At 39.2% G+C, this 111,085-nt stretch overlaps 3 protein-coding genes across 4 annotated transcripts; all 3 read left to right on the top strand.

Moving 5' to 3' along the window:
• The first annotated feature begins 3,937 nt into the window (after nucleotides 1-3,937).
• Nucleotides 3,938-43,976, top strand: LOC119086111 (cell surface glycoprotein CD200 receptor 5-like). The gene is made up of 7 exons (XM_037209741.1): nucleotides 3,938-4,189; nucleotides 15,361-15,603; nucleotides 30,932-30,991; nucleotides 31,734-32,051; nucleotides 32,165-32,413; nucleotides 41,486-41,603; nucleotides 43,176-43,976. The coding sequence occupies exons 2-7, from the start codon at nucleotides 15,540-15,542 to the stop codon at nucleotides 43,180-43,182; spliced, it is 816 nt and encodes a 271-aa protein (XP_037065636.1). The 5' UTR covers nucleotides 3,938-4,189; nucleotides 15,361-15,539; the 3' UTR covers nucleotides 43,183-43,976.
• A 13,673-nt stretch (nucleotides 43,977-57,649) lies between these two features.
• On the top strand, nucleotides 57,650-71,910 carry LOC114695010 (cell surface glycoprotein CD200 receptor 2-like). 2 transcript variants are annotated; one of them, XM_037210018.1, is made up of 6 exons: nucleotides 57,650-57,814; nucleotides 62,277-62,423; nucleotides 64,647-64,964; nucleotides 65,073-65,321; nucleotides 68,605-68,719; nucleotides 69,065-71,910. In XM_037210018.1, exons 1-6 carry the CDS (start codon nucleotides 57,751-57,753, stop codon nucleotides 69,069-69,071), a joined length of 900 nt encoding a protein of 299 aa, XP_037065913.1. In that variant the 5' UTR covers nucleotides 57,650-57,750; the 3' UTR covers nucleotides 69,072-71,910. The 2 variants fall into 2 exon arrangements, with proteins under 2 accessions (XP_037065913.1, XP_037065914.1); XM_037210019.1 differs by lacking the exon at nucleotides 68,605-68,719.
• Nucleotides 71,911-78,301: 6,391 nt separating this feature from the next.
• LOC114695009 (cell surface glycoprotein CD200 receptor 2-like) lies at nucleotides 78,302-91,284 on the top strand. The gene is made up of 6 exons (XM_037209740.1): nucleotides 78,302-78,528; nucleotides 82,402-82,500; nucleotides 85,920-86,237; nucleotides 86,345-86,593; nucleotides 89,820-89,934; nucleotides 90,274-91,284. The coding sequence occupies exons 1-6, from the start codon at nucleotides 78,465-78,467 to the stop codon at nucleotides 90,278-90,280; spliced, it is 852 nt and encodes a 283-aa protein (XP_037065635.1). The 5' UTR covers nucleotides 78,302-78,464; the 3' UTR covers nucleotides 90,281-91,284.
• The last annotated feature ends 19,801 nt before the right edge of the window (nucleotides 91,285-111,085 follow it).

The following is a 111,085-nucleotide window of genomic DNA, read 5'->3' as shown; positions in this document are numbered from 1 at the left end:
ACTGCAGAAAGTTGTGAGTTGTCTGACTGTGTACTGGGAACTGGGTGGATGAGGAAAATAAGGCACACAAGCATCGTCCTTTCACCAAACACTGCCGCTTTGACCATCAAAGCACTGAAGAAGTAGTCTATCTCATGGCAGAGATCAGCCTTGGTGATAATCTCTAGACTGGAGAACTAAATGTAGATATCATATTGACTTTTTTCATAATAAGATAATATCAATTGCTTCTTTTGGCTAACCAGTGTTAACCATGGGGGTTCGGAGGGTGCCACAGGATAAAACTAGAGGACGAGACTACTTCCTGTTTAGGATGCTGCGAAGACAATGTGTGAGCACAAACTTCAGCCTGTGGGTATGTGTCCTCAGTCTTCATCTTCACATTCCACAACGAAAACCTGTCTGTGGCGGGAGACAGCATATGCTAAATTGCTATAGCCGGAAACACATCGAACAGAGGAAGAGGGTGAAATACAAAGTAGGAAGAGGTTAATGCTGATATTTGGTGGAGAATTACTTCTATTGCAGTCTTCCGATAGGTCATACAATCCAAGCTTGCCAATCCTAAACACATGTACATACAGGTAACATTAAGTGGACTCAGTAGGTAGGTACATGTATGTGCGCGCGTGTATGTGTGTGTGTGTAACAACAGTAATTAAAGAAGAAGAGGTCATGAAATTCAGAGGGAGTGGGAAAGCAGGAGAGACACTGTCAGGGCAAGAGGAAGGGGTGGGAATGATGCACATTCATTACTCATATATGAAATCCCCCCAAATAAATATTTTATTAGTTTACAAAACAATAAACGTCCATAGAGGCTTTTCAGGCTCTTTCATTTTGTTTGATTCTCTGCCCCCCCTTTCCCTGCTGTACCTTTGTCTCGAGTGTCCCCTTCCTTCAGGTGAAGCTGTTCAATGGCACTAACCCCATGTCAGCACAGAACAGCAATGTCTGCTCAGCTGTTCTCTCTGGAGATGTCCTTGCATCTCTCACTTCCTCAACAGGTCCTGTCCTAACCTATTACCTTTCCCTTGGATCGTAGCAAGAGACCCCTCCAACCCATAGCCCTACATCTAGTCTCTTTTTAAGAGTCATCCTTCAGAATACAACCATATATCCTTATAGATTATCCCATCAACACCCACGTTTGCCAAACTCCCCAACAACCAACTCTCCATTTGCTCTGCGTATTGGATGATGTGTGTATTTCTTATCTTCCCCCACTCCGCTGTTCCTGCATGTGCTCTTCTCACGCAACCCTATGGAGGCACGCTTCTAGACTTTGTTCGTGCTGGGTTTCTGGGTAAGCTTGTGCCAAACAGCTCTTCAGTCATCTCAGAACACTGCTCAGATAACCCAAACTAGGTCATTTATGTTCTACCTGTGTCAGATGGTAGTGCTGCCTCTTTGGACAGAATGACATCCAAAGTAAACAATATGTCTATTAAATTACTAGTGAGTAAAGAAGAGATCTATGACATGGTTGATTGCTTTACTTATACGGATGTTTACAATGAAAGCAATATTTGCATCAGGTGGATCAATGAAGAGCACTGCTTTGTATTTATTTTTATGAATTTCTGTATTTCTATGTGCATGTGTGTTTTCATGTATTTGTGCATGCATTTATGTGTGGGTTCACACACACACATGTATGTGTGTGCATGGAGAAGCCAGAGGCTATGATCAGGTGTCTGTTTCAATTGCTGCTCCAGCATATTTTTGGAACGAGGTCTCTCGCAGAACCTGGCGCTTACTTTTGGCTAGATTGGCTGGCCAGCAAGTCCCAGATCCTCCCATCTCTACTTCTCCTGCACAGACAGTGCAAATGCACAGAACTCCACCTGTGCCTTCCTTTTTCTTTTTTAGCATGGTTGCTGGGAATCGTAACTCAGCTCTTCAGGCTTGAATAGCAAGCATTGTTACCAACGGAACCATCCCCTCAGTGCCCATTTTTACGCCTTTAAAGTGTTCCAGGCAAGAATGTGTTGAACAGTGCTCCCTAATGTAACTGGTGCATGGATATTACTAATCATTACTTCTTTCCTATGTCCAGTTAACATTTCTCAGTTTGTATCAGGAGCTACTGGCTCTGCTTCCCTCTGTCTCATGAAAAGCTTGATGCTAAAAACATAGGAGACACTACACTCTTCGGAGACAAGCCTTCTGATACCAAGGTCTACAGGAGACGTAGAAATGAACTTCACTCACCACCAAATGGCTTGCATGTCCTAACTGGCCCTTCAAGTCACTCATTATTACATATGTACTCATGTAATGCTTGCTGGAACTTTCCAGTGTGACAATCACCTTCTTATATTAAGTGAAGCACTTCACTGAAAGAGTGATATACTAATATATCAGGTTCAGGTTCAGGATGGAAAGACAGAATTTTTCCATGATTCTTGGAAGAATCCTTCATTTTTCCAACAATATTCTATAATCCACATCACCCACTACAACACTTTAAAAGTACTAGTGTTGATTATTGATGGAAGTATTAAGGCAACTCTACATAGTTCAAAGGGGGGTTTATTTTGTGGGGTAATTTACAACTGAAAAGATAGGTTACAGGGTCCTTGAAAAGTGTAGTGCAGTCCAGCGGTGTTCTCTGGAGAACTCTGCTCAGTCTACCTCCAGCGTCCAGGATTCAGGAACCAAGAGAGCTGACACATACGGATCTCAGGTCCTAAGGACTCCTGTCTCAGCCTTGCCTCGTAGCCGTGACAGTTGCCAGAAGCCTCAATGGGGGTAGTACTTCCAGGTCAAAGCTGGAACAGCTACCCACTACAGTTGATAGTTACAGAGCCCTTACGACTTGCTAGAAGCTTGTGTGTTCTACATGCATTAATTTACTTAACTGTCATATTGCAAGGACAATTAGTCTCAATTCACAGAGCGAAAACTGAGGCATACAGGGTGATATATATCATTCTTTATTATTCCTAAGGTGCATGTATTTTCTGCTTTTTTAATATCTTGAATGTAGAATGAGTATCAGCTATCTCATATCTCAGTGGAAATATGCACTAAAAATATATAATCAGACGTAGAAGATTTGGCAGAAAGAATGTAAGCACCAGGGGAGGGGGTGGTGTGTTATCGATGCTGTATTCCAGGCATGGTATGGCCATTGTATTCTCAAACTCATAACATCTAGGGTTACTTGGACAAGATATAAGCAAGATTGGGAACATCAACACACTGTCATGGAAGGGTTAGAGGATCATAAGGTCCCACCGCTCTATAAGGATGGATTGAGAGCTAATGGCTACTAAGGGAGGGAGCAATATTTCCTTTTTTAAAAGTCTTTATTTTCGATACACACATGTGGTGTGTTAGTATGTGTATGCATATGTGGGTACGTATATGTGTGCAAATATGCCTCTCCATGTGTACAAATGTGGAGATTACAGGTTGTCCACAGGTATCTTTATCAATTGCTCTTCACTTTTTTTTTTCTTTTTTTGAGGCAGGGTCTTTCACTGAAACAAGAGTTTGATGTTTCAACTAGACTGGCTGATGAGCAGATCTGTCTATCTCTGGCCTCCCCACCCCTGCTCCAGTGCCCAGCAGAGTTGATCAGAGTAGTGACATGCAGTGACATCTCAACAGAAGTTATATGTGAGCTCATTTTTTCCTATCTGCTGATCTATACTGACGTCTGTTTTCTGCTAGTGATACTAATGGAGCCCCTTCTGGGCCCCAGAGAAGGATGGAAAAGGCTGAGGAGTGGGTCTAGACAGACAAATGAGCTATTCTAGTACAGGGTGTACCTTTTGAGAAATATCATGAATTGTTGACAGTTTTTTTTTTTTTCCAATTCTTTCACTATACAGTTAATATGTTAAAAATCAACAGTATCGCTCAAGTCACAGGAAGTAGTTGTGGCCGAGGTTGAAGCCGGATGTCTTACTCTGGAGTCCAAACCCCATAACTCAGGCTCACTAATAGTCCTCAGTCACTGTCCATAAGCTCTCGTGCTTTTCAAAACCTTTAGCTAGAAGCAATTTTCTGTGCTTGTTTATGTTGTCCCTCGAGGTCACACCTTTCTCAGCAAAGGACAGCTCTAGAACACAGCAGGAAATCGCATCATTGAGCAACATCGTCGTAAGACGCGACTGCAAAGAGCACAGGGCAGACCTGTTCTCTTGGTCATTTGTTTGGAGCAAGAGTCTTATCACTGGTAAGTAGGCTGGCATTATCTATCCAGTTATTAAAACCTTTTCACCCATTGAATTATCTCTTCCAGAATCCAAATCGACTGAGATTGGATTTTCTCATTCTCTCCATTTATTTCACTCCCTCTTTCATGTTTCTCTTCTCCAGATGTTGCACTGAGATTGGTCTCAGATCAATCCTCTTCTCTCTTATTAGTTTAGATAGATTCACTAAAGAATTGGAGTGCAATGTATAATGTAGTGAATGGACTCAGCTGACTTACGCCTTTTGATAGGAATTACATTTACGCCTTTAAAAAATGGCAACCTACTTTCTTCTGACTTCGCATTTACTTTGAGATACCCATAGGCACACTCATTTGTTTCCCTTGAATGCTAAGCTCATGGATTTCTCTTCAGTTATATCCAGTCTGTTGCTAATTTATCACTGAGATTTAACTTCAATGATTATATTTCTAAAAAGTTAGTTCTTTTGTTTCTTTTCTTTTTAATCATAATAACCGTGTTTTATTTTAGGGTAGCTTTTTACCCTCTTCTGTTATTTTAATTATTGTTTTGACATATTTCCTGTGGACTACCCTAGTGGAATTGTAGACTTATAGACGCAATGACCGATAGATATATTGTGAATGGGAGTGTTGTGTGAGTGCAGGATCCAGAGCATACTTTGGAAAATCTGTTATGTATTTAAAGATTTAATTCTGATATAGTAAGAAGAGGGCACTTTAAATGAAGGTGCCTACATATGAAAAGACATAGAATTATGAGATTGCTTGCAGGCTGCAGAAGAATTACAATTCAAGTTGGCTTGAGTAGAGCAGACAGACTGAGGAGACTTAGGAGTGAGCACTCCAACAGATGACTTCACAGAGGCATTCTTCTTGATATAAATACATTGCTACTTTTAGCCTAAACTGAGCGTTTTTCTACCTATTGCACTTTAGCTTACAAAACTGAAATGTTTTCTGGTTTCTTCTCTGGGGGGTTTCAAGTTTCTCACTGATTTTCTTTCTTCTTTCATATTGATTTTTTCAAGATACTTTCATTTTCATCTTGGCTGGATTTAGCATCACCCAGCAGACTGAGGGGCTTTCCAGAAGATTAATTGATAAGAAAGACCCATCCTGACTGATTACAGGGGCCACTACAACATCGACTAAATAAAAGCGATAGGAAAAAGCACACGTTGTGCCGACATTCCCCCCTTTTCTCCAGTTCCTGACCCACTGTGGCTTGAGCTGCCCCACTCGGCCACACCCTTTCTGCACCCATGTTTGATCCTCTGAAGTAATGAAGCAGAAATAAATCTTCCCCATAATAGTTACTTTGTGTCCCTGTGACAGACTGTCTGGCAGCAGAAGAATTTAAGAGGAGAAAGGTCTAGTTTGTGCCACTGTTTCCGAGAATTTCCGTCCATCTTGGAAGGGAAAAACATCCTGTCATTCACAGTGGTGGGATTGTGTCCTGGAGAATCTTCACATCATGGCAGAGTGTCCAGAACATGGGTCCAGTTTCACCCTCAAAGGCCTGCCCCTGCTGAGCTGATTCTGCCTGGTAGGCTTTTCTTCCTGAAAGGCCTTAGACCCCCAAATAGCACGATCAGATGGGGAATAAAGCAACAAACCACGAGCTTGTTGAGGACATTTTAGATTTAAGCCACAGGACTTCCTTAACTGTCACTCACTACCTTGTTACCGTGAATACAAGACTCTGCTCTGTAGTGATAATGATCACTCACATTTGCTGTAGCAATGTTTACTAGTGGTCCTTTAGGCATTTGATTTTCTTAGTTTTTTAAAATGACATTTTATTTTTGTGAAAATGAAATATGTTTTTTTTTATATGAACTTCAAGCAATCCATAAAAATCTTAAGTGCCTCAATTTTTTTTTTTGGTCACATATACTGTTAGTATTAGATGAATGATTTTCTGTGAATATGCCTGTAGGTATATATCTTACATGGAAGGACAAAAAAGGATTTTAAAGGTGCTTTCACTGTACCTGGAGAGATACCTCAGTGGTTAAGAGCACTAGCTGCTTCTCCAGAGGACCTGAGTTCTGTTCCCAGCTTACAACTGTCTGTAACTCTAGATCCAGGGGGATCTAACACCATCTTCTGGCCTCTATGGGCACTGTACACAGGCGACCCCCCCCCCCCAAATAAAGAATACTTTCATTTAAAAGTTTGATTTTCAATAAAAACACCACATTTCTTGTTTCTAGGTTTTAAACTAGAGCAAGAAACTGGAGCTGTTTATGAATTTTAGATTAAAAATGTCTTAAGCAAATGCAGCCCTGAGTGAACACCAAGATTAGTTAGGGACTTTAAATAGTAAAGCATCGGGGTTGGTTCATTAGTTATAACAAATGTACCATGCTAGTTGTGTTGTGGTCATTGTCTCTGTGAAGGCAAAGAATTCAATGAAGAGACACAGGTAGTTATGCAGAAGTTTATTTAGTAAACCATAGCAGTCACTCCAAAGAGAGATTAGAATGACTTGTCCCAAGAAGGTGGGTGTAGAAGCATCCTGAGTTCCATATTTTGAGTGTTAAGAAAGTTTTATGAATATTTATGAGGTGGGTGGCATATTCACTGGGCAAGATGACAGTTTTCTCTCCTGAATCATGACGGAGCAGATGGATGGTACCTTTCAGATGTTTCCTACCATGACCCTCTAGAAAAACCCACAAAGCGGGAAGTGTCAAAACCACAATATAAAAGACATAATAGTGAAGCAGAAGCCTTTTGAAGATTCAGATACTTTGTTAGTACACATGTGCAGGAAATGTCCTAGAGCCTTGGATTACAAAGTGATGGGAGCAACCTGTCTGCAGCCTCAGGGAGGTTTATTCTGCGTAATAATTTTATTGTTACTTCATGTCTAGCTTCTCAAGACTGCTCAAGGTCTTATGACTGTCTGATGATTAAGACATTTGTTAAGAAATTGTGTCACTTTAGAAACCGTTGCTTTATCATTAAGAGGAGGCTGAGGTTTTATTAAAGGTGTCCGTCTGTCCAGACCAGAATGAGGCTTGGGCTGCAGTACATGGGCTGCTTCTCCCAGCTCCACAACTCCATCTGTGTTCCCGTGAATAGTAAGGAATGTCGATGGTGGGGAAATCTATGCTTGTGAGGAGGGCAGAGGTATTGGGAATTCTTTGTACTTTCCACTTCATTTTATTATAAACTTAAAACTAAATATAATTACTCTCTCTCCCCTGTGTCTTTCTAATGAACTTCGCTTTAGCAGGAATTTTCTGACCTACCATAATATGTAAGAGATTCAACAAATTAAAAAGAGCCACGTTAAAAACAGAGAGACATCTACATAAAACAAATGTTTATTTTAATGAGTCTGAAGTACTTTCCTCTATGTTTTTTAAAGATTTATTAAAACCTTTTAATTATATGTATGCACGTGTGTGCACACACATGAGTGTTATTGCCCATGGAGGCCAGAAGAGGGCTCCAGACCCTCTAGAGCTGGAGTTATGGGATGTTGTGAGTTGCCTGACATGGGTGCTGGGAACTGAACTCAGGTCTTCTACAAGAGCAGTGCATGTTTCTAACTGCTGAACCATCTCTCTTATAACTTTTTTTTTAAAAGAAAGAAAAAGATAACTTTATCAGATTGGGTGATGTTAAAGGAATTCTCTAACATAAAAAAATAATATTGTGAACCATATTCAAGAATAAAGTCAATGTGATGGAAGCAGATGTAGACATTCACGGCCAGGCCCCAGGTGGAGCTCCTGGAGTCCATTTGGGAAGAGAGAGGAGGGATTATATGAGCAAGAGATATTGAGATCATGATTGGAAAAAGCACAGGGACAAATAGCCAAACTAGTGGAAACACATGAACTGTGAACCAATAGCTGAGGAGCCCCCATCTAACTGGATTAGGCCCTCTGGATAAGTGAGGCAGTTGATTAGCTTGAACTGTTTGGGAGGCATCCAGGCAGTGGGACCAGGACCTGTCCTTAGTGCATGACCTGGCTTTTTGGAACCTAGGGTCTATGCTGGGACACTTTGGTGAAGGGAGCTCAGCCTAGGTGAAGGGAGGAGGGGACTGGACCTGCCTCAACTGAATCTACCAGGCTGAGCTGAATTCCCAGGGGAGTCCTTGCCTTGGAGGAGGTGGGAATGGGGGATGGATTGGGAGGTGGGCAGGAGTGGCAGGAGGAAGGAGGACAGGGGAATCCGTGGCTAATATGTAAAATTAAATTAGTTATGAAATTAAAAATAAAAAAAGAATTAGGTCAATGTACATTGGTAAGACTGTGTTTTCACCTTTACACAGTGTCCACTGATCTCATATCACTAAAGATAAAAAATGATTTTATTTTTATTTTATGTGTTTGTATATTTTGCCTGCATGTGTGCATGTGCACCATGTGTGTGCAGGTACCTTCAGAAACCACAAGAGGCTGTTTGGTCCTTTAGCACTGGAGTTGCAGATGGTTGAAAGCCACCTGATGTGGTTGCTGGGAAGGAAACTCAGGTCCCTTTGTGAAAGCAGTACATGCTCTTAAATATTGAGCCACCAGTCTTTATCTTTTTATTAATTAATTAATTAACATATTTATTTTAGCTCTGTACTCTTTGTTACAGATCTTCAGGTAAGATAAAGGAAATCTCCTAGTGCTCATTTTGGTTCACAGAGTCTGTCTGTCTCTCTTTGTGATGCTGTTTATGAAAACATGGTGAGATCAGACAACGGAGAGTCAGCAGGGCCAGTGCTCATTCTGAGTGAGGGAAACAAAAGAAGCCAACCCCCCAGGAACAAACCAAATTCTAACTTGTCATTATCAACAACAGGTCAAACATTATTTTTGTCAGAGGTTAGGAAGACATAGAACCTGCAGCATTTGAACAAATTTGTATGTGGCTCAGATGAGAGATGAACAGAGGGCAGTGTATTTTAAGCTAAGCTGAATCTCACAACCTCAAGCGATCACATGATGCTAACCGATTATCTGCTTTATATATAGAGAGATGTGGTATTTTTACTCATGAAATTAATTCTATTACTTGAAATGCTTGTATTTTGTGGTGGGAATATTTGTGATAACATCAGCTCGAACAGGAAATCCATGTGCGTAACTTAAATGTAAGTGTTGAATGTGCGTTTTAGAGAAGCAGGTGAGGAAGGGTCAAAGGGCTGGCCAGAGCAGTGGGGGACGATGGTGCAGATTATGTGAAGGAAGGCAGAGACCAGAGAACCTGAGATGTTCAACAAGAAGGCAAAGGCATCTGTGGCGAAAGGCTGTCACCTTGAAAGTGAACATTTTCCATGTAGGAGATAGTTTACCTATCTTCAATATAAATAGCAGAGTTTAGCTTCTGAGATCAGCAGGGCTGCAGGGGTCTGGAAAATGCAGACCGTTGTCAGGAACTGTGGTGTAGAAATGTCCCCAAACCATTTCAGAGTAAATCTGTTGGGTCACAACCGCAAAAATGGTTGGGTCAGAAGTCCCAAAGCTCTGTCTCTCCACCCAGGCAACAACTAAGCTGTGGCCAATTCACATTTTCAGAACTCTGAGACTCAGTCTGAACAATGAGAGGAGGGCTGCTGAACTTCAGGAAGAGAGGGGTTGGCATCCTAACTCACCTGCCTGCCACTCCCTTCCTGGCTGGCTAGTGACCACTGAACTGGAAGCAGGCTCGAGAGTCCTTTCCTTGAAGAGTTGTCTTTCATTTTTTAGCTACCAGAGAAGTACAAATCCAAACCTCTTTGAGGCTCCATCTCATCTGCAGCCAGAATGACTGTGATCCAATAAACAAATTACAAATGCTGAAGTGGATGTGGGAAAGAGAGTGTAAACTGGTGTGGTTCCTATGCAAGTAGAGCTGCCATATGACCCAGATATACCACTCCTGGGCATATGTCCACAGGAGTCAATATCGTAACAAAGAGGTATCTGCATATCCGTGTCTATTGCTGAATTATTCATAATAGCAAAGAACGGAATGGTTCTTGATGTACACCAGCAGATGAAGGTAATGGAAATGATTCATGCATGCACAATGGAATTTTATTCAACTATAAAGGCAAATGAAATTTGCTTGAGTAGGGATCTAGAAAGTGGTATATTAAATAAGGTTACTTAGACAACAACTAATTTTTAACGTTTAAATGTATGTAAATAAGGGGGCATGACTGTGAATATGTAGAGATAGGAGACTATGGAAGGGGACAGGCAGTACTGAGAATGTCTAGAGGGGGGTCACATGAGACATGAGAGTGGAAAGGAGCCTCCTGGGGGTGGCAGGGTAAAAGAAAGGATGAAGAAGAGTGCTGTGGGATATCTTTCTGTGTGCTGTATGTGTTGCTCTGATTGGTTGATAAATAAAGCTCCATTGGTCTATGGCAGGGCAGGGTGGAACAGGGTGGGAAAATCCAAGAGAGACAGTGGAAGGAGAAAGGAGAGAGGAAGGAGTCGTTATGAGCCACTGGCAGGAGAAGTAAGATGTGAAAATACAGGTAAGCCATGGCCACATGGCAACTTATAGATGAATAGAAATGGGTTAATTTAAGATATAAGAGCTAACTAGCAAGAAGCTTGAGCCATAGGCCCATCCAGTTCATAATTGATATAAGCGTTTGTGTGTTTACTTGGGGCCAAGGAGCTGTGGGATGCAGGTGGGAGAGATTCATCTCAACTGCAGGCTGGGCAGGACACCGGAAAACTTGTGACTACAGAAGAGGAGTGGAGAGAGAGGGAAACAACAAAACAAATTTTGTTTGAAAACCGACATAATGAAACGCAGTTCTTTGTATGATAATAAAAAAAATAAATAATTATGTTTGTGTGTTTGACCTGCCTGGTGGCTCTCTGAGGAGCTGGCTCAGGGCCTTGCCTTTATTGCTTCTACTTTAGAACAATCCCAGGACTGAATCAGCCCTAAATAGCATTGTAAAAAGCTATTTACAGGTAGCTCTGTGGGTGAGGGATTAGAAATCTAGGATAAGCAGGAGACAGATAAAAAATATGGAAAGGAAGAGGCTGGGAACTGAGAAAGCAAACAGGAAGTGAAGTATCAGGCACATGTGTAAACTCTCCAGTGACTAAGAGAGACACTGCCCACCTGCAAAGGCTGGAAAATGCTTTCTGGAGATGGAGTTGTCTACAGAAATCATTGTCAGATCAATAGATGATTAGCAAGTCAAACAGACATGTAGGCAGACACAAATAAAGAGGAATATAAACTTCAAAAACCAATTTAGAAAATTCACTAGACAAAAGGTACTGACCACAAGCAATAAAAACCCCAGGGAGAGAAAAGAATATGAATTCCAGGCAGCTGCATTATAACATAATATGCAAATGTTTGTTTTTAACAATTTAAAAATGAGGAAGGCAAAGAAACAGGAAATCATGGCCTATATACAGGGAAAGAGGAAGTAGAAAATGTCTCTAAGGAAACACAGAGAACTTACCTAATCATCAAAAAAATTGGTTTAAGCATTTTGAATATGTTTAAAGAGCTGAAGAAAGCCACAGAGAAGCAAAACCAGAGGAGTACAAAACCAAGTAAAAGAACAAATGTGACAGACTTTTCTTGAAAAGAAAAAAATTGGGTTAATTGTCAAGTCCTCGAAGACATAGCTGTACCATTTGCTGTTCAGTCTCTGAATAACGGGAAAGTGCAGGTCTTGTCTCAAGTCCTGACTAGCATAGTCTGTGAGGCTGAATCATCTCAGCTAGCCATTTGGAAATTGTCCTGAGCAGTTTGTAGTCCAGAGCCGAACTTTGGATGATGTCTGTTGTGGATATCGTTTTATATAAATAAAACACTGATGGCTAGTGACCAGTCAGGAAGTATAGGCGGGACAAGGAGAGAGGAGAATTGGGGAAACAGGAAGGAGGGAGAGACACTGCAGCCACCGCCAGGACAAGCAGCATGTAAAGATGCTGGTAAGCCACCAGCCACGTGGCAAGGTATAGATTTATAGAAATGGGTTAATTTAAGATATAAGAACAGTTAGCAAGAAGCCTGCCACGGCCATACAGTTTATAAGTATTATAAGCGTCTGAGTGATTATTTTATACGTGGATTGTGGGACTGCGGGGTTTGGTGGAACCTAGAGAGAAGTCCTCCAGCAACAGGTGTCTGTCAGCCCAGTGATGTTATCACAGTTCTTGCGGAATTATTGTTATGGGGACCCATTATCCTTCTGGAGACATCAAAGGTTGCTGTTAGGTGTGGTCATGGTTCACTGCAGAAAACTGATAGAGAGTCAAACCTGAAATCATGCACAGGAAGCTAGATGAAGCCTTTTTTTTTTTTTTTCTAGAGTACTCTATATGACCATTAATATCATGACAAAAATTTAAATAATATATTAATCTTATAGATTTTGATATAAAATTCATGCCTTAAGAAACGTTTTAAAGAGTCAAAATAAAACCAAAGGATCATGAGATTAGTAGTAATAGAATAGTCCCTTAAGTTTGGTTTTCTTCTGTCCCATATCATGTCCCACATCTGACATGATACAGAGATTTTGCAGTTCCCTTTAACAAGCATCTTGGGTTTAGAGAAGGAGAGAGCCACCCTCCATCTCTAAAGCCATCTTTGCTTTTTAATTGAACTCAGACTACATAAAAGACCATTTCTGTTATGTGTCTGTAAAGAACAGGAGAAACAAACATTTAGGAAGATTTATGAGATTTTATCCTGTTAGATATGTGATATGCCAATAGGCCAATTTACTTTTTTTTGAGACTTTTTTTTTCTGGATGATTTGCTCTTTTCCTCCAGTTGTCTCATTTGCTCAGTGTTCTTCAAATTCTTTACAAAAACAAAACCCTTCCCCAAACCTAATTTCAGGGAGGTTCTAAATCTAATCTTTATCAATTTTGATTTATGGTTTCTCCTGAATTTTTTGTTCTCTTTTCTTCAGCTGTCTTATCACCCAGAGCAGTAATTTTTTTTTTTAATTTTTTTTTACAATAGGCATTAGGTTCTTTAATAGCTCTGTGAAGAAGTTTCTTCAAGGATGACAGGAAAAGAATGAATGGAATTTGACGTGGGGGCCTTTGAGAGGCTCTTAGGGTGCTTCCCTGATGGCAAAAGCAAAGGATTACCTTGTCTGTCCCTTGCTAATCTACATTCATTAGTCCAGTGCCTGCCTTTGCCACACCTTCTGCATAATCCAGAAAGGAGGGAAGTTCTATTGGGATTATTCCTTGAAAAAGAAAAAAACATTGTTTCTAGGAATGCTATTTACAGTCTCTTTTTAGATGACCTTGTTTACTACAATTGAAATATGACATTACTATTTTTCTTCAAACCTCTTGAAGTCACCTCTCCTATATAAGCATCATCATGGTCATAAGATTTAATATTGATTGTATCTGGGATCCATTCCTCCAAGGGTGCTGATCTTTCCTTTAATGACATAATTACCCCCTTTGCATTGTGCATTAGCACAATCAAAAGCTAGAGATTCAATTAATATTTGTCTAGCTTCTGAATTTGATATCATTCTACTTACTTCTGGAGTCAATCTTTGTAAGCAATCAGTGAAGGTTTCTTTTGCACCCTGTATAACTTTTGCAAATGATTCATTTTTTTTTTTTTACAGAGACTGAGGCAGCAAGTACAAGACTACAGGATCTTCCGTGTTTATATTATAGCTTTCATTTTAGTATTTTTATGGGATTTCTGAATATGTGAACAAGTAGGTCTCTGGTTCTTATGCCTTCTCTTGGGACTCTTTTTCTTTTGCTGATTTCCTTGTCCAGCCTCAGTGTGGTGGTTTTTCTTTTATCTTATTATATTTTGTTTGGTTATGTTTTGTGGTTATCTCTTAGAAGCCTATTCTTTTCTAGTGAGACATAGAAAGGAAGTGGATATGGTCAGGAGCAGGGGTGGGGAGGAACTGGGAGGAGCAGAGGGAAGAGAAACTGAAATCAGGATATACTGTATGAGAAAGTAATCTATTTTTAATAAATGGGGGGAATTACTATCCTAAAGACAACCATGCCCAGGATCTTTTGAGGTTATTGACACTCGACAACCCTGCAGGCCTACTCCTCACCCCTACCCCTTGCTTTTCACACATGAGCCATCCCCTGCAGATCCAACTTGCTGTTACCCTGCTGTTGGGCACAAGGCCTTTGTGATCCTGCATAACAGCTTTCTGGTTTTTGGAGTTATAAGTAAGTAACTCTCTAAGTGCCTTCGTGCTGTGGTTTGTCATCACAGGACTCTAAATTTCCTAACACAGGAAGGAAGAATCTGGTCTTTGCCTTTTTCTAGATTCTGGGGACCTGATGACAATTTTTGTTGGTTCTTAACTTGTAGAAAAAACACACCTCTGTCTTTGCCTTTGTGTTCACACGAACATTTCTCTGTATGTATGGTTATGCCCATTCTTCTTTACAAAGGGATACCAGTTACACTGGACTATAGGGCCCAAACTATCCCAATTTCATTTTCACTACTTATAGATGAAATGACTTCATTTAAAAATAAGGCCACATTCTCAAGTATTGATACACAATTTTAAAATATAAAGGAGGCGGCAGATAGGCAAGTTAACCTGTGACAGGAAGTATTTGTTTAAAGTCACATTATTCTATGATCCATCACCTTTATTTGTAGGTTTATATCCAAGAAAATGGGTGCCATAGAGACCACAAAGCTTGTGCAAATCAAGTATTCTCATAGAATCTTTATATATGTTAGTTACCATATAGAACAATTTAAATTCATAGAGAAGCTGATGAATGAATTATGATATATTCCTTGGTAAGTCCAAACCAGTATGCAGGGATGAACTCAGCAATGCATTTCATTTATGTGGAGCTCAGTAACCAATCAAATGAGCAAATAGTGATAGATGTTAGAGCTGTGTTTGCTTCTTGAGAAGGAAAACCAAGGAAGAGTATGTGGGGAACTTTGAGTAGCAAAATGTCAGCACCTTGGTTTGGTTTGGAAATGTTGCAAATACTTGTCCAATTTCGTATAGATGTACAGATTCATCAACTCTACACACAGTATTTGCTCATTTTTCAGGATATGATTTATTCTATAAAAACTTCACTACAAGGAGGATTATCATAAAGTATATCTTAAAGTTTGAATATCATGAGAGAATGAATGAGTTAGGCATTGGCTTCTTTATCACTCAGAAAACATCACTTCCAATTTTTCTTGTGCAGGCTTAATCATCCAACATCATGTAGAATGGAGACGAAGATAAAGATAGGCGAATGAGGAAGAAAAGTCACCCTTAAATCTGGTAAACTGAGTACAAGCACAGTTGACATCAAGGAACGACAGCTCACTGAGTCCATCCAGGGATTTATGGTGACTTGTGTTTAAGTAGAAACCACTCCAGATGAGTGCTTTCAGGAGGACTTTGGCTTTGGGGTTACTGATCTCCATCACTATTCTGGTGCTGGGTAAGTGTGACATTCTGAGGTTTTTAGGAAATGAAACCATTCTTCAGCTAACTTAGGACTGTGATAATCATCCTGCCTCAAACCTCTGACTCCTGGCATTAAAGACATACACATTAGGTGCAGGCTAACAGGGCCACTTTAACAATTTCAGGTTACTTTAAAGGTGATTATTTTTAATAGGCAGGTTTTCTAAACATATTCCATATTTGTTGTTATAATAAATTTGAAGATGAGTGACTGTCTGAAAAGAAATGTTTTACTAGACTTCTTGCTTGTCCTGTCTTTAAGGTTGACACATATAAAAAACAAAAACAAACACACAAAAACCCAAAACAAACAAACAAACAAACAAACAAAGAAAGACTAGAACAGTCTCTGAGAAGGGAAGCAGTGGATCCAGAGTAAAGTGGAGGCACTGAACTTAGGCAGGAAGGGATAGTCCTCCATTATTGTAAGGGAAAGAGGGACAAGGTGGTCTGGAAGCAGGTCAGCTCATGGATTGGTGTCATAGTTACAGAGTCTGTCTTAAAGCATTTGAAGTAAAGCTCTTGGATGTTGCCAGCAGAAAGAGGGGCCAAGATAAGGACCAGAGTCCATGAAATACCACTACAAAATGGGACAAGCCATCCTGCTGGCTGAGGTGGTAGAACTCTAGTCTTAGTCCTGTTTCAGCAGAACCACAGTCCCTAAGAAGACTGATCAGTGTGAAAGTAAATTGACTTTTCCTCAAATACAAAAATACTAGTGTATTTTCTTCTACTTCAAAATGTAAAAAATATAAGTCTGACACAAAGTACACCATTAACGATCCATTTTCAACAGTTAAGGAAGCATGAGAGGCCTTTATATGAGGTTAATTTAACCATCTTCAAATTTTTAAAAACTACATATGTATGTATTTATGTGTGTTTCCATGTCATAGCATTTGTATGGGGGCACAGGACAACTGTAGGAGTTGTTCTCTTTTTCTATGTGAGTTCCAGAGTTCAAATTCAGGTTCCCAGGCTCGGCTGCCTATGTTCCTTTACCTGCTGAGTCATTGCTGGCCCCTAACCTAAAAGGTAGAGATTTGTTTTGTGATCCAGCACAAAATCAACGTTGATAAATGTACCTAGGCCACTTGAAAAAATACACACTATGTACATTGGAATTGTTTTATGAATGTCTCTTTGGTCACTATAATTGATAGTGTTATTAATATATCCTATGTCTATACTACTTTTTAAAGTTCTGAATGCTCAATCCATTTCTGAGGAAGATGTGTCAAAACCATCATCTGTGATTATGAAACTATCTGCATGTCTCTTTAATTTAGTTAAAATTTGCTTTATGTGGTTTGAAGCCTCAATACTACATATGTACTACATCATGACAATTAACATTGTGTAGTTTTTAAAGTGACTAGTAACATTTTTTGAATAATTTTTCTGTTATTAACACAGACTCTAGTTTCCTTCTTTCCCTCTCCTTCTCTCTTCTCCTTCCTTCCCCTCTCCCATTTGTATATAGTTAATATTTTACCACCAGAAGTTTTTGGTGTAGTTATATGGTATTTTACATCATCACCAGTAACGCCTGTAACTACCTGTGGGAACATGGTTAAAAGATTGACCCATGGTGAACAGTACCTTGAGGAACTGTGAGAGAGGTTCAAGGAAGAAGGGCAGAGGGCCTTTTACCTCAGGAGCATTATGTTGCCTGGCTTGTTCTTGCATGTGCTTTTGTACCTCTGGTGTTAAAACATTTACATTAAATTTATATGACATGTTTATTGTTGTCGTATGTCAGATTATAGCTACAGAACCCAATTCGGGGAAAAAGGGCGGCTTTGTCAATATTTATAATGTGCTTACTGGGAATTAGTTACATGTTTTTCTGAGCTCAAGCAACCTTCCTTGGATCATTGCTTTCTTTGTTACATTCATGTATGAAAGTACACTTAAACTGAAGTAAGGATGTCTACAGCATTAGACTGTAGTCCATTCCATCCTTCAAGGTCTTTAAATCCCAGGTTCTATAGACACAGATCTGCACAGGTCAATGAAAGTCAACACTCCCAACACTTCATACACATGCACATATTACCAGTCATTTTAATTCTGTTCACATTTCTAGGTAGGTACTGATTATTTTCCTGGGTTTTTGATTGGCATTCCTTTATAGTTACTGATGCTTTCTATGTGTTAACTGGCATTTGACCATTTTTATTCTTGTGAAGTGTTTACTAAAATTCTCTTTCTGGTTTTCAAATCTGGTATTTAATGTGATTGAATAGTTTATTGGGAGTTCTTCATGGTTGAGTGCTGTGGGATGTTTTCTGTATGCTGTGAATATGTGTTGCTCTGATTGGTTGATAAATAGAACCATTTAGCCTATGGCAAGTCAGGTTATAGCTAGGTGGGAAATTGAAGAGAGGCAGAAAGAAGAAAGGCAGAGAGGAGAGAGACTCCAGTACCACCAGGAGAAGCAATGTGAAAACACTGGTAAGCCACGGCCATGTGGCAACTTATAGAAACAGGTAAAGAAGCCTGCCATAGGCCATGCAATTGGTAATTAATATTAAGCCTCTGAATGATTATTTTATAAGCAGCTGTGGGATATTGGGGTTGGGTGAGACTGGAGAAAACTCAAGCTATATTTGGCTGTCTAACTCGATTTTCTACCTAAAACTTGAGAGAACGTAAAAAGAGACTTTAAAATTGAGTTAAGAACAGCTTCCTACTTTATGTCTCATATGGGCTGAGATATAGAGACATCAAGGTATACAGATGCCACAACATTTGGGCTTGACCTACAGCATGGTGAATTGCTGCCTTGGTACACAGAGGTGTCTCCAAGCTGTGCAACATGCTGCATGGTGGATTTAGGTTTTACTCATACAGACAAAAAGGGGTTATGGGCCAGCTGCATGCTACCTGAAGGCAGCATGGGCTCCAGAGTTGGTGGGGTAAGCATGACTCTCCTGGGTACCTCCACCATACTGGAAAGCTGAAGTAGGCAGAGTCAGCAGCCAAGGCTGCCACTTTTTGTCCTAGCCAAGCAGCTTAACACTTTAAAGTCTCTCCTGCCAGAAAAGGATTATAGGTTTAGAATAAGGCTGATTCAGATGGAATAAACCTCTAAATGATTTACATTATGTGAAAAAATACATGTAGGCTTGAAAGAGAGAAGAAAAGGAGGATAGACAGTTTTATAAAGAAATAGTTTTAAAAAATAAAATCTTAAAAAAAGTCAATAAGAATAATATAAAAGTTAAGCCAAGTAAAGATGGAAATAACACAAAATCTGGATACTGCATATTATTATATTATCGTTGGGATTTTTAACTGGAGAGATACATTTGATTGTAAAGCTGTTGAGTTAAACCAATATGTATATTTTCAAGGTATCTTGACTTCTAAATTTGGATCTAAGGATATGTTGCTTTCAAAAGGAAGCTCTGCCTTTGTTTCCACAGGAAGCAAGAGGCTATGGATTTGTTCCAGGTTAAGATGGTTCAGATTTGATCAAGACATATCTCCTGAACCTTAAAAGATGGTACCTATCAACAAAGGTTATAGCTGGTCTTCCCAGGACTTGGCCATTTTCTCAGGATCCCCATAAGATTGACAGCACCCCTGACCAGCAGGAAGTAGTATGAGAGGCTACACCCAAATTCCCACAAAATTGTTTAGAAATATTTACTATTGAAACTACTTTTAAAGAGCAATAACTTGTTTGAAATGTTTTAAAATGCTATGGATTTTAGTTTATTGATACAAATTTAAAGTTAATCTTGTTATACTGTATGTATATTTTTATTCTTGTTTAAGGTATGCTTGTCCAGCTCATTTGGAATTGTTATGTATAATTAAGAAATACAGATTAATAGTTAATCATCTATGATAATCAAACTTACAATCATATTAGTTTTTTTTAGGTATACAAAGATATATATTTCAGACAGATAGGTAATCTTCAAACACTTCAAAGACCTACAGAATATGGCATTTAAAATGATATAAAAACTTAGACTTTCTGGACAATAAGACACATCTGCTCCTGGCAGCACCAATTTACTTCAGAGAAAAGGATGGGCATTAAATATACTCCATATAGAGTTTATCTTCTTCTTGGCAAAAATAGCCATTTGGGCAAGGGGCTGCTCTTGTGTGGACTGCTGATAATATGTTATATATTCTGGACATGCAGGACCCATGGGAAAATAACCACTGAATTTGCCAAAATAGGGTGAAATGGTTCTTCAGGTTCATTCTTTCCAGAGGTGACTGCCAAATATTCTACAGGACACAGGGAGAAGAGAGTAAAAAACTCTAGACTTATTGGCTGAAGATGGATGCGCCACCTTTACAGAGGAACTCTGGATGACTGTCCAGGCAGGCAGCTGTCTCTGTCATTTCCAGAATTTTGGAAGTTGCTTACAATGCATTTCCTGTTTACTTAGGTAATATTATATCCTTCTAGGGTCTTTGATGTAGTTGAAGACTAGATAGTTATAATTATAGTTTTCCTTAGTCATGAAAAAAGATAAAACTAGATATGAGACTTTAGACTTACAAATATAGGATAGATAATTTTCTTTATTTTGTCAAATACAAACAGACTAGATATTGTAACTGTAATTCTTGCTTGATAACTGTTCTATTACATATAATTTTACTGTTAAAGTTAAAAACCTTCCTTTTTGATTAGACAGAAAAGGGGAAGTACTGTGAGATGTTATTCTGTATGCTGTGAATATGTGTTGCTCTGATTGACTGATAAGTAAAGCCATTTAGCTTATGGCAAGTCAGGTTATAGCTAAGTGGGAAACTGAAGAGAGAGACAGGAAGAAGAAAGGCAGAGGGGAGAGAGAAGTCAGCACTGCCAGGAGAAGCAAGATGTGGAAACACTGGTAAGCCATGGCCATGTGGCAACTTATAGATTAATAGAAATGGGTCAAGTTATAAGAGCTAGCTAGCAAGAAGCCTGCCATAGGTCATGCAATTAGTAATTAATATTAAGCTTCTGAATGATTATTTTATAAGCAGCTGTGGAACCTTGGGGCTGAGAGAGACTGGAGAAAACTCTGGCTACAGATGAGTGTTAGATTGTATCAAACTTCTTTGGCATCTACTGATCATAGGATATTGAATAGGTGTACTGAGGGTGGAAAACCTTGCCTTGTTCCTGATTGTAGCAGAAATCCTTTGAGTTTCTATCCATTTAATTTAATTTTGACTATAGGCTTGCTGTAAATTGCTTTTTTAATGTTTAGATATGTCCTATGTATTCTTTATCTCTCTAAGACTTTTATAATGAAGCAGTGTTGGATTTTATCAAAGACTATTGCTGCAGTTAATGAAATGATCATGTAGGGTTTTTTTTTTCCTTTCAATTTCTTCATATGGTTGATTACATTGGCTGATTTTCCTATGTTTAACCATCTCCACACTTCTGGGATGAAGCCTACTTGATCATATTGGATGATCTTTTTGATGTATTCTTGGATTTGGTTTGTGGGTATTTCATTGATTATTTTTGCATCTATGTTTATGAGGAAAATTAGTCAGTAATTCTATTTTTGTTGTATCTCTGTGGTTTGGCTATGAGGGCAACTATGGCCTCATGAAATGAGTTTCACAAAGTTCCTGTTTTTATTTTGTGGAATAATTCAAGGAGTATTGGTGTCAGCTCTTGTTTGAATGTCTGGTAGAATTCTGTTCTAAAACCATCTGGTCCTGGTCTTTTATTTTTTTATTTTTTTGGCTGAAAGAATTTAATGACAGCTTCAAATTCAATAGGGATTATAGGTCTGTTTAAATTGCTTATCTGATCTTGATTTAATTTTGGTAAGTGAAATCCATTGAGGAAACTATCCATTTCTTTTAGATTTTCCAACTTTATGGAGTACAAGTTTTCAAAGTATGACCTAACAATTCTCTGGATTCCTCAGTGTCTGTTGTTATATCCTCCTTTTCACTTCTGATTTTATTAATTTGGATAGTCTCTTTCTGGCTTTCAGTTAGTTTGGATAAGGGTTTGTTTATCTTAAAGATCTTATTTCAAAGAACCAACTCTGTTTCCTTGTTTTTTGTATTGTTATCTTTGTATTTTATTGATTTCAGCCTCGAGTTTGATTATTTCCTACCATCTACTTCTCTTGGGTGAGCTTGCTTATTTTTGTTTAGAGTTTTCAGTTGTGCTGTTAAGTCGCTAGTGTGAGATTTCTCCAAATTCTTTATGTAAGCTCTTAGTGCTACGAACTTTTCTCTTAGTACTGCTTTCATTGTGTCCCATAAGTTTGGGTATGTTGTGCATTCATTTTCATTGAGTTCTAGGAAGTCTTTAGTTTCTTTCTTTCTTTTGCCTTGACCCAATAGTCATTCAATAGAAAGTCCTTCAGTTTCCATGAGTTTGTAGGCTTCCTGTTGTTTCTGTTGTTGTTGAAATGCAGCTTTAATGTATAGTGGTCTGTTAGGATGCAGGGAGTTATTTCGACTTTCTTTTATCTGTGGAGACTTGGTTTATGACTGAGTATATGGTCAGTTTTGGAGAACATTCCATGAGGTGCTAAAACGAGTGTATTTTCTTTTGTATTCGGGTGAAATGTTCTGTAGATATCTGTTGGGTCCATTAGGTTTATCATGTCTGTCAGCTTCCATATTTCTCTATTTAATTTTTGTCTGAAGGACATGTCCATTAATGAGAGTAGGGTATTAAATTCTCCCACTATCAATGTGTGGTCTTAGCTTTAGTAGTTTTTCCTTTACAAACATGGGTGCCCTTGTGATTTGGATATAGATGTTAAAAATTGAAATATCTTCTTGGTAGATTTTTTCCTCTGATGAGTATGTAATTTCCTTCTCCATTACTTTTGATTGATTTCAGTTTGAAGTATATTTTGTTAGGTATTAGAATGGCTACACCAGTTTGCTTCTTAGGGCCTTTTCCTTGGAAAATCTTTTTCACACCCTTTCCTTTGAGATAATACCTACATTTCATGTTGAGGTGTGTTTCTTGGATGTAGCAGAAGGGTGAATTCTATGTTTGCATCCATTCAACTAATCTGTGTCTTTTTATTAGGGAATTGATACCACTGATATTGAGAGATATGAATGACCAATGGTTGTTGATTCATGTTATTTTGTTGGTGGTCTTGGCAGTAATGGTAGTAGTGATGTGTGTGTTCCCTTCTTTTGATTTTGCTGATGTGAAACTATTTGTTTCCTGTGTTTTCACAATTGTAATTAACCTACTGAGGTATAGGTCTGTAAGACATCTGTCTAGGCCCTTCTGGCTTTTAGAATCTCCACTGAGAAGTCAGGTTTAATTCTAACAGATCTGCCATATATGTTACTTAGTCTTTTTCCTGGAGCATTTAATATTATTTCTTTGTTCTGTATGTTTAGTGTTTTAATTTTTATGTGGCTTGGGGACTTTATTTTATGTTCTAATCTATCTGGTGTTCTGTATTCTTCTTGTTCCTTTATCTGAATCTTCTTCTTTAGATTAGAAAACTATTCTTTTATGATTTTGTGGAAAATGTTTTCTGGGACTTTCAGCTGGGATTCTTCTCCTTCCTCTATTCCTATTATTCTTAGGTTTGGTCTTTTCATAGTGTCCCAGATTTCCTGGATGTTTTGTGTCAAGAATGTTTAGATTTAACATTTTCTTTGACCAATGTGACCATTTCTTCTATGGTGTCCTCAGTGCCTGATATTGGCTCTTCCATCTATTGTATTCTGTTGATGAAGCTTGCCTTTGTAGTTCCAGTTCAAATTCCTAAATTTTTCATTCCCAGAATTCCCTGAATTTGGGTTTCTTTATTGCTTTTATTTCTACTTTCAGGTCCTGAGTGATTTTATTCATTTCCTTCAACTGTTTGTTTTTCTTGGCGTTCTTTAAACGATTTATTCATTTCCTCTGACTGCTTGTGTTTTTCTCACTTCCTTTAAGGGATTTACTCATTTCCTCTTTAAGGACCTCTATCATCTTCATACAGTGATAAGTAATTTTGGTTCCCCATTAATGGGTTTCTTCGCCTATGCAATAAGCCAGATTAAGCTGAATCAGAAAGACCAGGTTTAATGAGCAAAGTGCTGCGGGTGACTCTCAAGCCCTCCAGACGTGAGTTGGGGGAGGGAAGAGGAGCAATCACAAGGCAGGTCTAGGAACTGGAGCTTAAATACCATGTAGGCAAGGGCTTGAGCTTCAGGGAGTAGCCTGGACTTTTGATGGTCTTTGATGGTCTTTGCCCCTGAGGGGGGCAGGGTTTTGAGAGGGAGGAGTGGGGCTGGAGTGGAGTTTCAAGGTGGAGTTAACGGCTGAACATCCCAACCTTCTTGGATGTATGGGCACTGGTTCAAGTCTGGCTACTTCCTGTTGGCATTGGGGGGGGGGAGTCAGAAGTTGGTGGGCTTATGCTCAGCAGGAGGTATGGGTGAAGAAGTATTTGGTTAACTGTCATGACCTCAGGAATCTGTTTGTTGAGGAAGCAGGGAAGGCAAGTTGCTAGGAGAAAAATAGATTACTAACACCAGCCCTATGAATGGTGCTAGCCATGGGAAGAGTGAAGACTGCCAGAAAGAATGGAATGGAGATGTGCCCTGGTTGTACAGAAGAGGCAAGGGTGAATGAGCCAGACACAGAATAGATATGCCCTTTATTGGGACATTCTGAAAAACTGGAGGGTGGGGGGTCCCAGTTGCTGGACAGACCATTTTTTCTGGATAGGTACTGGCTTGAACCTGGAGAGGTGGTATCAGCATTTATGTCCCAGGAGTTTGTGGGGGATGGCATGCCAAACTGGGGGATGTGTTCCAGGAGTACCTGAGCTATCACCTTTGCTGTTTCCTTGGAGGTGAGGAGTGCCTCCATCCATCTTGTAAAGATGTCAGCAAGAGTTAAGAGATAATGGAGCTTTCTATGAGTGGGCATATGGGTGAAGTCAACATACCAGCCCATATAGGTTAGTGTCCTTGTAGCTGGTGCAGGGCTGGCTTATCTGGAGGGCCCTTGTGGGCTGGCCTTGGCATATGTCTGGCAGAAGGAGTGGATCTATAAAATATGAACTCAAAGATGGATGGGGTCAAAGGGGCCTCTAGAGAATATTAGTATCCACCCGGCCAGATTCCTTGATACAGTAGAAGAATTCTTTCCCCAGGAACATGCAGGTATCTTTAAAACAGCTGGAACAGACTTACATCTTGGTGTCATAGTAAAAGACTATGGCTTTGGGTTAAAACATTTTTCCTAGGGCCTGTTTTTAGCCTGATGAAACATGCAGTTCATTGGCTTAAGGTCTTTTTCTTTTGCTTCATATATATTCAAATATTCAGGACCTGCTATGGTAGGAGAGTTGGGCCCTAATGCAGACATATTGTCCTGGCTATTATTGATTGTGCTCTTATTCTGGCAACTAGGCAGCTGAGTTTGGGGTGAATATAGGTCTAGGTGTTTATTTTTGGGTTTGTCTTTGTTGGGTGGCTGTTTTTTCTTTGGTTTCTGGATTTTCAGAGAGTATGATGATTGTGTGTTGCCTGTTCTACTGGCCTGTTTGGCTGGTGTGTTCACAGGGAATGTCTGCTGGTGTGGGAGGCTGGGTTGCAGCAAGGGCTGGCAAAAGGAGGCCAGGAGGGGATGGTTAATGGAACCCACAGAGGCATGAACCTGGGGAAAGGGAGGCTGTGCCTGGTGTTGTATTGTAGTGCTAGGATGGAACCTGAGGTATTGGGTCTTGGAGAACAGAGTTGCAGTGGTTTTTTTTTTTTTTGTTGTTGTTGTTTTGGTTGTTTTTTGTTTTTGTTTTCATTTCCTTTTATGGTTTTAATTGAAGATTTATGTACTTTTTTGGTCTCTTGTTATTTAGCATAGGAGTTCTTTTGCTTTTATACTTGAGAAGTGCATTTACAATTAGTTCAATTTTATTATAAAAAAACATGAGAGTGCTTCATAGTAGCATAAGTACATTAGGATAACAAAACAATTCTATTCTTTTCTTCCTCTCTCTTAATTGTTTCTTGAAAGCTTTTGTCTTAGCCAGTGTTACACTTCTGTGAAGAGACACCATGGCCATGGCAGGTCTTACAAAAGAAAGCATTTACCTGAGAATTGATTTCTGTTTCAGAGCCTTTGTCCAATATCTTCATGGTGGGGAAAATGGAGGCATGCAGGCAGACATGGTAGCTGAGAGTTCTACATGTGGATCTGGATCCAAAGGCAGCAGGAAGAGGGAGGCACTGGGCCTAAGTTGAGCTTTTGAAACTCCAAAGCCCACCCTCAGCAATTCATTTTTTCCAACAAGGTCATACCTACTCCAACAAGACCACATCTCCTAATCCCTCTCAAGTAGTGCCACCCCTTAACGACCACTCACTTAAATATTTGAGCCTCTGGAGCCAATTCATGTTCAAACCATCACAGCATGTGGCTATTAGATCAATTTTTCAGAATTGTTGTTTGAAGTTGATAAAGACTATTTTTTGTTTCTTTCCCTAGAATGGTGTATTACAATGTAGTGCAGGCTGGCCTCAAATTACTATGTGGCCAGCTACTCTGAAGTTCATGATTTTCCTGCCACTGTCACACCACCCTCCACATGCCTGATCTTGTCAGATGATCAGGGCCATCTCCAGGGCCTGGTTAGTACTTGGAGGGGAGACATTTTAAAGCAGCAGTTCTCAACCTGTGGGTCTTGACCACCAGAAAACACATAATTCTGATGGCCTTAGGAACTGAGACACTGCTCAGTAGCAAAATTACTGTTATAAAGTGGCAGTGGAAATAAATTTATGGTTGGGTGTTTCTAAGACCATCGGAAGTATGTGTTTTCTGATGGCCGCCCCCCACAAGTTGAGAACTGTTGGGTCCTGCCCCACCTGGAACTCAGGTCCCTTGAAAAGGGAGACATGGAACCAAGGAAAGGTAAGTGCTGCTGCTTGCCTGTTTCCCAGCCTCCCTTTTTCCCAGGGAGACAATCAGATGCAGCAGGGAGCCAAGTCAGGCAAGAACTCATTTATTTTTAAAACAACAAGCTCCTGTTTAAGCATAAAGAAAACAAGGGTGGGGGGCAAAAGCCCCATTGGGCCATCAGCTTAAAGATGACCAGATCACACACTTAGTCTGCAGTATTTACAGTGTTGTCTATGAGGGAATCATGTACTGACATCATTTTGACCTGAAGCCCCAATCATATTTTTTTGTAAACCACTTGGGTTCCACCCTCTACACTTTCCCTGAGGGTCAGCTTTACTAGTACCTGGCTGGATAGGCCCTTCCCCCACAGAGAACTGCTGTTTTATGGTATTATCTAGATTATGTTCTTTGTGTTTAAGAGTGTTGACAAATTTTCCATTCTGAAATTATTTATTTAGTACCAATTTCAAGAATGCAATCATGAAAAGAAATCATTGCATTTCTAAAACTCCTTTCATCCAATGTTTGCAACATAGATTGGCCCAGAATACTTTTGAACAATGAGAAGCTAGTAGTTTATATTCTATTCTGCCATTTCCAAATTTTTTGTTTGGGGTCAACTTTGAAATTAAACTTAGACATTAATAGATTTTTAAAGAGCAATTTTAGATTCACAGAAGAATTCAGTGGATGGTACAGAAGATGTCCACATCCGTGTCCCTGACCCTGCCTCTGCATAGGCACAGTTGTCTCAGTTATCCCCAGTCCTTACTGAAATGATGTATTATTATTACAGCTCATGAATTTACACATTTGCACCTTAGGGTTCACCCTTATCCTGTGTATTCTATGGGCTTAAACACATGTAACACAGCAATATCTAAGATCACAACATCCCACAGAGTCATTTCATTGTGCGAAAATCATCTTTGCTTTGTGCACTCATCTTTCCTGTTCCTCTATCCCCTATTTTTCACTTTAGCCACAGCTTTGCTTTTCCCACCACGCCACGTGGCAGCAATAAGTGTGCAGCTTTCCTGGTTTTTCTTTAAATTTAGTCATGTGCATTTAATTTCCCTTCATGTTTTTTAATGACCTCTCCCCACTTTCAGCAACTGAGGATTTCCAAATGTGGCCAAGGGTGCCCTTGAACTTCTTTCTAGTCATCCATCTTCTACCTCCAAATTACTAGAATTACATGAGTCTATTATGTACAGTTTAACGCAGAGCTGGGGATTGAACTCAGGGCTTTGTGTATACTAAACAAGCTCTCTATCCACTGAGCTACATCCTCAGCTCTGATAATTTCTTTCAAGCACTGAGTGATAGTGTCACTTCCAAATGTGACATAATATATTTACCTATTTGTTTACTAAAGAATATCTTGATACTTTCCAAGTTTTGGCAATCATGATGGGAGCTAATTCACAATCTTAGCAGCAATGAACAAGGGCCCCCTTTTCTCTGTATCCTTATCTGCACTTGTGTGGTTATCTTCCTTTTCTTTTTACTTAAATTAAAATTTTTATTTTTTATTTATTTAAAATATTATTACAATATTTCCATTCCTTCTTCTGCCTCTAACTTGTAATTGTTTTCTCAATGATTATCATTCTGACTAGTGCGAGATTTAATCTCAATGTTTTCAATTTGTGTTTCTCTGATGGCTAGTAATAGTGAACATTTTTATATGTTTATAATTTATTTGCACTCCTATTTTTGAGAACTGTCTGTTCATTTTATTAACTCATTTGTTAATTGGGCCATTTAAATTTTTGTCCATTTTTTTAATATTCTATGTGTTAGACCTCCATTACATATATAGTTAGCAAAAGTGTTTCTCACATTCTGTAGGCTGTCTTTTCACTCAATTATTTCCTTTGCTATACAGAAACTTCTTAATTTAATAAAAATCTCTTTTGTCAATTGCTGGCCTTATTTCCCGAGTGACTAAAGTCCTTGTCTCTTGCTATATCTTGAATGTTTCTTTACTTTTTCCTCTAACTCCATGTCTTAGTTAGGGTTTCTATTGCTGTGAAGAGATATCGTGACCATGATGACTCTTAATAAGAAACCATTTAATTGGGCTGGCTTATAGGTTCAGAGGTTTAGTCCATTATCCTCATGGTGGGAAGCATGGCAGTGTGCAGGTAGACCTGGTGCTGGAGAAGGAGCTGGGAATTCTAGATCTGGATCAGCAGGCACCAGGAAGACAGAATGACACTGGGGCTGGCTTGAACATTTGAAACCTCAAAGCCCACCCCCAGTGACACACTTCCTCCAACAAGGCCACACCTCCTAATAGTGCCACTCCTTATGAGACTATGGGGGCCATTTTCATTCAAACCACCACACAGCAGCAGAGCTTCAGAGCTCATGTAAATGTCTTTGCTCCATTTGAAGTTGATTCCTGTAAGAGGTGAGAAATTGGAATCTGCTTTTGTTCATCTACATGTGGATATCCAATTTCCACTGCACTATTTCTTGACAAGGTAATATTCCTCCAATACATATTTTTGGCATCTTTGTTACAAATCAGGTGGTTGTATTGCCAAGGCTGTTGGTTGATCTCCAGAAACTGATGGTAAGGCTCTGTTGCTGAAGACATCTATGTAACTCATTGAATATGGAGAAGTTGAGCCTCTGCCTACATAGAGCCTTCAAACCCAAAAAACCCCGCCTTGTATTCATGTTACTGAAAGGTACTCTGCATGTTACCAAAAAAAAAAAAAAAAAACATGTAAAACTTAGTCTTCAATGGGATGTCTCCATCAAATCCCTCCTCAACTCTGCTGAAGAGGAGGTTGAAAGATTTCAAGAGCCAGTGAGGATGGAAGACAACAAGGAAACAATGCCTTCTGGACACAGAAGGACTGCCACACATATGAACTCACAGAGACCATGGCAACATGCACAGTCTGCACAGGTCTAAGCCACATGGGGTCCCAATGCTGAGGGAGGAAATGGACAGATCCCCACCCCTAACCCAGAAGCTATCTCCAACTGATAACCCCTCACAAAGGAAAAAATAATTTTCTCTAATGGAGTCTTACTGGGTATACAAACCACACTTCAGAGTGGGCAACATGCCCAGTCAACACAACATAACGCAATGGTATATTTGGAGGGTTTTATTTATTTTTGTTTTGGTGTCCTAATACTTTGCCTGGGCATTTTTTCCCCTTACAGGTCTTTTTTTTTTTTTAATATATTATGGTTTCTGTCTTTGTGTTTTTATGGAATTTCTGTGTGTGCAAATGTGTGTGTCTCTGTGTCTGTATGTGTTTCTTCATCTTCATCCCCTCCCCTTTCCCAGAACCCTCTCCTTTCCAGTCCACTGTAATCCCACTTCTGTTTTCAGGTCCATGGGTTGTATTCTGCTTTCACATGTGTAACATGTATAACTTATCTTGCTGTACTTGGATTATTCTGCTTAATAGCATGCCTTCTAGTTCCATTCATTTTCCAGCAAATGACAGGTTTGTTTTTCTTTGTATCCTTTTATGTTTTCATATGAAGATTTTCTGTACTTTTGTTGTATCTTTTGTTATTTAGCATAGGTATTCTTTTGCTTTTGGTTGAGACATACAATTCGTCCAATTTTACTATTAAAAAGCACACTAGCACTTCATAGTAGTGTAAACACCTTAGGATAACAAAATAGTTCTATTCTTTTCTTCCCATCTCTTTAATTGTTGCTTGAAAAGCATGAAATATTGCAGATCAGTGCTTAAGCAATCAAGTTTGAAGTTAAGACTATTTTTTTTCTTTTTTTTTTTAAAGCATTGTATCATGATGTAGTCCAGGCTAGCCTCAAATTCACTTTGTGGCCAGCTGCTCTGACATTCATGATTCTCCTGTCTCCAACCTCTGTGTGGGCACACCTGGCTTGGGACTATTATAATTGTGAGAAAATCTACAGAACTCAAGGAAGGAATACAAATAGGTTCCAGGGACTTGTATAACAAGAAAGTGGACAGAGGAAAGGACGCACACCCTGTTCTTACCTCTGTTCTGCTTCACTTCCGTTGTTCATTCTCAAGGTAGAAAGTAGGAAGAAAGAGAAAGGGTGAACTATTTGTGCTTCTGTTTCTTCAGTTCTTGAGAGAGGCTCTATTTCTTTGTCTGTGTGAAGTGTTCATTAAAAGACCAAATGTTTTTAACTAGGGGTATGGTATCTGGAGAAAGGAGTTTAATCAAGTCAGTTTATGTGTTATGCCTACACTGGACCTGCCAGGGGGCTGGAAGAAGAAAGGCAGGGCTATCCTACAAACTATTTGACAAAATAAGGTCACTCATAAGTGGGGATTAATTAATTAATATCTTATAAATGTATTTTTCAAGATGTTGACACATCAGTGATGATATAACTTGGAATTAATATCTTAAAATCGTCTAAAATTTTAAATACTCTTATTTAAATATTTTCTAGAGTCAAGTTGTATGAATGGGAATCAAACGGAACAGAACAGTTCATTACCTTTGCCAGAAGGTACTACTCTTCTTTATCTTGTGGACAACACTGTGGGAATGGAGAACTGACCTTGCTTAGAAACAGTAACTAATGGTTTGTCTGATGCACAGATTCAGGATAAATGGAAGAATCTGGTGATGTGAGGGTTATGGTACTAGGGACCCTGAATTATTGCCTCTAAACCTTAGCTGTCTTAGAGTAAAAATGGCTATGGGTTTAGCACCCTCCCAGGTCTGTGTTGAAGAATGCTTTGTCATCTAATTAGATGATCATTATTGGATGTGACTTGTGAGAACTTGAAAGCCCAAAGAGGCAAGTGACATAGAAACAAAATAGTTGAGACAGTTAATGCAAAGTTTATCAGAAGCAAGGCTTATTCACAGAGATTTCTGCTCCTGTTATAGTGATGACATTATTGACTTTTTTGTCACAGGTGATTGTAACAGATAATTTTGTTGATTAATCACCACTCAGCAAACTTGTATCCATCATGGACTCTTTAAGTAAGTGTACAGGCAGTTTGAGGTTTTATTGTGCAAAATATATGTAACCCACAGGCCTTGAATTTTTACTTTAGAAGGTAAATGATGTACTAAATTCTGATAGAGTGAACATACATAAAGTAGAAATGTGAGAAAAATGTGCTATTTCTGGAATACATTCATTAGCCAAGCAATGCTCTAGTGTAACTTCATACATGCTGCTGTGGACAGACTTAACACAGGTTTTCTTCTCTCCTCCTCTTTGTGTGTGTGTCCAGTTAACATTACAGTGTCTGTGCAGATGGGTACAAAGGCTCCACTGTGCTGCCCTGCTATTCCACTGACAAAAGCAGTACTAATAACATGGGAAATAACCACAAGAGACCAGCCTCCCTGCAGAATATCCTACAGAGTAGAAACCAAGGAGACCAATGAAACCAACTGTACAGACAGGAGAATCACCTGGGTCTCCACACCTGACCAGAGTCCTGTTCTTCAGATCAATGCAGTGGCCCTCGATCATGATGGGCATTATTCATGTATTATAGCAACACATAATGGGAATTTCATAGAGAGACATGACCTCCAAGTTCTAGGTAAGCAACAATGTCACACATTGTGGTATTTCAGGTCACTAGATTTTAGATAGAAACAAATGACTTTGTAATCTGTGACCAGACTGAATCTTTTCTCCCTTCTATCTCTACAGTCCCTCCTGCAGTAACCCTGTCTCCAGGGAAAAATAGAACTGCAGTTTGTGAGGCGACTGCAGGTAAGCCGGCTGCTCAGATCTCCTGGACTCCAGATGGGGACTGTAAAACTATGAATGAATCACACAGCAATGGCACCGTGACTGTCAGGAGCACATGCCAGTGGGAGCAGAGCAATGTATCTGCTGTGTTCTGCTTTGTCTCTCATTTGACTGGCAACCAGACTCGGTCCATAGAACTGAATCAAGGTGAGCATCCTTTAAAAAAAAAGAATAATTGATATTGAACATATTCTTCCATGAAAGATAAATGTTCTAATTTCATTATGTTTGTGACAAATACTGTGGCCAAAAGCCACTTAGGGGAGGAAAGAGGAAAGCCAAGACAACTCAAGCAGAAACCATGGAGCTGCTTGCTAGCTCCTCAGACCTGTGCAAACCTATCTCACCTGCCTAGGGATTGGTGCCCCCCCCCCCCAAAGTACTGGGCTCTTGGGTAACTTTAAGCTGTGTCAAGTAGACAGTTAAGCTAACTAGGACAACAGACCCACTTCAGACCCTAGTAACAAGTTTTCAGTTGTCTGTCTCCTGCAGGTCTCATAAAAGAACTATAAATTCTGGATGTTTCTACCATCTGTGTATCAGGTTCAGTGATTTGGTAGAATGGTTCACAGAACTGAGGATGAACTTTGCTTCCTATTACTGGTTTATTATAATGAGTGCAACATGGGACAGACAAACAGAGAAGATTCATAGGGCCCTCTATGGAGGAAGGGCATAGAGCTTCATGCTATCTCAAGGATGTCTGTTCTTTTAATTCCCCATACAGAAGCCTTTCAAACTGTATTGTTTAGGATTGCTGATAAGATTTTGTTACATGGTCACAATGATTAGACATCTAATCTTATCAGCAAGCACCAAGGCCCAGCTCAGATGGTTTTTCAAGTTGCTCCTTTCTTCTGAAAAGTCCTTTCACCTAACTCTTTCACCTAGTAAACCAGCAAGACACTATCCTAACCCCAGTTCTCCATGACCCAGAGCTAGTGCTAAAGAACTATTCTCATTCTTCAGATGGTTAGAGCATGGTCTTCTTGCTTAGCAATGTTTTATGTTTTACAAGTCATCTAGAACAATCCTGACAACAGCAACAACAACTGCAAACACTGGAAGTATCATCAGACCCAATTTCAAGCTGTGCTGTGCAGACAAATTAGCAAAGCCAGAAAGGTACCAGCCCAAAACCAGACATATTGGTTAATGGAAGAGAATCCATGTCCCACAGATAAGTCCATGTATCTATAGCCACCTGCTTTTCCACAAAGATTCTAAAACCATCACTGAAGAAAGGATCGCATCTTTAGTAAACGGTGTTGGGAAAATTGGCTGTCTACATGTGGAGGAATGAAACTTGATTCTTCTCTTTGCACACAAATAAAGTCCAAATGGAGCAGGGATCTCAGTGCTAGACCTGAAGCTCTAAAACTTGCAGAAGAGCAGCCAGGCCACTGAGTAAACTGCAGGGCATAGGCTCAGGTAAGGTCTTTCTAAACAGGACTCTGGTTGCTCAGGAAATAAGATAAAATACCAGCAAGTGCGACTTCATGGGATTAAAAAGTTTCTGTTCTGCAAAGGAAACTGTTAACTGACTGAAGAGGCAGCCTACAGATCTGATGGAGGATTCATATCTAGAATATGCAAGTCATTAAAAAAAAACCCAAAGCACTAGGAAAATAAACAACCAAACTGAAAAATGAGCCATGGAGCTGAATAGAGAGTTCTCAGAAGAAGAAATGCTAATGGCCACGAAATATTTTAAAAACTATTCACCACCCATGGCCATCAGTGTGATGCAAATTAAAACTGCTTTAAGATTTTGATCTTAACCCAACCAGAATGGCTAATATTAAAATAAAAGACAGTGGGTGTAGGGAATGGTGAACCTTCATGCACTGTTGCTGAAAGTACAATTGGTGCAGCCACTGTGGAGATCAATGTGGCTGTTCCACAGAAAACTAGAAATAGACCTACCATATGAGCAAGCTCTTCCACTCCTGAGAACATACCAAAGTACTCTGACTACAGAGATGTATGCCCACCCATGTTCATAGATGCCTTTGTCCTAATAGCTAGGACATGGACACAGCTTAGCTGTCCACCAACTGATGAGTGAATAATATCCATGGGTGAAATAATGCCACTGAAATTATAGAGGCAACTGCTTGATTGGATTTAAGACACAGGAGGAAACATGTACCTGGCATTTTAATTGTGGTCAAGAGCCCATGGATGGGGAGTTTTAAATAATTCTTTTATCATTTATTAAAGTGTAAAATCCATGCACAAATATTAAGAAATAAATGGGGAATCTGAACAGAATCACAAGACACCACTTACACCCATCACTGCTTACTCCTCACTCAAAAAAAAAAAAAAAGACCTTCTCTTCCTTGGTCACATCAATCCCCAGTGAAAACCCTGCCTCTTGGACCAAAATGCTCCTCTCAATTGGCTAGTGGACCAGTGACAGAATTCCCCTAACAGGGGAGCTTACAGGCTATTATTCTGCAAAATGGACATTCCAACTACCCTCTAAATTTGTATCATTCTACCCATAGATTATTGGAATTCTCATGCCTCTTCAGAGAAGGTTACTTTGTAAGTGAATAGTGGTTAAAGTAGAAACTCTCAACTGGTCAAGGGGATAAGCAGAAAGTTTGCAAAATTCAGAGGTCAGAGGAAACCAGAAGGAACAACCTCTGCACCCGACAGGGCCTCTAAACTCCCAAGCTCATAGCAATGTAGTTTCCTGCCTAGGACCTGCACAAGATGAAGCCAATCAATATTTTCGCACGGAGTGGAAAGGAACTCCCGAGTCCCTGCCCTGTCAACTGAGGAGCTACGGACAATTAATATTTTTTGAGGAGAGAGAGTCAGTTATCTTTAAGGGTGTTCTCCTCATAGGCCCCAACCCAGGAGTATATGGGCAACATAAACAGAAGCCAGTGGATTATTAAAAAAAAAAAAAAACATGAAAATTTGGTGGGGGTAACTATTAGAAGATATTATTCTAATGAGTGGTCACCAGCCATCCATATTATACAAGAACAGGGCACAATAACTGATGATCTTCCAAAGACACCAATAGCTCTACCTTTAAAATGGTTAACAGACAAGCCTGTATGGGTCCACCAATGGCCTTTAACAACAGAGAAACTCCAGGCTTTAGAAGAGCTGGTAGAAGAACAGTTAAATGCTCAGCATATTGAAAAATCAAGTAGCCCCTGGAATTCTCCTGTCTTTGTTGTTAAAAAGAAATCTGGCAAATGGAGAATGGTAACAGACCTTAGAGCAATTAACAAAGTAATTCAGCCAATGGGCTCTCTACAATCTGGGATGCCTTTGCCTACTCTGTTACCAAAAGGATGGCCTCTCATAGTTATTGATTTAAAAGACTGTTTCTTTTCAATACCCTTACAAGAAAAAGATAAAGAAAGATTTGCTTTTACAGTGCCTACTTATAATAATTCTCAACCGGTTAAAAGATTTCAATGGAGGGTCCTCCCACAGGGAATGTTGAATAGCCCAACTCTGTGCCAATATTTTGTACAACAGCCATTGGAAGTGATACGTAAAAAATTTCCTAAATCTATAATTTATCATTATATGGACGATATTTTACTAGCTGACTCAAATGCAGATACTTTAGAAATAATGTTTGAAGAAGTAAAGAAAATTTTGCCTTGCTGGGGATTACAAATTGCTCCTGAAAAGATACAAAGAGGAGATTCTATTAATTATTTAGGATACAAAATAGAGCTACAAAAAATTAGACCCCAGAAGGTGCAAATTCGGAGAGATAGATTACAGACTCTTAATGACTTTCAAAGATTATTTGGAGACATTTCTCATCTACGAACTATTGTTGGGGTAAAAAAATGATGAACTGACTAATTTGTTCAAAACCTTAGAAGGTGACAAGGACTTAAATAGTCCAAGAGAATTATCACCTGAAGCTGAGAAAGAATTAGCCTTGGTAGAAAAGAAAGTGCATGAAGGGCACGTGGATCGTATTGAACCAAAGCTGGATTGCATTTTGGTTATTTTACCTTCTAGGCGTTCTCCTACTGGAATATTAATGCAGAGGGAAGATATTATATTGGAATGGATATTTTTGCCGAATAAATCAAATAAAAAATTAAAAACTTATGTGGAAAAAATCTCTGACTTGATTTACAAAGGAAAACTGAGACTTCGTCAATTAGCAGGCATAGACCCAGCAGAAATTGTCGTACCATTAACTAAGGAGGACATTGAAAAATTATGGACAGAAAGTGAACCTTGGCAAAGAGCTTGCAGTAATTTTTTGGGAGAAATTAACAGCAAATATCCCAAAAGCAATAGAATTGATCTTATAAAGAGAGCTGATAGGATCTTGCCTCGAATTGTACGGCAAAAACCCATATCTGGAGTTCGTATATTTTATACAGATGCCAACAAAGAAGGAAAGGCAGGTTACAAATCAGAAAATTTAAGTAAAGTGGTTCAAAGTCCGTATAATTCAGTTTAAAAATCAGAATTGTATGCTATTCTGTTGGTATTAATGGATTTTTTAGAACCTCTTAACATAGTAACTGACTCTCAGTATGCTGAAAGAGTGGTGTTACATATTGAGACTGCAGAATTTATCCCTGATACTTCAGAATTAACTTCATTATTTATTCAATTACAAGATACAATCAGGAAAAGGAATCATCCTTTATATATAACTCACATTCGATCCCATACTGGTCTGCCAGGCCCTCTAGCACAAGGCAATGATGAGATTGATAAATTATTGATAGGAAATGTGCTGGAGGCCTCAGAATTTCATAAAAAACATCACGTTAATAGTAAAGGTTTAAAAAAGGGTTTTTCCATAACCTGGCAACAAGCCAAAGAAATAGTAAAGAAATGTCCTACTTGTTCCTTCTACAATCAAACGCCATTACCAGCAGGATGTAACCCAAAGGGTACTCAGAGAAATGAAATCTGGCAGATGGACGTGTTTCACTTTGCAGAATTTGGAAAATTGAAATATGTACACCACACTATCGATACTTATTCAGGATTTCAATGGGCAACTGCTTTGAGTTCTGAAAAAGCTGATTCTGTAATCACTCATTTGCTAGAAGTTATGGCCATCATGGGTATACCTGCACAAATCAAAACTGACAATGCTCCATCATATGTCTCTGTTAAAATGAAACAGTTTTTTGCTTATTACAATATAAAGCATATTACAGGCATACCACATAATCCTACAGGTCAAGCAGTTATAGAAAGATCAAACAGAACTCTAAAGGATATGCTAAATAAACAGAAATGGGTAACAAAAAAACCCCAGAAATAGACTGCATAATGCTCTTCTAACTTTGAATTTTCTGAATGCCAATGAGAAAGGAACAACAGCTGCAGAGAGACATTGGATAATAGAAAAAACTACAGAATTAAATCAGCCTATATACTACAGCTACAGGTAACAGAGTGGTGTGGATCTAGTATGACACAGGAGGAGGAGTTGTAGGTAAATATGATCAGGATAATTATATGAAATTCCCAAAACTGGGCAAGCCAATGAAACATTTCACTATTAGGATAAGAATTTATACTATATCAAGCTGACAATAGAAAAATAAATACATTAATAAAAAAAGTAAAAAAGAATCTTTCAAATGACTAAAATTTTCATGGGATGCACTTCAGACAGAGGACTCAGAAGATCTGAGCTGGATTCGATCTGAAAACCTCCTCCCTGAGGACTAACTTTCATTGTCACCAAAGGTATTGTACAAGTTGCCTCAACAGGGAATCAACTGGTAATATCACAAAGCTATGAAGCTTAAGAACCACAATAATGACAATCAAGGCTGGTCCCTAAGGTGCAATAACATAACCATATCTTGGCAGCAACCAATAGGTGTCCAATTATATTCAAGGACCACTCAACAGGAGGAAAATTAAGCCTGGTACTGGAAACCTAGTCAACTACTCAAGGTTAGTGAGGCCATTCATTGATCTTAGAAATGAATCTACTACAGCCCTTAACTAAACCAGCAAAATACCTATCTAAATTCTACATACCCGTATGTCCACCAATAAGTGTGGCTCTTAACCCTTACCAAACAAACTTCTCTTTGTAATAGACAGAAGCCATTACAGAATGCCACAAATGGTCAAAATGCAGAGAACACTGATCATGCCATGTCCAACCCCCACGGATACATCTACAACACAATTCCTATATTTGATGCTCAGAGAATATTGTAGAAGAGGAGGCAGAACACTACAAGAACCATAGGACCAGGAAATCTACTATAAGATTGTGTCTCTTCAACTTCCTGAATAGAATATCAGTAGCACAGACACTAAGATCAACAATTAACAAATGGGACCTTAGGAAACTGAAAAGTTGTGTAAAGCAAAGGATGCTCTCAATAGAACAAAATAGCAACCTACAGATTGGGAAAAGATCATCACCAACTCCACATCAGAAAGAGAGTTGATCTCTAAAATATATAAAGAACTCAAGAAACTAAACATCAAAAAACCAAATAATCCAATTAAAAAAGGGGATATGGATTTAAGCAGAGAATTCTCAACAGAAGAGTTTCAAATGTCAGAGAACATTAAAGAAATGGTCATCATCCTTAGCCATAAGGCAATGAAAAATCAAACTGACTCTGAAATTCCATTTTACACCTGTCAGATGGCTAAGATCAAAAACACAAATGACAGCTGATGCTGGAGAGGATGTGGAGCCAGAGAAACACTCCTCCATTGCTGGTGGGAGTGCAAAATTGTACAGCCAGTTGGGGAATCAATTTGGAAGTGACTCAGAAAATTTACAATCAATCTACCTCCAGAACCAGCTATACCACTCTTGGGCATATACGCAAAAGATGCTCAGTCATACCACAAAGACGCTTGCTCAACTACGTTGATAGCAGCATTATTTGTAATAGCCAGAACCTAGAAACAATGTAGATGCTCCTCAACCAGTGAATGGATAAAGAAAATGTGGTACATTTATACAATGTAGTATTAGTCATCTGTTAAAAACAATGACATAAGGAAATTTGAAGGAAAATGTATAGAACTAGAAAAAATCATCTTGAATGAGGTAACCCAGACCCAGAAAGACAATCGGGGTATGTACTCACTCATAAGTGGATGTTAACTGTAAAATAAAGGATAACCGTGCTACAATCCATAGACCCAGAGAGGCTAGGTAACAAGGAGGGCCCAAGGGTAACACATGGATCTCTCTGGGAAAGGGAATAGAAGGGATCTCCTAGGTAGACTGGGGGCAGGTGGGTATGGAACTTGAGGGATTGGTTTGGAGGTGGGTGGGTGGAGGTGGAGAGTATTGAAAGAGATGACTGGAAAGGGGGGCTTTTGTGGACCAGGCAGAAACCTGATGCAAGGGAAATTCCCATGAATCTACAAGGATGACCCAAGCTAAGACTCCAAGCAATAGTAGATACATAGCCTGAAACAGCCATTCCCTGTGATCAGATTGGTGACTACCCCAATTGTTATCAGAGAGCCTTCTTCCAATAACTGATGGAAATAGATGCAGAGACCCAGAGCCAAACATTAGGCTGGGATTGGGGATTCCTGCTGAAGAAAGAGAAGAAAAATTGTAGGAGCTAGAGGGGTCAAGGACATCACAAGAAAATCCACAGGGACAACCACCCTGGCTCATAGGAACTCACAGAGTCTCAACCAACAACCAGGGAGTCTGCATGAGACTGAACTAAGCCCTCTACATATATGTGACAATTGTATAGCTTACTCTATTTGTGAGAGTTCTAACAATGGGAGCAGGGGCTGTCCCTAATACTTTGGCTAACTCTTGGGAACCTATTCTTCATACCATTCCTTGCTCACCTAAAGAAGGGGAGGAACTTAATCTCATGGCAACTTAATATACCATGCTTTGCTGATACCCATGGGAAGCCTGCCTTTTTCTGAACAGGAACAGAGGAGGAGTGGATTGGGATGTTGTGTAGGGGAGGTGGGGGAAGAAATGGGAGGACAGGAGGAAGGAGAAATAAAAAAAATATTATTTATTGGATTGTAATAATAATACATTATTATTATTGTAATGGTCAGGATGTAAAATAAATACTTAATAAAACAACACCAACAAAATACTACTAAAAAATAATTGTGTCTCCTGGAAACAACAGAAAAGCTTCACCCACAAAACCTCAATAATATTGATGCCTAAACAAAACCAAAACAGGTAAATCATCAATAGCAATGCAAACATGGTAGGGGAAAATCTCATGGGTCCACACCCCTTGTGGTAGTATGAATGTAACTGGTTTCTATAATCTCATAGTGAGTGGCACTATTAGGAGGTGTGGCTTTGTATGAGTTGGTATGACCTTGTTGGAGGAAGTGTGTTACAGTGGGGGGTGTGGGCATTGAGGTTTCCTATGCTCAGGATACCACCCAGTGAGTCAGTTGACTTCCTGCTACCTGCAAGAGGTAAGACTCTCACCTCCAACACCCCATCTGCCTGCTCACTGCCATGCTCCCCAACATGATGATAATGGACTGAACCTCTGAAACTATAAGGGAGCCACCGCAATTAAATATCATCCTTGTAAGTGTGGCTATGGTCATGGTGTCCCTTCACAGCAATGAAAATCTTAACTAAGACACTAATTGACAAAGAGCTACAGTTAGCTAAAGGGTGTTGAAAGGGGGAGAAGTATTCTCCCATCAGAGATGACCTTTAATTGGTTATCTAATATCAGGTGGTCAGTCCTGAAATCATGCACATGCAAGCAACACAGAATAAACTAAGCAGATTTTATTTACATATTATGTAAAAATAGGCAACATCACCAATTTAGGAAGAAGAGGCTAGGAATTTGAGAGGGAACAATGGGAGGTTTGCAACATGGAGGAGGTTGGAGGGAAGAAAGAGGAATGGATGGAAATGATGTAATTATATTTTCATAAAAATAATGTAGAGTTTATATATATATACACATACACTGGGGAGCATTAACAGTAGTTAGTGTGCCTTTATTCACTTTAAAATATTTTTTTAACACCTATCAACCACAAAAGTTAGACTTGATTCCTAAACTTGATCCTGAAATAATGATATATGTGTGGTATTTGAATTATAATTGAGTTTCTGATTTTGACATTCTCCAGAATTTTAGGAATACTGTAAGTGATTTTAAATCTATTTGCCTCTAATTTCTTGATTGGAACTATTATTGAACTGACCTGAATTTTTACCCTTGCCTGTATTTAAAGGTGTTACCAGCACGCCACTGCATTCCTTGCTGACCATTCTCTATGTGAAACTTTCCCTTTTGGGAATCATTTTGCTCATCATAGGATTTGTTTTCTTCCAGAAGAGAAATTACTTCAGGTAGGAACACAAAACTAAAATGTTGAGCCTCATTAGAAAGAAAACATTGTCATGAGTTTGAGCTCACAGTGGACTGGGAAAGTCTGTTATATGGCCCCATTAAGGTTGTTCCCTCAGCCCTTCTTCAGCATCAGGCTGTTTTAAACAATGGAGCCCAGAGCTCTGACAAAAGGTCTGTTTTGCTGCAGTTCTGACTGAGCAGAGACTTAGCTGTGGTGGTAATCTAATTATACTGAAATGTGATTTTGATTGTATGTTAATAAATAAAGTTGCCCGGGGGTCAGAGCTATTAGAGCCATAGCAAGAGTGTGGCGGTGGTGGCACACACCTTTAGTCCTAGCATTCCAGAGATAGAAATCCCTCTGGATCTCTGTGAGTTCAAAGCCACATTGGAAATAGCCAAGCATGGTGGTGACACACTCCTTTAATCCCAGAAAACCAGCCTTTAATCCCAGGGAGTGGTGATAGAAAGCAAAAAGATATATAAGGCGTGAGGACCAGAAACTAGAAGCATTTGGCTGGTTAAGCTTTCAGGCTTTGGAGCAACACAGTTCAGCTGAGAGCTATTGGGATGAGGACACAGAAGCTTCCAGTCTGAGGAAACAGGACCAGCTGAGGAACTGGTGAGGTGAGATAGCTGTGGCTTGTTCTGTCTCTTTAAATAGACGAACAGACAGGAAATAGGGCTCTGATTCAGGAGGCTGGGACACCGCAGGCGGAAGGGTGAGATTTTGGCTCTGAGCTCTGACCTCTTTTGCATTGTTTCTGTGTTTCTTATTTAATAAGAGTTGGATACATACATAAATAAGAGTTGGATACATACATAAATAAGAGTTGGATACATACATAAATAAGAAACACAGAAACAATGCAAAAGAGAAAGCCGAGAGGTCAGAGCTCAGAGCCAAAATCTCACCCTTCCGCCTGCGGTGTCCCAGCCTCCCGAATCAGAGCCCTATTTCCTGTCTGTTCGTCTATTTAAAGAGACAGAACAAGCCACAGCTATCTCACCTCACCAGTTCCTCAGCTGGTCCTGTTTCCTCAGACTGGAAGCTTCTGTGTCCTCATCCCAATAGCTCTCAGCTGAACTGTGTTGCTCCAAAGCCTGAAAGCTTAACCAGCCAAATGCTTCTAGTTTCTGGTCCTCACGCCTTATATATCTTTTTGCTTTCTATCACCACTCCCTGGGATTAAAGGCTGGTTTTCTGGGATTAAAGGAGTGTGTCACCACCATGCTTGGCTATTTCCAATGTGGCTTTGAACTCACAGAGATCCAGAGGGATTTCTATCTCTAGAATGCTAGGACTAAAGGTGTGTGCCACCACCGCCACACTCTTGCTATGGCTCTAATAGCTCTGACCCCCGGGCAACTTTATTTATTAACATACAATCAAAATCACATTTCAGTATAATTAGATTACCACCACATTTAGCCAGCCCTTTATCTCAAGAATCAGTGGTAGGAATGAAGTTGCTGGAACTTTATGAGTTTATTTACAAGTTTCTTGACTTCTGTGAGTTTCTGTTCATTCCTGCTTAATCATATTTTTTGTTGTTTTTATTTATTTCTAGAAAATGAAAATCAAGATTTCTGAAGCCTATTAGTCTGGTGGCACAATACAAGAAAGCAGCCATTTGCAGTCACCTTTCTAGTTGACACCCAGCATACCTGCTCCTGATGTCTCCATGTGTGCTACAAGTCATGTGACAGCTGGCAGTCATGCAGTATGAATATACAAGCAAAAGCTTGGTGCTTACCATCTTATGTGCTATTAATGATCATATACCCTCTCCTGTCCCTGCTTCTCAGGTCAAAGAGGAAGATGGCTTAGCAAATGTGAACAACAGTGCTAGGTGGATTTCCTTCACTCAAGTCCTCCAGGAATGGCTTCCATCAACTTCCTCTTTGTTGGTTCATTTTACATGATCATAAATGTTGCACTGTCAGATGCCATGAGAAGCAATACCTTCAAGTCAGGCACTAGCTGGCCTTCTTTCCTTGCTTTCTTGCTACCAAATAGTTAGGTAGTTGCCTTTTATATTAAAAATTGAATACAAGACTAGAAACCATTTTTTTTTAGCAGTATCTCTGTGCTTTAGTAGAGGTTTAAAGGTGAAACCAGAGAAGGCACTGCCAGTGTCATGGAGGTAACACTGAAAATCCCCTTACTGTTTAGAGCCCCAGTGTCTCAATTCCCTTTTCTGTCTGCATGGTGACTCACAGGCGTTGGGATGGATCAGGGAGGGTAAGGGTAAGACACTGATAAACCCTAGTAACTGTAAACCAAGACCTTGTCTTCACTTGATAGAGACAGTAATCCTATAATAAAAACTTTGTTTTTAATTAAAAGGATTATTTCTTGGGTAACATGACAAGTGACTTGAACTATTATTTTTGTTTTTAGTAAAAGTCTAGGGAGAAAATGAGTGTATGATACTAGGGGACACCTGGATGGTAGCCTCAAGTGGTTCTCTAAAAGTTTGAGTCTTGTCCATTTCATAGTCTAATGTTGTTGGTCAAGCCAGTGTAGAGGATAAAGGGGGTATTTCTCTAAACTACTGTTTTATTCTACAACTCTGTTCTCTGAGTAGTTTCTATTCAGCAGGTGACTAGGGAGAGGGTAGATTGTATGGGGGATAATTTATGAGTCAGTCTTGGAGTAGTAAGCACACCTGCTCAGATTCCATGATTAGTACTCAGTGATATGACCCCACTAACTTGTAGGTAGCCTACACAATGTAGGGTTGTTGACTTGAAGAAAAAGTTTGATGGTTGGTGCACACTTACCAAATCTCTGCACACAATAAAGAGCAGGTACAGTGCTAATATCAACATTAATGTCTACTTTAATAGTAGGAAATTACCATGTGTCAAGCAGTAAATCCATTCATAATTGTCACTCAAACACATCTAGGGTATGAGCTCTTTTTTTATCTTCTATTTCATTACAACATTTTCATGTTTAAGTCAGGACACTGAAGCACAAACCTAATTAGTTTTGACAGTAAAAACCCAGAGTCAGATATTGGGGTGAAAGTTAAAATATTAGAGAAGCAGAGCAGCAACTACTTAAAGACTTCTTACCTCTATGAATCCTCAGACTGAATGGGGGGGTAAGATCCTGTCTTCACCCACCTTATATTCTTGTATCCACCTCCTTAGTTCTGAGATTAAAGGTATGTACCACCACTGCCCAGTTCTGTTTCTCTTTTAGACTGGTTATATCTTGTGTAGCCCAGGGTGGCCTTGAACTCCTGATCCTCTTGCTTCCTCCTCCCAAGTGCTGGGTGTACCACCACTGCCTGGCCTCTATCATTAACTAGTGGCTAGTTCTGCCCTCAGGTCTCCAGGTAAGCTTTATGTGTCAGAACACAAACAAAATATACAACATTTCCCCCCTTTTAATCTAAAATAAAGTGAAGGGGGAAAAAAGGGAAGGTTTTTAACTAACATAGAAAAACTATGTACAATAAGTACAATAACTATATACAAATATATACAGGCAATAATTATGTTAACAATGTCTAGTCCATTAGTATTTGACAAATTCAGAGAGAATACTCCATTTCCTATCCTGTCTTGGTGAGTCCAAAGTGTTGTACCTAATTCACTTTCTATCTTAACTTGCATTACCAATGTAGAAGTATCTTTTTATGTATCTCAACCTTATACACTTTACACCTCTTTTGTGAGTGTCTTTTCTGGATTTGTCAAAAAGGAAAACTATAATCATAAAGTCTTCAACTCCGTCAGAGACCTGAGAAAGATACAATATTACTTGAGTAAATAGGAAGTGTAGAGCAAACAACTTCCAAAAAATGTGAAAAATGCTAGAAACAGCTGGCTGCTGAAACAGTCACCCAAGTTTCCTCTGCCATGTTGGGGCATCCATCTTTGGCCTACAGGCCTAGCATGTTTGACAGACTTTTCTGTGAAGCAGGAATTTTTTTTCTTTTTTCTTTTCTTTTCTTTTCTTTCTTTTTTTTTTGAGACAGGGTTTCTCAATGTAGCCTTGTACCTTTCCTGGAACTCACTTTGTAGACCTGGCTGGCCTCAAACTCACAGAGATCCACCTGCCTCTGCCTTCTGAGTGCTGGGATTAAAGGCGTGTTGCCACCACTGCCTGCCAAGCATCCCACCTTGTCTTGGCAAAGTTTGACAGTCACTTTCTTTTCTGATGCTTGTCCAGAAGTTTCTTGCCCAGGATCCTACTTTTGCTACAAAGTGAGCAAACTCCATATGGAGTTCCTTCAATGCCCTTCATTTTCTTTGAAGTAGATTGGTGCTCCCAAGAGCAGACATGTCTCATTGTCATAAAAAAAGAACCTTATGTTATTAAAAATCTTAAATGTCATATTCTATAGATCTCTGAAGTATTTGAAGCCCACTTGCCTATCTAAAATATATCTGTTTGACCTTGAAAATATACCTAACATGACTGCAAGTTTCATTGTAATAGATGACTAACTACTAACCTGAATTTCTTTATTATCCTAAATAGTTTGTAATAATAACTTTCAAGGACTAGAAATTTACATTACATTGTTAGATGAGCTGTATAGTACAATACCTTGAATAAGAGTATAAACTTATGTACAATATGTTCTAACCAAAATAACCTTAAATTTGTATACAATACATAAAAATCCATGTCAATGTAAAATATTTAAAACTAGTAGTTGCTTTTTTGGTTTAAAAGTAGATTCAATAATCCACCTATCATTTTATAACATATATATATATATATATATATATATATATATATATATATATAGTATAGCAAAAATAACTTCAAATTTGTATCAATATACAAAAATCCAAGCCAATGTAAAATATTTAAAACTAATAGTTACTTTTAAAAAGTAGATTCAATAATCTACCTTTTTATCCTATTTCTATATCCTCCCTTTTTCTTTTGAGAAGGAGATGGTTGAATCTAATCTCCTTTGTTCAGCTTTTTTTCCTGACTGTTGCCATTAACAACTTATAACCAATTCCCCTAAATGATGGCAAATATCCATAACTCACTAAACAATCAAAACCTGCCCACCCCACATCTTGGGAATATGGGTGTCATGTTCTTATATTTTTGGTTGTGAGCCTCGCCTTTAACGGCTGAACTATCCCTCCAGCCCATGGTGTCATGTTCTTAAAATTACTTCCTGCTGTCTGGGGACAATGATATCTTAAGTGGATGCTGAAAAAATTTTGGTTTAATTGTCAAGTCCTGGGAGATGTAGTTGTATCATTTGTTGTCCAGTCTCTGTGTAATGGTAAAGTGCAGGGCTTGTCTCAAGTCCTGACTAGAGTAGTCTATGAGGTGGATCATCTCAGATAACCACCTTGAAATTGTCCTGAGCAGTTTGTGTCCAAAGCCAATTCTTAGGTGGTGTTTGTCAGCTTAATGGCATTACCGCAGTACAGGTGAAATCATCATTATGGGATCCCATTATCTTTTTGGAGATGTCAGAGATTGCAATATTAGGTCAGATTTTTTTTTCTTGGTAATTTTTTCTAGATAATTCTCCCTTCTTCTTTGGATGTTTATTTATCCAAAGTTCTTTTTAAATTCCTAAAGACAGTTGTTTTTATTTTCCTGGAAAGACAAAAACAAAACCCTGGCCCAACCCTAACTTTGGAGAGTTTCTTTTTTGGCAGTTTGTATCCGATCAAATAAAAAGTATTTGTTAGTCTTGTAAGTTAGTTTAGATTGAATCTAATCAGGAGGTCTCTCTTGTTCAACTCTAATCTCTATCAATTTTGATGGTATCCACAGCTTTTCTTCTCCTGTGGAAACAAAAGCAAAACCTCTTCCCCAATGTAACACATATCCTGGTTTCCATTCTGAGGTTAACACATCTTTAAAGTATACAGGCTGATTTAATTCAGTAGTTTGTTCCTATTATCCAATGTTTGTCTGTAGCTGTCATTGCTTTCTCATTAGCATTTAGAACATTTAAAGTTAATAAAGCATTATGCAGTCTACTTCTTCGGGTCTTTATTACCCCTTTCTTTTTGTTAAGCATATCTTTTAGAGTTTGATTAACTCTTTCTATAACTGCTTGCCCTGTACGACTGTGTGGTATACCTGTAATAGGCTCTATGTTGTAATATGCAAAAAGCTGTTTTATTTTACTAGAGACATATGCTGATAAATTGCCAGTCTTAATTTGTACAGGTATTCCCATAATGGCCATGACTTCTAATAGATGTGTAATTACAGAATCAGCCTGTTTGGAACTCAAAGCAGTTGCCCATTGAAATCCCGAGTATGCATCTATGGTATGGTGTACCTATTTTAATTTTCCAAATTCTGCAAAATGAAACACATCCATTTGACAAATTTTATTTCTTTGAGTGCCCTTTGGGTTACTTCCTGCAGGCAGTGTGGTTTGATTATACAAGGAACAAGTAGGACATTTTCTTATAATTTTCTTAGTTTGTTGCCAAGTAATGAAAAAATCCTTTTTCAAACCCTTGGTGTTTTTTTTTTAATGAAATTCTGAGGCCTTCAGCACATTTCCTGTTAATAACTGATCAATTCAATCATTTACTTGTGTGAGAGGGCCTGGCAGACCAGTATGGGATCTCATATGTGTTTATATATATGAGATTATTCCTATTCCTGACTGTTTCCTGTAATCGTATAAATAAGGAAGTTAATTCTGATTCACCAAGATGTGTGTAAAACATCTCAATGTGCAAAACAACTCTTTCTGCATATTGAGAGTCAGTGACTATATTGAGAGGTTCTGTACAGTCCATTAGTACCATGAGAATAGCATATAATTCTGACTTTTGAACAAAATCATAAGTACCTTTGAGCCACTTTATTCAAAATTTCTGATTTGTAACCTGTCTTTCCTGATTTATTTGCATCAGTATACAATGTAGGGGCTCCAGAAATTTGTGTTCCCTGTACAATGTGAGGAAGGATCTAGTTAGTTCTCTTTATAAACTGAATTCTCTTGCTTTTGGGATATTTGTTGCTAATCTCTCCAAAAAAATTACTGCAAGCTCTTTGCCAGTGTTCATTTTCTGCCCATAAAGAGGAAATTTCAGCATTAGTAAAAGGTACTAAAGTTTCTGTTGGGTTTTTTCCTGTCAATTGATAAAGTCTTAATTTTCCCTTTAGAATCAACTCAGAAACCTTTTCCACCTATGTCTATAATTTTTTACTCTGTTTGTGTGGTAAAAATATCCATTCTAAGATAATATCTTCCCTTTGCATTAAAATCCCTGTGGGGGAATGCATAGACCATAAAATAACCAGGATGCAATCAAGCTCCAGATCCAAATGATCCACATATGCATCCTGTAATTTTTTCCACCAAAGCCAATTATCTCTCAGCTTCAGCTGGTAATTCTCTTGGACTATTTAAGTTCTTGTCATTTTTTAAGATTTGAAACAAATTACCCAGTCCTTGAGTTGTTACTTCAATAGTAGACAGCAGATGGGTGATGTCTCTCAACAATTTTTGAAAGTCATTAAGAGTCCACAATTGATCTATCCTAATTTGTACCTTTTGGAGCTGAATTTTTTGTAGACCTATTTTATATCCTGAGTAATTAATAGAATCTTTTATCTGTATATTTTCAGGAGCAATTTGTAATTTCTAGCAAGGTAAAATTTTCTTTACTTCTTCAAACATTTTTGCTAAAGTATCTACTTTTGAATTGGGTAGTAAGGAAAGATATCTAACACCATAATTTTGTAACACACTAGGAAATTGAGGGACAGAGGTTGCAAATAGCTTGGTTCATTGTCTATCTTCCCTGTTCTATTTGTGGAAGACAATTCTCTTCATGACTAAACCTTCATCCCACTTCTCTAGTCATGTTTTATGTAGATCTCAAAGGTCATCCTCCAGTAGGCTAGGCCTTCCTTAAAGAGTTCATGGGCACTCCTTATTCACAATAGGTAGTTTTTCTCTGGTCAATAAAATGATACAAAAATGTCAGTTTGTCAATTTTGAGTTTGGGTCTCAAAAGGTCCCAAGTGTTTCTACTTTTCATTCTTTGGGAAGATGGAAGGCCTAGCTGGAGGATGAGAACAGAACACAGCTGATCCAGGTCAGTCAAGCCATTCATCTCTCTTGAGACCAGTTCATGGATCCAGGAGTCAGCTTTCCATTAGACCCTAAGCAAGCTCAGTCAAGATCGTGAGACATGAGCCCGTGCTGATCCTAGACAAATGAACAATCATTGCCACAGAACTTCTGTGGTTGCTTATCAGGCAGCACATTTGAGTGTTAAGTAACTCGTACATTGCTCCATAACCTAACTCCAATTTTATAAGTAACTCATATATTGCTCAATAAGATACCTCTCTTTTTGTTAGGACACACATAGCATAGCTAATAGCCTCTTTCAGTTTCACTTGCATCTGAGCCTGACTATTAGCCCTGGTAAATGGGATGTGTGATGTTTTCAGTACAACCTTTTAAAGAAAAGAAAGGATTTTCTTTTGCTTTCCAAGTTATCTGTGGAACTGCAGTGCTGGTATGATGCTTGGAGGTCCCAGAGCTACTTTATCCATGGATAACACTGAGGATGGAAGCTACTAATTAAGTGGAAAAAGAGAACAATGGAAGGACTTGGGCCTGATGACCATTGATTTACCCCACCAGCTCTCAACCATCCATTTGTTGTCTTGTGTGATAGAGAATAAACTATATTTTTCACAGCAATGCTATTTTGGGTTTTACTTTGCACATAGCTGAGATTAATTATAATTGAAACAAATACTTAGTTCAACAGCTGGGAAATTTAATATCATAGAAATTGGTTATATTTTACTCCTGCATATTCTAAATCATTTTTGTTATTGCTTAAAAGTAATTGTCTTCGTTAGGTTTTCTTTTGCTGTGAAGAGATACCAGGTCCATGGCAACTATTATAAAGTAATACATTTAATTGGGTTGGTTTGCTCACACTTTCAGAATTTCAGTCCATTATCATCATGGTGGGGAGCATGGTGGCATGCAGGCAAATGTGGTGCTGGAATAGTAACTGAAAATACTACATCTTGTAGGCAACAGGAAATTGACACTGAGCAAAGCTCCAGTAAAGGAGACCTGAAAGCCTGTCCCCACAGTCACACACTTCCTCCAACAAGGCCACACCTACCTCCACAATACTCCACCTCCTAATAATGCCACTCTCTTTGAGATTATGGGGGCCAATTACATTCAAACTACCACATTCCACTCCTTGTCCCCCTAAAACTTGTAACAACATCATAACACAAAACTCATTTAGTCCAAATTCAAAAGACCCCATTGTGGTGATATTGTGTTCCCCAAAATATTGTGCATATTAACAAACTTATTTGGGGTCAGAACAGCCACTAGAATAGAGGCCAGAAAATGGTGGCACACATGCCTTTAATCCTAGCATTCCAGAGGCAGAGATCCACTTGGATCTCTGTGAGTTCAAGATCACACTGGAAACAGCCAGGCATTGTTACTCAAGCCTTTAATCCCAGGAAGTGATGGTAGAAAGCAGAAACGTGTTTAAGGCATGAGGACCAGGAACTAGAGGCTGGTTAAGCTTTTAGGCTATTGAGTAGCAGTTCAGCTGAGATCCAGCTGGATGAAAACTCAGAGGCTTCCAGTCTGAGGAAACAGGACTAGCTGAGGAATTGGTGAGATAAGGAAACTGTGGTTTGTTTTGCTTCTCTGATCTTCCAGTGTTTACCCCAATACCTGGCTGCAGGTTTGTTTTTATTAATAAGGTCCTTTGGAGATTTGTGCTACACCCCATAGCCTATCAGAGTCTCAACAATGTTTTGAAGTCCAAAGATCAAAGTCTTTCCTGAGACTCATGCAAAATCTTAACTGTAATCACCTTAAAAAAAAAAAAAAAAAGCAGATCACATACTTCCAACATATAATGGCACAGGGTATATATTACCATTCTAAACCATAAGGAAGGGAGCCTAGCAAGAAAATAACTGAACCAAAGCCAGACTGAAAACCAGCTAGGCAAACTCCAAACTCTTCATCTTCATGTCTGATGACAATACACTCTTCAGATCTCCAACTTCACAGCTTCATGAAATAGCCTCTCTTCTAGGCCTCCATTCAGGGACACCCCAGACACATGCCTGGCTTCAGCAGCTTTCTTGAGTCATGGATACAAATTCCATGACCTGCTTCTTTTCTTAACTTTAAGGCCACAATCACGTGGCCAAACTGCCAAGTTCTGCTGCTTACTGGGGCTGGAACATGGCCTCCTCATTCAATCATATCTTCCCCAGCTTTCTGACCTTCACTACCTAAGCTTGGCTGTCCTGAAACTTGCTCTGTAGACCAGGTTGGCCTCAAACTCAGATATCTTCAAGCCTCTGCCTTTGTAGTGCTGGGATTAAAGGTGTGCCCCACCACACCCAGTTCTAAGCTTTTCTTTAGTTCATTTTCACAAATTGGAAGCATATCTGGGTAGGATCTTGCCCCAAAGCCACCCTCCCTTTATTCCATTTCTTAATCTGTTTATCTCCTTTATCACAGAATTTAGCTCCATTCCATTTTCTGGTGGTCCTTTTCTCCTCAAAGCAAGTGATGACAGTCATTTTAATATCTGACATTATATAGACTTCAAACCAAAACTAATCCAAAGAGATGGGGAAAGACACTACATACACATCAAAGAAAAAAATCCACTAAGAAAACATTTCAGTTCTTAGCATCTATGCCCCAAACATAATGGTATTCAAGTTTGTAAAAGAAAAACTACTACAGCTTAAATCACATAGTGACCCATGTACATTTTAAGTGGGAGACTTCAATATTCCACTCTCACCAACTGGTCGTCAGACAAAAACTACACAGAAATACTGGAGCTAACAGACATTATAAAACAAATGGACTTAACAGCTATTTACAGAACATTTCACCCAAACACAAAGACTATACCTTCTTCTCAGTACCTCATGGAACTTTGTCCAAAACTGACCACATACTCTGATACAAAGCAAATCTCAATAGCTACAGGAAAAGTGAAATAACTCTCTGCATCCTGTGAGATCACCACAGATTAAAGATGGATATCAATAATAAGAGAAATAACAGAAAGCTTATAAACTTATGGAAACTGATCAACTCTCTGCTGAATGAAAAATGGGTAAAGATAGAAAAAAGAAATTTAAGATTTTGTAGAAATGAATGAAAATGAATACATAATATACCCAAATTTATGGAACACAATGAAAATGGTGCCTACATAAAAAAATCTAGAGAGATCTCCCATTAGCAACTTAACAGAATTCTTGAAAGCTCTAGAACAAAAAGAAACAAGCTAACTGTAGAGGAGTAGAGGGCAGAAAATAGTAATAGAACTAAACAAAGAATCAATGAAAGAAAGACTTGGCTCTTTGAAAAAAAAATCATTAAGATCGATAAACCTGGCCGGGCAGTGATAGTGCATGTCTTTGATCCCAGCACTTGGGAGGCAGAGGCAGGCAGATCCCTATGAGTTCAAGACCAGCCTGGGCTGCAGAGTGAGTTCCAGGAATGGCGCAAAGCTACACAAAGAAATCTTTTCTCGAAAAAAAAAAAAAAACCCAGGAAAAAAGATTGATAAACCTTTATCCAGATTAATTAAAAGGCATAAAACATATCCAAATTAACAAAATCAGAAATGAAAAGGAGGACATGACCACAGACATGAAGAAGGTCTGAGAATCATAATGACATAATTTAAAAACCTGTACTCTGCCAAATTGGAAACCTATAAGAAATAATGTTCTTAATAAGTACCACTTATCAAAGTTAAATCAAGATCATATAAACGATGTAAACAGACCTTAATTCCCCCTAAAGGAAGCAGTCATTAAAAGTCTCCCAATCAAACAACAAACAAATAAAAACCACTCAGGGCCATTGATTCTAGTGGGGGAATTCTACCAGACTTTCAAAGAAGCATTAATACTAATACTCCTCAAATTATTCTGCAAAAGAGAAGAAACCTTGCCCAGTTCATTTTATGAGGACACAGTTATGTCCACACCACATAAGACCCAATAAAGAAGGAGAATTACAGGCCAATTTCCTTTATGAACATAGATACAAAAATACTCAATAAAATACTGGCAAACCAAATCCAAGAACACATCAAAACGATCATCCAACATGATCAAGCAGACTTCATCTCAGGGATGAGGGCAATATATAAAAATCAATAAATGTAATCCACCATATAAACAAACTGAGAGGAAAAAAAACTACATCTCATTAGATTCAGAAATGGCCTTTGACAAAATCCAATGCCCCTTCATTATAAAAGTCCTGAAGATCCTGGAGGTGATGGTACACACCTTTAATCTCAGCACTTGGGAGGCAGATCTCTGTGAGTTCCAGGACAGCCTGGTCTACATTGTGAGTTCCAGGGCAGCCAGAGCTGGAAACCCTGTTTTGAAAAAAATAAAACAAAACAAAAAAATAAAAATAAAAATAAATAAATAAATAAATAAATAAATAAAGAAAGAAATAAAGAAAGAAAGAAAGAAAAGAAAGGAACAAAATGACAGGCTTCAGAATAGGAAAAGATCTTCACCAACCCCACATCTAACAGAGAGCTGATCTCCAAAATATATAAAGAGCTCAAGAATCTACACATCAACAAACAAAATAATTCAATTTAAAAATGGGATACAGATCTAAACAGAGAATTGTCAATAGAGGAATCTCAAATGACTGAGAAACACTTGAAGAAATGTTCAACATCTTTAGCCCACAGGGAGATGCAAATCCGAACAACTCTGAGATTCCATCCAGTCAGAGTGGCTAAGTTCAATAGTAAAAGTGACAATTATGCTGGAGAGGATGTGTAGCAAGGTGAACACTCCTCCATTGCTGCTGGGAATTCAAACTGGTACAGTCACTATAGAAATCAATATGCCAGTTCCTCAGAAAATTGGGAATTGACATACCTCAAAACCCAGCTATACCACTTCTGGACGTATACCCAAAGGATGCTCTACCATACCACAAGGACACTTGCTCAACTGTGCTCACAGCAGTTTTATTTGTTATAGCTAGAAACTGGAAACAACCTGGATGTCCATCAACTGAAGAATGAAGAAAGAAAATATGGTACATACACATAACAGAGTATTATTCAGTTGTTAAAAACAGTAACATCATGAAAATTTCCAGCAAATCAATGGAACTAGAAAAACTGATCCTGAGTGAGGTAATCCAGAAAGGCAAACATGGTATGTACTCACTTAGAGGTGGATATTAGCCATAATGTAAGGGATAACTGTGCTACCATCCACAGACCCAAAGAAGCTATGTGGCAAAGAAGGCTCAATGCAGGGACATATGAATCTCACTGTGAAGGGCAAATAGAACAGACATCACAGGTGGATGGGGAAAAGGTCTGGATTGGGGGATAGGCATGGGAACAGGAAGGATCAGGTAGGGGGAGGATGGAGTACTGGAATAGACAATTGGAATCAGGGCACCTGTGGGATGAGCTGGAAACCTAGTGGAATGGAAACTCCCAGGAATCTCTAAAGGTGATCCTACCTAAAATTCCTAGCATTGGGGGATATGGAGCCTGAATTGGCCATCTCCCATAACCAGGCAAGACTTCCATTGGAGTGACTGGGACACCAACCCAGCCACATAGCCTTTGACCTAAAATTTGCCCTGCCTACAAGGCATGCTGGGACAAAGAAAGAGCAGAAATTATGGGTGTGACCAACATAATTTGAGCTTGAGACTGATACTATGAGAGGCATTCCACCCCTGACACAGGATGGAGGGCAACAACCCAGAGGCTGGACAGCCCAGAGACCTAGGATAGAACCACACATGACTGGCAAAAGAAGGAAAAAGTTAATGAAATGGAAACCTAATGATATTCTGCTATACCCATAGGTCATTCCCTAGTTCAGATTTATAGGCTTCATACAGATGCCGACCCACAGCTAAACATTAGGAAGACCTGGGGAATCCTGTGGAAAATGGGGAGGAAGGATTATGGGAGTCAGAGGGGCCAAGTACAAAACAAAAAACCCACAGAATCAACTAACCTGGGCTCTTAGGGGCTCACAGAGACTCAACTGCCAACCAGAAAACTTGCATGAGACTAACCTTGGCTCTCTTCCCATATGTTACAGTTGTGTTGCTTGGTCTTCTTGTGTGACTCCTAACAGAGGAAGCAGGGGCTATCTCTGTCTCTGGTTCCTGCTTTTTGGGACCCTTCCCTGCTACTGGGTTGCCTCATGCAACCTTAATAGGAGAGGAGGTACCTAGTCTTACTGCAACTTGATATGCCATGGCTGGCTTATATATGGGAGGTCTACACTTTCCTAAAGATAAAGGAAGAGTAGAAGTGGGGGGGGGGAGGGAACAGGCTGGGGAGAGAGACTGGGAAGAGAGGAGGGATGGAGGGAGGAGAAACTGTGATTGGGCTGAGAAAAATTATTTATTAAAAAAATAAAATCCTGGAAAGCTTAGGGATGAAAGAGACAACCTTAATGTAATGAAGAAGTTTACAGCAAGCCCATAGCCAACATCAACTTCAACAGAAAAATTCAAAGCAATTCCACTAAAGTCAAGAGCAACACAAGGTTCTCCACTCTCTCCATATCTATTCAATATAGTACTTGAATTCTTAGCTAGAGTAATAAGACAACTGAAGGAGATCAAGGAGATACAAATTGGAAAGGAAGAGTCAAACTTTTGCTATTTGCAGGTGATATGATAGTATACATTAGTGACCCTCCAAATTCTACCAAGGAGATCATATAGCTGATAAACGCCTTAATTGATGTAGCTGGATACAAGTTTGACTCAAAAGGAAATCAGAAGTCCTCCTATACACAAATGATGAATGTACTGAGAAAGAAATCATGGAAACAATACCCTTTACAATAGCCTAAAATGATACAAAGTATCTTGGGGAAACTCTTGTACGACAATAATTTTATTATTTGAAAAAAGAAAGAGAATATATCAGAATATGGAAAGATATCTCATGCTCATGGATCAGAAGGTTTTTTGTTTTGTTTTGTCTTTTTAAACAAAGTAAAAAAGGCCATTCTACTAAAGGATTCAATGAAATACCCATCAAAATTATAACACAATTCTTGACAGATCTTGAAAGGTCAATTCTCAGCCTCATATGGAAAAGCAAAAAACCCAGGACCCAAGATAGCTAAACAATCCTTAACTATAAAAGAACTGCAGGAGGCATCACTGTAGCTGGAGGGCTTCTCTCCAGGTTCCCCAAGCCCCGCAGTCCCACAATCCACTTATAAAATAATCACTCAGACACTTATATCACTTATAAACTGTATGGCCGTGGCAGGCTTCTTGCTAACTGTTCTTTTATCTTAAATTAACCCATTTCTATAAATCTATACCTTGCCACGTGGCTGGTGGCTTACCAGAGTCTCTACATGTTGCTTGTCCTGGCGGTGGCTGCAGTCTCTCCCCTCCTTCTTCCTGTTTCCCCAATTCTCCTCTCTCTTTGTCCCGCCTATACTTCCTGCCTGGTCATTAGCCATCAGTGTTTTATTTATATAGAGTGATATCCACAGCACATCACCATTCCTGATTTCAAGCTGTACTACAAAGTATAGTAATAAAAACCACATGGTATTAGCATAAAAACAGACATGTTGATCAATGGAATTGAACTCAAAATCCATACATGACTCACATACCTCTGGACACCTGAGGTTTGATAAACAAGCCAGAAATACACACTGGAAAAAAGAAAGCATTTTCAACAAATGGTGCTGGTCAAACTAGATTTCTGCACATGGAGAATACAAACAGATCCATATCTATCACCCTGCACAAAACTCAACTCCAAATGGATCAAAGACCTTAACATAAAACCAGTGTGATAGACATGAAAGTGGGGGAATATTGAATATCGTGAGAGAATGTATGTGTTAAGCTTTGGCTTCTTTATCACTCAGAAACATTACTGCCATTTTTTCCTGGGCAGACTTAATCATCCAGCAGCACGCAGAATGGAGATGAAGATAAAGATAAGTGGAATGAGGAAGAAAAGTCACCCTTAAATCTGGTAAACTGAGCACAGGCAAAGTTGACGTTGAGGGACAGATCACTGAGTCCATCCAGGGATTTGTGATGACTTGTATTTAAGTAGAAACCACTCCAGATGAATGCTTTTGGGAAGACTTCGGCTTTGGGATTTCTGATCTCCATCACTATTCTGGTGCCTGGTAAGTGTGACATTCTGAGGTTTTTAGGAAATGAAACCATTTTTTCTGGCTAATATTGACTGTGATAATCCTTCTGCCTCAAACTTCTGACTCCTGGGATTACAGTCATATACCTTTGTTGCAGGCTTATCAGGACAGCTTTAACACTCTGCAGGTTGCTTTTAAATGGATTATATTTAATAATCAGGTTTTCTACAAATATTCCATGGAATAGATTATTCTATTTATTGTTATCATTTGAATTTGAAGATGAGTGACAGCCTGAAAAGAAATGTTTTACTAGGTTGCTTGCTTATCTCATCTTTAAGGTTGAGATGTACAAAAAGAAAAAAGAAAAAAAGAAAGAAAGAAAGGGAGGAAGAAAGAAAGAAGGGAAGAAAGAAAAACCTCTGAGAAGGGAAGCAGTGGGAATCAGGGTAAAGTGGAGATACTGAACTTAGGCAGGAAGGGACCATCCTCCATTACTGTAAGGGAAAGAGGGACAAGGTGGCCTGGAAGCAGGTCAGCTCATGGATTGGTGTCCTAGTTATGGAGTCTTAAGCATTTGAAGTAAAGCTATTGGAAGTTACTAATGGAAGAAGCAGGACAAGATAAGGACCAGAGTCCATGAAATACCACTACAAAGATGGGACAGGCCAGCCTGCTGGCTAAGGTGGTTTGGAGATGATGTTCTGTTTCAGGAGAACCATAGTTCCTAAGAAGACTGACCAATGTGAAAGTAAATTGATTTTTCTTCAAATACAAAGATACAAGTTTATCTCCTACTCCTTCAAAATGTATAAAAAGATAAAAATCGGCCAGGCGGTGGTGGCGCACGCCTTTAATCCCAGTACTTGGGAGGCAGAGCCAGGTGGATCTCTGTGAGTTCCAGGCCAGCCTGGGCTACCAAGCGAGTTCCAGGAAAGGCGCAAAGCTACGCAGAGAAACCATGTCTTGAAAAACAAAAACAAAAACAAAAAAACAAAACAAAACAAAAAAGATAAAAATCTTAGATCTAGTACATCATTAATAATCAATTAAGGAAGCCTGACAGGCCTTTATATGAAATTAATTTAACCTTCTTTAAAAATTTTAAAAGTATAAATGTATGTATTTAATGTATGTTTATTTGTGTGTGTGTCCACATCATAGCATTCATGTGGGGGCCACAGGACAACTGTAGGACTTGTTCTCTCTCTCTCTCTCTCTCTCTCTCTCTCTCTCTCTCTCTCTCTCTCTCTCTTTTTAATGTATTTTCCAGAGTTCAAACTCATGTCCTTAGGCTTGGTTGCATGTCTTTACCTGCTGAGCCATCTTGCTGGCCCCTAACCTTCACAAATGTAAAGATTTGTTTTGAACTCAGCACATAATCACCTTTGATTAACATACCTAGAGCACTTGAAAAAGTATTATTACATCAGAACTGTTTTATAAGTGTCTCTTTGGTCACTATAATTGATACTGTTATTAATATATTCTATGTCTATACTACTTTCTAAAGTTCTGATTATTCTGTTCATTTCTGTGGAAGATGTGTCACAACCTCCATCTATGACTGTGAAGCCAACTACATGTCTCTTTAATTTAGTTAAATTTTGCTTTATGTGGTTTGAAGCTCTGTTACTAGGTATTTACTTCATCATGACAATAAACATTGTACAATTTCAAATGTTTCTAGTAACATTCTTTGTTTCTGAAGAATTTTGTTATTCATATAGACTGTAGTTCCTTTCTTCCCTTCTTCTCTCTTCCCATTCCCTCCCTTGGTGTTTTTCTCTGTATAAATTTAGGCAGATTGTTTCATTCAAAGATTTTGTCTGTTTCATCTAGATTATCAAATTTCTTGTCATAGAATTCTTTATAGTAGTTCTCAGTATTCTATTAATGTTCATTGAAATTCAAGTAAATTCACTTTTGTTATTTGATTTTAGTAACACATATCTTCTATTTTTTCCTCTTAGTTTGGCTAATTGATTAATTTTTGTAACTCTTCTGATGAGTTGATGGCCAGCTTTACTGATCCCTTTAAAGAATCAGCTTTAGTTTGCTGAATTTCTCTGTTCTCCTGTGTCCACTGATTCTGACTCTAATTTCCCTTCTGCTTATTTTGTGTTTGATGTGTTCTTCTTTTTCTAGTTTCTGGAAGCTTAAGTTTAAATGATTGAATTTTAGATAATTTTTCTTCTCTCATACAAGCAGTCAAGGCTAAAACCTTCCCTCTAAGCATTGCTTTTTAGTATTCTACAAGTTTAGATAATTTCTATTTTTACTTACTTTAAAATTCCTTTAAAAATTACCTTAAGAGTTCTTGTACCCTAAATTGTTATTTAAAAATCATCTCTAAAATGCTTGTGGGGTCCATTTACTGTTACTGATGTCTAGTTTAATTTCATTATAGTCAAGGAGTAGTTGTGGTATGATTCCATTCTTTAAAATGTGTTAATATGTTGGGCTGGAAAGTTGGACCAGTGGTTCACAGCATGGGCTGCCCTTTTAGAGGACTTGTGTTTTATTCCAAGTATGCACATGTTGGCTAAAAATATTTGTGACTCCAGTTCCAGGGAGTCTATTTTCCTCTTCTGGCTTCTGAGGGCACCAGGAGTATAAGTGGTGCACATAGAAACATACAATCAATATACCCATACACATAAAATAAATAAGAAATTGTAATATGTGTTTTATGGCTCAGGATATAGTCTATGTTCATGAAAGCTCCATATGAGCTTGGAGAAAATATATATTCTACTATAGGAAGTCACCTGTAGAGACATAATAATATTATAATAAATAATATTGAGCTGGTGACAGAGTTGTTACATTCAGTTATGCCTTGCCTGATTTTGTGACTATTGTTGTTATCTCTCTTTCTGATAGAGGGATGTTGAAATGTCTAGCCTAAAGAAGTATATTTAAGTATTTCTTCCACCAGTTTGTAACAGGTTTTGCTTCTTATCTTAACTCTCTGTTGTTATATACATACAAGGGATTTGTTCTTGGAGGAGAATTGATGGTGAATTATTCTACAATGCCCATCTTTATCTTTGATATCTTTTCTTGAACTCAAATTTTCTCTATTTAAAATTAATATAATTAGCCACCACCTTTTATACTCTGTTAGCATGGAATTTGAAATTCATCTTCTATCACATTCAAACATCTGAGAAAGGAAGAGGGATGGTTTCTCAAAGATAGAATTTCCAACAAGAGTAGAAAGAGTGTAGAGTTCTGTGTAGCAGTATGTCCACTAAAGTAGCAGAGGCCATGACCTCATTGTTTTCCTTAGAGTAGAGAATAAGTATGCTGTAACTGCAAAGATCAACAAAAAATTGGTTAATCACATAATGCACAGATTATTCTGATTGTCAAGTATTCTACAGAATGCAAAAGAGGTAATTGCCAACTGGAATCTGGAGCTATGGAACTAGAAGTCAAAGTAGACATGAATTCTCTTTTCAATTCTTCCTTGCATTTCTGTTTTATTTATTTTTTCTTTTTGCTCCCAATAACAAAGTAGGAAATATCAATGAGGAAGGGAGCTAACAGACAAATCATTTAAAATTTTGATTCTAACTTCATTGAAAAAGGGCTCTACATTGTCTAAGTAAGATGCCTACCACATGATCAAACAAAATTAATTAGAGTGAGGTATATAGAAAAATTTTACCAGATCATCTTAGATGAGGACGTTCACATTGACTAAGGCCATACCTGGGGATGTGATTAGAACATGGGGAAATGGAAGGGTTCCCTTGTAAAACATTGTTGGTCAAATGTGTAGATGAATTGCTAAAGGTCTTGTTAATAAAAACTTGGAGTCAGAAATTAGGGTTAAAGCCTGAGAGATCAGAGGAACAGGAAAAGCCACAAGCTAACCTCACCTTACCAACACCTCAGTCTTCAAAAGACCTACTTCCTGTATACACATGCCTATATGTTCTGCTATATCATTTGCTCTCTCTGTCAGGCTACATCACTTCCTCTTCCTGCACAGCTATGTCACTTCCTGTCTGTATGTACAGACCTCCAGACCTCCATGGTTAGCTAGTGTTGGAATTTAGGGCATGTACACCCAGGCCTCGCTCTGTTCCCAGTGTGGCCTTGAACTCACAGAGATCCCTGCTTCCTGAATGAAAGGATTAAAGGTGTGTGCTACCATAACTTCTATGTTTAATATAGTGGCTGGATTTTTCCTCTGATCCTCAGATAACTTTATGAGGGGACACAGATAAAATATCACCACACAAATGAGTTGTCTTATAAATAAGAAACTACAAATTAATACCTCATAAATGTGAATTTCAAGATACTAATATACTTTCATCCCCAGATGTCAAAAAATCTAATGTTCTATAGTGTTTTGGATGAGTAATTTTAGTCAAGGTTAATGGTTATCTATTATGTTGAATAAGACTTCGTTGAGAAAGAAGATTTTTACTCTATATGAATATATAAAATAGATTTCTCTTTGTTAAATATTTTCTAGATTCAAGTTGTTCAAGTAAGGGAAAGGTGCAGGAACCAGGGGGTTATCAGCCGCCTGAGCCATGGGATTATCAGGTGCAGGAGCCATTGGATGATCAGCTGCAGGTGCCACTGGATGATCAGCTGCAGGAACCACTTTTCTCATATGGTAATATCTTCCCATATATAGTGGCCATCACAGAAGGATATGGGTCTTGGTTAGAAAAGTAGCTGGTACCCTGGGTGCAGTATTCCAGCCTTTCTCTTAGTTGGAGCATCTAGAGGTCTAAGTGCTGTGCTGTGACAGGTCCTGCTAGTTGTTTCACAAACAAGGAGCATCCTTGTTTTCCTCCAAGCCTTTGTAAACTTGCAGTGATGGAAAGACCATGGGTGTCTTAGTTACTGTTCTATTCCTGTGAAGAGACACCATGACCAAGGCAACACTTATAAAAGTAAGCATTTAACTGATGACTTGCTTACAGTTTCAGAAGTTTAGTCCAATCACTCATGGTGCTGGAGAAGTAATTGACAGATACATCCTGATCCACAGGAGAGAGAGAGAGAGAGAGAGAGAGAGAGAGAGAGAGAGAGAGAGAGAGAGAGAGAGAGAGAGAGAGAATGAAAGAAAGAGAGAGAGAGAGAGAGAGAGATTGGGCCTGGCAAGGGATTTTGAAATTTCGAAGCTCACTCCTGTTGACACATTTCCTCCAACAAGGCCACACCCACTCTAACAAAGCCACGCCTCCTAATCCTTCTAATCTTTTCCAACAGTTCCACTCCCTTGTGATTTAGCATCCAGATACATGAGCCTTTGGGGCCATTCCTATTCAAATCACCCCCAATGGATTTAAAGTCCCCCCTTTTTTTGTTATCTTGTTATATGGCCTTTACTTGGCCATAAATTGTGAGGCTTGTTTGTGTGCCTAGAAGAGGCAAGTGACCCAACAACAAGAAAGGGGAGAGATTTTAGCAAAGCCAAGACTCATTCATACAGTAAATTTCTCTATCATATAACTGTTTCTGACTATGTTAAAGTGAGGTCATCCTGACACACATTTGTCACAAGTGAGTTGGAACAGATGTTTTGATTGAATAAACATCCTTCAGTAAACTCTTATCAGTCATGGTGCCTTTTGCCCATGTATGGATTGCATGAGATTCTAAGCAGGAGAAGCTTGCAGATGCTGGGGTTTAAGTTAAACTTTCTACAGATGAGCACAAATGGTCAACTTGTGTATTTAATACTCATAGAACACAGAAACAAAATCTATGGGCAAAACTAATGGCTGAGCTGTCTGTGAATTTATATTTTTCTAATAGGAAGGAAGGAGAACACATGTACTATATTTGATGATTTTACATATTTTCAGTAAAATTATGAATTTTTCATGTTTTTAAAAGCATTCATATCTTTTCACAGGAAGCAAATGTCTCTAACTATCTTCTATTTCTACTGATTATTATTTTTATTTTTCATGAGATGGTCAGGATAGGAAAGTTACACAATGTTTTAAATTTAATTGATTTCATTTGTTTATAATTTATAAATAAAAATAATTTCTAACTAGTTTCATGTAAATGCTATGAGTTATTTTAAATGATAGTGTCTTTACATTTTGCACATTAATGCTTATCTTAATCCTTAGGAGGAGGCTTTCTGATTATTTTGCTACTTATCAAAGCTTAAGAGGAGATAATCACATGACTGAGTATTCTATATTATTTCTTGAAGGGCATGAATTGCATGATGACACCAATATTGTCTACCATCAAAAAATTAAACTCGCTGGGAGGTGGTGGCGCACGCCTTTAATCCCAGCACTCGGGAGGCAGAGCCAGGAGGATCTCTGTGATTTCAAGGCCAGCCTGGGCTACCAAGTGAGTTCCAGGAAAGGCGCAAAGCTACACAGAGAAACCCTGTCTCGAAAAACCAAAAAAAAAAAAAAAAAATAAAATAAAATAAAAAAAAAATCCTCAGAACACTATTTTTGTAACTTAATGAATTTTATTGTGCTTTTATGTCTGGCTTACTTGATTTTAGCTCAAAGACTGAGAAGCAAGTGTCTGTCTCTAGACAGCAAAATTGTTATGTTAACTTCAAATACATTACAATACACACTGATTCACCAGAAATGTATACGAGAGGACACAATTGGTTAGTATTTGAATTTGTCTTAAAAATGATGCATATTTTGTAAATTATAATTTATTAATTACACACTTTTTAGGATATGATTGCCAGAACAAAAGTCATTCAACTAAAACAACTTTATGTAATCCACTATAGGTAAATTGAGCATACTGAGTCCTTTATTAACTTCTCTTTTTCTCTGTCTGTCTGTGTGTCTGTCTGCATGTCTCTCTCTCTCTGTATGTGCATGTGTTTCTCCAGTTAATATTACGATATCTGTGCAGATGGGTACAAAGACTCTGCTGCTCTGCCCTCCTGTTCCACCAACAAAAGCAGTAGTAATAACATGGGTAATAACCCTTAGAGGCCAGCCTCCATGTAAAATATCCTACAGAGTAGAAACCAAGGAGACCAGTGAAACCAACTGTACAGACAGGAGAATCACCTGGGCCTCCACACCTGACCAGAGTCCTGACCTCCAGATCAATGCAGTGGCCCTCAATCATGATGGGCATTACTCATGTGAGATCGAAACACCTGGTGGGAATTCCTATGAAAGATGGGACCTCCAAGTGCTAGGTAAGCAACGAGTTTACCTACTGTGGTATTTCAACAGATTTTAGATAGAAATGAATACTTTTGTCATTTGTGACAGGACTGAATCTTTTTTCCCTTCTATCTCCACAGTCCCTCCTGCAGTAACCCTGTTTCCAGGAGAGAATAGAACTGCAGTTTGTGAGGCAACTGCAGGCAAGCCGCCTGCTCAGATCTCCTGGACTCCAGAAGGGTACTGCAAAACAAAGAATGAATCACACAGCAATGGCACTGTGACTGTCAGGAGCACATGCCAGTGGGATCATAAGAAAGTGCATGCTGTGCTCTGCTCTGTCACCCATTCGACTGGCAACAAGATTCTATCCATACAACTGAACCAAGGTGAGTACCTGATTTTTCTTTAAAGAAAACATAATTGATATTTAACTCATTCTTCCATGAAAGATAAATATTTGAAGTCCATCCTGTTTGTGATCAATTGGCCAAAGGCCTCTTAAGGGAATAAAGAGGAAAGTCATGACAACTCAAGCAGAATCTTGATGTAGAAACCATGGATGAATGCTGCTTGCTAGCTACTCTGACCCATACTAAGCTGTCTATATCTCCCTATCATCTATCTATCTATCTATCTACCTACCTATCTATCTATCTATCTATCTATCTATCTATCTATCTATCTATCTATCTATGTCACCTGTCCAGGGATTGATGGCACCCAATTGGTGTTCTTGGGTGTCTTTAAGCTGTGTCAAGTAGACAGTTAAGCTAACTAGGACAACAGACCCACTTCAGACACTAGTAGTAAGTTTTCAGGTATCTGTCTCCTGCAGTTCTTGTAAACTAACTATAAATCCAGGATGTTTCCACAATCTGTGTATCAGGTTCAGTGATTTGGTAGAATGGTTCACAGAACTGAGGATGCACTTTGCTTACTATTACTGGTTTATTATAAGGATTGCAACATGGGGACAGACAAACAGAAGAGATTCATAGGCCCCTCTGTGGAGGAAGGAGCACAGAACTTCATTCTATCTCAAGGATGTCTGTTCTTCTAATTCCCCAAAGAAGCTTTTCAAACAGTGTTGTTTATGATTGCTAATAAGATTTTGTTACACGGTCATGATGACTAATCATGGATCATTTGTGATGAACTCAATCTCTAGCCACTCTTCCTTCACAGGAGGTTCAGTGGTGAAGATGGTGGCAGTGTCTGGCTAAAAGTTCCAACTCTCTAATCACAATTTAGCCTTTCTTGTGATGGAATCCACCATGAAGCTCTCTAAGAGCTTCTAGACACCTGTCATTTTACTGGCATACCAAAGATATTTTTATTATGGTGACAATTCTTCTAGGAGCTGTGTTCCAGAAGATGAACAAAACCATCTATGTATTTCTTTTTTATTTTTAAATTTAATTTTTTTGTCTGTTTGTTTGTTTGAGATAGTATCTCATTACCTAGCCTTGGCAGACCTGTAACTCACAATGTAGACCAGGCTGGTCTGGAACTCATAGAGATCCACCTCTCTCCCCTCCCAATGCTAGGATTAAAGGTATGAGCCACAACACTGATTTTTTTTATTTCTTATTGTATCTGAAAAAACTATTTCTCTGCCACAAGTATAAGAAGTTCCTCAAGAGTCAGAACTATGTTGTTCAATTCTTCATTTTCCAAGTCTGACTCACCATCTGACATACACATCTGTAATTAGGTTCTGATCCCAGATCTGATCTCCACATTTCACTTTCTGTGTTCCCATGTTCCCAACAGGATTCAGGTCCTTTCATTCTCAGATTTTTTTTCATGTTACTCCTTTTCTCTGAAAAGTTCTCATCCCCTAACCTCTTTTATCTAGTTGGTCAGCAAGATATTTTCCTAATCTCATCTCTCCCAGACTGAGAGCTAGTGCTAAGTAACCTTTCTGATTCTTCAGATGTTTAGAGCATGTCATACACACCTAACACTGTTTGATGTCTTGTAAATCATCTAGAACAATCGTGACAATACAACCTCAATGAGTTATCAAAAAAAAAAAAAGGCACCAAGTTAATGGGGTAACAAAGTGTGGGGTTACAAGGAGGAGTTGCAGGTAAACATGATCAAAATACATTGTATGAAATTCTCAAAGAAATTTTTTAAATAAAAAAGAATAATGCCTTTCAAAAGACTAAGATTTGCATGGTATGCACTTCAGACAGAGGACTCAGAGAATCTAAACTGAATTTGACCTGAAAACCTCCTCCCTGAGGATTAACTTTCATAGTCACCAAAGGTATGAAAGCTGCTTCAATAGGGAAGCAACTGGTAGTACCACCTAATTATGAAGATTATGAACCACAACAATGACCAGCAAGGCTGTTCCCTAAGGTTCAATAGTGGCAATAATATCTTGGCAGCAACCAATAGCTGTCCAATTAATTATATTCAAGAGCAATTCAACAGGAGGAAAATCATGCTGATACTGGAAACCTAGCCAACTACTCAAGGTTAGTGAGGTTGTTTATCTTAGAGATGAACCTCCTACAGCCCTTCAAAAACCAGCTTAATACCTATCTAAATTCTTAATCCCTTATGAACACTAATAAGTGTGGCTCTTAACTCTTACCAAAGAAGCTTCTCTTTGTAATAGACATAAACCCTTATAGAACACCACAAATGGTCAAAATGCAGAGAACACTGATCACGTGATGTTCAGTCCCACGGATACATCTACAACACAATTCCTATACCTAATGCTCAGGGAATATTGTAGAAACAGGGGCAGATTTATAAGAGCCATAGGACCAGGAAATCTGCTATAATATTGTGTCTCTTGGAAATGACTGGGAAGCTTCAATCATGAAACCTCAATTATATACCTGCCTATACAAGACCTGAACAAGTAAACTAATAATAGATATGCAGACACGAAAAGGGGAATCTCATGAGGCCTCAACATTAGACAAAGAACTACAGTTAACTAGGGGTGCTCAGAGGGGGAGAAATATTCTTCCATCAGGAATGGCCCCCCCTAATTCATTATTCAATACCAAGTGATCAGTCTTGAAATTGTACATGCAAGCAACAATGAACGGACTCAGTAGAGTGTATTTACATACTAAATATAAATATGCAACAATAGCAATTTAGAAGGGGCTAGGAATTTGAGAGGGAGCATTGGAAGGTGGAGGATCATGGAGGATCATGGAGGAATGGATGGAAATGATGCAATTATATTTTCATAAAATTTGCATGGGAACTTTTTCCTTATATAGCTGGGAAGTATTAACAATAGTCAGTGTGCATTTATTCACTTTAAAATAATATTTGTTAATGCTTATCAATCACAAAAGCTGGAATTGATTTCTAAACTTGATACAGAAATAATGATACATGAGTGTTACTGGAATTATAATTGGTAAGGTTTTCTGATTTTAACAATAAATAAATATTTATTTATTGTGTATACAGTGTTCTGTCTACATGTATGACTGCACACCAGAAGAGAGCACTAGATCTCATCATGGATGATTGTGAGCCACCAAGTGGGTGCTGGGAATTGACACAGGACCTCTAAGAGCAGCCAGTGCTCTTAACCACTGAGCCATCTCTCCAACCTGCCTCTAATTTCTTGATTGGAGCTATTATTGAGCTGACCTGAATTTTTACCCTTGCCTGTATTTAAAGGTGTCACCAGCCCTCTGCATTCCTTGCTGACCATTCTCTATGTGAAACTTTCCCTTTTGGGGATCATTTTGCTCATCATGGGATTTGCTTTCTTCCAGAAGAGAAATTACTTCAGGTAGGAACACAAAACTGAAATGTTAATTAAGACTCATTAGAAAGAAAACATTGTCATGAGTTTGAGCTCACAGTGGACTGGGAAAGTATGTTATATGGCCCCATCAAGGTTGTTCCCTCAGCCCTTCTTCAGCATCTGGTTTTTTCAAACAATGGAGCCCACAGGTCTGGCAAGAGCATCTGACCTGTTGCGGTTCTGACGGAGGAGAGACTTAGCCTGGACCTCTCTTTCAGGAATAGTGGTTGAAATGAAGTTACTGGAACTTTATGAGTTTATTTGCAAGTTTCTTGACTTTTGTAGGTTTCTGTTCATTCTTGCTTAATTATATTTTTTGTTTATTTCTAGAAAATGAAAATCCAGATTTCTGAAGCCTATTGGTCTGGTGACAAAATACAAGAAAACAGCCATTTGCAGTCACCTTTCTAGTTGATACCCAGCATACCTGTTCCTGATGTCTCCATGTTTGCTACAAGTCCTGTGACAGCTGGCCGTCATGCAGTATGAATACACAGGCAAAAGCTTGGTGCTTACTATCACATGTACTATTAATGACCATATACTCTCTCTTGTCTCTGTTTCTCAGGCCAAAGAGGATGGCTTAGCAAAAGATGAACAACAGTGCTGGATGGATTTCTTCCACCCAAGTCCTCCAGGAATGGCTTCCATCAATTTCCTCTTTGTTTGTTCATTTTAAATGATCATAACTGTTTCACTGTCAGGTGCCGTGAGAAGAAACACCTTCAAGTTAGCCACTAGCTGGCCTTCTTTTCTTGCTTGCTTTTTGATAGTTATCTTTTGTATTAATCATTGAACACATGGCTAGGAGCCATTTTTTTTTTAGCAGTATCTCTGTGCTTTAGTAGAAATTAAAAGTTGAGCACAGAGAAGGCACTGCCAGTGTCATGGAGGTAACATTGAAATCCCCTTACTGTTTAGAACCCCAGTGTCCCAATTCTCTTTGCTGTCTGCTGTGATGCATCCATCACAGGGGATGGGATGGATCAGGGAGGGTAAGGGTAAGACACTGGTGAACCCTAATAACTGGAAACCTTTGCTTCACTTGATACAGACAGCAATCCTATAATTATATATATATATATAGATATATAAAATATATAATAATATATTATATATATGATATATAATAATATATATATTAGGTAAAAGAATTACTTCTTGACTACAGTGACAAGTGATTAGCTATTCGTTTTGTTTTTAGTAAAAGTTTAGAGAAAAAAAATGAGTATGTTATAGTAGAGGATGCTTGGATGGTTACCTCAAGTGGTTCTTTAAAAGTTTGTGTCTTGTCTATTTCACAGTCTAGCGTAGTTGATCAGGCCAGCCAGAGGATAGAGGGGTTTTTCTTTAAGCTATTGTTTTATTCTACAATTTATTCTCGGTGGGGGCCCACAGAGACTCCATAATGAGGCCCTGTTCCATCTTGACTCAGGGTCAGAGAGTCCCATTTGCTTTGTTCCACATGGCTGCATAATAGGATGTTTTGGCCAAAGCCTTGGTTACCAGGTGTCTTATACTTCAAGACCTAATTACAAGATGTTTCACTGTAAGGAATGGTTACCAGGTGTTTTGGAAATTAAGGAAGGGTCTACACTTGTTTGTACTTTTTACTTGACCTTGAAAGAGGGAGGTCTTTCACCTCTCCTCTTTCAGGTGTATAAAAAGCTCACTAGGAATAAAATGGAGGTGACTGTGGTATTGACCCAGATTTCTCCCGCTGCTTTTCTGTGTCTCTATCTTTTTATTTTACATCTACATCTCTATTTTTCATATCTTTATTTCTCAATCCTCACTCCTCCCTTTAAGGACAGTTTGATAGTCAGACTGGGCCACGACAATTCTCTGAGTAGTTTCTATTCAGCAGGTGACTAGGGAGAGGGAAAGATTGCATGTGCAATACTTTATTAGTCAGTTCTGGAGTAGTAAGCACACCTACTCAGATGCCATGCCTAGAACTCAGTCATATGACCACACTAAGTTGTAGGAAGCCTACATAGTGTAGGTGGTTAACTTGAAGAGAAAGAATGAGGCTTGGTGCACACTTAGAATTCTCTGCACACAATAAAGAGAAGGAAGAGTGCTAATATCAAGATTAATGCCTGCTTTAATAGTAGGAAATCACCATGTGTCAAGCAATAAATCCACTCATAATTGTCACTCAAATACATGTAAGGTATGAGCTCTTTTATTATAATGTTTTCATGTTTAAGTCAGGACATAAAGGGGGAAGAGATCTAGCACTATAATTCTCTAACAGACTAGGAAATACAGGGGCAAAGATTGCATGTAGCTCGGTTCATTGTCTATCTTCCCTGTTCTACTTGTGATAGACAGTTCACTTCATGATTAAATCTTCATCCAACTTAGTCATGTTTTTAGTAGATCTTAAAGTTCTCTCCATAAACAGATCATGGGCCCTCTTTATTCACTCAAAATAATATTCTCTGTCCAATAAAAAGATACATAAATGGCAGTTTGTCAATTTTGAGTTGGGGTCTCAAAAGGTCCTGAGTGCTTCTACTACTTTTCACTCCTTGGGAATATGCAAGACCTAGCCTGCTGGAGGATGAGAACAGAACACAGCTGATTCAAGTCAGTCAAGCCTTGCATCTCTCTCTTGAGGCCAGTATAAGGATCCAGGAGTCAGCTTTCTCTTGGACCCTAAGCAAGCTCAATCAAGATCATGAGACATGAGCCGGAGCTCATCCTAGACAAATGAACAATCATTGCCACAGAGTTCATGTGGTTGCTTATCAGGTAGCACATTTGAGTGTTACCTAACTCATACATTGCTCCATAACCTAACTCCAATTTCATAAGTAACTTACATATTGCTCAATAACATACCTCTGATTTTGTCAGGACACACATAGCTAACAGCCTCTTTCAGTTTCCTTTGCATCTGAGCCTGATCATTAGCTCTGACAAATGAGATGTGTGATGTTTTCACGACAACTCCTTAAAGAAAAGGAAGGATTTTCATTTGCTTTCCAAGTTATCTGTGGAACTGCAGTGCTGGTGTGACTCCTGGAGGTCCCAGAGCTACTTTATCCATGGATAATGCTGAGGAAGGAAGCTACCAATTAAGTGAAAAAACAGAAAAATGGAAAGACTTGATCTTGATGACCATTGATTTACCCAACCAGCTCTCAGTCATCCATTTGTTGTTTTGTGTGATGGAGAATAAACTATTTTTTCATAGCAGTGCTATTTGAAGTTTTACTTTGCACTTAGCTGAGTTTAATTCTAATAGAAGCAAATACTTAGTTCACCACCTGGGAAGTTTATGATTATAGAAATTCAGTGTGCCCTACTCACGTGCATGCTCTGGATAATTTTTGTTCTCTCTCAAAGGTAATTGCCTTCATTAGGGTTTCTATTGCTTGAAAGAGACAACAGAGACACAGCAACTCTTATAAAGCAAATCATTTCATTGGAGTGGCTCACTTACAGGTTCACAGCTTCAGTCGGTTATCATCCCGGTGGGGAGCATGGTAGCATGCAAACACATGGGGTGCTTGAGAAGTACCTCAGAATCCTGCATCTTGTAGGCAACAGAAGGTCAACCTGCATGGAGCAAAGCTCTAGCAAATGAGACTTCAATGGCTGCCCCCACAGTCACACACTTCCTCCAACAAGGCCATACCTACCTCAACCATGCTACATAGTGCCACTCTCTTTGGGATTATGGGGGCCAATTACATTCAAACTTTCTTTCCCTGACCCCCATAAGCTTGCAACAACATCGTAATACAAAATTCCTTTAGTCCAGCTTGAAAAGACACCAGAGTTTACCACCGTCTCAACAATGTTTTAAAGTCCAAAGTTTGAAGTCTTCTGAGATTCATGCAATCACTTAACTGTGCTCACCTGTAAAAGTTGAAATAAAAATGCAGATCACATACTTCCAATATGTAACGGCACAGGATATACATGACTATTCTAAAACATAGGGTAGGGAGGATAGACTCCTAACTCTGCGTCTCCATGTCTAATGTAAAAACACACTCCAGATCTCCAGCTCTGTTCTGCTTTGTTGACAGCAACACATTTCTCTCTATAGGCTGGTTCTGCTCCCTGGTAGCAGCTCTCCCTGGCAGATGTGCCACAACTCTGGCATTTCTAACATCTTGAGCTCTCCAAGGCAGTCTAGGCTTCAACTTCACAGCTTCATGAAATGGCCTCTCTACTAGGCCTCCATTCAGGGACACCCCAGACACATGCCAGGCCTCAGCATCTTTCTTTAGGTAAAGAGGCAAATTCCATAACTTGTTTCTTCTATTCTACATCTAAAGCCAGAAGAGAACCATGTGGCCAAAGCTGCCAAGTTCTTCTGCTTACTGGGCCTGGAACATGGCCTCCTCATTCAATCACATCTTCTCCAGCTTTCTGTTCTTCACTGCCTAAGCTTGGCTGTCCTAGAACTTGCTTGCTCTGTAGACCAGGCTGGCCTCAAACTCAGAGATCCTTCAGCCTCTGCCTTCCCAGTGTTGGGATTAAAGGATCAAAAAGACCCAAGAAAACCCACAGAATCAACTAACATGGGCTCATAGGGGCTCACAGAGACTGAACTACCAAGCAGAGAACTTGCAAGAAACTGACCTAGGTCATCTCCACATATGTTACAGTTGTGTTGCTTGTCTTCTTTTGAGTCTCCTAAGAGAGGGAGCAGGGGATGTCTCTAATTATGTTGCCTGCTTCTGGGACTCTTTCTTCCTACTGAGTTGCCTCATGCAACCTTAATAGGAGAGGAGGTGACTAGTCTTACTCTAAATTGATATGCTATGGCTGGCTGATATACATGATATACATGCACATTTCTGTAGAGAAAGGAGGAGTGGAAGTGGGCAAGTTGGGGAGAGAGTCTGTGAAGAGAGGAGGGAGGGAGGGGAAACTGTGATTGGGCTGAGAAGATTAAAAATAAAAGTCCTGGAAAGATTAATGATAAAATGGACATAACTTAACAAAAAAAGGCAGTTTATAACAAGCCCATAGCCAACATCAGCTTAAACAGAAAATCAAAGCAATTCCACTACAGTCAAGAATATCAACTTAAACAGAAAAATTCAAAGCAATTCCTCTAAAGTCAAGAATAACACAAGGTTCTCCACTCTCTCCATTTCTATTCAATATAGTACTTGAATTCTTAGCTAGAGTAATAAGACAACTGAAGGAGATCAGGGGGATACAAGTTAGAAAGGAAGAGTCAAACTTTTGCTATTTGTAGATGATATGATGATATACACAAGTGACCCCCAAAATTCTACCAGGAGCTCCTAGAGCTGATTAAAAACCTTCAGTGATGTGGCTAGATACAAGTTTAACTCAAAAGGAAATCAGAAGTCCTTCTATACACTAATGATAAATGTACTGAGAAAGAAATCATGCAAATAATACCCTTCACAATAGCCTAAAATGATACAAAACATCTAGAGAGAACTCTCTGAGGAATTGAAACCCCTGTATGACAAATATTCAATTCTTTAAAGAAAAGAAATAGGAGAAGATATTAGGAGATGGAAAGATATCCAATGCTCATGGATGAGTAGGTTTTTAAACATAGTAAAAAAGGCCACCCTACTAAAAGAAATCTACAGATTCCATGAAATCCCCATCAAAATTCTAACACAATTCTTGACAGATCTTGAAAGGTCAATTCTCAGCCTCATATGGAAAAACAAAAAACCCAGCATTGTTAAAACAATCCTGAACTATAAAAGAACTGCAGGAGGTATCACCATTCCTGATTTCAAGCTGTACTACAAAGCTATAGTAAAAAAACAAACAAACAAACAAAAAAAACCCCACATGCTACCAGCATAAAAACAGACATGTTGATCAATGGAATTGAATTCAAAATTCATACATAATGTACATATCTATGGACACCTGAGTTTTGATAAACAAGCCAGAAATACACACTGGAAAAAAAAACTACAGTATTTTCAACAAATGGTTCTGGGCAAGCTAAATGTCTGCATGGAGAATGCAAACAGATCCATATCTATCACCCTGCACAAAACTCAACTCTAAATGGATCAAAGGCCTTAACATAAAACCAGATACACTGGGCAAGCTAAATGTCTGCATGGAGAATGCAAACAGATCCATATCTATCACCCTGCACAAAACTCAACTCTAAATGGATCAAAGGCCTTAACATAAAACCAGATACACTGAATGTGATAGAAGTGAAAGTGGGGAGCAGGCTTGCACACATTGGCTCAGAAGATGTTCTGAACAGAGCACCAGTAGCACAGGCAATAAGATCAACAATTAATAAGTAGGACCTCACGAAACTGAAAAATGTCTGTATTGAAAGGACACCGTCATTTGGACAAATTAGCTGCCCACAGAATGGGAAACTCCACGCCTGATAGAGGACTAATGGGGTGCAGATCTATAAAGAGAATTCTCAATAGAGGAAACTCAAAGGGTCAAGGAATATTTAGGGAAATGTTCAATATCCTTAGGCATCAGGGAAAAGCAAATCAACACTACTTTGTGATTTCATTGGGCATTCAGGGAAAGACAGCTGGAAATGAGGGGCAGAATGGAAACTTAGTAGAGTGGAAACTTCCGGAAAGACATGAAGGCAATCCTAATGAGGTATCCAAATCATGAGGAAGATGGAATATCTTGTCATCAAACAAAGCTTCCAGTATTGGGATTGGGTTACATCTATTTGAGCCATTGGCCAAAGGGGCCGCATGAAACTCCCTCAACAACCTAAGCTGTTGCCAAGACAATAGGTTGCTCTTCATAAACTGACAGCAAGGCCCCACTGTTGAAGATAACACCCACACAACTAATTAAATATAGAGAGATTGAGCTGGTGCCTGTGTAGAGCCTTCACTCCTACATTCTAGTGTCTTTGTTATGGGAAGGCACTCCGTAGCTACCAAAAGAGAACTGTAAACACCAATCCAGGCACAAAACTTTTGATCTACAATCTCTCTTGTCTGCAAAATATGCTAGGGCATTGGTGGTACAAAGCTTGTGGGGTAAGCAATAAATGTCTGATTTGACTCAAGGCCCAGTCCACCAGATGGAACCCATACCTGACACTGCTTGGGTGACCAAGAACCAGACTAGCTAGCCCACAGACCTAGGGTAAAACCAAATACTACTAGTCTAAGAAAAGTAAAAATGAAATGACTCCAAATGATATTCTGCTATGCTCATAGATCACAGCCTTATCCAGGAATCATCTGAGACAATTCCTTATGCCACAGAGGGGTAAAATACAGAAACCCACATCCAGACTTTATACACACACACACACACACACACACACACACACACACACACAGAGAGAGAGAGAGAGAGACAGAGACAGAGACAGAGACAGAGACAGAGAAACAGAGAGACAGACAGAGAGACAGAGAGACAGAGAGACAGAGAAAGAGCCACACAGAGAAAGAAACCTTAGAACACACAGCTCACAGCTCTAAATGGAATGTCTTCATCAAATCCCTCCCCTCAGAGCTCAGAGATTCCTGCCTTTTAGTAAGAAGAAAGCATGTAAAAAATCAGAAGCGATGGAGGACACCAGGAGAACAAGCCTTCTAAATCAGCTCATATGACCTTACAGAGACCGAAGTAGCAAGCACAAGGCCTACAGGAGTCTGCACCAGGTCTTCTGTGTATATATTATCGCTTTCAGGTTAGTATTTCTACGTGAATCCTGAATATGTGAACCAGTAGGTCTCTAATTCTTGTGCCTTCTCTTGGGGCTCTTCCTCCTGTTGATTTGCCTTGTCCAACTTCAATGAGATATTTTTTGTTTTATCTTATTGTATTTTACTTTGTTGTTTTTTGTTGTTAAGTGTTAGAAATGTGTTCTTTTCTCCTGCGAGACAGAAAGGGAGTGGATCTGGATGGGAGATGGGGTGTGGAGGAACTGGGGAGAGTAGAGGAAAAAGAAAATGTACTCAGGATATACTGTATGAGAAAAGAACCTTTATCTATCTATCTATCTATCTATCTATCTATCTATCTATCTATCTATCTATCTATCTATCTATCTATCTATCTATCATCTATCTCTATCTATCTATCTATCTATCTATCTATCTATCTATCTATCTATCTATCTATCTATCTATCTACCTATCATCTATCTATTCATCTGTCTTTCATCTATCTACCTACCTATCTATCATCTATCATCTATTTATTTTTAGTTTTGCAAGACAGGGTTTCACTGTGTAGCCCTAGCCCTCACCATCTTGGAACTCTCTGTAGACCAGTCTGGCCTGGAACTCAGAGATTCACCTGCTGGGATTAAAGACATGTGTCACCCCTGCCTAGCTGATCCTATTTTTAATTAAAGGAGAAAAATAATATCCTAAAGACAAACATGCCAAGGAATTTGTGAGGTTATTCAAACTAAACAACCTTGGAGACCTACCCTCCACCTCTACCCTTTGCTTTTCACACATGAACCATCCCTACAGATCCAGCTTGCTGTTTCCCTGCTGTTGGGCACAAGGTCTTTGTGACCCTGAATAGCAGCTTTCTCTTTCTTGGACTTGTAAGTGAAGTTCTGCCTTTTGTCTCTAAGTGCCTTTGTGCTGTGGTTTGTCATCACAGGACTCTAAATTTTCTAATACAGGAAGGAAGAACCCGGTCTTTGCCTGCTTTCTAGTTTCTGGGGCTTGATGACAATCTTTGTTGGTTCTTAACTTGTAGAGAAAACACACCTTTGTCTTTGCCTTGTGTTCACATGAACATTTCTCTTTATGCTTGGTTATGCCCATTCTTCTTTTCAAATAACAGTTACACTAGACAAGGGCCCAACCTATTCCAACCCTATATAATTTCATTTTAACTAATTATAGATGAAATAACTTCATTTACAAATAAGGCCACATTCTCAGGTATTGTTACACAATTTTAAAATTCAAAGGAGGCAACAGACAAACAAGTTAATCCATGACAGGAAGTATTTATTTTAAGTCACACTATCCATAACATTTATTTGTAGGTATGTATCTAAGAAAATGGATGCCATAGAGATCAAAAAGCATGTGCAAATCAAGTATTCTCATAGAATCTTTATATATGTTAGTTACCAAATAGAGCAATTCAGATTCACGGAGAAGCTAATGAATGAATTATGATATATTCCTTGGTAAGTCCAAACCAGCACACAGGGATGAACTCAGTAAAGCATTTCATTTATATGGAGTTCAGTAACTAATAAAATGAGCAAATAGTGATAGATGTTAGAGCTGTGTTTGCTTTGTGAGAAGGAAAACCAAGGAACAGCATGTCGGGAACTTTGAGTAGCAAAATGTCAGCACCTTGGTTTGGAAATGTTTGCAAATGCTTGTTGAAGTTCATGTAGATGTACAGATTCATCAGCTGTATACACAATATTTGCTCATTTTCCTGTATATGATTTATCCTTTTAAAAACATTGCTTTAAAAGGGGAATTGTAATAAAGTGTATCTTAATGTTTGAATATCGTGAGAAAATAAATGAGTTAAGGTTTGACTTCTTTCTTTATGACTCAGCATGCATCACTGCCGCATTTCCTCTGGACACTTAATCTTCCTGCAGCATGTAGAATGGAGACGAAGATAAAGATAGGTGAATGAGGAAGAAAAGTCAACCTTAAATTTGGTGAACCAAGCACAAGCAGAGTTGACGTCGAGGGACAGCTCACTGAGTCCATCCAGGGATTTATAGTGACTTGTGTTTAAGTAGAAACTACTCCAGATGAATGCTTTCAGGAGGACTTTGACTTTGGGGTTACTGATCTCTATCACTATTCTGGTGCCGGGTAAGTGTGACATTCTGAGGTTTCTAGGAAATGAAACCATTCTTCAGCTAAATTTGGACTATGATAATCCTCCTTCCTTAACCTTCTGACCCCTGGGATTACAGGCATATACATTTTTGCAGGCTAACAAGACAACTTTAACACTCTACAGGTTACTTTTAAGCTGATTATATTTAATAAGCAGGTTTTCTACAAATATTATAGCAAAGAGATTATTCTATTAGTCATTACCAAGAATTTGAAGATGAGTGATGGCCTAAAAAGAAATGTTTTAGTAGATTTCTAGCTTATCCCATCTTTAAGGTTGACATGTACCAAAAAAAGAAAGAAAAAGAAAAGAAAAGGAAGGAAGGGAGAGAGAGGGAGAGAGAGAGAGAGAGAGAGAGAGAGAGAGAGAGAGAGAGAGAGAGAGAGAGAGAGAGGAAGGAAGGAAGAAAGAAAGAAAGAAAGAAAGAAAGAAAGAAAGAAAGAAAGAAAGAAAGAGAGAAAGAGAGAAAGAGAGAAAGAAAGAGAGAAAAGAAGTTCTGAGAAGGGAAGCAGTGGGATCCAGAGTAAAGTGTTGGTACTGAACTTAGGCAGGAAGGGACCATCCTCCATTACTGTAAGGGAAAGAGGGACAAGGTGGCCTGGAAGCAGGTCAGCTCATGGACTGGTGTCCTAGTTATGGAGTCTTAAGCATTTGAAGTAAAGCTATTGGAAGTTACTAATGGAAGGAGCAGGACAAGATAAGGACCAGAGTCCATGAAATACCACTACAAAGATGGGACAGGCCAGCCTGCTGGCTGAGGTGGTAGAACTCTTGTCTTAGTTCTGTTTCAGGAGAACCACAGTTCCTAAGAAGACTGACCAATGTGAAAGTAAATTGATTTTTCTTCAAATACAAAAATACAAGTTTATCTCCTACTCCTTCAAAATATATAAAAAGATAAAAATATTAGATCCAGTACGTCATTAGTAATCAATTAAGGAAGCCTGACAGGCCTTTATATGAAATTAATTTAAACTTCTTTAATTTTTAAAAAGTATATATGTATGTATTTAATGTGTATGTGTGTGTGTGTGTGTGTGTGTGTGTGTGTGTGTGTGTGTCCATGCCATAGCATTTGTGTGGGTGTTTCTCTCTCTCTCTTTTTTTTTTATGTTGGTTCCAGGGTTGAGACTCTGACTTGATCGCATAAGTCTTTACCTGTTGATCTATCTTGCTGGCACCTAACCTTCGCAAATGTAAAGATTTGTTTTGTGACCCAGCAAATAATCGCTTTGATTAACATACCTAGAGCACTTGAAAAATATGTATTATTACATTAGAACTGTTTTACAAATGTCTCTTTGGTCACTATAATTGATACTTTTATTAATAAATTCTATGTCTATACTACTTTCTAAAGTTCAGATTATTCTATTCATTTCTGAGGAAGATGTGTTACAACCTCCATCTATGATCGTGAAACCGTCTATGTGTCTTTTTAATTTAAATTTTGCTTTGTGTGGTTTGAAGCTCTGTTACTAGTTATATACTTCATCATGACAATAAACATTGTACAATTTCAAATGTTTCTACTAACATTCTTTGTTTCTGAAGAATTTTTCTGTTATTTATATAGACTGTAGTTCCTTTCTTCCCTTCTCCTCCTCTCTTCCCCTTCCCTCCCCCAATGTTTCTCTTTGTGTAAATTTGGGCATATTGGGTCATTCAAAGATTTTGTCTGTTTCATCTAGATTATCAAATTTCTTGACATAGAATTCTTCATAGTAGTCTCCACTATTCTTTTAATGTCTGTTGGAATTCAAGTAATGTTGCTTCTGTTATTTGATGAAGCTGACACATATTTTGTGATTCCTCCCCCTTAATTTGGCTAATTGATTAATTTTCATAACTCTTCTGGCTAGTTGATGGTCAGCTTTACTGATCCCTTTAAAGAATCAGCTTTAGTTTGCTGGTTTTCTCTGTTCTCCCGTGTCCACTGATTCTGACTCTAATTTCTCTTCTGCTTATTTTGTATTTGATGTGTTCTTGTTTTTCTAGTTTCTGGAAGCTGGAGTTTAAATGATTGATTTTTAGATGTTTTTTCTTATCTCACAAAAGCAGTCAAGGCTAAAACTTTCCCTTTAAGCACTGCTTTTTAGTATTCTACAAGTTTCAATAATTTCTATTTTTACTTAGTTCAAACTACTTAAAAATTTTCCTTGAGTTCTTATTTCACTAAATTGTTATTTCAAAATGATATGACATCATCTCCAAACTACTTGTGGGGTCCATTTACTGTTATTGATGTCAATTCCAATATAGTTGAGGAATAGTCATGGTATGACTCCATTCTTTAAAATGTGTTAATATGTTGGGCTGGAGAGATGGATCAGTGGTTCACAGCATGGGCTGCTCTTTCAGAGAACTTGGGTTTGATTCCCAGTATGTACATGGTGGCTCAAAATATTTGTGACTCCAGTTCCAGGGGATCTAATGTCCTCTTCTGGCTTCCGAGGGCACCAGGCATGTAAGTGGTGCACATAGATACATACAAGCAATATACTCACACACATAATATAAGTCAAAAATTTGTAATATGTGTATTATGGCTCAGGACATAGTCTATGTTCATGAAAGCTCCACATGAGGTTGGAGAAAATATGTATTCTACTATAGGAAGTTGTCTCCAAAGACATAAATAATATTGACCTGGTAACAGAGTTGTTACATTCAGTTATGCCTTGCCTGGACTTGTACCTATTGTTCGTTTCTTCCTTTCTGATAGAGGGATGTTGAAATCTCTAACCTAAATAAGTGTATTTACCTTTCAGCAGTTTGTAACAGGTTTTGCTTCTTAACTCTCTGTTGTTAGTTACATACAAGGGATTTGCTCTTAGAGGAGACTTGATGGTGTATCTTTCTACAATGCCCATCTTTGTCCTTGATATCTTTTCTTGAACTCAAATTTTCTCTATTTAAAATTAATATAATTAGACTCCACATTTTGTTTACTGTTAGCATAGAACTTGAAATTCATCTTCCATCACACTCATACATCTGAGAATGGAAGAGGAATGGTTTCTCATAGACAGAATTTCCAACAAGAGTAGAAAGGGTGTAGAGTTCTGTGTAGCAGTATGTCCACTAAAGTAGCAGAGGCCATGACCTCATTGTTTTCCTAGAGTAGAAAATAAGTATGCTGTAACTGCAAAGATCAACAAAATCTGAGTTATTGCCATAATGCATAGACCAGGACTATTCTGATTGTTAAGTATTCTACAGAATGCAAAAGAGGTAATGGCCAACTGGAATCTTGAGCTATGGAACTAGAAGTCAAAGTAGATATGAATTCTCATTTTAATTCTTTGTATTTCTGTTTTATTTTTTCTTTTTGTCCTCCTGTTACAAAGTAGGAAATATCAAGGAGGAAGGAAAATAATGGAAAATCATTTTAAATCCTGATTCTAAATTCACTGAAAGCTCTATATTTTCTAGGTAAGATACTTACCATATGATCAAAAAAAATTAGTTAGAGTGAGGTATATTGAGAAAGTTTATCAGATCATCTTGGATGAGGACATTCACACTAACTTAAGTGATGCTTGGGGACATGATTAGGACATGAAGAAAGGAAGGGTCCTCTTGAAAAATACTGTTGGTCCAATGAGTTGTCTTATGAATGAAAGACTATTAATTAATACCTCAAGAATGTGAATTTCAAGATATTTATATACTTTCATACTCAGATGTTATAATATCTAATGTTCTATAGTGCTTTTTGGTGAGTAATTTTACTTAAGGTTAATGGTAATCTATCGTGTTGAATAAGACTTTGTTGAGCAAGAAGGTTTTTACTCTATATGAACATATAAAATAGATTTTCTCTTCTTTAAATATTTTTTCAGATTCAAGTTGTTCAATTAAGGGTCATCATCAGGAGCAATGGTTTTATCCAGTGCCAGAGCCATGGGATGATGAGCATGAGGGGCCACGTTTCTATCAGGGTAATATTATTTCTTATGTAGTAGCCATCATTGAGTAGTTAGATGGAGAGTGGATTTTGGGTAGAAAAGTACCTGGTACCCTGAGTGCAGTATTCCAGCCTTTCTCTTAGTAGGAGCATCTAGAGGTGTAAGTGCTGTGTTGTAACAGGTCCTGAGTAAGTGACTGCTAGCTGTTTCCCAAACAATGAGCATCCTTGTTTTCCTCTAAGCCTTTGTAAACTTGCAGTGATGGGAAGACCATGGGTATCTTAGTTACTGTTCTGTTGCTGTGAAGAGATGCCATGACCAAGGCAACTCTTATAAAAGAAAGCATTTAATTGATGACTTGCTTACAGTTTCAGAAGTTTAGCCCAATATCATCAGGTTGGGGCCATGGTGGCACTCATGGTACTGGAGAAGTAACTGACAAATACATCCTGATCCACAGGCTGAGAAATTGATAGAGATATAGATAGATAGATAGATAGATAGATAGATAGATAGATAGATAGATACATACATACATACATACATACATACATACACACACACAGGGAGAGAGAGAGAGAGAGAGAGAGAGAGAGAGAGAGAGAGAGAGAGAGAGAGAGAGAGAGACACAGATTGGGCCTGGCAAGGATTTTGAAACTTCAAAGCCCACTCCTGATGACACATGTCCTCCAACAAGGCCACACCCACTCTAACAAAGGCACACCTCCTACTTCTTCTAATCTTTTCCAACAGTTCCACTCCCTTGTGATTTAGCATCCAGATACATGAGCCTATGGGGGCCATTCCTATTCAAATCACCCCCAATGGATTTAAAGTCCCCCTTATTCACCCTGACTATAATTAAAAAGAAACTTGATTACTCATGACTGACTATTAAAAACAATGCTTTTAAGTTGAAGCTCTTTTAGCATCAAATACAGGTTCAGTAAAGAAACCAAAACAAAATATCAATATATGTATCAGTTTATCCAAATAACTTAAGTTTAACAAACTTAGCAAATACAAGGAGACTAGACAACATTCTTAAGCCTGAATATACCTTGGGTAAGGAGAAACATTTTTAAGTAAAAGATTAAGATAATCTTTTTGGTTCTTTTACTTAGAGCCTTAGATGATTTCTTTGACCCTACCTTTGGCAGCATATACATAGCCTGTCTGTTTTATTTTATTATGGCTGGTGTTTCCGGTGATCATCACCTGACACCAGCGATTTTTAAAACTGCTAAGGTCCACCATTGTAACCAACTCTTTTTGGAACTTTAGTCCTGTCATATATTTTTAAACCTCAGCTGTTTTCTATGATTCTTTTATGTTTTTAAAATCATTATCATTTTACATGGGTAAATCTTAAATTATAAAGTTTAGCTGCCAGAGCAAGGTATATTCCTGTATAAAAGCATTGATGTGCAGCTTTAATATTTATCAAATATCTTATTTATTAAACATGTTGTTATCTATTTAAATTTTTTAGAAACTTGCTGTTGAACACTTGGTAAAGACATAAGTACTTAGGTGTTTACATATATATTATATATATATATAATATATATTATATAAACAATAATTACTTGCATATATACACACGGTTGGATGCAAGTTACATTCATACACACATACAGTTAAAACTTGCTTACATTTCCAAGTCATATACCTGTCCATATACACACATAAGCAGTTTGCAGAATCATTAGCCATTTTTAAGATGAAAACCAACCAGAATTAACTTTCAAATTCAGTATTTGCAGGTACAAGAAACCATAACAGTTTACTGACTTTTTATAACCTTTTATATCAAAGTCTTTCTTGTGACTCCCCTCAGTAATCTAGAATATACTGTAAAGTTATAATATTTTAAACAAGAACAGAAATACATGCATATATCATAACAAGAATAAATCTAAATTTGCATCAGCACTGTACCACAGACAAGAAACTGTTGGTTAGCCTCATATAGGGAGTGACATTCTTGGAGCCAGACTCTAATCAGCTTTTAGCCCCTGGGCAGGTCTTGGGAGCCCCACCCAACAGCATGGGAGATGAAGAGAATGGGAAGGCATGTACCATGCTGTTAATCTCAGATTTTCAAGTACATGAGAGCGGCAGACTGAAAGTGACTCCATGCCCTGGCTGGGCCCACAGGCCTGTAGGCCGTTCCTCAGCTGTGACCCTGGAAGGGCAGTTAGTTCTCCACCAGCCCCCAAACTCTGAGCTCCTTGAGGCTCCAGCTGGCTCCCGCCAGTTCTGCCCCGATGCTCACAGGCTGCCTAGCCCTCTCAGTGGTACCCTGGGTCCGCGAAGTAGCAGCTGTGCAGCCGCTGCCTGTGCTCTGCTCAAAGAGAGAGCAAGGAAGCAATGGGGGAGTTTGGTTAGTCTGCGCCAGTATTGGGTTTGGCCGTCCCCCAAGCAGAGAGGAAAAACCTGTGACGTCCCAGTGTGAAAATCTTTTTACCTTAGCCAAATTGGTGGGATGTCTACCTGCCCCTTTGAGACGCGCCGGGAGAATCTGGCAGTCAGGGCAAGTCAAAGGGAAGGCTTCAGCGGGAACACGAATCCCACCCACCAGCAGGAGTGTGAGTCCCGCTGCAGCTGTGACTGGGATAGTTGCAAGTGCTCCAGGAAGGACCACTGTGACCTTTGTGTAAACTCCACTCCTGCCCTGATACCCCCCTTGAGGTTTTGGGAAGAATGTGCATGCAGATGTGACTGTACCCACTCTGTGATCACCCTGTGATCTGGCCATGAAATTGTATGGGAATTGTAATCTTATGGCTTTTGTGGGTTTTTTTTTTCTTTAAAAGTACCCATGTGATTGCAATAGGCATGACTCTTGCTCTCTGGAGCTGAGTTTGCCCGACTGTACAGCTGCAACAATAAACCTTGTGCTGTTGCATCAACTGGATTGGAGTCTGGGTTCTTGGGGCGCCCACTTGAGACCCTAGATTTTGGGGTCTAACACATATGATTGAGTATTCCATTTTGTTTCCCAAGGAGCATGAATTGTATGATGACACCAATATTGTCTACCATCAAAAAAATAGACTTAGAACACTATTTTTGTAATTTAATGTAATTTTATTGTGCTTTTATTTCTGGTTTACTTGATCTTAGCTCAAAGACTGAGAAGCAAGTGTCTGTCTCTAGATAGCAGAACTGTTATGTTAACTTCAAATGCCTTACAATACACACCGATTCACCAAAATGTATATAAGAGGATACAATTAGTTAGTATTTGAATTTGTTTAAAAAATAATGCATATTTTTGTGAATTGTAATTTATTAATTGCACAGTTTTTAGGGTACAATTGCCAGAACAGAAGATACTCAACTAATACAACATTATGTAATCTACTATAGGTAAATCAAACATAACAAGTCCTTTATTAATGCCACCCTCTGTTTGTCTCTGTCTCTCTCTGTCTCTCTGTGTCCAGTTAATGTTACAGAGCCTGTACAGATGGGTACAAAGGCTCTGTTTGGCTGCCCTCCTGTTCCACTGTCAAAAGTAATATTAATAACATGGGTAATAATCCCCAGAGGCCAGCCTCCTTGCATAATATCCTTCAAAGTAGAAACCAAGGAGACCAATGAAACCAACTGTGTGGACAGGAGAATCACCTGGGCCTCCACACCTGACCAGAGTCCTGATCTTCAGATCAGTGCAGTGACCCTCGATCATGATGGGCATTATTCATGTCAGATAACAACATCTGATGGGAATTTCTATGCAAGATGGGACCTCCAAGTGCTAGGTAAGCAACAAGTTGACCTACTGGTGTTTTTCACTGGATTTTAGATGGAAATGAATCCTTTTGTAATTTGTGACACAACTGAATTTTTTCCCCTTTGATCTCCACAGTCCCCCCTGCAGTAACCCTGTCTCCAGGGAAAAGCAGAACTGCAGTTTGTGAGGCAACTGCAGGTAAGCCAGCTGCACAGATCTCCTGGACTCCAGATGGGGACTGTAAAACTATGAATGAATCACACAGCAATGGCACCGTGACTGTCAGGAGCACATGCCAGTGGGATCAGAGCAATGTATCTGCTGTGTTCTGCATTGTCACCCATTCAAATGGTAGCACGATTCTGTCCATAGAACTGAATCAAGGTGAGTACTTGATTTTTCTTTAAAGAAGAAATAACTGATATTTAACTTATTCTTCCATGAAAGATAAATATTTGAAGTTCATCCTGTTTGTGAAAAATGAGGCCAAAAGCCACTTAAGGAGGTAAAGAGGAAAGTCAAGACAAATCAAGCAGAAGCTTACTAGCTATTTAAACTCATACTGTTATTTATATCTCTCTGTCTTCTTTCTATCTATCTATCTATCTATCTATCTATCTATCTATCATCTATCTATCTATCTATCTATTTATCTACCTATCTACCTATCATCTATCTATCTATCTATCTATCTATCTATCTATCTATCATCTATCCATCCATCCATCCATCCATCTATCTATATACCTACCTATCTATCTCACCTGCCCAGGGATTGATGCCATCCAATTGGTGTTCTTGAGTGGCTTTAAGCTGTGTTAAGTAGACAGTTAAGCTAACTAGGACAATAGTCCCACTTCAGATATTAGTAACAAGTTTTCAGTTATCTGTCTCCTGAAGTTTTTATAAACTAACTATAATTTCAGGATGTTTCTGCAATCTGTGTATCAGGTTCAATGATTTGGTAGAATGGTTCAGAACTGAGGATGCGCTTTGTTTACTATTACTGGTTTATTATAAGGATTGCAACATGGGGACAGACAAACAGAAGAGATTCATAGGGCCCTCTATGGAGGAAGGGGCATAGAGCTTCATGCTATCTCAAAGATGTCTGTTCTTCTAATTCCCCAAAGAAGCTTTTCAAACAGTGTTGTTTATGATTGCTAATAAGATTTTGTTACACGGTCATGATGACTAATCATGGATCATTTGGGATGAACTCAATCTCTAGCCACTCTTCCTTCACAGGAGGTTCAGTGGTGAAGATGGTGGTAGTGTCTGGCTAAAAGTCCCAACTCTCTAATCACAATTCAGCCTTTCTTGTGATGGAATCCACCATGAAGCTCTCTAAGAGCTTCTGGACACCTGTCATTTTACTGGCATACCAAATATATTTTTATTATGGTGACAATTTTTTTAGGAGCTGTGTTCCAGAAGATGAACAAAGACCATCTATGTATTTTTTTTAATTAAATTAATTTATTTTTGTTTTTTGAGATAGGGTCTCTTTAGATAGTTTTGGCTGTCCTAGAACTCACTAGGTAGACCAGACAGGCCTTGAACTCACAAAGATCCACTTGCTTCTGCCTCTTCAGTGCTGGGTTTAAGGCATGTGCCACCATATGGGCTTTGTATTTCTCATTGTACCTCAAATAGCTACTTTTCTGCCCCACGATATAAAAGCTCTTCAAGAGTAAGAACAGTGTTTTCCAATTCTGCATTTCCTAAGTCTGACACATCACCTAACATAAACATCTGTAATTAGGCTCTGGTCATCATAGATCTGATCTCCACATGTCCCTTTTTTGTACTCCAAACATGATTCAGGTTACTTCATTCTCAGATGATTTTTTTCAAGTTGTTCCTTTTCTCTGAGATGTTCTTCTCCCCTAACATCTTTCATCTAGCAGGCCAGCTAGGCACTTTCCTAATCCCATCTCTCCAGGACCTAGAGCTAGTGGCGAGTAACCTTTCTGTCTTCAGATGTTTAGAACTTGTCATCCTCACTTAGCACTGTTTGATGTCTAGTAGTCTTTTAGGACAACTCTGACAACAAAACAATCTCAGTGAGTTATCAACAACAAAAAAAAGACACCAAGTTAATGGGATAACCAAGTGGGGTGTGGATCTGGTAGGAGTAAGGAGGAGGAGTTATAGGTAAACATGATCAAAGTACATTGTATGAAATTCTCAAAGAAAATTTTTAAATAAAAAATAATACCTTTCAAAAGGCTAAGATTTGCATGGGATGCACTTCAGACAGAGGACTCAGAGGATCTAAGCTGGATTTGACCTGAAAACCTCCTCCCTGAGGATTAACTTTCATAGTCACCAAAGGTGTGAAAACTACCTCAATAGGGAAGCAACTGGTAGTACCACCTAAGTATGAAGATTATGAACCACAACAATGACCAGCAAGGCTGTTCCCTAAGGTTCAATAATGGCAATAATATCTTGGCAGCAGCCAATAGCTGTCTAATTATATTCAAGGTCCACTCAACAAGAGAAAAATCATGCCTGGTACTGGAAACCTAGCCAACTACTCAAGGTTAGTAAGGCCATTTGTCTTAGAGATGAACCTACTACAGCCCTTCATTAAACCAGCATAATATCTATCTAAATTCTATATACCCTTATGTCCACCAATAAGTGTGGCTCTTAACTCTTACCAAAGAAGCTTTTTTATGTAACAGACAGAAACCAATACAGAACTCCACAAATGGTCAAAATGCAGAGAACACTGATCATGTGATGTCCAGCCCCCATGGATACATCTACAACACAATTCCTACACCTAATGCTCAGGGAGCATTGTAGAAGAGGAGGCAGAAAAATTAGAAGAGCCATAGGACAAGAATATCTACTATAATAATTGTGTCTCCTGGAAAAGACTGGGAAGCTTCAGGCATGAAACTTCAGTTATATACTGCCTAAACAAGACCTGAACAAGTAAACCAGCAACAGATCTGCAGACATGGAAGGGAGACTCTCATGAGGCCTCACCCTTAGACAAAGAACTATAGTTAACTAAAGGGTACTGAGAAGGGGGGAAGTAGTCTTCCATCAGGAAAGGCCCACTAATCCATTATCTAATACCAAGTGGTCAGTCATGAAATCATGTACCTGCAAACAACACTGAATGGACTCAGTAGACTGTATTTACACATTAAATATAAATATGCAACAATAACAATTTAGAAGGGGCTAGGAATTTGAAGGGAGCATTGGGAAGTGGGGACAAATGGAAGAGGTTGGAGGAAGAAAGAAGAATGGATGGAAATGATGCAATTAAATTTTCAAAAAAATAGTTTGCATGGAAACTTTTCATTATATAACTGGGAAGCATTAACAAGAGTCAGTATATGTTTATTCACTTTTGCATTTGTTAATGCCTATCAAGCATAAAATCTGGACTTGATTTATAAACTTGATCCAGAAATAATAATATATATGAATGTTACTAGAATTATAATTGGTAAGGTTTTCTGATTTTGACATTCTCTAAAAGTTTAGGAATACTGTAAGTGATTCTAAAGATGCTTGCCTCTAATTTATTGATTGGAACTATTATTGAACTGACCTGAATTTTTACCCTTGCCTGTATTTAAAGGTGTCACCAGCTCTCTGCATTCCTTGCTGACCATTCTCTATGTGAAACTTTCCCTTTTGGGGATTATTTTGCTCTTCATGGGATTTGCTTTCTTCCAGAAGAGAAATTACTTCAGGTAGGAACACAAAACTAAAATGTTGAGCCTCATTAGAAAGAAAACATTGTCATGAGTTTGAGCTCACAGTGGACTGGGAAAGTCTGTTATATGGCCCCATCAAGGTTGTTCCCTCAGCCCTTCTTCAGCATCAGACTATTTTAAACAATGGAGCCCAGAGCTCTGACAAAAGGTCTGCCTTGCTGCAGTTCTGACTGAGCAGGGACTTAGCTGGCCCTCTCTTTTAGGAATCAGTGGTAGAAATGAAGTTTTGGAACTTTATGAGTTTATTGACAAGTTTCCTGACTTGTGTGAGTTTCTGTTCATTCCTGCTTAATTGTATTTTTCATTTATTTCTAGAAAATGAAAATCTAGATTTCTGAAGCCTATTGGTCTGATGACACAATACAAGAAAGCAGCCATTTGCAGTTACCTTTCTAGTTGACACCCAGCATACCTGCTCCTAATGTTTCCATGTGTGCTACAAGTCCTGTGACAGCTGGCAGTCATGCAGTATGAATACACAGGCAAAAGCTTGGTGCTTACCATCTCATGTGCTATTAATTACCATGCACTCTCTCCTGTCTCTGCTTCTCAGGCCAAAGAAGAAGACAGCTTAGCAAAAGATGAACAATGCTGGGTGGATTTCTTCCACCCAAGTCCTCCCAGAAAGGCTTCCATCAACTTCCTATTTGTTGGTTCATTTTACATGATCATAAATATTGCACTGTCAGATACCGTGAGAGCAACACCTTCAAGTCAGCCACTAGCTGGTCTTCTTTCCTTGCTTGCTTGCTACCAAATAGCTGGACAGTTGCCTTTTATACTAAAATTTGAATACATGACTAGGAGCCATGTTTTTTAGTAGTATCTCTGTACTTTAGTAGAGGTTTAAAGTTGAACCCAGAGAAGGCACTGCCAGTGTCATGGAGGTAACACTGAAATCCCCTTACTGTTTAGAGCCCCAGTGTCTCAATTCCCTTTGCTGTCTGCATGGTGACTCACAGGGGTTGGGATGGATCAGTGAGGGTAAGGGTTAGACACTGGTGATCCCTAGTAACTGTAAACTAAGACCTTGTCTTCACTTGATACAGACAGTAATCCTATAATAAAAATATATATTCTTAGTTAAAAGAACTATTTCTTGGATAAAGTATCAAGTGACTGGTGTATTTCTTTTATTTTTAGTAAAAGTCTATGGAGAAAATAAATGCACGATACTAGGGGATACCTGGATGGTAGCCTCAAGTGGTTCTTTAAAGGTTTGAGTCTTGTCTATTGCACACTCTAATATAGTTGATTGCTGTGGATATTGCTCTATATAAATAAAACACTGATGGCCAGTGACCAGGCAGGAAGTAGGTTGCCAGGCAGGAAGTAGGTGGGACAAGGAGAGAGGAGAATTCTGGGAAGCGGAAGGCTGAGAGGAGAGACACTGTAGCCACCGCCAGGACAAGCAGCATGTAAAGACTCCGGTAAGCCACCAGCCACGTGGCAAGATATAGATTTATAGAAATGGGTTAATTTAAGATAAAAGAACAGTTAGCAAGAAGCCTGCCACGGCCATACAGTTTGTAAGCAATATAAGTCTCTGTGTTTACTTGGTTGGGTCTGAGCGGCTGTGGGACTGGCGGGTGACAAAGATTTGTCCTGACTGTGGGCCAGGCAGGAAAACTCTAGCTACAGTTGATCAGGCTAGAACAGAGGATAAATATTTGGATTAATCTATGAAGTCTATTAATGATCAAAGATTTCCTTTGGGGATAAATTCACAACCATGGGAGATTTATTGTAGGGTCCAGGAAAGCTGAGCTATGGTCCATGCTGAATGGCTTGGTCCAAGATCTCAGCATCCAGAACCATGAGGTAGCCAAGAGGGGCCAGCATACATGTATCCCAGGTCTTATGGGTCCCCCGTGGCCACACACCAGAGGCTGGTACCTCAAGGTCATAGGCAGGTGTAACAGCTACACCTGCCTCACTAGGGGTGGTGCTTCAGGGCATGGCTCAAATAGTTACCCACTACAGATAAACAGGTATTTCTCTAAACTACTGTTTTATTCTACAACTCTCTTCTCTGAGTAGTTTCTATTCAGCACGTGACTAGGGAGAGGGAAAGATTGTAAGTGCAATACTTTATGAGTCAGTCCTGGAGTAGTAAGCACACCTGCTCAGATTCCATGACTAGTACTCAGTTATATGACCTCACTAACTTGTAGGAAGCCTATGTAGTGTAGGTGGTCAATTTGAAGAGAAAGAATGAGCCTTGGCGCACACTTAGCAAATCTCTGCACACAATAAAGAGAAGGAAGAGTGCTAGTATCAAGATTATTGTCTACTTTAATAGTAGGAAATCACCATGTGTCAAGTAATAAATCTATTCATAATTGTCACTCAAATACATGTAAGGTATGAGCTCTTTTTATCTCCTATTTTATTACAATGTCTTCATGTTTAAGTCAAGACATAAAGGGGGAAGAGATCTAGCACTATAATTCTGTAACAGACTAGGAAATACAGGGGCAGAGATTGTATGTAGCTTGGTTCCTTGTCTATATTTCCTGTTCTACTTGTGATAGACAGTTCTCTTCATGATTAAATCTTCATCCTACCTCTAGTCTTGTTTTTAGTAGATCTTAAAATTCTCTTTATAAAGACTTCATGGGCACTCTTTATTCACTCCAAGTAGTTTTCTCTGGCCAATAACAAGTTACATAAATGGCAGTTTGTCAGTTTTGAGTTTGGGTTTCAACAGGTTCTGAGTGCTTCTACTTTTCATTCCTTGGGAAGATGCAAGGCCTAGCCTGCTGGAGGATGAGAACAGAATACAGCTGATCCAGGTCAGTCAAGACTTTCCTCTCTCTCTTGAGACCAGTTCAAAGATACAGGAGTCAGCTTTCCATTAGACCCTGAACAAGCTCAATCAAGATCATGAGACTTGAGCCGGAGCTGATCCTAGACAAATGAACAGTCATTGCCGCAGAGTTCACGTGGTTGCTTATCAGGTAGCACATTTGAGTGTTAAGTAACTCATACATTGCTCCATAACCCAACTCCAATTTTATAAGTAACTCATATTGCTCAATAAGATACCTCTCATTTACTCATGACAGACATAGCTAATAGCCTCTTTCAGTTTCCCTTGCATCTGAGCCTGACCATTAGCCCTGTCATAAGTGATATGTGATGTTTTCAGGTCAACCTTTTAATAAAAGGAAATATTTTCTTTTGCTTTCCAAGTTATCTGTGGAACTGCAGTGCTGGTGTGATGCCTGGAGGTCCCAGTGCTACTTTATCGTGGATAATGGTGAGGATGGAAGCTACTAATTGAAGTGAATAAACAGAACTATGGAAGGACTTGGGCCTGATGACCATTGATTTACCCCATCCAGCTCTCGACCATCCATTTGTTGTCTTGTGTGATAGAGAATAAACTATAGTTTTCACAACAGTGTATTCGAGGTTTTACTTTTCACATAGCTGAGTTTAATTCTAATTGAAACAATACTTAGTTCGTCAATTGGCAAGTTTACTATGATAGAAATTCATTGTGTCCTACTCATCATGCTCACGTTCTGGATCATTTTTGTTCTTCCCTTAAAGATAATGAAACCAGGAGAGTGAAATCGTATGTCAGAGTCATCTTCAGGATAATTTTAGAAGATGACTTTGGAAAGTGCTTGAATCTGAGGATGTGGAATGATGACCCAGTAGTTAGACGATCTCTAGATATTTGAGGACATGTCTGTGCTGAGGGACTGGGGAGAAGAAACACTGCATGGTTTCCCAGGAGGGGTCTGAATAGGGAGAGAAAGGAATTGAAATAGACTACACTCATCACTAGTCAGAAAAACAGATGTGGCAGCCTGACTCAACTCACGGCCACAGTTTTCGATCTGGTGTTAGCTGAAAGAGTATAAGGCTACACAGCTGCCTTGTCCAACCTCCTCATCTTCCTTCTCCACACAGATGTGAAAAAGTTTTCTTTTTGGACCATGCATGCATGTATACACACATATAGGTATGTATGAGTACATGCCCATGAATGTTTATATATTGTGATGCTCCCATGTCAGAAACTAGATGAAGATGTTTATGTCTTTTCACAATATTAGAATTTACTAAATAACAATAAATTCATAAAGTACACTGTCCCATTGACAGCAATTTGTTAGGTAGTACCAAGTCTGACTAAGGCAACCTATGATAGTTGACTGAGGCAACCTAATTTCTTTTGTTCCAATCTTAACTATTAATATTCACTGTCAGATCATATTTTACATATCTCACAGAAAATAAGTCTATGTATCTATATATGTATGTGTTATGTGTGCATATATATGTGTGCATCTATCTTTATCATCTATCTATTTTTCTATCATCTATCTATCTATCTATCTATCTATCTATCTATCTATCTATCACCATTATCTATTATCTACCTATGTGGTTTACAGAATGTGTACAAAGGGATAAAAGGGCTGCAGCAGACTTTACGATGTTCCAAAGAGTCCTAGTTGAGAGGCACAAACAAACTGATAGGGATTCTCGAAGTGCCTCCAGGGAGAGGAAGGGTCCAATAACTAACCCCAAGAGCCTGTCAGAGATGCTGCTCTTACTATTGCAGAGTCAAGTTGTAGGGGCAGCGTTTAGCTTCCTGAGAATTGAGTCAAGCTGTATAAGCAAGGTGCAGACCAGGGAGGCATCAGAGCCAAATGGTCCGTACAGATGAATAATGGATGGACCGATGGCAGTCAGCAGCAAGGGCCAGGCCAAGCTGAAGCCCCTGGCGCAGTTAGCAATTTTATGCGTGTTGGTTCCTTGACTCACACACACGGTGGTTGGATAACAGGTTAGTGCTGGGGGATGTCTTTCTGTATGTTGTGAATATATGTTGTTCCCAATGGTTAATATGTAAGATGCCTTGGCTTAGAGGCAGGCGGGAAATCCAAGGAAAGAGACGGGAAAGAGAAAGGCAGAGTCTGGAGAGATGCCAGCCTCTAAGCTACCTTGCCATAGGCCAAAGCAGCTTATTTATTAACCAGTGGAAGCAACATACATTCACAGCATGCAGAAAGACATCCCCAGCAGGTTGGTGAGGCTGTTGGCATCACAGTGTAGGGTGTCCTCCTCCTTATGCAGTGCAGGTATGTTTTAACCTTCTCTCAATCTGGTCCATTCAATATGTCCTTGGGCCTGGTTTTCCTGATGTGACTTTAGTATTTGCATATAGTCCTCATTGGCTTTGATAAGTGTGTAGGGTGCTGCTCTTACTTCTGGGTCTCTCAGTCTGTGCCTCCTGGGTGGCACTGAGCAAGTCTGGTGTTTATATCCTAATAAGCTCACCCTGCTTCTGAACTTGCACCCAAAATGGAGTCTGATGCTCTTGTATAATGGAGTCTCTCCGGGTAAGGCATGGCTGCATAAGCTACCATTGTATATAATATCATCATATTCAGAGCAGGGCAATCTGATCACAAGACTATAATCTTACTCAAAAAATCAGTATGGTCTCAGATGGAGGGAAATTGGAAGCACAACACAGTTGAGAACCACTAGATGGTGCTTCGACTTAATTCTTTTCAACATTTTGAAGCAAACTAAAATGAACTTTGCCTGAGGCAAAGTCACCCTGTATTTCTTCATTTTTCCATAGAACAAGCCTACGTCTCATCAACTCTTTAGCTTTTCTCGGGTGCTGTTTGGAATAGCTACAAGAAGAGGAGGAACTAAGCTTTTACTTAAGGAGAAAAACATCTTTTCAGTTCCTAAACGTGGGCTGCTCTTTTCACTTAATTTTAGTAGAAATGTTTGCTTACCAAATGAGTTGGGAGTGGACACTCACACTTGAAAGAAGGAGGATCTCCTGGTGAACCAAGGTTAGTATCATTTCTTCAGATGTAGAAAAATTGCTTGCTAGTGTCAATGACTTCGGGTAAAATGAGCTCTCCTTTTTCACTTCCTAGGTCCTCCCCCTTCATATCTAGAGGCATATACCGTATTCTAATGCTAGAAGAAAGCTACAGATAAATTAGGTCAACTTCCTCATTTTCTAAAAGAGGAAACCGAGACTCTCAGATTCAGTGGTCATGCGGTGTTACTAAGAAGTCAGCTGCTCTGCTTCACTGCTTACCCAGAGAACACAGCTACTTTCCAAGGCCAAGCCAGACAATGGCACTCTCAGAGGAAGAGGTTTGGTCATATCTTACTCGTAAGGCCCCCGAGCCCCCACCGGCCTCATCTTTCTCGTCTGATTGGCCAAGCTCATGTGATGCCCAGAGAAGAAGAGGGGAAGATACTTAATACTGATTAGTCCTTTTGCAAAGACAGGCGGACCCGGGTGGAGAGCTGGGCTTAAGATCAATCTTCTACCAGGCACAGGTCCTTGTGGGAGAAGAGTGTGTCGAGACCTGGGGCACTGTGAAAAAGACAGAATGGGAGGATGTGTGGGAGGCCTTGCTGATGAAGGTGGTAACAGTGGGAATGAGTTAAAAGATGCACACGAATCTGACTGTGGGAAAGCTCAGGGAAGACAGGCAGAGCAGGAGGAGAAGACGGCCTGGGTGGTCAGGGTGGGTCTCCGTCTGGGTGACAGAAACCGTATTACTTCCTCACGTTTGTCTTGTGTTTCATAAGTCATTTGAGAACAGAAGACAGTTTTTAAGATCACCAGTGATGTTCCGCAGATCCAGCTAATCTTGATGAATTTGTAAAGTTCTCTGAACAGAATGTCCACATCTTCTGACTGATTCACCCAACACTGATTTGAAGATCCAATGAGCAGCCAAGAACACTGGCTCATATGTAGTGGCGAACCAAATCGGGCCTGCAACAGGCAGTGGGTCTGCTGGATGAGGCCAATGGAGAGGGTGGGCCTTCCTCTCTGAGCTGAAGAAACCACTTTTGCTCAAGTATTTCTCCCTGTTCTGGTTTCCCCTCTTGCAATAAGGATACAGTTCCTACTATTAGATCAGCTGAAGAGAGGGTTTTGAAGACCATCTTTATCTGGTTATTAATGTCCCTGAAACAGATGCTGTAGAAACACAAAGTCTTGTCTGTCAGCCTATCCAAAGGGTCCTTGTGTCCCAGGAAAATGTTTCAGGACTTTCTTCCTCATTACTCTTGCCTTCTCCCTCTGTGAGAGACTCTGAGAGCTCACACATGGGTGAACACAGACAGGATCCCATGACCGGTCTGTCTTTCTCTGTGAAGCTCTGGAGGTTTAGTCATTATGAGAGAGAAGAAGCTATCTGTCATCCAGCATTGCAGAGGGAAGCTCTGGGGTGAATCGAGACTCTACAACTCTAACCAGAGGAAGAGAGAAAGCCTCCACAGACTCACGTTCATCAACAGTAAACGGAACACAGTACGTCAAAACAGGAGGAATCATGAGGTTCAACTCAATATTAGGGCTTTTAGGGAAAAAGAAAAAAAAATCACATTCCAAATTGTTCGAATGATGTGCCTGTCACTAAGAATGGATCCTGTAAAAAAAAAAAAAAAAAAAAAAAAAAAGAATGGATCCTGACTGGGAGACATTGATATGAGAGACTGATCATATACTGTTGCCTGGTAACGTGATGAAAATGCTTGAGTACATTACACTTCTCAGTTTCTCTTCCGAAAACAGAGTGCCAAGCCCTCTGGAGGACAGTGGTCTGGGGTTAAGATGAGATTTACCACCATTTTGAAAGGTATCTTGTCTACCATGCAGCATCCCGAGGCTCCCAGACAGCCACAGAACCTATCAGGAAGATGGATCTGATGTGGTTGTCAAGCTTTTCAATGGACATGAGCACTTCTTCTATATACCTGAGTGAGGCTGTGTAGGACCTAGGAGCCAGGCAAGGTTATATATTTTAATTTTTTTTCCTGCAAGAAGACCCCATGGCTTATTTACAAACCCCAAATTCCTTCATTCCCAGTCTTAAAGCTTTTGGCCCGAGAATATCATCCGCAGCCTAACACCTTTAAAGAAACTCTCCCACAGACCTGCCCTTTCTGGGGAATGGAAAATTGCAACATCATTTACAAGACAGTGAAAACCACGCAGCGGCCCAAGATATCAGCTCCAAAACGCTACAGTGAATGTCTTGGGACTAGAAAGAATGATTAAACAGCTCCCGGGCCAGCAAGAAGCATCTGTCTTTAGTCATTTTCCCCACGCAACATAAAATGTGCAGAGAAAGGCAGCCATGCCAGCAGGGGTGAAGGAGGTCAGTCGCTGGTAACATTTTCCACTGTTCTCTTACAGCTAGGGCCTCAGATTCCATTACCGTCCAAGTGCCTGTCAGTGGATGGTACTGACTGATGCAGGCCAACGTGGCCCATCCCTTTCCATTAAAAAGAAGCGAACAGGCAAAACCTCTAAGGCCCAATTTTACAAGATAGGAACTATCCGTGCCCAACACACGTGAAATAATATCCAGCCTACCCATTAATAATCAAGGCAGTGGCAGTTTTAAAGGTGTCAATTTCATAAGTCAAATGATGCTGTTCATACTTTTGATAGACTCCATGGTTGAGAGAGGGAAGGGGGCAAGCAGCATCTGATGAAAACACAGGCCTAGACAGCAGAGGGCGGTTCACAAGCATGGGCTCTCAGTCCCACCTTCAGTATGCACTGAACACAGCCATTCACATGCACCAGGGAAATGCTACAGCATGATTTATAACAGCAAAAGAAGGGGGCAGTGGGGGTTAGATCTCAGTACCACCAGCATCACTTTTTAGAGGGACACAATGTTATGAAGTAGCCAAAAGGAGTAAGGTTACCTTGGCAGAAGCTGTGAAAAATGCCACCCTGTCTGTGCCTTTTGCTCTGCCTTCTCCTTCCACACAGTCCTCTTGCCTTCAGCTAGAGTAGATATTCACAGCATGTTGGCTCTTGTTTCTCACCTTCTCGAAAACATACGGCAGTGTTTCTCAACCTGGGGGTCTTGACCCCATTGGGCTGGAATAACCCTTTCACAGGGGTCGCCTAAGACCATCGAAAACACAGATATTTACATTATGACTCATAGCAGTAGTAAGATTACAGTTATGAAGTAGCAACGGAAATCATTTTATGGCTGGGGTTCACTACAACATGAGGAACTGTATTAAAGGGTCTCAGCATTTAGGAAGGTTGAGAACCACTGGCTTATATTGTCTGGCACAGAAGGGGTTCAACCAATTGTTAGAAAATGAAGAAGGCATATGCAACAATAGGGGAAGACCCTCAAGGTATAATAATAAGGAGCAAGCTAGAGAATAATACACAAAAGACGAAATTCGTGTACAGCAAGCATGAAACAGTCTTAGAATGCATTCTAATTTCTGTTTCCAACTTGGCCATCTTAGGCTCACTATGTCAGTGAGACACAAGTTGATGAGAGGTAGAACTGCCACCTACGTGAGTGAGTCTTCCTAAGTCTGGTCTTTCAAAGCATAAATGTTTTTAGGGGAACAAAGAATTCACAATCATCTCTGCTTACTACTCTAAACAAGAAAACCAAATTGCTTCCAACTGAGACTTGGACACACGGAGCAATGAGAGCATGGATTCTTTTGTGGGGTGTGAGCGGTGGGGGGCTGTCTCTCTCTGGCAGAGCCCAGACAGTGAATGCCCTAGGGAGTTTTGGCAGAAAAGACAGTGGTTACCTCTGAAGGACTTCTCTGGCTTTGACAAGCTCTATAAGATGTTTTTTATTGAATTTAATTAGTTTTTAAAGTTTTAATTTATTTATTTGTTGTTTGTTTGTGTGTGTGCTCATGCATTTGGAGGTCAAAGTACAGCTTCACATATCACCCCCAGGAATGCTGTCTACATCTTTTAAGACAGAGGTTATCTCATTGGGCTTGAGCTCATCAATCCAATTAGAGGAGACTGGCTGGCCACTGAGCCCCAAAGCTCGACCTGTCTCTGTATCTCAAGTGCTGGGCTTTCAAATGCACACCGCCACATCTGGCTTTATTTTTATTCTTATTTTTAAACAGAAGGCTATTCTTACCTTCACAAACCTTGACATTTTGAAAATGTACTGAAGTTTCCTTTCCTAAATGCTTTTGATAAGACAACATGGAGGGTTAACCAGATGCTTTCCTAACTACTAGCAAATTGAGATAGGCATAGTGGAAAGGGGAAGAAGGGGGCTGATTGGCTGAGAGTAATTCGTATTTTTTTCTTGTAAACCAAAGTAGAAGCTGAGCTTTCCACCTGCACCTATATAATTCAGTATGTAAACATAGAAACATCTGGAAGCTTGCAAGCAGGGTAGTAGATGATGGGGAAGAGAAGTTTGATGAGTGATGTTTGAATTTTGCACCAAGAGTATGTATAGGTGTTTTCCATAATTCAAAAAATATTTTTTTCAGGGATAGCAAGATGGCTCAGTGGGTAAAGGCATTAGCTACTCAGGGTCACAACCTGAGGTTCATCCCCAGGACCGATGTGATGGAAGGAGAGAATCAACTCCTGCAAGTTGTCATCTGACCTCACATGTGTGGACACACACACACACACACACACACACACACACACACACACACACATACACACACACATACACACACACATACACACACACATACACACACACACACACACACTAAGTAAATAAATGAAATATAATAAAAAAAACCACATTTTCAAAATAGTGGAAAGTAGCAGAATCTAATGACCTTTCTTGGTGGAAGGTAGGGGAAGAGCCCAAGATTGACTGAGACAGTGTAAAGGGGCTACCAAGGGTAGATTCAAACAGTTGATCTTGCCTACCAATGTGACCTGCAAGAAGCCATGATCTTTCTTCATTTTTTTTCCATTTAGGTCATTTTCTGGCCTGCCTACAGATCTATTTAGCAGCCCAACAACACCAGAACTTATGAAAGTTTGTAACTTAAGAATTAATTAAAGGCAGATGAGGAGAAGAATGGAGCATTACATCCAAGATCTGTCCTGGATATGCCTCCTCAATTATTTTGGAAAACAATATAAAGTCTGATATTTATGACAAGCTCATACTTTTATATCTAGTTTTGATTCCAAGCACATCATAGTGTGTGCAGAATTAATTATATGTGCTTTGTGCCCCTTCTTTAGTTGGGAAAGCTTTAAAATTAAATTTTCTTTTCTTTTCTGGATGCTTCTGTTTCTTGCAGTTCAGGAAAGATTTTTAAATTATTTCTAGTGTGATAATAAACACTTAAGTATAAGGCTACTGAAGGGAAAACATGTAGACTGACGATCATTTTATTTGTAAATCACTAACTGTTGGAAGACATCGCTGACTTATCCAAGATTGCAGCCTCCCCATGGCCTAGGATCTTATCTAAATTAGCTCAGCAACATGGAGCTCCTTCCCTCCAGCTAAGCTTTCTGCTTTCTACCTTCCCTTATCTGGAGACTGTCTCTGGTCCTGGAGGATTAAAGCTGTCTCTAAAACCAGATGCCTGATTTCGTCTTTAGCTTGACCTTTGGCCCACGTCCCTGCTGAGGAGACTTATGCTAGGGGCTCTTCTATAGGACCCTACTGCCACATACTAAGCCTTGTGATAGAAGCATGCCACTTAATGCAAATTAGGGTTCGTTCCCAGGCCCCTCAATTCTATATATTTCTCATACTCTGGAAAAAAATTGAGTTGATTCACTGAAATCTGTCTTCTGGAGGATTGTCTTTATTTGAGCTCATGGGCTGCCAAAGCTTTCTGTCACCCCATCTGCTTCTTTCCTCTCTCAGCCTGGTGGCCAACAGGCTGAGGGGGGAAAGAGGACCCCCACAACAACTTTTGAGAACCCCAAGCCACTGGTACCTACTGTTGCTTACCTATAATGAATTAGAGTCTGTGCCCTTTAGTCTTTGCTCTCCATAACATGACTCAGCTTTTTGCACATTAAGCTGTGGTTTAGAAGACAGATACAGTCAGTCAGAATGAGACACTTCCTGTTGAATTCAAGCATTTTCAGGTCTCCGATTCTTCTCATGTGACTCTTGTTGCACCTGCCATGATGCAGTATGCATACAGTAATTGTTTAAGCAACAAAGATGTTTGCTGAAGACTATTGGATAGCTCGTTAGATCTCTGTGGCTGGAAATTCAGTCTCAGGAAATGAGGAGGGAAAATGTAATCTACTGAGGAAAGGCACTAATGTCACAAGTCCTGGACCACCGGGAATGTCATAGATTACAATGTTTCCATAGTGCCACTGGATATTGAAAACCTCCCTGTATCTCATCATCTCCATCTTTAGCTCTTGATTCAGGGTCCTAGATGAGCAAGTGCCTGGAGTACTTGATCGAACCCCACATGCCAGAGAAATGTGTAAAATTGTCTTGCCTGACCTGCATCCACCTCTTACCAGAACCAAGTAGCTTCCCCTCCTCATAAACAGGGAAAGAGCATTCAGAGACCAAGATTTCTTAAAATTCCAATGTCTGTCATAATAGGGATTAAAGAGCAACAGTTTTGAACTCATGACTCGGAGACACTTGTAGACAGCAGCCCTCTAAATATTGATTTTAATCTTACCTGAGCATATTAATTTTCTATTGTTGAATAATAACAACATAGTTCTACATTTAATAATTTAATATAAAAATAGGTTTATTACTTCACACAGGTTGAGGAGTTCAGGAACTGCTTGAATCTGAAGTGGATGGTTCTGAGTTCCCTTAATTAAGATGTCAGCTGCAGTCATATGAAGGCATAAAATGAGCTTCAGGTCCAGCTCTGAAGATGGCTCACTCACCTGCTGAGCAGCAGGGAACTATGCTCCTCCCATGGAAACACAGGCCCAAATGTTTTCAGGGTATGGAAGCATTAATGACCCAGTGGTGAGTAGAGCAGATGTTGCAATGTCTCCAGTGACATTTCTGCAGTGTTCTATTGGTTATGTAGCTTAGTACTGGTTAGCATTGGACAGGACTTCACTGGGACATCAACAATGGGATTTAAGCTGTATGGAAACTTGGGTTTGAGGCTAAGCGGTGGTGGTGCACACCTCTAATCCCAGTACTCTAGAGGGATAGGCAGGTGGATCTCTGAGTTCGAGGCCAACATGATCTCCAGAGTGAGTTCCAGGATAGCCGAAGCTACATTTAGGAACCCTGTCTTGAAACACCAAAATAATAATAATAATAGATATAAAAAAAACTTGGATTTGAGAAGGTGATTTCATAGTCATAGTGGAAAGCCAAATAGAGCTATCAGCCATATGTTTCTGAGATATGTATATTCACTTGAGATGAGGTAAGCATTTGAAACCCAAAAGGCTTGCTGAATATAATAAGTTTGAATCATTAAACAAAGTTCAGAAATTCAAAGTATACCAAGCAGATTCAAGAATCCTTTTCAGTTGAAGCCAATTTAAAATCTCATTATTGAAAGATGCTTTTTATGATTTCCAGAGGTGTCAGAATGAAATGAAAAATTAGAAAATTAAGATTTCAGCATAATTTGGCTGATCAGTAAGCTTTTAAAAAAGTAGATTACTTTTGCTTAGAATGAAAAGGAGTTGTGCAGTTTGAGGCACAGGTCATAAAGGACAAAGATCACTGTTTTTCTTGCTCTCAGATGCATCTCCACTTTTCTCCTCTTATTTAGCTCCATTGAGTTTACTGAGTCACTATTAATTCTATTGCTGTCATAAAATCAGTGGAGAATGAAGATAATTTAGGGGGATTTTTCCTACTTAGTCCATTCGGGCTGTTGTCACAGAATAGCCCTAGTTATTACAGTTTTGGGGGTCAAGGAGCTCTCAGAAATCTCTCTCTCTCTCTCTCTCTCTCTGATAGGCTCTACCTTTATAATTTAATTAATTTCTAAATGTCTTCTTCCTAATATTATTGCCTTTGGGGTTAAGATTTCAACATACGATTTGGGCACAGCACAATCTACAGTGCACATCTCTTTGGGTTTAAATAAGTAATGTTGCATCTGATATGGGAAGAAAGAAAATGTGTCCCAATAATCAGTGTCTTGTGGGAACAGGCCATGGATACCAGTTGAAATGGCAGACAGACTTGTTTTCTAGTCCAACAAGGGAAGGAGGATTAACTGAGATCAAGGGCATGCCAAACATTTCAGTACTTCAAATCAGTTATAAATTAGGGGTATCCTTAATGTTGAAAACAGAGTGTACTAGAGTTTCCTGTGAAATTTCATGGTGGTTATAGAGTACATGGGGAACCTTTTGAATCAAGAGAAAGATGTCGTAACTGAAACTTGGATCAGCTGCATACTCCAAGGTACTCTTGCTAGTGTGTGATGTTTATTAAGTATTTAGGTACATCTTGATCTTATTATTAAATCATTGGTAGCTGGAAGTAGGGCATGGTGGCAATAATTATATCATATTGATATAATTCAAAGAACATCAAGCAGAGTTCTCTATCCATGTGTCTTTTTTTTTTTTTCAAGACAGGGTTTCTCTGTGTAGCTTTGTGCCTTTCCTGGAACTCACTCTAGCCTAGGCTGGCCTCGAACTCACAAAGATCTGCCTGCCTCTGCCTCCCGAGTGTTGAGATTAAAGGCGTGCACCACCACCACCCCACTATCCATCTGTCTTGATAAAAGAGACAGATAATCAACACATCATGTGAGACTTGGGCCTTTCATGATGGAGACTCCTGGAAATATTCCACTAAGGTGGAGTTCACAGTAACCCCACGGTAATGAGAATGATGGGGAAATTTGAGCTTTTTCCAGAACCACAACCAGTTAGCTCAACTTTGAAGCAATGCTCTCAGAACAGAGAGAGCTGGTCTAGGTAGACATTAGGGCCAAGGAAACTCTTCCAAATGACATGTGATCATAGACCAGAATTAGATGATTTACAACCTTAACGATTAATTAGGAAAAGGAGACAGAAGTCAATACTCATGGAGGCACCTATTTCATATTCCTTAGTCACTTCAGCTGCTGAGGCTAGATCCTAGATAAATGTTTTCATCTATCCTACAATCAAGAACCCCGAAGTTCCAATGGAAATGGTAAAGAATGGACTGTAGCACAGTCTCCCCACAATACTCTTCCCTTCTAGGTTTTCTTCTTCAAGAGAATTCAGAAGGGGATGAGAAAGAGGAAGTAGAATTGCTGAGGAGTCAGAAATCTCCAGAAGGAGTAATAAAGTGACTTCACAATGAGGAAAGAAAGAAATAAAGTTCATAGCTTCTAAGTCCCCTTTTCTGAAGGCAGAGCACACTTTGGATGCTCAATACAGAGAAAGCTAGCAGGAACTACCCTGGAAGCTTCCTTCTTCCTGGCTAGTTTTCATAGACCCAGGAAGTTTGATATGAGATAATGGTGGAGAACTGCAAACTTGCTGAAAACAAAGGAACATTTTTTTTTTCTGAACTACCACATTTAGTTGACAGGTTCTATAGCTACCCTTATGAAGGGGCTCAAAGGAACTTGATGATGATTCCTTTTTAGTTTGAGGGGAAGGAAGGGGAAATTATGTTCCTTTTTAAACTATACTTTATTCCTATGACCTCTAGTTCTTTAAAATGGCACTCTCCTGGCATGAAGGACGGGAACTGAGGGATGGCATCACATGATCCTAGAGGGGAAAACTTGGCCCTCTTCTTTAGTATGTCTCATGACAGCCTGACATACAGGATGAACAACAGCTACTTTTCAAATAAACATATTGCACAGGCATCTGAAGTCTCTGCTAAAAATAAAAGTTGGCATTGGCTCTGTGATTCTACCTCTGTGGTCTCATTGTGAGCATATGTTTCACATCTTAGAATATTCAAGTCATGTGGTCTGGCTTAATATTTCTAAGAAACTGAAATGGAAAAATGCACCAAAAAAAAAAAACCTTGAAGAATTTATCTAAGAACTGCAATTGAACACACGCAGGCTGCAAGGTGACCAAACTGTACACCCAAGAATAACTAGGATTTATTCCATGAGGCTCTGTAGCTCATGACTCCGCAGTGGACTCTTCATGCTATGTAACTTACCCACAGAGAAACCATGACCATGTCGCCAAGTCTTGTTAGAATGTTTAGCATTTTCCCCCTCCAGTTTTGACTCAGAATTCTGAAGACACCAAAGCCCAGGTTGACTACCATGCCCGTCTTTCCAGAAGTAGCTACAGTTCTTGTTTGTTGAAGTTTACGACACGGGTAAACCATTCAGTTCTTTATGTTGACTAAGAAAGGTCCTGGTGGACAAACAAAATGACTATTGAAATCCAGGGTTCAAGTGTTGCTTAGCTCTGTGTGTAGAAAACCAGGTTGCAAAAAACGCCAGTCAAAAGAGAGCTTGAAGCCCTTCTACTGCTGAGAAGGGCTTTGGATAGTCACAACAGTTCAATGCAAACCTGCTTACTTCTCTGTACTTAGCAATCCAATGCCATTTGTGTTACTTAACTTTCTGTAGCAATGACAAAATCCTTAAGAACATCAATGTAATAAAGCAATAGTTTGTTTTGGCTCCCAGTTTCAGAGGGTTCCACAGCCACTGGTCCTGTTGATTTGGGCTTATGACAGTATCATACATCATGGTAGTGGGACCATGTGGTGAAGGAAGACTGTATTTATGTCACCTAGGAAGGGGGTGGGTATGAATGAACACAGGAACCCCCAATTCCTCTTCAAGTACCCATCCTGAATCCACTATGCTCTACCTTTTAAATGTTGCCTCGCCTCCCAGTAGCACCAGAGGCTGTGAATTAAGCATTTAGGCGGTGGGCCTTTGAAGGGGCATTTAGATCCAAACCTTTTATGACCATCCATGAAATGTTCGCATACCTAGAAGGTAGACAGTAAGTATTCAAAATACATTACTTAACTCAGGATATTTTAATTCCCTTTATTTTTCCTCATAGCATAGTATAAATATAAAGAAGATCCCTCAGTTTAATATGTGTAGTCTTAAATTTTTACAATTTATTGCCTTTATTTTATGAATAAAAAAATTGAAGTTGGCAATGGTTTGCCAGTAGTTCTAAATTCTTCTCCTCTGAGTTGATTATGAGGGGAAAGCACTGGAATTTGTCCATGAAACATGCATAGCCTAATGCAAGGAACCTCAGCTGAAGCTCAAAGGCTGTTCTAGCTCCATTCTTCAAGGACACATCTTAGTCTGCTCCACTGTAAAGTACAGATTAGACTAGACAATTCTTACCTAAGTCACTTCTTCTCTGAGGTTTTAGGCTTCTGTGAAACCTGAGTAAAGTTAGCATATCTCATATCCTGTGTATTGGAGGAAAACACTCTGGATGATTCACAGTTAACTGATAGTAACCTTTGAGAAGGGCTAGCCTCATATTCACTATCTGCACCCCCTTTGTGGAGATTATATGGATGGACCACTATTCCCAGCTATAAAAATCAAATCTGGCCGGATGGCACTGGTGCATGTCTTTAATCCCAGTACTCAGGAGGCAGAGGCAGGTGGATCTCTGTGAGTTTAAGGCCAGCCTGGTCTACAGAGGGAGATCCAGGACAGGCACCAAAACTACACAGAGAAGCTCTGTCTCAAAAAAAAAAAAAAAAAAAAAAAAAAAAAAAAAAAAAAAAAAAAAAAAAAAAAAAGAAAAGAAAAGAAAAGGGAAAAAAATCAAATCTAAAATTCATTATCTTTGTGTTCAGATTTTCCTTCCAAGCAACATGATAAAGAGGACTTAAACTATCTGTAGCATTAAAATTTTTAATAAGAATGTATTCACGGGGCCAGTGCTGTGGCTCTGTAGGTAAAGGCGCTTGCTGTACAAGCCTGATGACCCAAGTTCGATCTGCAGAATCCGTGTGAAAAGCTGTGTGTGGTGCACTTCTGTATCCCCAGCACACCTCGCAAGATGGAAAAAACACAGGAGAATTGCACAGAGGTTCATGGGTCACCTAGCCTGGAGTATGCAACATGGTGGAAATGAGGGAGACCTTGTCTGAGGCTGAAGAAGAGAATGGATTCCTGAAAGCTGGCTGCCCTCTACACAGGCACCATGGCATACATGCACCTTCATTCTCTCTCTCTCTCTCTCTCTCTCTCTCTCTCTCTCTCTCTCTCTCTCTCTCTCTCTAACACTCACTTATACCTATACAAACAGTAAAAATTTTGAAAAGAATGTTTTACTTAGACATTATTGTTTTCTGTTTTATTTATTTAGTTATTGAAATCATAAGGTAAATTATCTCAAACATTTACTCTTCAGTGAAGCTAAAATCAGAGTTATTTTCTTTTGGGCTATGTTATTTAAGCTTTATGTATATCCCATGTGCTAGAATACCACCCCAAAGATTGATCTGCCCCCCCTGAAGAACTCAGGCTTTCCTGAGCTTTATTTTTTAATTTACCCAACAATGAATGAAATCACCAGGCCTTGAAATTCTTCGATGTCTCCAGTGTTTAAAATTGTGACTCCAACTCTGTCCAAGTGAAGGTAGTTCTAGGATTTAAACAGTGACATTACTCTGCCATTTCACTAAACTTGAAAGCACAAGGTCAGAGAAGGTGGTGACATTTTTCCAGAGACAGATAATTACCTTAATCACAGCTGCCACTCTGCTGGGGAGCTGCTGATTGTCTCGGCACGGAACAGACTAAAGTTGCAGAGCCTGGAATATGCTGCAAAGTCGATCCCTCCCATCAGAAGTTAGCAATTTGGGAAAACACAAACAGCAGCTTCGCAATGGTTGCTATTTTCAGCAACAGGGGAAAAAAGTGCAGAATATGAATGTTGGTTACACACAGTGCCGCCTACAAGTAGAAAGGGGAAGATATTTCGCACATCAAGAAAATAAGAATCATGGCCAGTGAGGTGGCTCAGTGGGTAAAGGTGATTGCTGCCAAGTGTGGGGACCTGAGTTCTATCCCTTGGGCTGACCCGGTGGGGGGGGGGAGAAGTTGTACACACTCTCCCCCCACCCCCGCACGCTCCCCCATCTCCGTCTTTGTCTCTAAATAAATAAACACAGAGAACAAATAAATAAATAATAAAAATTTAGAAAGAAAGAAAGAGTTGTGAAATTTGTCTGAAGACATCTCTTGACTTCAAGGCCAACACTTCCTTTTATTCTCTTATGATCTCTGTCCTCTTGAAATGAAGATCTGAAGTTTCAAGACATGTCCAAGTTCATCTACTGAGTCAGCTAAAATGTTGCCTAATATTTACTTTACCAAGCATCTGGCTCTATTCCATGTTCTTTCCTACTTTCTTCAATCCCATCAGAACTCTGAGTTATGACCCGTGCCTCTCAAATGAGGGAATGAAGTAGTTTGCTTATGTCAACTCTTCTGGAAGTGATAGAGTGAAAATTCAAACCTATAACTTCCAGCTCAACCAACTGCCTTTCCTGCTAAGGCTGGAATTTTACCAACACCCAGAGCTACTTTATTTCAGCGGACAATGAAGCCCTTGAACAAAGTTGCCCCTCCGACACACACCTTTCAGAATGGGTTAACTGGTTTTAGGACATTTGTCAAGCAAATCACTATGGTTTCGGGTGTTTTTTATATGGCTGGGAGCCATCTGGTCACATTAGCAAAATAAACCATTTCTAAATAATGTCATGTGTGAGCCAACAAGAGGTCCATTCTTTCACTCCTTCTTAGCACTGCCCCCAGCCTTTTCTGCTCCCCTTTTACTGACCTGAGTAATTTAATAATGTCTGAGCATGCTGAGGTAATGGTCTCCCCACTTCAACTCATGCTTTTAAGGAAGAAAGAGTCATTGCTAAATAGAACACACGCATTTATTTTGATTTTGAAGTTCAGAAAGAACCAGAAAAAATGACTAGGCATTGTATAAGGATGCGTATTGTCATAAGCTGTAGGAAAATAAATTGAATGAAAAATTTTAATAAAAGGACAAATGTGAAAGTGGCAGATATCCGGGAAGTAGAAAGCAAGAAAGTGCAACAGAACAGACATTTTCAGGTTGGTGATTTACAAAAACCTTGTCTTTGCTGTGTATAACAGTTTCCTGCATATCAGGTGACTCACACGAAGAAACCGTTTCCATCCTTATTCAAAAATCCTCCTGGAAGGATTGTCTTGTCCGTTTCATTGAATAAGAAAAAAAATCCCAGGTTAAGACAGAATTCAAGCCCAAATAGCGCTCTCTCTCTCTCTCTCTCTCTCTCTCTCTCTCTCTCTCTCTCTCTGTCTCTGTCTCTGTCTCTGTCTCTGTCTCTCTCTTGTTTTTTGGTTTGTGTTTTTGGAATCACGCTCCTCACCCTTCTGGAGAAAAGTGGTACCCAGTCAACAGGCTTCCTAGTGCTGAGGAAGCTGGGCATCTGGGATGAAGATTGCAGCTGTTGTCTAACTTGGCTGCTCACAGTTTATTTCTTGGTCATCTAATGCCAACTACCATTGATTCCATCTGGATAACTTTGCCTGATTTATACTGCTTCAAAAAGAGTGGTCAAGACCATCAAGACGGAAAAGTCCCATCACTTTCCAGAAGGTCTTCTTGAACAAATTAGTTTGGTTTCTGGGTCAGCAATGTGACAATTACTGGCTTTGTCGTGACCGTCATTGAAGGTTGTAAGAGACCTTGTGGGAACAGTGCCTTCACTTTCAGTTAATGATAGTTGGTTGTTAATAGTGTGGTCTAATGAAATCCTCACCCCACTGAAGAATGCTTTAACATGGTGCCATGTAATTTTTAAAGAAAATACGCCTCCATCCTCTGTGAATAGAAGCTCCTTTGGGAGGACTAAAGATTTCTCTGGAAAGGTTCTGAAATCTGCTCTTCCTTCCTCAGATTCCAAACAAAACTGTTGGTTTGACCAATCTACTGAGCTACATAAGAAGACAGTGCCTTAGGCTGGGCCGTGAAGACCATTAGAACTGGAAAATATAACCTGTTCTCACTGAGAAGACAGAGAGCTAACCCTGGTTGCCCCTGGCAGAACATTTTGTTTGGCCACAATGTTTTTCAAAGCTACGGAACACTCTAGGTCTGTTGTATACAATGTGCTTATTCTTGGCTTTGCTCTCTGTTAAAGCTTGTCTATCCCATAGACACCTCTAACACACACACAGACACACACACACACACACACACAGAGAGAGAGAGAGAGAGAGAGAGAGAGAGAGAGAGAGAGAGAGAGAGAGAGAGAGAGAGAGAGAGAAACACACTCAATATACACAGTAGTGCTTAAATTGAACTAGTTTATAAACAGAAAGCAACTTACTGAGACTAGTTTAGATTTTACTTTCAGCCATGAACTACTAGGGT

Source organism: Peromyscus leucopus, chromosome 12, assembly GCF_004664715.2.
Source record: "Peromyscus leucopus breed LL Stock chromosome 12, UCI_PerLeu_2.1, whole genome shotgun sequence".
Taxonomy (NCBI): Eukaryota; Metazoa; Chordata; class Mammalia; order Rodentia; family Cricetidae; genus Peromyscus; species Peromyscus leucopus.
This window is presented reverse-complemented; position numbering and strand designations above follow the sequence as displayed.

What these genes read in the sequence shown, in the direction of transcription:
- LOC119086111 (XM_037209741.1), top strand. Translation starts at nt 15,540, where the DNA reads ATGAGTGCTTTCAGGAGGACTTTGGCTTTGGGGTTACTGATCTCCATC. An exon ending in CATCACTATTCTGGTGCTGG is followed by an intron (nt 15,604 to 30,931) that starts GTAAGTGTGACA and finishes AATATTTTCTAG; the next exon opens with AGTCAAGTTGTATGAATGGG. An exon ending in GTCCATAGAACTGAATCAAG is followed by an intron (nt 32,414 to 41,485) that starts GTGAGCATCCTT and finishes CTGTATTTAAAG; the next exon opens with GTGTTACCAGCACGCCACTG.
- LOC114695010 (XM_037210018.1), top strand. Translation starts at nt 57,751, where the DNA reads ATGAATGCTTTTGGGAAGACTTCGGCTTTGGGATTTCTGATCTCCATC. An exon ending in ATGGGACCTCCAAGTGCTAG is followed by an intron (nt 64,965 to 65,072) that starts GTAAGCAACGAG and finishes CTATCTCCACAG; the next exon opens with TCCCTCCTGCAGTAACCCTG. An exon ending in ATCCATACAACTGAACCAAG is followed by an intron (nt 65,322 to 68,604) that starts GTGAGTACCTGA and finishes CTGTATTTAAAG; the next exon opens with GTGTCACCAGCCCTCTGCAT.
- LOC114695009 (XM_037209740.1), top strand. Translation starts at nt 78,465, where the DNA reads ATGAATGCTTTCAGGAGGACTTTGACTTTGGGGTTACTGATCTCTATC. An exon ending in ATGGGACCTCCAAGTGCTAG is followed by an intron (nt 86,238 to 86,344) that starts GTAAGCAACAAG and finishes TGATCTCCACAG; the next exon opens with TCCCCCCTGCAGTAACCCTG. An exon ending in GTCCATAGAACTGAATCAAG is followed by an intron (nt 86,594 to 89,819) that starts GTGAGTACTTGA and finishes CTGTATTTAAAG; the next exon opens with GTGTCACCAGCTCTCTGCAT.